This window comes from Erythrolamprus reginae, unplaced genomic scaffold (genome assembly GCF_031021105.1).
Source record: "Erythrolamprus reginae isolate rEryReg1 unplaced genomic scaffold, rEryReg1.hap1 H_3, whole genome shotgun sequence".
In the NCBI taxonomy this organism is placed as follows: Eukaryota; Metazoa; Chordata; class Lepidosauria; order Squamata; family Dipsadidae; genus Erythrolamprus; species Erythrolamprus reginae.
In genome coordinates this window covers 1092796-1225000 of record NW_027248484.1, presented here as the reverse complement: position 1 = coordinate 1225000, position 132205 = coordinate 1092796, and the positions used below count along the sequence as shown (strand labels likewise).

The 132205-nt window shown below is 43.6% G+C and overlaps 2 protein-coding genes across 4 annotated transcripts in view; both read right to left on the bottom strand.

The window, feature by feature from the left end:
- Positions 1-24427: 24427 nt before the first annotated feature.
- Positions 24428-101177, bottom strand: LOC139155568 (platelet-derived growth factor subunit A-like). 3 transcript variants are annotated; one of them, XM_070730754.1, is made up of 7 exons: positions 100423-101177; positions 95516-95612; positions 56047-56151; positions 49971-50158; positions 31518-31641; positions 29836-29989; positions 24428-25524 (listed from the first exon to the last, which is right to left on the bottom strand). In XM_070730754.1, exons 1-6 carry the CDS (start codon positions 100477-100479, stop codon positions 29838-29840), a joined length of 723 nt encoding a protein of 240 aa, XP_070586855.1. In that variant the 5' UTR covers positions 100480-101177; the 3' UTR covers positions 24428-25524; positions 29836-29837. The 3 variants fall into 3 exon arrangements, with proteins under 3 accessions (XP_070586855.1, XP_070586854.1, XP_070586856.1); XM_070730753.1 differs by having other exon boundaries at positions 29820-29989; positions 100423-101135; XM_070730755.1 differs by lacking the exon at positions 29836-29989 and having other exon boundaries at positions 100423-101137.
- Positions 101178-123544: 22367 nt separating this feature from the next.
- The window catches only part of LOC139155570 (cAMP-dependent protein kinase type I-beta regulatory subunit), a 90990-nt gene continuing 82329 nt past the window's right edge, over positions 123545-132205 (bottom strand). The window contains exons 10-11 of the mRNA XM_070730757.1: positions 126157-126238; positions 123545-124319 (exon numbers count right to left, since the gene is read on the bottom strand). Coding sequence (XP_070586858.1) covers positions 124147-124319; positions 126157-126238 — 255 coding nt within the window. The 3' untranslated portion in view covers positions 123545-124146. The remainder of the gene's footprint in view (positions 124320-126156; positions 126239-132205) is intronic.

Genomic DNA, 132205 nt, shown 5'->3' with positions numbered 1-132205 from the left:
AAATTCAAACTTAATATTAATTGCTCCAAGCTTGACTGTAAAAAATATGACTTTAGCAATCGAGTTGTCGAAGCGTGGAACTCATTACAGGACTCAATAGTGTCAACCCCTAACCCACAACATTTCTCCCTTAGACTATCCAAGATTGACGTCTCCAGGTTCATAAGAGGTCATTAAGGGGCGTACATAAGTGCACTAGCCTGCCTTTTGACCCCTGTCCAATTGTCTTTCCTTATCTCATATATCATATATCTTTTCTTCCTTTCATATATCTTCTCCTCTACTTTTATATCTTTTCTTTATATATAATACTTCATGTCTATCCTCTTCAATATGTATTGTGTATTGGACTAACTAAGTAACTAACTAACTAAGTAACTATCTAACGAAAGAAAGAAAGAAAGAAAGAAAGAAAGAAAGAAAGAAAGTTGCCAAGGTTGGATATCCTTGATCTTAGATTTTTTGCTGATAGTCACTTTCGACTTACAACAGCTTGTTTAGTGAATATTTTATTTGTGAAAAGGTGTACAAGGTAATAGGTATGGTGTATGGACATAAACTGTTGGACATAAACCGCCTTCTGCCACATAGAAACATAGAAGATTGATGGCAGAAAAAGACTTCATGGTCCATCTAGTCTGCCCTTATACTTTTTCCATGAAGTCTTTCCTGATAAGTCTTATGCTTAAGACCTTCCACCATTTTTGTAGCCCATCTTTCGACCCTTTCAATCTTTTTGTAGGTGAGGTCTCCAGAACTGAACACAGTATTCCAAATGTGGTCTCACCATTGCTCTATATAGCGGGATCACAATCTCCCTCTTCCTGCTTGTTATACCTCTAGCTATGCAGCCAAGTATTCTACTTGCTTTCCCTACTGCCTGACCGCACTGTTCACCCATTTTGAGACTGTCAGAAATCACTACCTCTAAATCCTTCTCTTCTGAAGTTTTTGCTGGCACAGAACTGCCAATACAATACTCAGATTGAGGATTCCGTTTCCTGTGCTCTCCTTCCTGAGTTGCCCCTTGCCTCAGGCTGGGTAGCTAGGCGAACAGGTGCTGCCAGAAGCATAAATGCTGCCAGTGCCACTTCCACCCACACCTTCTGCTTGCACCTCAGGCAGGAGGTGGCCGTGTGAGGCTGGAGGGGAGCCGGGCAGGAGAGAGGGAAGCTCGTCTGAGGCCAGAAAGGAGGAAAGAGGAAAAAAGCAAGGAGCGTGTTCTGTCGGGCTCTCTGGTAGACTCCTCCCAAAAATTCACAGGTACAAATTTCGGACACACATACGTTTGAAAATTCAAAACAATGTTCTTTATAATGAAAATTCACTTAAACCAAGCTCTCTTTTGGTATAGCAATGAGCACTCGTCTCCAAACAAACTGGTAATTGGTACAAGTCCCTTATCAGTTCCGAGATACTTAGCTTGCAGCTGTGAGGCAATTCACAGTCCCTCTTCTTTCACAAAGTGAAACACACTTTGCTCTGGTTTAGTTTCAAAGCAGGGAAAAATCAGCACACAAAAGGTCAAAGTCAGTAAAGCAGTCACAAAACACAACGATCAGATAATCCTCCACAATGGCCAAACCCACAGGCTGCTCTTTAAAGGAGTCTCACTAATGACCACAGCCCCACCCAACCACAGATGGCCTGATTTTCTTTGGTAATAATCTCTCAGTTGTTGTTACCTATGCATCGCTCTCCGCATGCGTGGCTGTATCATTAACTCTTGTTCTGAATGCAAGGAGGAGCTAGATAATTGATCTCCTTCTGAGCTGTCTGCCACACTCTCCTCCTCCCTGTCATTCCTGTCTTCTTGGTCAGAGGAGCCTTCATCAGCAGATTCCACCGGGGGCAAAACAGGCCTGCGGCATGTGGATGTCTCCCCCACATCCACAGTCCTTGGGGCAGGAGCTGGGCCGGAGCTAACCACAAGAGAGTGTAGACACAGCAGCAGCAGCAGGGGGGAAAAGGAGAGCTTGAACCGAGGCCAGTAATCCAGGAAGTGACAGCCGCCAATCAGCTGGAGCTGCACACGCATCTTCATTTCCGCCGGTGGAACTGCGTACCACCCCGTCCTGCCTGCTGCCCACCCCTGCCTCCGAGTGATGCTATTGTAAATTTCGGGGAAGGGGGGACCCAGAAAGACAGTGTCTAACCCCAAACCTGGTAGAAACAGAAGGCCTGGAGGCGTGATGCAGTTCTTCTCAGCAGGTATCTGGAGAGCTTCGTCATGCTTTTCAAAAACAAGCGTGTTTACCGATGGAAGCCCCTGACCTTTTCTCTCAATAGCCAAACTTCATCAGAGCTGATGAGGAAAGACACCATCGGTCTCCGAACAGGCCAAGACATCACCGAGCGGTTACCCTTTCCAAATGTCAAATGCTTTTCGCTTCGTGAGAAATGAGTTTTGGAAGAAGGACACACACTGGCCCGAGATACTTCCCTGCTGTGTGTTTTTCGTTCTTGACAAGAGCTGGGTGGGAATAAATCCACACCGTGTCAAGAGCACCAGTGTCCCGCGAGTTTTTGTCCATTTGTGGCCAGTTTTCTTTCTTTTTCCTTTGTAATATATTTTTATTAATTCTTCATAAAAAGACAAACAAAACAAACAAACAATTAAACATATACAGGGGCTACAATTGCCCGGCTCAAAATAGAAGTCTTTCTAATACAGAAAAGAAAACACTAAAATTTGTAAAATCAATACAGAGAATATTAAAAAGAGAGAGAGAGAGAAAAAAATTAATTTTTTTTTCATATATTAAAACTTTTGTAAGAGAATCAATTCATATATATATTTCTTTCTATTCCATTCATTTAGTTTTCTTTATATTCAATCATATTATTATTTTATTATTTATTAGATTTGTATGCCGCCCCTCTCCGCAGACTCGGGGCGGCTCACAACAGTGACAAAAACAGTATATACTGACAAATCTAAAAATTAAAATCTAAGATAACAATTATAAATTTAAAAATCTAAAAGCAAGGAACCCCAATATAAAAAACATACATACAGTCATATCATGTGCTAGGACTACATAGGCAGGGGGAGATGTCTCAGTTTCCCCCACGCTTGACGACAGAGGTGGGTTTTAAGGAGTTTACGAAAGGCATGGAGAGTGGGGGCAATTCTAATCTCCGGGGGGAGTTGGTTCCAGAGGGCCGGGGCCGCCACAGAGAAGGCTCTTCCCCTGGGTCCCGCCAAACGACATTGTTTTGTTGACGGGACCTGGAGAAGGCCCACTCTGTGGGACCTAACCGGTAGCTGGGATTCGTGCGGCAGAAGGCGGTCTCGTAGATACCCTCGTCCGGTGCCATGAAGGGCTTTATAGGTGATGACCAACACTTTGAATTGTATAATTCAATATATATATATAAATCCTTTCCCAAATTTTATAAAAATCTGATTCTTCTTGATTATTTGCGACCAGTTTCCAAGCTATCGTGGTACCTCTACTTAAGAATGCCTCTACTTAAGAACTTTTCTAGATGAGAACCGGGTGTTCAAGATTTTTTTGCCTCTACTTAAGAACCATTTTTAACATCATCTTTGTAATGTGGTGACCAAACCTGGACGGTGCTGTGGTTGGCTCTGGCCCAGCTCCTGCCCCAGGGAATGGGGAGGTGGATGCAGGGGAAACTTCAACATGTCACAGGCCTGTGTTAGAATCAGTTCAGAGTTTAGTTTCCTCGGACGAAGAAGAAGGTGGGAGTGACTCGGCAGAGGAGGGCTTGGCACACAGCCCAGGCAGTCAATCTTCCTTATCTTCTATTGCTTCAGATGATGACATTTTGGACCCAAGCAAGCGCAGAATTATGCGTAGAAGAGACCAAGTAAGAACTTATTACAAGGAATAAGGGAGGCCACCTGTGTTTGGGTGGGGCTCCAGTAATTAGGGCTGCTGCTATAAATAGCAGCATGTGGGTTTGGCCATTGTGGAAGAATATCTGTTGCAGTTTCATCAGGAATCTTGTGTGCTGGACTTTGTTGCTTTTTCACGCCTTTGAAACCAAAGCAGAGCAACGTGTGTGTGTGTGTCTCCCTTCATTGGAAGAAGAAGGGGTGTGAAGTTTCTCCACAGCTGCTGGCTAAGTACATAATGACTGCTTAAGGGAAATTGTACAGACTACCTGGTTGTTTTGGGAAGAGTGCTCTTTGCAAATCAAAAAGAGTGCTTAGTTTATCTTGACTTTTGTGATAAAGAACATTGTTTTGAATTTTCAAATGTGTGTGTGTCTGAAATTTGTACCCTTGAATTTTCAGGAGGCTCCTACCAGAGAGCCCGGCAGAACAGACGGTGTGTCCTTACTAAAGTAAGTCTCTAAATTCTACAAAACTACTCTCTAAAGTAGTCACATGAAAATGAATACTGTGCAATTTGCTAAGAACGCACAAAGCTACACTCCCCCACCGCCACCCCCCAAAATTAGTGCAACGCAAAGATGATGGACGGACCAATTAAAATAATCAAAATCCCAGACTCAACTTTCTTTTTTAAAACGGTTACTGTGGGGAATTTGCAGATTTCTCCAAAATGCCAAAGCAAACACTGCAATATCAAAGGTTACGTTCGAGGGAGAGGGGAAAGGAGATTTCTCTGAGGACCAGCTAATCGCATATTTCATATTTCTTATTGCTATTTGAGGGAGGAATGAAGACTGCAGTGTTTGTGTGTGTGTGTGTGTGTGTGTGTGTGTGTGTGTGCGTGCCTTTGAATTTCTCAATTTGGTTTTTTTATCAAAAACTGTATAAGAACTGCTATAGACTGGGCTTTGCTTTGGCCTGTGTGGTCTGGTGTAGAACATTATCTCACTGCACTGTATGTAGGTGCCGGTTGCCAAACACCCAAATTTTGATTGTGGGGATGCTGAGATTATGGTTTAGAGGTCCAAAAGGGAGTTATTGCAGCCTTTTCAAGCCAATGGAGTTTTTAAAAAGAAGACAGTTGCAGTGGTGCCTCTACTTAAGATAACAATATAGTACAAATCTAATAGTTAAAACTTGTTCTGTCGGGCTCTCTGGTAGAATCCTCCCAAAAATGCACAGATACAATTTCAGACACACACACCTTTGAAAATTCAAAACAATGTTCTTTATAATGAAAATTCACTTAAACCAAGCCCTCTTTTGGTATAGCCAAGAGCCCTCGTCTCCAAACAAACTGGTAATTTGTACAAGTCCCTTATCAGTTCTGTGATACTTAGCTTGCAGCTGTGAGGCAATTCACAGTCCTTCTTCTTTCACAAAGTGAAACACACTTTGCCCTGGTTTAGTTTCAAAGCGGGGAAAAATCAGCACACGAAAGGTCAAAGTCAGTAAAGCAGTCACGAAACACAACGATCAGATAATCCTCCACAATGGCCAAACCCACAGGCTGCTATTTATAGCAGCCTCACTAATCACCACAGCCCCACCCAACCACAGGTGGCCTCATTTTCTTTGATAATAATCTCTCAGTTGTTGCTGCCTATGCATCGCTCTCCGCTTGCATGGCTGTATCATTAACTCTTGTTCTGAATCCAAGGAGGAGCTAGATAAGTGATCTCCTTCTGAGCTGTCTGCCACACTCTCCTCCTCCCTGTCACCCATGTCTTCTTGGTCAGAGGAGCCTTCATCATCAGATTCCACCAGGGGGGCAAAACAGGCCTGCAGCATGTGGATGTCTCCCCCACATCCACAGTCCTTGGGGCACGCGCTGGGCCAGAGCTAACCACAACAAAACTAAAATTAAAAACCCACTATCATTAAAAAACAATCGATACTCCACAATCATACCATACTCGTTTTACTAGTCAGAGGGGGGCACATTAATCTCTCCACAAATGGTGACATAGATGGGTCTTAAGACTTTTGTGGAAGGCGAAGAGGGTGGGGGCCATTCGAATCTCCTGGGGGAGTTGATTCCAGAGGGCCGGGGCCGCCACAGAGAAGGCTCTTCCCCTAGATCCCACCAGATGACATTGTTTAGTCGGCGGGATCCGGAGAAGACCAATTCTATGGGACCTAATAGGCCGCTGGGATTCGTGCGGCAGAAGACGGTCCTGTAGGTATTCTGGTCCGATGCCATGTAGGGCTTTATAGGTCATGACCAACACTTTGAATTGTGTCTGCAAACTAATCGGCAACCAGTGCAGGCTGCGGAGGGTTGACGAAACATGGGCATATCTGGGAAAGCCTATGATTGCTCTCGCGGCCACATTCTGCACAATCTGAAGTTTCCGAACACTCTTCAGAGGCAGCCCCATGTAGAGAGCATTGCAGTAGTCAAACCTTGAGGTGATGAGGGCATGAGTGACTGTGAGCAGAGACTCCCGGTCCAAATAGGGCCGCAACTGGTGCACCAGACGAACCGGAGCAAACGTCCCCCTTGCCCTAGCCGAAAGATTTTTTATTTATTTTTATTTATTGGATTTGTATGTCGCCCCTCTTCGCAGACTCGGGGCGGCTAACAACAGTGGTAAAAAACAACATGAACAATCCAATTAATAAAAACAGCTAAAAAACCTTATTATGTATAAAAAAAACCAAACATACACACAAACATACCATGCATAACTTGTAATAGCCTAGGGGGAAAGGATAACTTAACTCCCCCATGCCTGGCAACAAAGGTGGGTCTTAAGTAATTTGCAAAAGACTAGGAGGGTGGGGGCCGTTCTAATCTCCGGGGGGAGTTGGTTCCAGAGGGCCGGGGCTGCCACAGAGAAGGCTCTTCCCCTGGGGCCCGCCAAACGACATTGTTTGGTCGACGGGACCCGGAGAAGACCAACTCTGTGGGACCTTATCGGCCGCTGGGATTCGTGCGGTAGAAGGCGGTTCTGGATGTATTCTGGCCCAATGCCATGTAGGGCTTTAAAGGTCATTACCAACACTTTGAATTGTGACCGGAAACCGATCGGCAGCCAGTGCAGGAAGATGTCCGGTAATGTTTGATAATGTTCTTCAGAGGGACAAGGATATTCTCGGTGCTCCCGAAACACGGAGAGGTTTGGATACCCTGAAAAACAAGGGAGTTGCCTGAAGGTTGGTTGCTGCTTTCCTCCAAATTGTCTCTTGAGCACACAGGCGGGGACAGACACACCAACACACACACACACTCGGATGTCACAGGGCCCTTCAACGTGACAGCACTCAAGGCAGGTAGCCGAGCAGCCAAGTGGCTTTCAGGCAGCGGCAGCTGAAGTGAAGGACTCCGACATCCAAGGGAGCAGATCGTGTGAAACTCAATAGTGGCTGTTCGGTAAACAATGTGCCTCTTCACTCGAGTGGCTTGGCTGCTAATCAAGCACACGACAAACACAATTTCGGGATGTGGGCCCAAGGAGACAACGGCAGCAGCAGCAGCCGTCCAATCAATGAGTGGATTTATTTGGGCTGATTTATTTCTACAGCCACCAGCTAGACTGGTGGGGGGGATCTGCTTTATTTGTTACCTTTCCTTCTTTCCTTCCTTCCTTCCTTCTCTCATTTCATCTCCTTTCCTTCCTTTCTTCCTTCTTCCCTTCCCTCCTTTCTTTCTTCCCTCTCTCATTTCATCTCCTTTCCTTCCTTCCTTCTTTCTTTCCCTCCTTCCTTCCTTTCTTCCCTCTCTCATTTCATCTCCTTTCCTTCCTTCCTTCTTTCTTTCCCTCCTTCCTTTCTTTCTTCCCTCTCTCATTTCATCTCCTTTCCTTCCTTCCTTCCTTCTTTCTTTCCCTCCTTCCTTCCTTTCTTCCCTGTCTCATTTCATCTCCTTTCCTTCCTTCCTTCTTTCTTTTCCTCCTTCCTTCCTTTCTTCCCTCTCTCATTTCATCTCCTTTCCTTCCTTTCTTACTTCTTTCCTCTCTCATTTCATCTCATTCATTCATTCTCTATCCCTTTCCATTTCACTTGTCTCCTTCCTGCTTTCTTTACTTCCTTTCTCCCGTCTTACCTTTCTCTCTCATTTCCATCTCCTTCTTTTCTTTCCTACTTTCCTCCCTCCCCCTTCTTCTCTATCTCCCTCCCTTCTTTCTTCTATCCCCCTCCATTTCTCTCCACTTGTCTCTGTCCTTCTTTCTTTACTTTCTTTCTCCTTTCTTTTCTCTCTCATTTCCATCTCCTTCCGCTTTTCTTTCCTCTCTCCATTCCTTCCTTACTGCCTCCCTCCCTCCCACTTTCTTTCTTCCTTCCTTCTTTCCTTCCTCCCTCCCTCCTCTCCTTTCCTCTCTCCCTCCATTCCTTCCTCCCTCCCTCTCACTATACGTCCATCTTTCCTTCCTTCCAACCATCCTCCCTTCCTTCCTTTCTCTGTCCCTTCCCCCTCTCTCTTCCTCCCTTCCTTTGTCCCTCCCTTCCTTTCTTCCTTCCATCCTTCCTTCCACCCTACCTTCCTTCCTCCCTCCCCCTTCCTTTCTCCCTTCCTTCCTTCCTTCCATCCTTCCATCCTTCTTTCCTTCGTTCCTCCCTCTCTCCCTTCCTTCCTTCTATCCTTCCTTCCTTCCTCCCTCACTCCTTCTCTTTCTTCCTTCCTTCCTTCCTTCCTTCCTCCCTCTCTCCCTTCCTTCCTCCCTCCCTCTCTTCCTTCCTTCCAAACCATAACCCCCCAATATGCAAAAATCCCTTAGAAAAACAAAAACACGTTGCCATGGGAATGTTAGTTGTGCTGATATAATTTAAAGGAAGGTTGGGTGGTGGGGGAGAGAGAAATCTCTAGGTCTGGCAGAAATATGCCGACGATGGACAGGGATGGACAGGGCGTGGACCTTCTGGAATGAAATGCTGACATCGGCAGGAAGATAAGCCTGGATGGGTGTGTGAGTTGCAAATTATCATCAAGGGCTGCCGAGTAATAAGGAGAGCATTACGAGCTGGGGGAAGATCATAAAACTCCTTTTATTTTCCAAAACAAAACATAAACACTGCAAAATTCCTGCCTCCAGGCAACCATGATGAGATAGATTATCGGAAATAACAGCCTGACTGCAGAGAGAGGAATGTCTATTGTTTTCTCTTCCACTCTGGAGGGGATGCGCTTGCTAGATCCTGAAGGCAGAGGACTTGCTTGTCACTCCACGGCAGTCTTCTGGCTTTCCAAGGATAAAACACACACAGAGACTACTCCAGCTTCAACCACAACAACACACGAGCACACAACAGATGCAAACTTAATGTAAACCGCTCCAAACTCGAGTGCAGGAAGGGGCGTACATAAGTGCACTGATGTGCCTATCGTCCCCTGTCCAATTGTCTTTCCTTATCTCATACTGTATATCATATATTTTCTCTCCTTTCCTTCTACTTCTCTTCTTTCTTACTTTCAATCTTTATATATATTACTTAATCTCTATTCTCTTTCATATGTATTGTATATTGGACAAAGAATAAAATAAATAAATAATAATAATGATAAAATAAATACGACTTTAGTAACCGAGTAGTTGATGCATGGAACTCACTATCAGACTCTGTAGTATCCTCTCCTAACCCCCAAAACTTTACCCTTAGACTGTCCACTCTTGACCTCTCCCGATTCCTAAGAGGTCAGTAAGGGGCGTGCATAAGTGCACTAGCGTGCCTCCCGTCCCCTGTCCTATTGTCTCTCCTATATCTCAGATATCATATGGACTATTCTTCTATTCTATTCTTCTTATACTACTACAACAAAGAATGTTCTTTCTGCGCCAGCTCAGGAAGCTCAAACTGCCCAAGGAGCTGCTGATACAGTTCTACAGAGGAATCATTGAGTCTGTCATCTGCACCTCTATCACTGTCTGGTTTGGTTCTGCAACCCAACAGGACCGACACAGACTTCAGAGGACAATCAGAACTGCAGAAAAAACAATGGCTGCCAACCTGCCTTCCATTGAGGACCTGTATACTGCACGAGTCAAAAAGAGAGCGGGGAAAATATTTACTGACCCCTCACATCCTGGACACAAATTGTTTCAACTCCCACCCTCAAAACATCGCTACAGAGCACTGCACACCGAGACAACTAGACACAAGAACAGTTTTTTTCCGAACGCCATCACTCAACTAAACAAATAATTCCCTCAACACTGTCAGACTTTCTACTAAATCTGCACTTCTATTCTACTACTTTTTCTCATCATTCCTATCACCCATTTCCTCCCATGTTGACTGTATGACTGTAACTTGTTGCTTATATCCTAAGATTTTTATTAATATTGCTTCTTCATTGCTTATTGACCCCTATGACAATCATTAAGTGTTGTACCACTTAATGTATATTTTATCTTATGTACGCTGAGAGTATATGCACCAAGACAAATTCCTTGTGTGTCCAATCACACTTGGCCAATAAAAATTCTATTCTATTCTATTCTACTCTCATAATGTCCTTCAATTCTCTAATTGATATATTCTATTCCCAAATTTTCACTTCTATTCTTTCTCTAATATATTTTACTCGAGTATAACCTCTATAACCTTCATTGTGTATTGTTGTGCATTGAACAAAATAATAAAGTAAATAAGTAAGTAAGTAAGTAAGTAAGTAAGTAAGTAAGTAAGTAAGTAAGTAAGTAAGTAAGTAAGTAAAGCCCTGAGATATTGGAAGACTGCTATCATGTCACACCTGGTCCTCCTTTTCATTAAACTAGACAAACCCAATTCCAGCAACTGGGTTTTTGTATGTTTTAGCCTTTACTCCCCTAAGAAAAGAGCCAGGAAACAGGAGACCATGCAAAGCCAACCTAGATGAAGAAAACTGCTGCCACCGCTACTTGAAAGGCGACTGGCCCTCTGTGTATTTAAACAAGTTGTGCAAAGACTGGCAACTTGTTGCTAAGAAACCGCAAAGACTCTTCCATTTATGTCCCTGGCTGTAAGGCTGACCCGCTGGAGCAAAACAAACAAATGAAAAAAAGGCCCAGGATTCTACAAAGAGGTCCTTGCCTCTCCATCATTCTGAAGATTGATTGTCTCGCTACCAGGTGGAGAAGAAGCAAAGAATATAGGAGCTGGAAAGGGACCTTAGTGGTCTTCTACTCCAGCCTCCTGCTCAACCCTACGCTACTTCAGACCAATGGCTGCCCAGTCCATTTTGGGCCTCAGTGGCTCAGTGGTTAGAGTGCAGCACTGCAGGCTACTTCTGCTGATCGCCGGCTGCCAGCAGTTTGGCAGATCGAATCTCAGTAGGTTCAAGGTTGACTCAGCCTTCCATCCTTCCTTCCTTCCTTCCTTCCTTTCCTCCCTCCCTCCTTTCTTTCTTTCTTTCTTCCTTCCTTTCCTCCCTCCCTCCTTTCTTTCTTTCTTTCTTTCTTCCTTTCCTCCCTCCCTCCTTTCTTTCTTTCTTTCTTTCTTCCTTTCCTCCCTCCCTCCCTTCTTTCTTTATTTCTTTCTTCCTTTCCTCCCTCCCTCCCTTCTTTCTTTCTTTCTTTCTTCCTTTCCTCCCTCCCTCCCTTCTTTCTTTCTTCCTTTCCTCCCTCCCTCCTTTCTTTCTTTCTTTCTTCCTTCGTTCCTTCCTTTCCTCCCTCCCTCCCTCCTTTCTTTCTTCCTTCCTTTCCTCCCTCCCTCCTTTCTTTCTTTCTTTCTTCCTTCGTTCCTTTCCACCCTCCCTCCTTTCTTTCTTTCTTTCTTTCTTTCTTTCTTTCTTTCTTTTTTCACCAAGAGCCCCAGTGACACAGTGGTTAGAGTGCAGTACTGCAAGCTAATTCTGCTGATCACCGGCTGCCAGCCGTTTGGCAGATCGAATCTCAGTAGGTTCAAGGTTGACTCAGCCTTCCATCCTTCCCAGGTGGGTCAAATGAGGGTCCAGATTGTTGGGGGCAAGAGGCTGGCTCTCTGTAAACCATTTAGAGAGTGCTGTAAACAGCTGCAAAAAAATTTAGTGCCACACTGTGGGTGTGGTTTATTTTGTGGGTGTGGTTTTCCGGCCATGTGACCAGGTGGGAATGGCTTGGCGATCATGTGATGGTCATATGACTGGCTTAAAGGTGGCCAACTTGATGTCAAGGGTTTGGGTTAGGGTGCCTGGCCTCTACTCACCTCAAAGAGATACAATTCCCCTCTCTATTTACTGTTACTGAATATCCGAAATATAATACTCAATTCTCAATTAATTGTATGCCATATGTGTATTTGGAAGGGACCTTGGAGGTCTTCTAGACCAACCCCCTGCTTAGGCAGAAAACCCTACATTACTTCAGACAGATGGTTATCCAAATTCTTCTTACAAACTTCTAGTGTTGGAGCATTCACAACTTCTGGAGGCAAGTTGTTCCACAGATTAATCATTCTAACTGTCAGGAAATTTCTCCTTAGTTCTAAGTTGCTTCTCTCCTTGTTTAGTTTCCACCCATTGCTTCTGGTCCTACCCTCAGGTGCTTTGGAGAATAGCCTGATTCCCTCTTCTTTGTGGCAGCCCCTGAGATTCTGGAAGGCTGCTATCGCGTCTCCCCTGGTCCTTCTTTCCATTAAACCAGCCATGCCCAGTTCCTGCAACCGTTCTTCATATGTTTTAGCCGCCAGTCCCCTCGTCGTAAGCTCCTTAAAACCCACCTCTGTCATCAGGCGTGGGGGAACTGAGATATTCTCCTCCCCCTAGGCTTACAAAAAAAATATTTATGCATGGTATGTCTGTATGTATGATTGGTTTATTAAATTAGGGTTTTTAAATTGACTTAAATATTAGATTTGTTTATATTGTCTTATTGTTGTTGTCAGCCGCCCCGAGTCTACGGAGAAGGGCGGCATACAAATCCAATAGATAGATAGATAGATAGATAGATAGATAGATAGATAGATAGATAGATAGATGGATGGATGAACGAACAAACAAACAAACAAACAAATAAATATATCATCTTCGTCGCTCTTCTCCACACCCTTTCTAGAGTTTCACCATCCTTTTTGCAGCGTGGTGACCAAAACTGAATTCCAGGGTGTCGTTTTCCCTACAACTTCAGCTGGAACTTTTTTGCAAATGCAACCACCGTCCAAAATTTCACTCCACCCTTTCAATTAGAGCTGGGGTTCTAATAATAGGCTACTATTTTTCGCTGTCCAAAATTAATCGCAGGCGTGGGAAACCCTTTACGTGTGGGGCAACTCCAGGAGAGGGAATTTTGATTGGTGACTTCAAGAAAAAGGAGAGAATTTCTCCCCTTGCTGTCAGGACACCTCCCTGGTTTTTCAATCTTCAGTTTTTTTGTGCTCTGTTTTTACATGGGGGGTGTTGTGGGGGTGTTTCCGCATGCTGCGATATCATGGCTCTACCCCAGATATTTCTTGCCTCGGAAGGCTTGCAATATTTTCCTTTTAGGCGCGCTGCGAATCCTGCTGTTAAACAACAGCAGCACCCACAAAAAATATGGCTGTTTGACAGCCATGGAAACCACCCATGTACTCAAAGGAGCAGTTAAGTTGCAAGATAAACAGATGGGAGGGGGATAAAAACAGATGCCTAGAGAAGCTATTTCAGAGATATTTTATTTATTTATTCAATTTTTATGCCGCCCTTCTCCTTAGACTCAGGGCGGCTTACAACATGTTAGCAATAGCACTTTTTTTTAAACAGAGCTAGGCTATTGCCCCCACAATCCAGGTCCTCATTTGACCCACCTCGGAAGGATGGAAGGCTGAGTCAACCTTGAGCCGGTGATGAGATTTGAACCGCTGACCTTCAGATCTACAAGTCAGCTTCAGTGGCTTGCAGTACAGCACTCTACCTGCCAAATCTTGACCGTAAAGTTGAGAGTTAAGATTTGCTTTGTGGGTGAAAAATAGAATGGAATGGAATAGAATAGAATAGAATAGAATTTTATTGGCCAAGTGTGATTGGACGCACAAGGAATTTGTCTTGGTGCAGATGCTCTCAGCGTACATAAAATAAAATATACATTTGTCAAGAATCATGCGGTACGACACTTAATGATTGTCATAGGGATCAAATAAGCAATGAAGAAGCAATATTAATAAAAATCTTAGGATATACGCAACAAGTTACAGTCATACGGTCAACATGGGAGGAAATGGGTGATAGGAATGATGAGAAAAACTAGTAGAATAGAAGTGCAGATTTAGTAGAAAGTCTGACAGTGTTGAGGGAATTATTTGTTTAGTAGAGTGATGGCGTTCGGGAAAAAACTGTTCTTGTGTCTAGTTGTCTTGGTGTGCAGTGCTCTGTAGCGCCGTTTTGAGGGTAGGAGTTGAAACAGTTTGTGTCCAGGATGTGAGGGGTCAGTAAATATTTTCCCCGCCCTCTTTTTGACTCGTGCAGCATACAGGTCCTCAACGGAAGGCAGTGATACAGAGAGTCCTTAACCCTAACCCTAACCCAGAGGTGAGTTCCTACTGCTTTGGACCGGTTCTATAGAACCGTTAGTAACTTTGGGGCCTGGAACTGGCAGTGATCCAAGCCTGCCATGTCCCTGATCCAGTTCTCTTGGTTTTTTTGCTTCTGCCCACAAGATCATATGCTGCAACGTTCTACCTGTCAATGACTACTTCAGCTTCAATCGCAACAAGACAAGAGCACGCCACAGATTCAAACTTAATATTAACCGCTCCAAACTTGACTGTAAAACATATGACTTCAGCAATCACGTTGTTGAAGCATGGAACTCATTACCTGACTCAGTAGTGTCAACCCCTAACCCCCAACACTTTTCCCTTAGACTATCCACGATTGACCTCTCCAGGTTCCTAAGAGGTCAGTAAGGGGCGTGCATAAGTGCACCAGTGTGCCTTCCATCCCCTGTCCAATTGTCTCTCCTTATTTCATTTATCTTTTCTTCCTTTCACATAGCTTCTCTATTTTTATATATTTTCTTCTACTACCCCTTTGCACCCTCTCTCTCTCTTTCTTTACCTCCTTTTCTAACTCCCTTTCTATTTTCTCTTCTTATTATTCATTCACTTTATATTTCCCACATTTGATATTATATTTTGCACATATATACTTGAGATTATATATCACTAGTATTATTTCACAATATGTACCATACTTTATCATTATACTTTATAATTTCAATATCTGATATTGTATCTAGCTCATACAGTATATACTCAAGATTATATATTAATAACTTCATATTATGTATCATAATATTTTCCCTCTTATGTATAATGTCAATATTTAATAAACATTTTGTTTAAAAAAGATACATGATGATCTGAGAGAGAGAGAGAGATCAGACAGACAGCAGACAGACAGACGGACAACCCACATATGGAAAGACACGTACTTGTGTACAAAGCCTTCTTTTCACAGACACAAGAGTACAAAACTATGGAATCCCGATGGAACATATTCATTGCGGAGACCATGAAATTCTAATTACCTGAAGACAGCTGCAAGTTCTGATAAAGCATTTCTATTTTTTTTCCCCCATTCCATCTCACGCTGCCCATATTTGCAAAAGAATGTAATTTCTTTTACTGGCAGGCAGCTTAATCATTTGGAAAGTTCATTCAACTTTAAAAAAAAAAAAAAACTGCCCTGGGTGAAGAACTGGAACAAAATAACTCGGCTGAGGATTTGAGGAATCAGCTTTAGGAAGTCCTAGAGATCATAATTCTAGTATTATTAGTATTATTGTTGGTTTTTTTGTTTATTTATGTTATTTATTTATTTATTTTGTCCAATACACAATGAGGGTTTTAGTGGGTATACACATAGTAAAATACACGATGAAGGTTATAGAGGAGATACTCAGGGTAAAATATATCTATGAAAGAATAGAAAAGAAGATACAGTAATAAAACATATCAATGAAAGAATAGAAGAAGAGATATAGGGATAGAAGAAAGGTATAGGAGATATAGGAGAGCAATAGGACAGGGGACGGAAGGCACTCTAGTGCACTTGTACTCGCCCCTTACTGACCTCTTAGGAATCTGGAGAGGTCAACCGTGGATAATCTAAAGGTAAAGTGTTCGGGGTTTGGGGATGACACTATGGAGTCCGGTAGTGAGTTCCACACTTCGACAACTGGGTTACTGAAGTCATATTTTTTACAGTCAAGTTTGGCGCGGTTAATATTAAGTTTAAATTTGTTGTGTGCTCTTGTGTTGTTGCGGTTGAAGCTGAAGTAGTCTTTGACAGGCAGGACGTTGCAGCATATGATCTTGTGGGCAATACTTAGATCTTGTTTAAGGCGTCTTAGTTCTAAACTTTCTAGACCCAGGGTTGAAAGTCTAGTCTCGTAGGGTATTCTGTTTCGAGTGGAGGAGGAAAGGGCTCTTCTGGTAAAGTATCTTGGGACATTTTCAAGGGTGTTGATGTCTGAGATGCGATATGGGTTCCACACAGATGAGCTGTATTCGAGGATGGGTCTGGTAAACGTTTTGTAAGCTCTAGTAAGTAGTGTGAGATTGCCAGAGCAGAAGCTACGTACAACGTTTACAACTCTTGAAGCCTTCTTGGCTATGTTGTTGCAGTGGGCTTTGGCACTTAAATCTTTTGTTGTTAGTATACCGAGGTCTTTAATGGAATGGGGATTATCTGTGACAATTAGATTATTCAGTTCGTATTTCAAGTTCAAATTGTATATTGTTGCCTAAAATGCAGCTGAATATGAATTAGGCAGCAGCTAAACCTTGAGTGTACAGTGGTACCTCTACTTACGAACTTAATTCGTTCCGTGACCAGGTTCTTAAGTAGAAAGGTTTGTAAGAAGAAACATTTTTTCATGTTTACAGCTGTAGAGGCCATCTTGATATTTATTAAATCCACGTGCAGTCCCAACAGCCCTGCATGCATATATATATATATATATTTACCAGCATTACTATCTGAGAGGTGGCACAGCGGGTAGAGTGGAGTACTGCAGGCCACTAAAGCTGACTGTTAGATCTGCAGGTCAGCGGTTCAAATCTCACCACCGGCTCAAGGTTGACTCAGCCTTCCATCCTTCTGAGGTGGGTAAACATAGAAACATAGAAGACTGACGGCAGAAAAAGACCTCTTGATCCATCTAGTCTGCCCTTATACTATTTCCTGTATTTTTATCTTAGGATGGATATATGTTTATCCCAGGCATGTTTAAATTCATATATACCCTCTCCCTCCCATCCACTTCTCTTCTTTTTTACCTTCTACCTTCATATATATTACTTAATGTCTATTCTCTTCCATATGTATTGTATATTGGACAAAGAATAAATAAATAAAAATAAATAAAATATGCTGCCCACCCCAATTTGGGAGCGGAGGGGTTGACGGGGAAGTGGGGGCAAGAGGGACAGGATCCCAGGCAGCCATCCCCACTGTGAGAACCTCTCTATCGCCGAATGCACGAATCCCCTCAATCCCCCCGAGCATTGCGTGAAATTATCAAGAAACAGTACAGAGCTGGCCAAAATTTGTAGAATGCTTCGTAATATGAGACCTCTGGGCCTGGTCCAGCCAGGCTCCTGGGAACCGAATTCTTCTTTCACACAAACCATGCCAGATGTACGAGGATAGACTTTCGCTCCAGCCCGGGAAACCAAACAAAGCTATAGGCAAGACTGGGATTCTCAGCTAATTGGGCAAAAGGACCCATAACAAAAGACCTGGGTTTATTTTATCGAGGAAAGTCTTCTTGTGCTAAACAGGGCATCGGTTTGGTTTCGTTCAGTGTTTTGAGTTGGGTTCTTCGACGAACTGTCGCCCATGCTGTTATCACCTCGAGATTTGACTACTGCAATGCTCTCTACATGGGGCTACCTTTGAAGAGTGTTTGGAAACTACAAATTGTGCAGAATGCAACCGCACGAGCAATCATGGGCCTTCCTAGACCTGCCCATGTTTCTCCAACACTCCGCGGTCTGCATTGGCTGCCGATTGGTTTCCGGACACAATTCAAAGTGTTGGTAATGACCTATAAAGCCCTACATGGCATCGGGCCAGATTACTTATGGGACCACCTCCTGCCACATGAGTCCCAGCGACCAGTTATGTCCCACATAATTGGCCTTCTCCAGGTCCCGTCCACTAGACAATGTTGCTTGGTGGGGCCTAGGGGAAGAGCCTTCTCTGTGGTGGCCCCGGCCCTCTGGAATCAGCTCCCCCTGGAGATTCGCACTGCCCCCACCCTCCTTGCCTTCCACAAAAGCCTTAAGACCCATCTATGCCGCCAGGCTTGGGGCGATTAGATCTTAGCCCCCTAGCCAACGAATGTTGTGTGATTGCTGTCTGAATTTGGTATGATTGTTTTTTAACAAAACTGGGGATTTTAGATTAGTTTATCGAGTTTTAACTAATTGAATTATTGTATTTCACTGTTTCCTTTTATATGTTGTAATCCGCCCCAAGTCCTCAGAGAAGGGTGGCATATAAATCCCATAAATCCAATAGATAGGTAGGTAGGTAGGTAGGTAGGTAGGTAGGTAGGTGGGTGGGTGGATAGATGATAGATAGATAGATAGATAGATAGATAGATAGATAGATAGATAGATAGATAGATAGATAGATGATAGATAGATAGATGATAGATAGAAGATAGATGGATGGATGGATAGATAGATAGATAGACGATAGGGAGGGAGGGAGGGGAGAGGGAGGGAAAGAGAGAGAGAGAGAGGAGTCATACCTGAGGATCAAGCCCCAAATCAGAGCCGAGGAACCAAAATATTCTATTCTATTCTATTCTAATTTATTCTATTCCATTCCATTCTCCCTCCCTTCTCCCGTTTTTTCCTTCTCTTCTTCCTTCTCTGCTTCCTTCCTTGTCTCCTTCCTTCCTTCTCCCCTTCTTTTGCTCTTTCCTTCCTTCTTTTTTCTCTTCCTTCCTTCTTTCCTCCCCCCCCCAACCAAAATTAATGGACTTTACTCCGATAAAATTATGGGCGATCTCAATCTGATTTCAAGTTTCACCTGAGAGAAAATGATATCTTTCTAAACCTTTGGCCTCCTGTGTTTTATTTTTTAAATGAATGAATGTGCGGAATGTTAAGGTTTTGTTCCGTTACGTTTCAAGGGCAGCGAAATCGAGTTCAAAGCAACATCACCATTCTCCAACCATAAATATATAAATTCACTTTTATACAGTTTTTCCTTGTGCACATAGCACATACAGAACACCGAAGAGTTACATTCATAGGAAAAAAACCCAGACATATTTTTAGTAAGGTATTTTCCTCTCTCTCAATACGTCCAGATTTTGAATGAATGGGACTTTGAGGTCTAAAGCCATCGTCAAAGGGAAAACTTCCTTTTCATTCCAATGACTTTAATAAACGCGGGTTTGTTTGATCCATTTTTAACACCAAGAGAGGGGGGGGAAATAGCTAAAACCAGCAACCAAATCCAACGTTGATCAAGAATTAAAATCAAGGTCATGTCAGTCATATTGCCATCCACGGAGGGACATGGAGTTCGTTTAACAATGGACATATAAAAACACATCCACGTCCAAATGAACAAATAGGAAACAGAAACATTATTGGCAAAACATATCTCGCTCCATTCAAACATATTGAAGATCAAGGGTCCTCAAACTTGGCAAGTTTAAGACTTGTGGAGTTTGACCACAAGAATTCTCCAGCCAGCTATGGGAGTCGAAGTCCACAAGTCTTAAACTTGCCAAGTTTGAAGACCTCTGCTGTAGATGATAGGACATGTCAACGGTTTCTTTGGAACTGTTTTGGTAAGATTTCGTACAACCAAAACAATGATAAGAAAGTTATGGAAGAGCAGGGTTGAGAGAGAAAGAAAGATGGGATCGTAGCCAGATTCAGAGTTTCACGGATGGTGGGGGACTTTGTTCCATTAAGCACCATCCTACACTGGTTCTTCTTATTTCTCAACCTTTTCCAATATGCAAAAGGAAACAGGGAAGTTAAGTCTACAATGGTTGTGTCAACATTTACTGTACAATGTAGGTCTTATTCCTCAGGGAGTCTGCAATTAAACATCTTTTTTTATTATTATTATTCCTGCATCCTGGAATGGTCCAAAGTCCCCTATGGTTAATTCCCAGAAACATGATATCATAGACTAGGGGTAGGCAAAGTTGGCTCTTCTATGTCTTGGGGACTTCAACTCCCAGAATTCCTAGGCTAGCATGATTGTCTCCAGAATTCTGGGAGTTGAAGTCCACAAGTGATATAGAAAAGCCAACTTGGCCTATCCCTGTCATAGACCATGTGCGATTTCTCTCATCTGCACAACTATGGTGGTAGCTACCAAGAGAAAGGTTCTTTGCAGAGGTCTTGTTCTGTCAGGAATTCCTGGTCAAAAAACCTCTCTCTTTCTCCTTCCCTCTCCATCACTGCAACGTTCATCAACAATCCTTTGGCTCAACCTGATCAAATTCTGAAGCTGTTTTAGGTGAAAAGGTCTAATTCAGGGGTAGGACAAGTTGGCTCTTCTATGACTTGTGGGCTTCAACTCCCAGAATTCCTGAGCCAATCATGCTGGGAATTCTGGGAATTGAAGTCCACATGTCATAGAAGAGCCAACTTTGCCTACCCCTGGTCTAACAAAAGAACCCCCATAATAGCTTCCTCTCTACAGTGCCGTACACCAGTGTTTTTCAACCAGTGTGCCGCTAGACATGGTTAGGTGTGCCGCAAAGCTCAGCAAGAGAGAGAAAGAAAGAGAAAGAAAGCAAGAGAGAGAGAGAAAGAAATAGAAAAAGAAAGAGAAAGAAAGCAAGAGAGAGAGAAAGAGAAAGAAAGCAAGAGAGAGAGAGAGAGAAAGAGAAAAAGAAATAGAAAGAAAGCAAGAGAGAGAGAGAGAAAGAGAAAGAGAGAAAGAAAGAGAAAGAAAGAAAGAGAGAGAAAGAGAAAGAGATAAAGAAAGAAAGAGAAAGAAAGCAAGAGAGAGAAAGAGAAAGAGAGAAAGAAAGAAAGAGAAAGAAAGAAAGCAAGAGAGAGAGAGAAAGAGAAAAAGAAAGAGAAAGAGAGAAAGAGAAAGAAAGAAAGAAAGAGAGCAAAAAAGAGAGGAAGGAAGGGAGAAAGAGGGATGGAGAGAGGAAGGAAGAGAAAGGAGAGAAATAGAGCGAAAGGGAGGAAGAGAGAGATAATTTTTTTTGTCCAAACTTTTTTTAGCCCCCCCACTCCCCCCCCGCTCAAGGTGCCCCATTATTTTGAATATGTAAAAAATGTGCCGCAGCTCAAAAAAGGTTGAAAATCACTGCCGTACACAATAACCCAAGGTCATCCAGCAAATTAAAAAGACGTTGGCAAGTTGGGCTATCATAAACTATACTGCTCAAAAAAATAAAGGGAACACTTAAACAACACAATATAACTCCAAGTAAATCAAACTTCGGTGAAATCAAACTGTCCACTTAGGAAACAACACTGATTGACAATCCATTTCAGATGCTGTTGTGCACTTTCAACCTTGTACAGAACAAAGTATTCAATGAGAATATTTCATTCATTCCGCTCTAGGATATGTTCTTTGAAAGTTCCTTTTAGTTTTTTGAGCAGTGTATATTATTTGATCCTATATTTTCAGAGGAAAGTTGACTTTGAGCTATCTAAGCCAAAATCAACAAGAAAAGAACACCCAAGGCCCATTGAACTGAACTAAGACTTGATCCCATTTCAGTCCTTGATGCAAAGATCTACCAGTGATGGTGGAAAGCGGGCCAAAGAAGATCCACCACCATCAGATCAGATGTCCTCATGTACAACCAACCCATTTCTCCTTTGGAAATACAGGACACCATACTTAACACCTTTCTCCTTTTCCTAATGAAAATAAATATAGTTTAAATGAGATAAGCTTTCACTGCTAGAAAAATAGGTCCATAAATGCATATCCCAATCTCATTCACTTTTTTTTTAAAATATTCTGGCTCAAGAAAACAAAACAGGATTTCTTGGGTATAGAAAACCATTAATTTTATATTTAAAAAATACAAACATCACCTTTAACCCCCCCCCCTTCCAAAAAGAAAACACTTATTTTTTTTAATACACATAAAACATTTTTTTCTCTTTGTTTAATACCAAAAATAAAGAATTTTATATTTTCCAGCAAGGTTGTTCCAGGCCACAGCGATATCAATACAGTATGAGTAACAAGAAGGATTTTCTACATCTCACTCCACTGAAACAAGATGAAATCGGCAAAATGAGTTGGTTTTCCACGATAGTATTTGCGGACGACTCAAATACATTTTTTTATTTCTTTTTTTAAAAAAAGATTTGGGTTGGTTCGACTTGCATATAACCTAAAACCTCGCTAACCTACACCAATGGTCAACAAACTTAAAAAGTATTCTCCAACTCGGCATCTTCAAGAAAACCGAGGAATTTATGGAACCTCTGCACCCCATTGAGAATTAAGGGTTGAAGAATTAAGGGTCTTTGTTCGAAGACCCCTTTTTGGCATTCTCCAGAGGGGAAGAATCAGCATCCAATAATTTTCCTTGTGATAGAGCTCTGTTTGTGAGCCATGAAATTTAAGTACAGTGATACCTCGTCTTACAAACGCCTCGTCATACAAACTTTTCGAGATACAAACCCAGGGTTTAAGATTTTTTTGCCTCGTCTTACAAACTATTTTCACCTTACAAACCCACCACCGCCACTGGGATGCCCCGCCTCCGGACTTCCGTTGCCAGCGAAGCGCCCGTTTTTGCACTGCTGGGATTCCTATGAGGCTCCCCTCCATGGGAAACCCCACCTCCGGACGTCCGTGTTTTTGTGATGCTGCAGGGGAATACCAGCAGTGCAAAAATGGGCGCTTCGCTGGCAAAGTCCAGAGGTGGGGTTTCCCAGCGAGGGGAGCCTCAGTGAAATTGCAGCATCACAAAAACACAGAGGTCTGTAGGTGAGGTTTCGAGGTCTTCGGTGTTTTTGCAATGCTGCAATTTCACTAATGCTCCCTTCGCTGGGAAATCCCACCTCCAGACTTCCGTTGCCAGTGAAGCGCTCGTTTTTGCGATGCTGGGATTCCCCTGCAGCATCGCAAAAGCACAGAAGTCTGGAGGTGGGGTTTCCCATGGAGGGGAGCCTCAGGAGAATCCCAGCAGCGCAAAAACGGGCGCTTCAGCTGGCAAAAGGGGTGAATTTTGGGCTTGCACGCATTAATCGTTTTTCCATTGATTCCTATGGGAAACATTGTTTCGACTTACAAACTTTTCACCTTAAGAACCTCGTCCCGGAACCAATTAAGTTTGTAAGACAAGGTATCACTGTATATAGAATCTACAGGACATGATCGCCAACCATTTTCTTCTTCCAGTTAAGAGAATATAATCTTGGGGGTCTTCTAGTCCAACCCACCACCCAAGCAGGAAACCCTATACCAGTGATGGCGAACCTTACTTTTCCTTGGGTGCTGAAAAACCATGTGTGAGCACTATAGTGCATGCGCAAGTGCCCACACCCATAATTCAATGCCTGGGGAGGGCGAAAACAGCTTCTCCCAACCCCTGGAGATCCTCTGGAGGCTTGAAATGGCCTGTTTTCCAACATCTGGTGGGCCCAGTAGGCTCGTGTTTCACCCTCCCCAGGCTCCAAAGGCTTCCTTGGAGCCAGGGGAGGATAAAAACGCCCTCTGCCATCCCCCCAAAAAATGCCCTCCCAGGCCTCTGTGTGAGCCAAAAATCAATTGGCCGGCACACCCATGCACAATGGAGCTGATCTAGGGCAACAGCTTGCATGCCAGCAGATATGGCTCCAGGTGCCACCTGTGGCACCCATGCCATAGGTTCGCCATCACTGCCTTATACTATTTCAATCTCTTCTTTAAAAATCTGCAGTATTGGAAGGCTCCACAACTCCCTGCTGATTAATTGTTCTAACTTAATTGTTTCGTCCCTCTCCAAGATGGTGGCGATGAGACCATCCAATGAAGTCTTAACCGCCATATTGCTAATTCTTCGGCAACTCTTTGAAGGGGTAAGGAAGGGAACCCTCCCCCACCAAAAAACACCTGTTTTAAATAATGTACAGTGGTACCTCTACCTAAGAATGCCTCTACTTACAAACTTTTCTAGATAAGAACTGTGTGTTCAAGATTATTTTGCCTCTTCTCAAGAACCATTTTCCACTTACAAACCCAAGCCTCCGAAACTGTAACCGGAAAAGTTGGGGAGAAGCCTCCATGGGGCCTCTCTAGGAATCTCCTGGGAGGAAACAGGGTTGGAAATGCAGGGAGAAGCCTCTATGGGGGCCTCTCTAGGAATCTCCTGGTAAGAAATAGGGCCGGAAAAGGCAGGGAGAAGCCTCTGTGAGGCCTCTCTATGAATCTCCTGGGAGAAAACAGGGCCGGAAAAGGCGGGGAGAAGCCTCCGTGGGGCCTCTCTAGGAATCTCCTGGGAGGAAACAGGGCCTCCACCCTCCCTCTGGTTTCCCCAATCGTACACATTATTTGCTTTTACATTGATTCCTATGGGAAAAATGGCTTCTTCCTACAAACTTTTCTACTTTAGAACCTGGTCACGGAACGAATTAAGTTTGTAAGTAGAGGTACCACTGCATTGTGAAAAAAGGAAGAGGCAGGGGAAGAAAGGGAAAAAAGGGTAGACAAACCAAGAAGCATTTAGAAAATTATGCATAGGTATACCATTTTTATTTTAATACATTTCATTAGTCTGCGCCCCGCCCCACCCCCGCTAGGAGAAATTAAAAACACCATAGTCTTCCATGATCCCATTTTGTTGCTGCTACACCAGTCTCTTATATCGGATAATTGGTAAATGTAGTTTCCCTCCCTCCCCACAAAAAAAAGAGAGATAATAAAATGCTAGGCAAAAGAATAAAAAGAAAAGCTCAATAACTTGATGGTGTAAAAAATAAAATAAAACAACCTCAAAATAAAAACACTTAAGGCGCCCCAGATGGATTGTTTTTAATAGTTTTAAATCACCGCCAAGCCAAAAAAAATATTTAAAATTAAAATTAAAAATAAAATTAAAAAGACCCACTCTAGATTCCTCTCTGGCATTTGATATATTTCCTGTTCTTGATGGTTGTCATCGTTGTTGCCGTTGTTGTTGTTGTTGTTTGCGTGTATGTTTGTGTGTGTTTGTGTGCCTCCAAATGCCATCTGAATCCATCCGTCAGCATTTTGGCCTCCAGGCACGTTCTCGAGAAAAATAAAATGGACAAGAGGGGACTAAAATAAAAGCACCATTGACAGTTTTTGTTTTTTAAAAAGGAAGTCTGCTGTCCACATAGTGTTTGTTGTTTGGCCTCATCGTCTCCTCGTTTCATTCACGTCACCGTTTCTCGATTTTTATGGATAGGGAAGCGTCACATGATGTTGCAGACTGCTACAATACTTCCTGCGATGTCATATTTAAACAACTATACATTTGTCCCTTGTGTTCTGGCGAAGTGTGTGTATATGTCGGTGTGTGTGGTTGTGTTTTTCTCTTTCCCTCCCCCCTCTTTCTCTCTCTTTCTCTCTTTCTCTCTCTCTCATTTTCTCCCTCTCTCATTCTCTCTCTCTCTCATTCTCTCCCTCTCTCATTCTCTCTCTCTCTCATTCTCTTTCTACCAGATTTCCCCCCTCCCCCCCGGATAGGAAGATGAGTGAAGTATTTATCCAGAAAGCACCATACAGCGTAGGTTCAGGAATGTAACAGATCCTGTACATTCGAGTCCCGGAAACAAATCTTTTCTAGCTTATTTTCACCTGACATCTGTAAAAGAAAACAAAGAAAGAAAGAAAAAAGAATTAAAGAATCGTCGAATCAAATCATTATTTGCTGAAGATCATAAATCAGGCTAAAAACCACCAGCCTAAAATATAGAATATACAGTGATACCTTGTCTTACAAACTTAATTGGTTCCGGGACGAGGTGCTTAAGGTGAAAAGTTTGTAAGACGAAACAATGTTTCCCATAGGAATCAATGGAAAAGCAATTAATGCGTGCAAGCCCAAAATTCACCACTTTTGCCAGCAGAAGCACCCGTTTTTGTGCTGCTGGGATTCCCCTGAGGCTCCCCTCCATGGGAAACATCACCTCCAGACTTCCGTGTTTTTGTGATGCTGCAGGGAAATCCCAGCAGGGGAATCCCAGCATCGCAAAAATGAGTGCTTTGCTGGCAGTGGAAGTCCGGAGGTGGGGTTTCCCAGCGAAGGGAGCATAAGTGAAATTGCAGCATCGCAAAAACACAGAAGTCCTCGAAACCCCACCTCTGGACCTCTGTGTTTTTGCGCTGCTGCGATTTGACTGAGGCTCCCCTCGTAGGGAAACCCCACCTCCAAACTTCTGTTGCCAGCGAAGTGCCCGTTTTTGCACTGCTGGTATTCCCATGCTGAGATTCCCCTGCAGCATCACAAAAACATGGAAGTCCGGAGGTGGGGTTTCCCATCGAGGGGAGCCTCAGGGGAATCCCAGCAGCACAAAAATGGGTGCTTCGCTGGCAACGGAAGTCCAGAGGCAGGGCATCCCAGCAGCGGCAGTGGGTTTGTAAGGTGAAAATAGTTTGTAAGAAGAGGCAAAAAAAATCTTAAACCCCGGGTTTGTATCTCGAAAAGATTGTATGGCGAGGCGTTTGTAAGACGAGGTATCACTGTATCCAAATGGGTCTCAAATCTCTAGGGGGGGAAAAGAGATTTTCCTATCCATCAATTCTGGGTCTGTCCCCCACTTTTCCATGCTCTAAATATAGTGCTCAAAAAATAAATGAAGGGAACACTCAAAGAACCCATCCTAGATCTGAATGAATGAAATATTCTCATTGAATACTTTGTTCTGTACAAAGTTGAATGTGCACAACAGCAGGTGAAATTGATTGTCAATCAGTGTTGCTTCCTAAGTGGTTTGGTTTCACAGTAGTTTGGTTTACTGGGAGTTATATTGTGTTGTTTCAGTGTTCCCTTTATTTATTTATTTTAGCAGTGTATAAGTTGCTCGCAAAGCTGGCAATTTCATTCAACTGATTTGAGAATTAAAATCTGAAGACTGTCCTAAGATTGGAGGTCCAGAGGATGAGACAGAGGGTGGGATGGATTTCTAATTTTGAGGGCATCTCATGAACTTCCCATTATGAAGGCCAAAATGTTCCCAAATCGGAAGGCTACCTAACACCCCACCGAGTTTTTTAAGAGACCTTCAACAACTCCTATTTGAAATTAGGCCCATATTTTAGGGAAATCGGCCTCCATTGAGTAACACTCATTAACCATCTTTATTTTTTGAGTTGGGGGAAGAGTTGGTGGGGCCCATTTTTATAAATGATTAGACCAGTAATGGCGAACCTTTTTTTCCTTGGGTGCTGAAAGAGCATGAGCGCGCTCTACCATGCATGCATGAGTGCCCACAGCCATAATTCAATGGCTGGGCTAGGCGAAAACAGCTTCCCCTGCCCCCTGGAGGCCTTCTGGAGGCCAGAAATGGCCTCTTTCCCAACTTCTGATGGGCCCAGTAGGCTCGTGTTTTGCCCTCCCCGGGCTCCAAAGGCTTCCCTGGAGCCAGGGGGATTAAAAACACCCTCCTTCATCCCCCAGAGGCTCTCTGGAAGCCAAAAATGTCCCCCTAGAGCCTCTTTGTGAGCCAAAAATCAGCTGGCTGGCACACACATGCATGTTGGAGCTGAGCTAGGGCAACGGCTTGTGCGCCAGCAGATATGGCTCCGCGTGCCACCTATGGCATCCATGCCATAGGTTCGCCTTCACTGGATTAGACTGTGGCTTTATTCTGTAGCATGTCAGTTTCCTACCTAGCTTTCTGTTGGTTAAAAGAATTAACTTAAAAATCTAGCCACTGGAAAAAGTTTCCCAACAAAAGAAAAACTGGACATCCATCCGTAGAGCTCTCAAGAACAACCCAATCCTTTGAAATCAACAATAATTACATATCAACATTGATTAGCCTCCAAACCAATCATTTTTAAAGCAACGAGGATAGCAACCTCAGAATGGAGCATCTGTAGAGGTAGCTTTATTAAAGAGAAAAGATTTGAGTTTAACCAAATTTGATTGCTGGATCAACAGCCAATGCCCGAAATCTTAAATAATGATCAAATACAGGAAGAGAAATAGCCCGATTTTTTTGAATTATTTTCCTATTGGTTGTGATCGTAAAGGCAGTTTCCATATAGGGCTCGTACCTGGTTGAGGGCTCCATTTTAAGGAGGTTTTTAAAAATTTCCGTCGTTTTTTACTTTTTTTCCTACGTCTGCCTGTTGACATAATGGCAGCATATGGTATATTTAACAAATAAAGCCACAAAGGGCATGCATTTATGGTAGCAAAGGAATAAAAGAAACTGTTCTCGGAAAAGAACCATTGCAACAAATTGAAGGTTTTTAACAGAAGAATATACTGATCAGAACCACAGAATTAGAAAGAGTTAAAGAACTCCTTTAGCTACTTGTTTACTGCCGAAATTCAAATTATTCGATGTGGTTCACTGTTGGTCTGTTCTGGCTATTAGAAGGATTTTCCTAAATTCCAGATGGAATTTCAGGAATTCTTACGGCCAACATTCCATGTTCACTTTTGAGGACCATGTCAAACATGGTCTTCTTCGATGGGACACCCTTGAGAAGACATCAAATCCAAACTCTGCCTTCTCTTTTTTAAAATATATATATATATATTATTTGGTTTATATACAGTGATACCTTGTCTTATAAACTTAATTGGTTCCGGGACAAGGTTCTTAAGGTGAAAAGTTTGTAAGACGAAATAATGTTTCCCATAGGCATCAATGGAAAAGTGATTCATGCGTGCAAGCCCAAAATTCACCCCTTTTGCAACCCGTTTTTGCTTCACTGGCAACGAAAGTCCGGAGGTGGGGTTTCCCAGCGAAGGGAGCATCAGTGAAATCGCAGCATCGCAAAAACACCAAAGTCCTCGAAACCCCTCCTCTGGACCTCTGTTTTTGCAATTTCACTGCAATTTCACTGAGGCTCCCCTCACTGGGAAACCCCACCTCCGGACTTCCATTGCCAGCGAAGCGCCCATTTTTGCGCTGCTGGGATTCCCCTGCTGGGATTTCCCTGCAGCACCACAAAAACACGGAAGTCTGGAGGTGGGGTTTCCCATGGAGGGGAGCCTCAGGGGAATCCCAGCAGTGCAAAAACGGGTGCTTTGTCAACACCATATAAAGAAAATCTTTATAAAATGTTCTTCCGATGGCATTATGCGCCAGCACGCCTAGCCAAAATGAATGTAAACATTAGTAACAAATGTTGGAAGTGTAAAAAAGAAGTGGGAACATACTACCACATATGGTGGCAATGTAACGAAGCAAAAAAAATTTGGATTCAAATTAGGGCATGGATGGAAGAAATATTGGGCTATAAAATTGAAATAAAACCGGAAATGTATTTATTAGGCATAATTAGAGGCAAACATAGCAAAGAAAATTACTACTTAATAAATCACTTACTTACTGCTGCAAGATTAGCATATGCACAAGTCTGGAAACAAGATAAGATTCCAAACAAAGAAACGGTAATTAAAAAAATATTAGACTGCGCCAAATTTAGCAAATTAACATACGAAATTCAAAACCAACAAAATAAGGACTATTACAAAGTGTGGGAAAAAATTTACAACTGGGTGGAAATTAAGAAAAAGGTATAGTAAATAGAATTGTTAAAAAATAAATCTTGTAAATATATCAAGTGTAAATGTTTAATGTTGTATTGTTTGATGTCTAAATGTTTGTAAGTCATATAAAATAAAATAAAAATATTAAAAAAAAAAAAACGGGTGCTTCGCTGGCAATGGAAGTCCCGAGGCGGGGCATCCCAGAGGCAGCGGTGGGTTTGTAAGGTGAAAATAGTTTGTAAGAAGAGGCAAAAAAATCTTAAACCCCGGGTTTGTATCTCGAAAAGTTTGTATGACGAGGCGTTTGTAAGACGAGGTATCACTGTACATTTAAAAAGCAGACGTTTTCTCAATCATGACATTATTATAATTGATCATTGTTTTGTCTACATTTAATGGCAAATACAAGAAAGAAGAAAAAAGTCTACCTTCGCATGCCAATACCTTCATCTTTCCTTCATTTCCCCATTCCTATCCAGATTTTCAGGCTCAGTCCATTCAACTTTGTCTAAATCCTTCTCAAAGGGTCCAGAATTGAGCACAAGACTTAAAAACTTTAAAGATGTATCCGCCATGCTTAGATTCAGGGTGTGTAATCCTAAGCATGGAATGAAATATGTACCCATGGTTATCTGCAGTTAATATCAGATAACCCCAGGGGTTAATTTTAATCCTCCTGACATGCAAATAAATGATTTTTTGAAATGATTTTATCCGACCTATCTCAGTTGGGTTTGATTGTACTCCCGAAACCCAAAATTGGGAATCAGTTTTATCAGGAACTTTGTAATGTGCCAAAAACACTATAAATTTTATAAAGCACATGAGAAATAATAATACTAATAATCGTTAACAGAACAATATAAAGGGAAGTGCAGGAGAAAATGAAGGTGAACACAACCCACCTTCCACTGCTTTAAATTAAATACCAGCTCTTCCCCATCCCTCAAATCTATGGGACACCACTAATTCTACATTCTCATGTCCCAATTCCTTCACTTTTCCTTGAAAAGTTTATTTTCCCCCATCTATCTATTTTTTGGTGTCATTTCTAGTTTGTCTAAATCCTTCTCAAAAGACCTAGAGTTGAGCACAAAACTTTTTAGCCTTGAAAAATACATATCGATTTTAAATGTTATTAGAGTTTTAAAGTTTTTTAGCTATCTTAATTGGATTTTTTTTAGATATGTATATTGTATATTGTTTGGATATGTTGTGAGACATCCTGAGTCCTCGGAGAGGGGCGACATACAAATCCAATAAATAAATATCCCCCATGCTAAGATCCATAACATGTCAATTTAAGTGGCATGAACTATTTTTCCATCACTGTGGTGATTGATTGATTGATTGATTGATTGATCGATCGATCGATTAATTGATTGGACTTTTATGCCGCCCCCTCCAAGGATTCAGGGTGACTCACAACATATAATAAAACAATACATAACATTTTGGGCTCAATTAATTAAATATATAATCTAAAACTAAAAACCCAGTCATTCTCATTCAATCAGTTTCTCTCAGTCCATTTATCAGCCAGGGGCCAAGAATCTAATAGCCCCAGGCCTGGTGACATAAGTGAGTCTTGAGACTCTTGTGGAAGGCAAGGAGGGTGGGGGCAGTGTGGATCTCCGGGGGGAAGCTGATTCCAAAGGGCCGGGGCCTCCACAGAGAAGGCTCTTCCCCTAGGCCCCACCTACTGGCATTGTCTAGTTGACGGGACCTGGAAAAGGCCGACTCTGTGGGATCTAATTGGTTGCTGGGATTCATGCAGCAGGAAGCGGTCCCATAGGTAATCTGGTCCTATGCCAAGTAGGGGTTTATAGGTCATAACCAACACTTTGAATTGCATCCGGAAACCAATTGGCAGCCAATGCAGTCCACGGAGTTCTGGAGAAACATGGGCATGTCTTTGGAGGTCAATAATTGCTGGTGTGACTACGTTCTACACAATTTGCAGTTTCCAAACGCTCTTCAGAGTTATCCCCATGTAGAGAGCATTGCCGTAGTATCACAAACGTGTTTCTCATCTCCAGATGTTTAATGCTCAAGACTTTTGGAGAACATTAAAAAAAAAACTTGTCCCATCCAACAGTTCAGTCTCTTGATCTACTCCAACCTACCGGTTTCTTCTCGAAAATCTGGATTGGAATTTGACATTGTACAAGTGCATTCCATATGCTCTTCTAACTTCACCAGGACTTCCTTTAATTTGGGTTTTCTTCTAACATATTCCACTTTGGCAACCTGCAGTTTGACAAAAATAATAGTGATATGAATAATAATATTCAGGAACCTGTAAAGTCAAACAGTAGCCAAGAACAAGATTTGGAGCAGGAAGAAATTTCTGGTTTAGTGTTTGTATCGTTCATGATTTGCAGGGCGCCTGCCTAAACTCGCCGGGAAGCAAACAAAATAATTAACCCTCATTATTTCCTTTCCAAATCGGCGATAAAATAATCTGCGACGAGGAAGCTGCTCCCAAAAACAACTTCTTTGAGATTTGAGAGTCAAAGCAAGGAAAAGAGAACTATAGCTTGGGTTTGGAGTGGAATTCTTTCCAACTTGGACTTAGGATCTTCCAAAGCCTCTGTTTTACCCCCAAACTCTCCCTCACCCTTCTGTTACAAAGAGCCTGTTGGCATCAAGTTCTGGAAAAGGAAGGGATCATTCATCAACCGGATATTGTCCAAGATAACTTGGCGGGCATTTATAAAGTGGGTGGCATTTAGCCAATGGTTGCTCAGGTTTGACTTTGTAGCTTAGCACAACTTTCCTGGTTCAAATGAAGTTGTTTTTAAAGTGTTCTTTGCAGCTGGAAGTATTTTGGCAGGCAAGATACACTTGAAAAAAAGATTTTTTTAAAAAAATAAATGACATTTATTATCTTAAAAGGTGGACTTGTGTGACAGACGGTTTACTAGCCTTGGGAGGATGTATTTTGAAAATCAAAGAATTCATAACAGGTTAACTGTCACACAAGTCATGGGTTTCAATCTTTCTTTTTGGGGGGATGAAAACTATAAGATCTATTTTCTCCTTATGCCAAGAAGAAGTTTCCTTCTTAGATCTGGTTTTGTAGGCACCTGACATGCTTGAATCGATCCAAAGTCACATTTGACATTGCGAAATATACCCTAAGATACTTTCAGCTAAGTGCTCTAGATCTTAAGGTTCAGGGTAGATAGATATCGAAAGGCTTAAAAAATATAATCAAAAAATCTGATTTCCTTTTATTTAAATCAATTTTTTTTTAAATTTTAATCAGATTTTTAAATTTTGAATCGGATTTTTAATTTTTTTTTTACCAAATTTATTTTAATAAAATGCTTTTGGAATAAAAATTTATCTTAAGAGAGTTTTCTATGTAAAATACATTAACAATTTAGTTTATTCAGCCTGAAATGGAGCTTAGCTATGGAGCATGACGCTGTGTATATTGTGCAATGTGTACATTTTGGGTAAACTTGTTCAATGAATCCAAGTTTTGCAAGCTGAGATAACATCAATAACATTGATGCATCCACACAATTTCACAGCAGAGATGGCAGCTGCTCTTTAAGAGTTACGATTTAAATCGGGTTGATTTCAATCAAGCCTTTTCACTAGCAATTTAAACCATGATTTAAATTGGTTGTGGATTCATTGATGCAGATGCCCTCAATAATTGCCAGTCCTTTTATAATAATAATAATAATGATGATGATGATGATGATGATGATGATGATGATAACAACAACAACAAGAAGAAGAAGAGTTGGAAGGGACCTTGGAAGTCTTCTACTCCAACTCCCTGCTAAGGCAGGAAACCCTATACTACCTTCAGACAAATGGTTATCCAGCATCTTCTTAAAAACTTCCAGTGTTGGAGCATTCACAACTTCTGGAGGCAAGCTGTTCCACTGATTCATTGTTTTAACTGCCAGGATATTTCTCCTTAGTTCTAAGTTGCTTCTCTCCTTGTTTAGTTTCCACCCATTGCTTCTTGTTCTACACTCAGGTGCTTTGGAGAATAGCTTGACTCCTTTTTCTTTGTGGCAACCCCTGAGATATTGGAACACTGCTATCATGTCTCCCCTGGTCCTTCTTTGCATTAAAATAGCTATGTCCAGTTCCTGCAACCGTCCTTCATATGTTTTAGCCTATAATACCCTAATCAAAATCTCCGACTCTGATTTAGTTTGGATGCTACCTGAAACCTTGACAATTACCCTGCTAAAAAAATAAATAAAGGAAAGACTCAAACAACACAATATAACTCCAAGTCAATCAAAGGTCTGTGAAATCAAATTGTCCACTTAGGAAGCAACACTGATTGACCATCAATTTCACCTGCTGTTGTCCACATTCAACTTTGTACAGAACAAGTATTCAGTGAGGATATTTCATTCATTCAGATCTAGGGTGTGTTCTTTGAGGGTACCCTTTATTTTTTTTGAGCAGTATATTTTGAAGGGCTTACATCAATCTTGCAAATCTGAAATCTCTTTCCCCTTCACCTCTACAATCCAAGAAACTAGGGAGGGTTTCTTCTCTCACTCAAAACCGTAGAAATGGTGGTAGACTTTAAGAGAAACCCTTCCACCCTTCCACCTCTCACAATACTAGACAACACAGTATCAACAGTAGAGATCTTCAAATTTCTAGGTTCTATCATATCTCAAGACCTAAAATGGTCACCTAACATCAAAAACATCATCAAAAAAGCACAACAAAGAATGTTCTTTCTGCGCCAGCTCAGGAAGCTCAAACTGCCCAAGGAGCTGCTGATTCAGTCCTACAGAGGAATCATTGAGTCTGTCATCTGCACCTCTATAACTGTCTGGTTTGGTGCTGCAACCCAACAGGACCGACACAGACTTCAGAGGAGAATCAGAATTGCAGAAAAAACAATTGCTGCCAACCTGCCTTCCATTGAGGACCTGTATACTGCACGAGTCAAAAAGAGGGCGGGGAAAATATTTACTGACCCCTCACATCCTGGACACAAATTGTTTCAACTCCCACCCTCAAAACGTCGCTACAGAGCACTGCACACCAAGACAACTAGACACAAGAACAGTTTTTCCCCGAACGCCATCACTCTACTAAACAAATAATTCCCTCAACACTGTCAGACTTTCTACTAAATCTGCACTTCTATTCTACTAGTTTTTCTCATCATTCCTATCACCCATTTCCTCCCATGTTGACTGTATGACTGTAACTTGTTGCGTATATCCTAAGATTTTTATTAATATTGCTTCTTCATTGCTTATTTGACCCCTATGACAATCATTAAGTGTTGTACCACATGATTCTTGACAAATGTATATTTTATTTTATGTACATTGAGAGCATATGCACCAAGACAAATTCCTTGTGTGTCCAATCACACTTGGCCAATAAGAATTCTATTCTATTCTATTCTATGTCCCAATTCCTTCTGTGGTCTTAGCTGCCTCTTATCCAATAATTGTCTGGTCTCCAGGCCAAATACTTCATGGACTTTCCGAATCCTTCCCCTCTTTACAATAACAACAACAGAGTTGGAAGGGACCTTGGAGGTCTTCTAGTCCAACCCCCTGCTTAGGCAGGAAACCCTACACTACTTCAGACAGATGATTATCTAACATCTTCTTTAAAAACTTCCAGTGTTGGAGCATTCACAACTTCACAACACTTGGTTCTTATCTTTTTTTTAAATATAATTTTATTGATTTTTTAAAATTTTTACAAAAGACAAAACCTAAGCATAAAATGTGCCATCACCAAAACGAAAAAGAAAAATTCCCTTCACCAGGGAAGATTCAATTTTGTATCCTTCATTTGCTTCATCTCTGGTTTACATTGTTCATTCTTTATAAAGTGATTGAATTTTATTTCTTACATTTGCATCGCTTACTGATGTTGTTAATATATAATTTTTCACCTTCTCCCACCGCCTCATTGTTGCTGCTAATTTCTCTTCATTATAATTATGTAGTCTAATTTCCATAATTTCATAGTGAATGTGGTCCACCATGTACCTACACCAATTTTTTATCGTCCATTTTTTTTCCACCCAAGCACTATTGTTGCCTGGGCACTTTCTATCGCTGCAATTTTGATTTCTTCATATTCTTTTACCTCACTATTTTTTATCAATAATGCTGCTCCCTTAATTATTTTCCAATTACCATTCATAATTTTATTCACTTCCATTTGTACTTGTTTCCAAAATTTTTGAACTTTATTACATTCCCAAAACATATGCATAAATACTCCTTTTTCCTTACACCCATGCCAACAATTTCCTTTCTTCGTGGTTTGAAAACGTGCTAATTGTACTGGTGTATAATTTATTTATTTATTTATTTATTTATTCGATTTTTATGCTGCCCTTCTCCTTAGACTCAGGGCGGCTTACAACATGTTAGCAATAGCACTTTTTAAAAACAGAGCTAGGCTATTGCCCTCACAATCCGGGTCCTCATTTGACCCACCTCGGAAGGATGGAAGGCTGAGTCAACCTTGAGCCGGTGATGAGATTTGAACTGCTGACCTTCAGATCTATAGTCAGCTTCAGTGGCCTGCAGTACAGCACTCTACCTGCTGCGCCACCCCGGCTCATTTATTCATAATACCATTTATGTAATATTTTTTTTCTCATCTCTCTTATTCTTGTGTTTTTAATTCTTTTAATATTTTCAATTATGCCTTCCATATCCCATTCATCAATTTCTAATTCACTCGGTTCTTATCTAGAAAATTCATAAGTAGAGGCATTTGTAGATAGAGGTACCACTGTAATTGTCTGGTCTGGGATGCTTCCTCCTCTCAAGGTCATTCCTGCACACCATTCTATTCCTTTTCATCTTTGTACATCCTTATAGAATTACACAATACTGAAGGCCAGGATGACACCCACTCTGTTGTGGCAATATTTGTCTCATAATTGGCCTTGCAGACAGAAGCTGAAGATGATTAACAAACCATAGCAGCCTCCAAAGACAGATTGGAGAAGTAATTAAAAGTCACCCATTCTAGCCATCTCAAAGAGAAGTCATTTCCCTAGAGAACTCAAACTGGAAGTTCATCCAGATGTTTTGCAACTGTTGAGAAACCAACTTCTCTAAGGGCATAAGAGCTTGCCCTGTTGACCACCAAGAACACAAAAGAGTTCCATAGTGGTGCAATGGATAGAATGCAGAATTGCAGAATTTCCAAACTGCCAAGAGTTGAATTCTGACCAGCTGAAGGTTGGCTCAGCATCCCTTTGAAGTCAGTAAAATAACAGCAACAACAATCATCATCATCATGCCAACAACAACAGAATTGGAATGGACCTTGGAGGTCTTCTAGTCCAACCCTACACCACTTCAGACAAGTGGTTATCCAACATCTTCTTAAAAACCTCCAATGTTGAAACATTTGCAGCTTCTGGAGGCGAGCTGTTCCACTGATTAATTGTTCTGTCACAAAATTTCTCCTTAGTTCTAAGTTGCTTCTCTCCTTGTTTAGTTTCCCCTCATTGCTTCTTGTTCTACCCTCAGGTGCTTAGGAGAATAGCTTGACTCCCTCTTCTTTGTGGCAACCCCTGAGATATTGGAAGACTGCTATCATGTCTCCCCTGGTCCTTCTTTTCATTAAACTAGACATACCCAGTTCCTGCAACCGTTCTTCATATGTCCCCCAATCCTCTTTTTTGCTCTTCTCTGCACTCTTTCTAGAGTCTAAAAATCTCAACATCATGGTGACCAAAACCAAATGCAGTAATGTGGCCTTACCAAGGCCTTATGAAGTGGTATTAACACTTCACATGATCTTGGGTTCTATCCCTCTCTTAATGCAGCCTAGAACTGTGTTGGGTTTTTCGGCAGCTGCTGCACACAGCTGGCTGATATTTAAATGGTCGTCCACTAGGACTCCAAGATGCCTCTCACAGTTAGATTGTTGGGGGTGATATGCTGATTTCGTAAACCACTTAGAGATGGCTGTAAAGGACTGTGAAGTGGTATATAAGTCTAAGTGTTGACCTCTCTATCCACTGTTGACCTCTCCGATTCCTAAGAGGTCAGTAAGGGGCGTGCATAAGTGCACCAGTATGCCTTCCATCCCCTGTCCTAATGTTTCTTTTTTACTAGTATCATGTATATGAATATTATTATTATATCTTTGTATTCCACCAATATGTACTTGACAAAACAAACAAATAAATAAAAAACCCTATTGCTATTTGCATCCCTATCCAAACTGGTAATTTTGGGGCAGACCGATTTGGTTAGAATGACTGACCTGTCAGTCAAACTTTGACGCCATTTCACCTATTTTCCCTGTCAGAGTCTAGTGCCACTCTGAGTCATCCGACATCAAAGAATGACTAAGTTGTCTCATTTACAACAAAAAACACAGACCAAGACCTTGGCCAACCAAGATCCAGACAGAACCGCAGAGATAATAAAACACTTTCGCACCAGACGAGATTGTCTGATGCAAAATGGAACACGTTCACTCCATCATCGCAGGTTCAGTGAGGCAGTCAATCCACCTGGAAGGAGGCCACACTCAAAACAAGTTGCAATCCAATGAGGTTTTAATGCCCACATTTTTTTTCTTCGCAAGATTGACCAACTCTCGTAAGAACACAAGAAGAGCCCTGCTTAATCAGGCCAAAGCCCATCCAGTCCAGCATTCTGTGGCCCACAGTTGCCCACCAATTGTCCATGGGGATCTTGAGCAGAAAGAGAAGGCAAGACCCTCCCTTTCCCTCAACCCCCAACAAATGGTACCCAAGGGAATCCTACCTGCCTCAACCAACATAGAGGCGGCACTTGGACATCCGTTTCAATGAGGGAGGCAGGGAGGGAGGGAAGGAAGGAAGGAAGGAAGGAAGGAAGGAAGGAAGGAAGGAAGGAAGGAAGGAAGGAAGGAAGGAACATAAGAGGAGCCATGCTGAATCGGGCCAAAGCCCATCGAGTCCAGCATTCTGTGTCACATAGCGCCCCCCCCAATTATCCATGGGGATCTTGAGCAGAAAGAGAAGGAAGACCCTCCCTTTCCCTGGACCCCCAACCAATGGTACCCAAGGGAACCCTGCCTGCCTCAACTAACATAGAAGTGGCACGTGGACATCCGTTTCAATAACCACTATAACAGTATTCCAAATGTATTATATAGGGAAACATGCTTGAATGGGGGTCCAGAAAGCAAGCGGCAAAGAGAATGTTATACATATTCAGTCTGCAAGTACATCTTGGATCTGAGCTAGGACAACAGCTCGCCTGCCAGCATAAATGGCTCCGCGTACCACCTGTGGCACCTGCCATTTCCTGTATTTTATCTTAGGATGGATCTATGTTTATCCCAGGCATGTTTAAATTCAGTTCCTGGTGGATTTACCCACAACGTCTGCTGGAAGTTTGTTCCAAGCATCTACTCCTCTTTCAGTAAATTAATATTTTCTCATGTTGCTTCTGATCTTTCCCCCAACTAACCTCAGATTGTGCCCCCTTATCCTTGTGTTTGCTTTCCTATTAAAAAGACTTCCCTCCTGAACCTTATTTAACTTTTTAATATATTTAAATGTTTCAATCATGTCCCCCCCTTTTCCTTCTGTCCTCCAGACTATACAGATGGAGTTCATGAAGTCTTTCCTGATACGTTTTATGCTTAAGACCTTCCACCATTTTTGTAGCCCGTCTTTGGACCCGTTCAATTTTATCAATATATTTTTGTAGGTGAGGTCTTTTTCTTCTTGGGATGCTGCATCTTAGGATCCCTCAATCTTTTCCTTAGCTGTGCAACCCTTCCTGAGAATTCCCATAGCTGGGGGGGGGGCTTTGGATGCTGCAACGTGTCCTTCTTCCCAAGAAACTAGATCTCCCCCTACTTACTAAGCCAGGACCTTTTAGAATTGGCCTGCCCTCCTTTGCAAAGGTATTTTCTTGCTAGAGCGGATTAACCACAGCACGATGGGAATGAGAGTCCAATGAACTCAGCTATTCCGAAAGGTTGGCAGGGGTCAGAGGGCCAAAGTTTTGGCATTCTGTTGGGGTTTAAATAGACAACACAAAGCCAGAGAGCCACAAAAGGAACAGCTGAGCAGCCCAGCTCGTTTGCCCAATGCATCTCGAGAAAGGACGCTTGGGTTACATTTTGGGGAGAAAGGCATGGACCGGTGGAGATGTTTGGAGAAGCAGAGGGATTTGCAGCATTCGTCCCTCCTCTCAAAAAAGCAGGGCCAAAGAGAGCGTTGGAATCCTGTGCTGGAGGGGGAAAACGGTAAGAGGGATCCTGTTACTCAAAGACCGTTGGATAAATAGAGAGTAGTCATTCATTTAGCTGCTAAGATCTTTATTGCCAAGGAATGCTTAATGGAGAACTAGGAGATCTAGGCGTATATCAGATAGAGGAGGAAGAGGAGGAAGAATGGTGGAAGGTCTTAAGTATAAAACGTATCAGGAAAGACTGAATGAACTCAATCTGTAGAGTCTGGAGGACAGAAGGAAAAGTGGGGACATGATCGAAACATTTAAATACGTTAAAGGGTTAAATAAGGTTCAGGAGGGAAGTGTTTTTAATAGGAAAGTGAACACAAGAACAAGGGGACACAATCTGAAGTTAGTTGGGGGAAAGATCAAAAGCAACATGAGAAAATATTATTTCACTGAAAGAGTAGTAGATCCTTGGAACAAACTTCCAGCAGACGTGGTTGGTAAATCCACAGTCACTGAATTTAAACATGCCTGGGATAAACATATATCCATCCTAAGATAAAATACAGGAAATAGTATAAGGGCAGACTAGATGGACCATGAGGTCTTTTTCTGCTGTCAGTCTTCTATGTTTCTATGTTTCTAAGAAGAGGAGAAGGAGGAGGAGGAAGAGGGGAGGAGGAGGAGGAGGAGATGAAGGAGGAAGGAGGAAAGGAGAAGGAGAATGGTATTTAGACTAGCATTTAGATTTATACATCGCTTCCCAGTGCTTTACAGCCCTCTCTAAGCAGATTATAGAGAGTAAGCCTATTGCCCACAACAATCTGGGTCCTCATTTTACCGACCTCGGAAGGACGGAAGGCTGAGTCAACCTGGAGCCTACTGAGATTTGATCTGCCAAACTGCTGACAGCCGGTGATCTGCAGAAGTAGTTTGCAGTACTCTACTCTAACCACTGCACCACGGAGGAGGAGGAGGGTCAACTTATAAAAGCATTTATAGTCTGGATTCTTTCTGAAACTTGGCTCAAGATATATTTAATCAGGGCATCTGTCAAAACCTTAACAAGGAGGAGGAGGGAGGGAGGAAGAGAAGGAGAAGGAGGAGGTGGTGACTACTCCACTAACAAATAAACTGAGTTATCCTCCATAGCCCCAAGGGCAGGACAAGAAGTAATAGGTGGAAACTCATTAGAGAGACATCCAAACTGTGAAAACAGGGAGGAATTCCCGAACAGTGAGAATGCTTAATCAATGGAACAGCTTCCACCCTGGAGTTGTGGATGCTCCATCCTGGAAGGTTTTCTAGAAAAGAGTAGACAACCAGTTGTCCAGGATGGCATAAGGACTCCTGCCTTGGAAGACCTCCAAGATCTCTTTAAGCCCCATGATTCTATGATCCCATCCAACGTGGTTGCCACCATCCTCCATCTCTTGGTTTTGTGGTGCAATATCCCCTTTACATCCCCTGTCCTTGAATTAATGCTGTTCGACGTCCTTAGCTGGACAACAGTCAACAGTCCTACAAGTGTTATTCCAGGGGAGGTTAAAATGTAAACCATCTGGCGTCCCTAGAAAGGTGAAGAGACCTTAAAAAGGATTCTTGAGATGAATCACTTCGTCTAGCGTTGGTTCAGAAGTTCCAGATGAAAGCAGGGCAGAGGCTCAAAGCACAAGCAACAAAACCGAAGAATAACAAGTTCCTCAAAATAACACCAAAAGCCACAGCCACAAATTGCCCACTTAAAATCTTAAGAGAATAAAAGCATTTCCATTCGGCTGGTCCAAGTCACACACACACCCACACCCCAAAAAAAGGTTGCATTGATTTAGACAAGAGATGACTCTGTGTATGTTTGGGAGGATTGCGTGAATTCTGTTTTTCAATCTAGATTGGATTTTCACACTTAAGAGTCTGGGTCTCAAAATTGGCTAAATCTGTATTTCTCAACCTTCCCCTACTCGCCATTCTCCTGGTCCCAGAGAGAAAAAGAAGGGAAAAAAGAATGTTCTTCCCTTTTCTCTTTCTCTTCCTATTGCTCTTCTTCCTCCCTCTTTGTCTTCTCCTCCTCCTCTTCCTCTCCTCAAATCCCAATCCTTTCTAGCACGGATGATGTAGCCTAGTTAGGTCATAAAAGGTTTAGAACAAAACAACCAAGCTCAGAGAGCACTGACTCCCTCCTCCCCTTCCTTCAACAACTTCAACTTCAAATTCTCCTCCTTCTCCTCTTCCTTCTTCTTCTCTTCCTTCTCCTTCAACAACTTCAACTTCTCCTCCTCCTCCTCCTCCTCCTCCTCCAACAACTTCAACTTCTTCTCCTTCTCCTTCTTCTCCTTCTACTCTTCCTTCTTCTTCTCTTTCTTCTCCTCCAACAACTTCAACTTCAACTTCTCCTTCTTCTTCTTCTCCTCCTCTTCCTTCTTCTTCTCTTCCTTCTCCGCCAACAACTTCAACTTCATCTTCTCCTTCTTCTCCTCCTCTTCCTTCTCCTCCAACTTCTTCTTCTCCTCCTCCTCCTTCTCCTCCAACTCCTTCTCCTTCTCCTTCTTCTTCTTCTATCACCACCACCACCACTACTACTACTACTACTTCAACTTCTCCTCCTCCCCCCCCCCTCATCTGATGGAATACAGGTATTAGAAACTTTTGCTTTGGATGTCAAGCCTGAAGACTTCCATCTCTTCCTTTGGCCTCACAGCTTTTCTTCTCAACTTAAAGGCTTCCTAACTTTCTGGAAGTCCACTGAGGACTGACCAATTGTCTCTCCCCCTCCCCCCCCCCAATCTTGTCAATAAAACCAAACAAAGAAACAGAGAGCCTTCCACTTCCGGATATAAAATTAAATGAGAAGGTTTTCAACTTAAACTTGACACGGTGGAAATAGAACAAGGCAAGCTTTTCACTCTCTTCTGAGAAGAAGCAAAAAGAAGAACCCTTGACCACTTTCTGCATGAACCACAAAAGAGAATCTTCAGGATTATGGGACACAGGCCCCATTCATACTCCCCAACACTGGAATTCCAAAGAGCATGTGAAACAATTAATTATATCAAAGAATGAGGAGAAAGAGCGTTGAAGTCACCCAAGGAAGAAACATGGATTTTCTTCGGGAAGCCACTGGTGTCACAGAAAGGTCACAACTCTGACGAAGAACACACCACTGTCATTTAACTTCTCCTTTTTTAATTAACATTAAGCCATGGGAGGATTTTTCTCAAGACCTTTGAAGCATGCTATTGTTATTATTTTTCAGGCGTGACTTAGAGTAACCGGTGTCACTTTTCAGAAGTTTGCTTCCAAAAACATAGCGCCAAGGAGAACCACCAAGGACTCTTTTCTTAGAAAAATATCGCTTCCCCTCTCATGATGAACAGAAATCTCCCATCTGCCTCTGCTGTAGCCAGTCCTGGTCAGAATCTAGAAAAGGTGTAAAAACGGGCAACAAGGATGATCAATGAAATGGAGCATCTCTCTTATGAAACCAGATTGCAATGCCTTGGTCTCTTCAGCCTTGAAAGACGGCGTTTAAGGGGTGACTTGATCGAAGTGTATAAAATCGTGCATGGGGTAGAAAAGGTGGATAGAGAAAAATTCTTTATCACACAATACCAGGACGAGGGGGCCCTCATAAAGCTCATAGGTAAGAAAGTGAGGACAAATCAACGGAAATATTTCTTCACCCAGAGAGTCCTTGGTTGATGGATTTCACTTCCAGAAAAGGCCATGATAGCTGTCAGCCTTGATAGCTTCAAGGCAGGATTAGACAGATTCAAGGATGCCAAGTTGGTTATTTAAATGGATGTCCAAGTGCCGCCCCTATGTTGGTGGAGGCAGACAGGATTCCCTTGGGTCCCATTTGTTGGGGGTCAAGGGAAAGGGATGGTTTTGCCTTCTCTTTCTGCTCAAGATCCCCATGGACAATTGGTGGGCCACTGTAGGATACAGAATGCTGGACTCGATGGGCTTTGGCCCAATTCAGCAGAGCTCTTCTTAGGTTCTTATCCACAGACAACCAGACGAGAGACAGACAAGCAAAGAACACAAGAAGATGCTTTGCAACAAGCTAACTATAGGTTTATCTGGTCCAGCTTGATCAACCATGAATAGCAGACATTCTTGAGGGTTTCAGACACATCTCCCAGCCCTCTCTGAAGACCTCAAGATGGACTGTGGAATCCTTTCCTGCAAAATATGCACTCAGCTCCCTGACCCCAAGCTATTTTCTAAAGAGCTATTTGCAACCATAGAGCAAAGGTCCTCCAAAAATGTCCCACCATTGCTACAACATCAAAGCAGCCTACTACTCAAAGGGAGACTTGAGGGGAAAACATATAAATTCCATTGGATGTTCTCAAGGTCTTCAACCAGCTTGGTTAAAAATTGTCTTTCCCATTTTACAGCTATCAAGCCAGAAGTTGTCTGGGAATTCTTGGACAGACGAAGACAGCTGCCGATGAATTAATTCAGGCGGTGACTCTCTTCGGCATCTGCTATCCCAACTGGACACCTTAAGTCAATGCTTCTCTATTATTATTATTATTATTATTATTATTATTATTATTATTATTATTATTATTATATGTTTCCGGTCACAATTCAAAGTGTTGGTAATGAGCTATAAAGCCCTACATGGCATCGGACCAGAATATCTCCAAGACCGCCTTCTGTCGCACGAATCCCAGTGGCCGATAAGGTCCCACAGAGTTGGTCTTCTCCAGGTCCCGTTGACTAAACAATGTCGTCTGGCAGGCCCCAGGGGAAGAGCCTTCTCTGTGGCAGCCCCGGCCCTCTGGAAACAACTCCCCCCAGAGATTAGAACTTCCCCCACCCTCCTTGTCTTTCGTAAATTGCTTAAGACCCACTTCTACCGCCAGGCATGGGGGAATTGAAACTTTCCCCCCAGGCTTATATAGTTTTATGTATGGTATGCTTGTTGTACGGTTCTATATAATGGGTTTTTAGATATCTCTTTTTTAAATATTAGATTTGTTTACTGTATACTGTTTATTATTGTTGTGAGCCGCCCTGAGTCTTCGGAGAGGGGCGGCATGCAAATCTAATATATTATTATTATTATTATTATTATTATTATTATTATTATTATTATTATTTGGACTTTTATGCTGCCCCTCTCCGAGGACTCGGGGCGGCTCATAACATATAATAAAACAATGCATGACATCCTAAATCCAATTAATTAAATATAAAATCTAAAAAATCTTTTAAAAACCCCAAAACCATAAAAAAACAGTCACTCCCATTCGATCAACTTTCATTCACACATTCATCGTCCAGAGGGCAAGGAACTAATGGCCTCAAAGCCTGGCGGCATAAATGAGTTTTAAATATTTATACATTTTGGTTCAATCAGTCAAAGATCAATGTCTTCTTTGGCGCCTATTTTCCACTCCTATTAATCAGTCTGTTTTCCTTCATTCCCCTTCCTCTCTCTTCATCTCCTCCTTCTATCTTCTTACTCCTTCTCTACACCTCCTACTTCTCTCCACTCTTTCTCTACTCCAATCCCTTCCCTTTTCTACTTCCTCTTTCTCTCTCTTTACCTTTCCCTGGTACAGTGATACCTCGTCTTACGAACCCCTCGTCATACGAACTTTTCGAGATACGAACCCAGGGTTTAAGAATTTTTTGCCTCTTCTTCCGAACTATTTTCACCTTACAAACCCAAGCTGCCACCACTGGGAAACCCCACCTCTGGACTTCTGTTGACAGTTGAAGGCTCCCCTCACTGGGAAACCCCATCTCCGGATTTCCGTTGCCAGTGAAGTGCCCGTTTTTGTGCTGCCGGGATTCCCCTGAGGCTCCCCTCCATGGGAAACCCCATTTCCGGACTTCTGTGTTTTTGGAATGCTGCAGGGTAATCCCAGCAGGGGAATCCCAGCAGTGCAAAAATGGGTGCTTCGCTGGCAACGGAAGTCCAGAGGTGGGGTTTCCCAGCGAGGGGAGCCTCAGCGAAATCCCAGCAGTGAAAAAACACGGAAGTCTGGAGGTGGGGTTTTCCATGGAGGGGAGCCTCAGGGGAATCCCAGCAGTACAAAAACGGGCGCTTCGGCTGGCAAAAGGGGTGAATTTTGGGCTTGCACGCATTAATCGCTTTTCCATTGATTCCTGTGGGAAACATTGTTTCATCTTACGTACTTTTCACCTTACGAACCTCGTCCCGGAACCAAATAAGTTCATAAGACGAGGTATCACTGTATATCCGGCACGTTTACCCTGATCCTCACGCCCCATGGTTTCCCTGATCCAAAACCCAATTTAGCATAGATAATATTTAATTAAGGACAGCTGGCAAAGCAGGATTTTTTTTTAAAAAAATTCAAGATATCCCCTGAGTCATGTTATTTTTTCACAGCAAGGTTTGTGGGAGTCTGTAAGAAGGACTTCATCAGGTGTTTCTCTCCTGCTGTTCAGTCTTCCTACGCATCCAGGGTTATAACTAACTCCAGGAGGTGCAAAACACCACCTCAAATACGTAACACACACACAAACACACACACACATGCATGCACAATTAATCTGCACAACCTCCTTCTTCACTTATTCCCAGAAACAAGCATCCGAAGGGGTTCTTTCCATCTGCCTTCCACCAAACACTTTTATTTGAATTCCACCTGTTGTGATTAGCTCTGGCCCAGCTCCTGCCCCAAGGACTGTGGATGTGGGGGAGACATCCACATGCTGCAGGCCTGTTTTGCCATCCCCCGGTGGAATCTGCTGCTGAAGGCTCCTCTGACCAAGAAGACATGAGTGACAGGGAGGAGGAGAGTGGGGCAGACAGCTCAGAAGGAGATCAATTATCTAGCTCCTCCTTGGATTCAGAACAAGAGTTAATGATACAGCCACGCATGCGGAGAGCGATGCATAGGCAACAACAACTGAGAGATTATTATCAAAGAAAACGAGGCCACCTGTGGTTGGGTGGGGCTGGGGTCATTAGTGAGGCTGCTATAAATAGCAGCCTGTGGGTTTGGCCATTGTGGAGGATTATCTGATCGTTGTGTTTCGTGCCTGCTTTACTGACATGGACCTTTTGTGTGCTGATTTTTCCCCGCTTTGAAACTAAACCAGAGCAAAGGGTGTTTCACTTTGTGAAAGAAGAAGGACTGTGAATTGCCTCACAGCTGCAAGCTAAGTATCACAGGACTGATAAGGGACTTGTAGAAATTACCAGTTTGTTTGGAGACGAGTGCTCTTTGCTATACCAAAAGAGGGCTTAGTTTAAGTGAATTTTCATTATAAAGAACATTGTTTTGAATTTTTTCAAACGTGTGTGTGTCTGAAATTTGTACCTGTGAATTTTTGGGAGGAGTCTACCAGAGAGCCCGACAGAATACCACCCAGCAAAAATGACAGCGGCAGCTGGTTCCCAACGAATAGGAACCACCAAGAAAGGAAAAAAGAGTCTTAAAAAGAATTCAAAATGTGGTTGACCTCAAGGAAATCAGAACTGGCCGCTCAAGCACACAATAGCTCCCTTATCTCCCTCCCAGGTTGTGTGTTTAAGGTGTTTCTTTGTTTAGCCCTCCTGCTTGTAACTCACACAACACAAAAGCGCCGGCGCAGGAAAAAAGATGAAAGCACACAGATTATGATGCTGTGACACCCAGAAATCAGGGCTAAGGGTGACCCCCCCCCCAAAAAAAAAAAAGATTATGGTACACTCCATAATTGATGGTGAGACCACATTTGGGTTACTGTGTACAATTCTGGTCACCGGACCTCAAGAAGGATATAATGGAACTGGAAAAGGTGCAAAAAAGGGGCAACAGGAATGATCAAGGAAATGGAGCATCTCTCTTATGAAACCAGGTTGCAACGCCTTGGTTTCTTCAGCCTTGAAAGATGACGTTTAAGGGGTGACTTGATCGAAGGGTATAAAATCATGCACGGGATAGAAAACGTGGATAGAGAAGAATTCTTTTCTCTATCACTCAATACTAGGACATAGGTATGAAAGTGAGGACAAATAAAGGGAAATATTTCTTCACCCACAGGGTCCTTGGTTTATGGGATTCCCTTCCAGAAGAGGTCGTGACAGCTGTCAGCCTTGATAGCTCCAAGGCAGGATTAGACAGATTCATGGATGCCAAGGATATTGGTGGTATTGAAACGGATGTCCAAGTGCCGCCTCTATGTTGATTGAGGCAGGCAAGATTCCCTTGAGTACCATTTGCTGGGGGTCAAGGGAAAGGGAGGGTCCTTCCTTCCTTCCTTCCTTCCCTCCCTCCCTGCCTCCCTCATTGAAACGGATGTCAAAGTGCCGCCTCTATGTTGGTTGAGGCAGGCAGGGTTCCCTTGGTTACCATTTGTTGGGGGTCAAGGGAAAGGGAGGGTCTTGCCTTCTCTTTCTGCTCAAGATCCCCGTGGACAATTCGTGGGCCACTGTGGGCCACAGAATGCTGGACTTGATGGCCTTTGGCCCCATTCAGCAGGGCTCTTCTTATGTTCTTATGTTCCATGGGTCGGCCAAAAGTTGCCTCCCAATTGCCTTTTTTTTTTTTTTGAGCACGTTAGATAGAACAATTGCATTTGCGAAATAAAAAACTGCAATTTTGCTGGGATTCGATGGGAGTGCCGGGGTTTTTTCTAATTTACCCCATGGAGTTTTAGGGAACTCAATTAATTAATTAATGGTCTTGCATGCCAACACATGACACTTGGCTTCTTTGGGAACAACAAGATAAGGTTTCATGAAAACTTGGAGGGGATTTTCAGGTTCACACCTCTTGCAGCTGTGCAAAGATTCAAAGCTAGTTCCTTGCTTGACGCCTCCTTCTTGCCTAGCTGGGAATTTATTTATTTATTTATATTTATTTATTAATCAGATTTGTATGCCGCCCCTCTCCGCAGACTCGGGGCGGCTAACAACAATAAAAAGACAATGTAAACAAATCTAATATTAAAAATAATCTAAAAAACCCCAATTTCAAGAACCAATCATACATACAAACATACCATGTATAAATTCTATAAGCCTAGGGGGAAGGGAATATCTCAATTCCCCCATGCCTGACGACAGAGGTGGGTTTTGAGGAGCTTACGAAAGGCAAGGAGGGTGGGAGCAACTCTGATATCCAGGGGGAGTTAGTTCCAGAGGGTCGGGGCCGCCACAGAGAAGGCTCTTCCCCTGGGTCCCACCAAACAACATTGTTTAGTCAACGGGACCCGGAGAAGGCCAACTCTGTGGGACCTAACCGGTCGCTGGGATTCGTGCGGCAGAAGGTGGTCCCGGAGATATTCTGGTCCGATGCCATGAAGGGCTTTATAGGTCGTAACCAACACTTTGAATTGTGACCAGAAACCAATCAGCAACCAATGCAGACTGCGGAGTGTTGGAGTAACACGGGCAAATTTAGGAAAGCCCATGATAGCTCTTGCAGCTGCATTCTGCACGATCTGAAGTTTCCGAACACTTTTCAAAGGTAGCCCCATGTAGAGAGCGTTACAGTAGTCGAGCCTCGAGGTGATGAGGGCATGAGTGACTGTGAGCAGTGAGTCCCAGTCCAGGTAGGGTCGCAACTGGTGCACCAGGCGAACCTGGGCAAACGTCCCCTTCGTCACAGCTGAAAGATGGTTCTCTAATGTAAGCTGTGGATCAAGGAGACCGCCCAGGTTGCGGACCCTCTCCAAGGGGGTCAATAGTTCCCCCCCCCCAGGGTTATGGACAGACAGATGGAATTGTTCTTGGGAGGCAGAACCCACAGCCACTCCATCTTATCCAGGTTGAGTTTGAGTCTGTTGACACCCATCCAGACCCCAACAGCCTCCAGACACCAGCACATCACTTCCACTGCTTCACTGACTGGACAAGGGGTGGAGATGTAAAGCTGGGTATCATCTGCATATTGATGATACTTCACCCCATGCCCCTGTATGATCTCACCCAGCGGTTTCATGTACATATTAAATAATTTCCCATCAGCTGCCAAAGTTGAAAATGTGAATGGTTGGTACTCTGGATATTATTTTCAAAGGAGATCAATGACAGCAGTAGAGGGTTGCTCATCTTCGGTGCTACTGGCGAGCCCCCCGAGGCTATCGCGGGTGCGTGCTTTGCCCGTCGGTGTGAGATTTGGCTTCTCCGCATGCACAACAAGCAAAATTTTGTGTGAGGATGTGCGCGCGGGTGAGATTTCGGCGATTTTTGCCGATAATTTTGCTTCCGACATGCGCGGAAACAAAAAATTGGCGAACATTGCCAAAATTTCACTTGCACGAAGATTTCATGCGCAAAAGCCAAATTTCACCTGTGGGCACAATGGGGACATGCAGATGTGTGCACATCCAGGAATTTCTTACTGAGACTGCGCACCGGACCATGTAACCAACAGCCCATTACTGATACCCAGCCCCGATAAGACCGCATCCGTCTTTCCTCACCTTGACATTTCTGTGGTGTATCCGCGAAGGTTGGCACTTCACACTGCTGGTGTTGCAACATCCAGTGCACCGCTTCACTTCCACGCAGGGAGGCCATATGAGAAAGTTGGCAGAAGTCGGATCAATTTGACTCCGAGGGATCTCGTAGATCACAGTCCGCGTCTTGCAGACAGCAGGAATGGCTTCCTCTGTAAGAAAGGCGAAACGGGAAGCGTGAGGTGGAGTTGGGACTCAAGAATAGCAATAGTCCTTAGACTTATACAGTGGTATTTCTACTTACGAACCTAATTTGTTCCATGACCAGGTTATTAAGTAGAAGAGTTTTTAAGAAAAAGCAATGTTTTCTATAAGAATCAATGTAAAAGCAAATGATGTGTGCGATTGGGAAACAACAGGGAGGGTGGAGGCTCTGTTTCCTCCCCGGAGATTTCTAGAGAGGCCCCACCAGAGGCTTCTCCCTGCCTTTTCCGGCCCTGATTCCTCCCAGGAGATTCCTAGAGAGGCCCCACACTCTGGAGGCTTCACCCCACCATTTCCGGCCCTGTTTCCTCCCAAGAGATTTCTAGACAGGCCCCACGGAGTCTTCTCCCTGCCTTTTCCGGCCCTGTTTCCTCTCAGGAGAGTCCTAGAGAGGCCCCACAGAGGCTTCTCCCTGCCTTTTCCAGCCCCGTTTCCTCCCAGGAGAGTCCTAGAGAGGCCCCACGGAGGCTTCTCCCTGCTTTTTCCAGTCCTGTTTCCTCCTAGGAGATTCCTAGAGAGGCCCCACGGAGGTTTCTCCCTGCCTTTTCTGGCCCTGTTTCCTCCCAGGAGATTCCTAGAGAGGCTCCACTGAGGTTTCTCCCTGCCTTTTCTAATTACAGTTTCAGAGGCTCAGGTTTGTAAGTGGAAAATGGTTCCTGTAAAGAGGCAAAAAAATCTTGAACACCCGGTTCTTATCTAGAAAAGTTCGTAAGTAAAGGCATTCTTAGGTAGAGGTACCACTGTAAACCGCTTCACAGTGCTTTCACAGCACTTTACAGATTCAGCCTCTTGCCCCCCACAATGTGCCACATGAATCCTGGAGACCAGTTCGGTCCCACAGAGTCAGCCTTCTCCAGGCCCCGTCAACTAGGCAATGTCACTTGGCGGGACCTACAAGAAGGGCCTTCAACGTCCATGTATGTGCAGGCCAGCTGATTTTTGGCTTGTACAGAGGCTCTGGGAGGGCGTTTTTGGCTTCCAGGGAGCCTCTGGGGATGAAGGTTGCAACGCCTTGGTCTCTTCAGCCTTGAAAGACGGCGTTTAAGGGGTGACTTGATCAAAGGGCACAAAATCATGCAGGGGATAGAAAAGATGGATAGAGAAAAAATCTTTTCTCTATCACACAATACTAGGACGAGGGGGCACTCCCTAAAGCTCATAGGTAAGAAAGCGAGGACAAATAAAGGGAACTATTTCTTCTCCCAGAGGGTCCTTGGTTTATGGAATTCACTTCCAGAAGAGGTCGTGACAGCTGTCAGCCTTGATAGCTTCAAGGCAGGATTAGACAGATTCATGGAGGCCAAGGGTATCGGTCGTTATTGAAAGGGATGTCCATGTGCCACTTCTATGTTGCTTGAGGCAGGCAGGATTCCCTTGAGTACCATTTGTTGGGGTCAAGGGAAAGGGAGGGTTTTGCCTTCTCTTTCTGCTCAAGATCCCCATGGACAATGGGTGGACCACTGTGTGGCACAGAATGCTGGACTTGATGGGCTTTGGCCTGATTCAGCATGGCTCTTCTTATGTTCTTCTGGGGAGGGCGTTTTTACCCTCCTCAGCTCCAGGGAAGCCTTTGGAGCCTGGGGAGGGTGAAGCATGAGCCTACTGGGGCCACCAGAAGTTGGGAAACAGGCCATTTCTGGCCTCCAGTGGGCCTCCAGGGGGCAGGGGAAGCTGGTTTTTGCCCTCCCCAGGCATTGAATTATGGGTGTGGGCACTCACATATGCGCAATAGTGCATGCGCACACTTTTTCCACAATCGTGGAAGAAAAGGTTCACCCTCACTGCTATATATCATTTCAGGCAAATGGGTTGGCCAGTCTTTTTTTAAAAAACAGTGTGTTGGAGCACCCACAACTTCTGGAGGAAAGCTAATCTACTGGTTGATTGTTCTCACTCTCACGAAATATCTCCTTGCTTCTCTCCTTGAACTCTGATTTAATTTCAGATGCTATTTGGAACCCGGACAGGTAAGTGACAACCATCCCTGGAGAGTCCCCAAGGAATGGAGAATTACAAGAAGAAGGGGACACAATTAATTGGTGGCAATATACACAGATTCAGTCTAGATATCAGTATTACATATATTTTTTAATAAGAATAAAAATTTATTAGGTAATTTAGTAATCACCAATCAGACTAAAATAATAGGGAAAGTTTACAAATACCTGGTTGCCCATAAAAACATAGATTTGACCTTAAAGGATAATATGATAAGTTGGTGCAAAAATATTGGTAAAGAAATAGATATAGATACATGGGAAAAAGTCTGGATCTCAAATTGGAAAATGACAAAATCGGTTTCCCTAAAAGAAAATCAAATTAAAATGTTTTATAAGTGGCACCTTCCACCAAATAGGATAGCAAAAATGTTCTCAAAGACTTCCCCATTATGTTGGACAACCATCCCTGGAGAGTCCCCAAGGAATGGAGAATTACGGAACACAGCTCCATCCTTTGAAATCATTTAGATCTTGGTAACAGAACTCAAAAAAGCTGAAAATTTGCCTTTTCCCAATGGAGGAGAAGGCGAGCGATGAGTCACGCCAAGGGTCAGCAGACAACCTCTTTTGCAAGAGGGAATTCTCGTTATTTCATTCAGTTTTTGAAGAAACACACCCCCATTTAGCTGCAAATCAATGAACTCAAAGAGCTAACAGCACCGCATTCCCTCGCTCAGATTTCACCAGAAGCGTGCAGCAACACGAAAATTGAATGTCAGGCATTTTTTCAGGATATTATAACCCTGGAAGATGACCGAGCTACTGAAGAAGAAGAAAAAAAATAAAACAATAGCATGCACTCTTTTTTCTACTCGTTTGCAAAATATACTGCTCAGAAAAATAAAGAGGGCACTCAAAGAACACATCCTATTCTCCCCAAGGTAATTTAGGTAATTTACTATTTACTAATGAGACTAAATTAATAGGAAAGCATATAAATATATGATTGGCCACAAAAACATAGATTTGACCTTAAAGGATAACATGATAAGTTCGTGCAAAAATATTGGTAAAGAAATTGATATAGACACATGGGAAAATGTCTGGACTTCAAATTGGAAAATGACAAAATCGGTCTCGCTAAAAGAAAATCAAATTAAGATGTTTTACAGGTGGCACCTCCCACCAAACAGGATAGCGCAAATGTTCCCTAAGACTTCTCCACTATGTTGGAAATGTAAGAAAGAAATAGGTTCCTATTATCATCAATGGATGTGTAGTAAAGTTAAGCTTTATTGGAAAATGATAGAAAGAATAATAAAAGAAATAGTAAGACAGGAGATAGAAAAAAACCCAAAATTTTATTTAAAGGGCATAACTAATCAGAAATATAGGAAAGAAATTCTACATCTAGTCATTCATATTTTGACAGCGGCCAGGATAGTGTATGCGCAAAATTGGAAAGGGAAAAACATTCCCAAAGAAGAGGAGGTTATTAAGAAAATATTAGACTGCGCTGAAATGGATATGATTACAAGACGGTTAAAAGACCAAGAGGAAACAGAATTTTATGAGATATGGAACAAACTAAAAGTAAAAAGAATAAGAGAATTGTATAAGTAGGGATATGACTTAAAAGTTATGTTAGAAGTAGTTTATATGTGAAGATTTACTATACAGTGGTACCTCAAGATACGAACCCCTCGTCTTACGAACAACTCGTGATACGAACCTGGGGTTCAGAAAAATTTTGCCTCTTCTTACGAACTTTTTTCGAGTTACGAACCGGCGTTCGGAGACAGCTAGCAAGCCGCGCGGCTGTTTTAAAAGGTGACAGCCGGGCGGCGGGGCTTCCCAGCAGCCTCCCGAACGCCGGTTCGTAACTCGAAAAAAGTTCGTAAGAAGAGACAAAATTTTTCTGAACCCCGGGTTCGGTTCGGGAGGTTGCTGGGAAGCCCCCCAGCCCGGCTGTGACCTTTTAAAACAGCCGCACGGCTTCCCAGCTGTCTCCGAATGCCGAACGCGGAAGTTCGGCTTTGGCGTTCGGCTTCGGGAGACAGCTGGGGAGCCGCGCGGCTGTTTTTAAAGGTCACAGCCGCGCTGGGGGGCTTCCCCCCCCGAACCCTGAACTTTTGCCGAACTTCCGGGTTCAGGGTGGGTGGGAAGCCCCCCAGCCCGGCTGTGACCTTTTAAAACAGCCGTGCGGCTTCCCAGCTGTCTCCGAATGCCGAACATGGAAGTTCGGCTTTGGCGTTCGGCGTTCGGAGACAGCTGGGAAGCCGCGCGGCTGTTTTTAAAGGTCACAGCCGGGCTGGGGGGCTTCCCCCCCCCCCGAACCCCGAACGTTTGCCGAACTTCTGGGTTCGGGGTGTGCTGGGAAGCCCCCCAGCCCGGCTGTGACCTTTTAAAACAGCCGTGCGGCTTCCCAGCTGTCTCCGAACGCCAAATGCGGAAGTTCGGCTTTGGCGTTCGGCTTTGGGAGACAGCTGGGAAGCCGCGCGGCTGTTTTAAAAGGTGACAGCCGTGCTGGGAGGCTTCCCAGCACCCCCCCCCCAAACCCCGAACTTTTGCCGAACTTCTGGGTTCAGGGGGGTGCTGGCAAGCCCCCAGCCTGGCTGTGACCTTTTAAAACAGCCGCGCGGCTTCCCAGCTGTCTCCCAAAGCCGAACGCCAAAGCCGAACTTCCGCATTTGGCGTTCGGAGACAGCTGGGAAGCCGCGCGGCTGTTTTAAAAGGTCACAGCCGGGCTGGGGGGCTTCCCAGCACACCCCGAACCCAGAAGTTCGGCAAACGTTCGGGGTTCGGGGGGGGTGGGAAGCCCCCCAGCCCGGCTGTGACCTTTAAAAACAGCCGCGCGGCTTCCCAGCTGTCTCCGAACGCCGAACGCCAAAGCCGAACTTCCATGTTCGGCATTCGGAGACTTCTGGGTTCGGGGGGGTGCTGGCAAGCCCCCAGCCTGGCTGTGACCTTTTAAAACAGCCGCGCGGCTTCCCAGCTGTCTCCCAAAGCCGAACGCCAAAGCCGAACTTCCGCATTTGGCGTTCGGAGACAGCTGGGAAGCCGCGCGGCTGTTTTAAAAGGTCACAGCCGGGCTGGGGGGCTTCCCAGCACACCCCGAACCCAGAAGTTCGGCAAACGTTCGGGGTTCGGGGGGGGGGTGGGAAGCCCCGCCGCCTGGCTGTCACCTTTTAAAACAAGGTGACAGCCGGGCGGCAGCGGTTTTTTTGCAGGGTTTTTTTTTGGTTGCACGGATTAATTGACTTTACATTGTTTCCTATGGGAAACAATTTTTCGTCTTACGAACCTTTCGTCTTACGAACCTCCCCCTGGAACCAATTAGGTTCGTAAGACGAGGTTTGACTGTATAAGGTAAAACAAATTTCTTCTTTTAATTTAAAGTAATGAGTTGATTTAAAATGTTTTTAATGTATTCTTTTTTCTGTATTGAAATTTTACTTCTAGAATAAGCGGGGAAGATACAACCCCATTTCTATGTTAAATGTATGTTTGTCAGTTTTGTCTATTTTATGAAAATTAATAAAATTTATTGGGAAAAAAAACAAAGAACACATCCTAGATCTGAATGAATGAAATAGTCTTGTGGAATACTTTGTTCTGTACAAAGTTGAATGTGCACAACAGCAGGTGAAATTGATGGTCAATCAGTGTTGCTTCCTAAGTGGACAGTTTGATTTCACAGAAGTTTGATTTACTTGGAGTTATATTGTGTTGTTTAAGTGCTCCCTTTATTTTTTTTAAGCAGTATATTTTCCTGTCTTAACCGTTTTTTAAAAAAAAAATTAAATTCTACACCAGCCACAAAGTCCTCCCAAAGATTATTCCCCATACATTTATGGATTTAAATGTGCATTTAAAAAATAAAATAAAATTCTTACCAACACTTCGTTTTCTGCGAATAGTTCTAGGGTGGCTTTCTTGCAACAGCTTGGCTGAGTGAATGGGGTGGGAGATCAGGTTTGTTTCTGATGCATCCTCATAACCTAAAATACACACACAAACACACACAAAAATCAGATGTCAAATGTTTAGGATTTCAGAGGAAGGATTACTTTCTTTGGATATTCAAAAAACAGGTGACATTTATTTAACCAACATTTCATTCTTTAGCCAGCTTCCCCCCACCCCCAACATTTTCACTTCCTGGTCCTTTTTTCCAGGACTATGAATGGTGATTGAAACGCCAACATCAGGAACTCTTCTTTTTTTTGAGTAATAATTATTCCATAAATTATTCAAATAGGCCATTCAAAAATCTTGTATTATTGTTTACAATGCCAAGCGTTTTGTAGCAACACAAAAAGCAGTGACGTTTTCCAAGCAAAGCTAAAACAATCCTTCTTGTAGGCCCCTTGGATATGGCTCTGCTACGTTTGAACCACAATAAGAACATAAGACCATAAGAAGAGCCCTGTTGAATCAGGCCAAAGCCCATCGAGTCCAGCATTCTGTGTCACACAGTGGCCCACCAATTGTCCATGGGGATCTTGAGCAGAAAGAGAAGGCAAGACCCTCCCTTTCCCTTGACCCCCAACAAATGGTACTCAAGGCAACCCTACCTGCCTCAACCAACATAGAAGTGGCACATGGACATCTGTTTCAATAAACACCTATGATGCACTTGGCATCCATGAATCTGTCTAATCCTGCCTTGAAGCTATCAAGGCTGACAACTGTCACAACCTCTTCTGGAAGTGAATCCCATAAAACAAGGACCCTCTGGGTGAAGAAATATTTCCCTTGATTTGTCCTCACTTTCTTACCTATGAGCTTTAAGGAGGGCCCCCTCATCCTAGTATTGTGTGATAGAGAAAATATTTTTTTCTCTATCCACCTTTTCTATCCCATGCCTGATTTTATACACTTCGATCAAGTCACCCCTTAAACGCCGTCTTTCAAGGCTGAAGAGACCAAGGCATTGCAACCTGGTTTCATAAGGAAAGCTCGGTGAGCTTCCAAAATGACAGCTCTTTTGACACCCTTGCGAACTTAACAATAACAGAGTTGGACGGGACCTTGAAGGTCTTCTAATCCAACCCCCTGCTTGGGCGGTGTTCTGTCGGGCTCTCTGGTAGACTCCTCCGAAAAATTCACAGGTACAAATTTCAGACACACACACGTTTGAAAATGCAAAACAATGTTCTTTATAATGAAAATTCACATAAACTAAGCCCTCTTTTGGTATAGCAAAGAGCACTGGTCTCCAAACCAGCTGGTAATTTGTACAAGTCCCTTATCAGTTCTGTGATACTTAGCTTGCAGCTGTGAGGCAATTCACAGTCCTTCTTCTTTCACAAAGTGAAACATACTTTGCTCTGGTTTAGTTTCAAAGCGGGGAAAAATCAGCACACAAAAGGTCAAAGTCAGGAAAGCAGTCAGCAAACACAATGATCAGATAATCCTCCACCATGGCCAAACCCACAGGCTGCTCTTTATAGCAGCCTCACTAATGACCACAGCCCCACCTAACCACAGGTGTCCTCATTTTCTTTGATAATAATCTCTCAGTTCTTGCTGCCTATGCATCGCTCTCCGCATGCGTGGCTGTATCATTAACTCTTGTTCCGAATCCAAGGAGGAGCTAGATGATTGATCTCCTTCTGAGCTGTCTGCCACACTCTCCTCCTCCCTGTCACTCATGTCTTCTTGGTCAGAGGAACCTTCATCAGCAGATTCCACCGGGGGCAAAACAGACCTGCAGCATGTGGATGTCTCCCCCACATCCACAGTCCTTGGGGCAGGAGCTGGGCCAGAGCTAACCACAACAGGCGGGAAACCCTAACATTACTCCAGACAAATGGTTATCCAACATCTGCCTAAAAACATTCAGTGTTGGAGCATCCACAACTCGACTTTTCCCCTTCCCGCAATCAATCCAAAAGAGAAAATTGGCAGAGGAGAAAAGGTCATTGATCATATGAGAAATGGTTAGGATAAGACTAGAGGGGGTGGGGTGGAGACGAATGATGAATTAAAAGATTAAGAAAGGTGAAGAAGCAAACGTGGCTTAAAATTAAAAAGAGAAGGATAAGTATTATTCTAACTAGCCGCCTCGAGTCCTCAGAGAGAGGTGCCAATGTCGGTTGGCGGGCCCCAGGGGAAGAGCCTTCTCTGTGGCGGCCCCGACTCTCTGGAACCAGCTCCCCCCAGAGATTAGAACTGCCCCTACCCTCCTTGCCTTTCGTAAACTCCTCAAAACCCACCTTTGTCGTCAGGCATGGGGGAATTGAGACATCTCCCCCGGGCCTATACAATTTATATATGGTATGTTTGTACGTATGTCTGCTTAATAATGGGTTTTTAAAAATATTTTAAATTGTAAATTATTAGATTTGTTATGAATTGTTTTATTGTGTTGTGAGCCGCCCCGAGTCTACGGAGAGGGGCGGCATACAAATCTAAATAATAATAATAATAATAATAATAATAATAATAATAATAATAATAATAATAATATAAATCCAACTAATAAATAAATAACAATAATGGCAAAAATCACCAAAATCTTCCCAATGCGCAAAAATATTGGCAAAAATCACCAAAATCTTGTTCATGCGCACTTCCTCGCATGAGATCTGTCTTCTGGCACATGTGCAGGAGCCAAGTCTCATGCCAACACACACCAGTGGATGCCGATGCATGGGAAGCACACCAATAGCAGCAGTGACAGCCTTGTCTGAAATTGACAGGAGGACAGAAGGAAAAGGGGGGGGACATGATCGAAACGTTTAAATATGTTAAAGGGTTAAATAAGGTTCAGGAGGGAAGTGTTTTTAATAGGAAAGTGAACCCAAGAACAAGGGGGCACAATCTGAAGTTAGTTGGTGGAAAGATCAGAGGCAACATGAGAAAATATTATTTGACTGAAAGAGTACTAGATCCTTGGAACAAACTTCCAGCAGACGTGGTTGGTAAATCCACAGGAACTGAATTTAAACATGCCTGGGATAAACATATATTCATCCTAAGATAAAATACAGGAAATATCTTCGGGACCGCCTTCTGCCGCACGAATCCCAGCGACCAGTTAGGTCCCACAGAGTTGGCCTTCTCCGGGTCCTGTCAACTAAACAATGCCATTTGGCGGGACCCAGGGGAAGAGCCTTCTCTGTGGCGGCCCCGGCCCTCTGGAACCAACTCCCCCCCAGAGATTAGAATAGCCCCCACCCTTCTTGCCTTTCGTAAGCTTCTTAAAACCCACCTCTGTCATCAGGCATGGGGTAACTGAGATATTCTTTCCCCCTAGGCTTCTACAATTTATGTATGGTATGTTTGTATGTATGATTGGTTTTAAAATAAGGGTTTTTAGCTGTTTTAGTATTGGATTGTCGCATGTTGTTTTTACCACTGTTGCTAGCCGCCCCGAGTCTACGGAGAGGGGAGGCATACAAATCCGATAGATAGATAGATAGATAGATAGATAGATAGATAGATAGATAGATAGATAGATAGATAGATAGATAAGGTAGGTAGGTAGGTAGGTAGATAGTATAAGGGCAGACTAGATGGACCATGAGGTCTTTTTCTGCCGTCAATCTTCTATGTTTCTATGTTTCTATGATGCAGTTTACTCTTCAATTCCACAGTCCACAACATTCCCCTGGTGGTAAAAAACATTTGGCAGCACGTTTTCGAAGACTATTTCAGAGGTGGGGTCTTGTGCAAATCGTGGCTTAGAGATTTCTCCGTGCACAAGTCGTATCTGCAAGAGAGGAGACTTTGAAGCTGCCTCCCAAGAGAAACCAGTCTGCAAATGTTTGGGAGTCAAGTAACAATCAGACTTGTTTAGACAGGAATCTCTCGACAAAAGTATTTGCGTTCACGTCTCGGTGCAGCTGAATTTGGTGGCATTGTATGAAATCGTTTCAGCACTTTTATCGTGTGTTTTATGTATTTTATCGGAGATGTCGGGTTTTTGTTTTATCCCTTTTTTGGCCTTGTTGCAGACTATATTTAAGTGAGATTAGGATCTTGATCTCCGTCACTCGCTCACACTCACACACACACACACACACACACACAGGAAGGTGATATTGGATTTACTGAAGAGGCAAATTTTCTGTCCTTATCATACGATAGCGGGAATCGTTCTCATTTTGTTGGCTCGTTATTTTGATTTCTAAATTGGGCTGAAAAGGCGTGACTGGCTCCAAAGCATCCAACCAGCTTTCATGCCCAAAGTGGGACTAGAACTCACTGTCTCCTGGTGATTGGCCCAAAGTTCACCCAGTCAGTTTTAATGCCTAAGGCGGAACTACAGCTCACCATCTCCTGGTGATTGGCCCAAAGTTCACCCAATCAGCTTTCTTTTCTTTTTTTCAATAAATTTTATTAATTTTCATAAAATAGACAAAACATAGAAATGGGGTTGTATCTTCCCCGCTTATTCTAGAAGTAAAATTTCAATACAGAAAAAAGAATACATTAAGAACCCTTTAAATCAACTCATTGCTTTAAATGAAAAGAAGAAATTTGTTTTACCTTATATAGTAAGTCTTCATATATAAACTACTTCTAACATAACTTTTAAGTCATATCCCTACTTATACAATTCTCTTATTCTTTTTACTTTTAGTTTTTCTTCTTATTACACTTTGTTCCATATCTCACCCAATCAGCTTTCATAGTCTAAGGCAGAACTACAACTCACCATCTCCTCGTGATTGGCCCAAAGTTCACCCAATCAGTTTTCATACCGAAGGCGGAACTACAACTCACAATCTCCTGGTGATTGGCCCAAAGTTCACCCAGTCAGCTTTCATATCTAAGGCGGAACTACAACTCACCATCTCCTCGTGATTGGCCCAAAGTTCACCCAGTCACCTTTCATATCTAAGGTGGAACTACAACTCACCATCTCCTCGTGATTGGCCCAAAGTTCACCCAGTCAGCTTTCATACCGAAGGCGGAACTACAACTCACCATCTCCTGGTGATTGGCCCAAAGTTCACCCAGTCAGCTTTCATATCTAAGGCGGAACTACAACTCACCATCTCCTCGTGATTGGCCCAAAGTTCACCCAGTCAGCTTTCATATCTAAGGCAGAACTACAACTCACCATCTCCTCATGATTGGCCCAAAGTTCACCCAGTCAGCTTTCATATCTAAGGCGGAACTACAACTCACCATCTCCTCGTGATTGGCCCAAAGTTCACCCAGTCAGCTTTCATATCTAAGGCGGAACTACAACTCACCATCTCCTCGTGATTGGCCCAAAGTTCACCCAGTCACCTTTCATATCTAAGGTGGAACTACAACTCACCATCTCCTCGTGATTGGCCCAAAGTTCACCCAGTCAGCTTTCATACCGAAGGCGGAACTACAACTCACCATCTCCTGGTGATTGGCCCAAAGTTCACCCAGTCAGCTTTCATATCTAAGGCGGAACTACAACTCACCATCTCCTCGTGATTGGCCCAAAGTTCACCCACTCACCTTTCATATCTAAGGTGGAACTACAACTCACAATCTCCTGGTGATTGGCCCAAAGTTCACCCAGTCAGCTTTCATACCGAAGGCGGAACTACAACTCACCATCTCCTCGTGATTGGCCCAAAGTTCACCCAGTCAGCTTTCATATCTAAGGCGGAACTACAACTCACCATCTCCTCGTGATTGGCCCAAAGTTCACCCAGTCAGCTTTCATATCTAAGGCGGAACTACAACTCACCATCTCCTGGTGATTGGCCCAAAGTTCACCCAATCAGCTTTCATGCCTAAGGCAGAACTACAACTCACCATCTCCTGGTGATTGGCCCAAAGTTCACCCAGTCAGCTTTCATGTCTAAGGCAGAACTACAACTCACCATCTCCTGGTGATTGGCCCAAAGTTCACCCAATCAGCTTTCATACCGAAGGCGGAATTATAACTCACCATCTCTTCATGATTGGCCCAAAGTTCACCCAATCAGCTTTCATATCGAAGGCAGAACTACAACTCACCATCTCCTCGTGATTGGCCCAAAGTTCACCCAGTCAGCTTTCATGTCTAAGGCAGAACTACAACTCACCATCTCCTCGTGATTGGCCCAAAGTTCACCCAGTCAGCTTTCATGTCTAAGGCAGAACTACAACTCACCATCTCTTCATGATTGGCCCAAAGTTCACCCAGTCAGCTTTCATGTCTAAGGCAGAACTACAACTCACCATCTCCTCGTGATTGGCCCAAAGTTCACCCAGTCAGCTTTCATGTCTAAGGCAGAACTACAACTCACCATCCTCCTGGTGAAATCCATCTGGCTTTCATGTCAAAGGCAGAACTACAACTCCCCAAGTCCTGGTGATTGGCCAACAATCACCCAATCAGCTTTTATACCTAAGGCAGAACTACAACTCGCCATCTCGCCAGCTGGCTTTCATGCCTAGAACTCACAGTCTCCTAATAATTGGCTCAAAGTCACCCAACTGTCTAATGGGAATCAGAGATGTTGGCTGTAAGAGAAAGGAACAATCACAACTTCAGGTTCTCTTCAATTGGCGGTTAAAACCTTGGACAGGTCACCATCAAGAATTCTCCAGCCTCAAGGGAGAATTCTAAAAGAAAGAATTGCAAAGAACTTTTTTTAAAAAATAAAATCCGACCCACAGTTTCTCATTTTATCAGTTATATGTTCACCACAGAGCTGGCTTGTATTCTTACAGATGTTTCATTGCCCAACTAGAGAACATGATGGAATGGAAGTGGGGTTTGTTGGCAAGGAGGCAGAGATGGGCTGCTGGGGGTTAGCTAAGATTCCGTGCAATTCAGAGAACCCCCAAATCCCACTCCTGGCCTGCCACGCCCACCGTGGCCATGCCCACCCAGCAACCAGGCAGAAAATCCCTTGCTAAAATTTTCGAACGCCACCCCTGGATGGAGGAGGGTGAACATGGAACCTTTACACCCTTCCCAAACTTGGTCATCGTTTCCTTGGCCTGGGCTCTTTTATCTATCTGTCTGTCTGTCTGTCTGTCTGTCTGTCTGTCTGTCTGTCTGTCTGTCTATCTATTTATTTATTTATTTATTCGATTTGTATGCCGCCCCTCTCCATAGACTCGGGGTGGCTCACAACACAATAAAACAGTTCATGACAAATCTAATAATTTACAATTTAAAATATTTTTAAAATATCTCAGTTCCCCCATGCCTGACGACAAAGGTGGGTTTTGAGGAGTTTACGAAAGGCAAGGAGGGTAGGGGCAGTTCTAATCTCTGGGGGGAGCTGGTTCCAGAGAGTTGGGGCCGCCACAGAGAAGGCTCTTCCCCTGGGTCCCGCCAAACGGCATTGTTTAGTTGACGGGACCCGGAGAAGGCCAACTCTGTGGGACCTAACTGGTCGCTGGGATTCGTGCGGCAAAAGGCGGTCTCGCAGATATCCTGGTCCGGTGCCATGAAGGGCTTTAAAGGTCATAACCAACACTTTGAATTGTGACCGGAAATTGATCGGCAACCAATGCAGACTGCGGAGTGTTGGTGTAACATGGGCATACCTAGGTAAGCCCATGACTGCTCTCGCAGCTGCATTCTGCACGATCTGAAGTTTCCGAACACTTTTCAAAGGTAGCCCCATGTAGAGAGCGTTACAGCAGTCGAGCCTCGAGGTGATGAGGGCATGAGTGACTGTGAGCAGTGACTCCCGGTCCAAATAGGGCCGCAACTGGTGCACCAGACGAACCTTGGCAAACGCCCCCCTTGCCACAGCTGAAAGATGGTTCTCTAATGTAAGCTGTGGATCGAGGAGGACTCTGGGAATTGAAGGAATTCTGGGAGTTGAAGTCCACAAGTCATAGAAGAGCCAACTTTGCCTACCCCTAGTCTGGGCCAATTGCAGGCTTTTAAAAGAGAATATTTGTGAGAACGTGAAAGAAAGAAACGTGTCCTCAAATAACTCTGGACCTCCTGCCTGTATAGTAGGACGTGACTATTGCAGAACCCAAGCACAAGTACCGGTAGTAAACTTTTATGATATGATAATAGTTGGCACGGTTTCTGCCTTTCATGTTCTTCCAAGAAGGCCTTTTTTATAAGGTAGATGAGGCTGGTTGCACACTCCCAGTCGCCACAACGTTCTACCCTGAATTCCTCAAAAGCTGGTTATGCTAAATGTGGGGTTGTTTTCGTTTGCATTGATCCGGTTGTTTGGTTGAACCTCCAGGGTTGAACTTCCAGGGTGGCAGAAGGAACAGCCAGATGGTGGAGTGAAGGAAAGTGTTTCAGCCAAGGAACTAGCCACATGCTCTTCATAACCTGAAGCTAAACCATTAGTTCTTAGGTAGTGTCAGATAGACCACAGTTGATGTGTACCCCTGTTGTGGTTATCTCTGGCCCAGCTCCTGCCCCAAGGACTGTGGATGTGGGGGAGATATCCACATGCTGCAGGCCTGTTTTGCCCTCGGTGGAATCTGATGATGAAGGCTCCTCTGACCAAGAAGACATGAGTGACAGGGAGGAGGAGAGTGTGGCAGACAGCTCAGAAGGAGCTCAATTATCTAGCTCCTCCTTGGATTCAGCACAAGAGTTAATGATGCAGCCACGGATGCGGAGAGCGATGCATAGGCAGCAACAACTGAGAGATTATTATCAAAGAAAATGAGGCCACCTGTGGTTGGGTGGGGCTGTGGTCATTAGGGAGGCTGCTATAAAGAGCAGCCTGTGGGTTTGGCCATCTGATCGTTGTGTTTCGTGACTGCTTTACTGACTTTGACCTTTTGTGTGCTGATTTTTCCCCGCTTTGAAACTAAACCAGGGCAAAGTGTGTTTCACTTTGTGAAAGAAGAAGGACTGTGAATTGCCTCACAGCTGCAAGCTAAGTATCTCAGAACTGATCAGGGACTTGTACAAATTACCAGTTTGTTTGGAGACCAGTGCTCTTTGCTATACCAAAAGAGGGCTTGGTTTAAGTGAATTTTCATTATAAAGAACATTGTTTTGAATTTTCAAACGTGTGTGTGTCTGAAATTGTATCTGTGCATTTTTGGGAGGATTCTACCAGAGAGCTCGACAGAACATTAAGGAGAATATATTAAGAAGAAATGTCTTCTTAAAATATATGATGTTCCGAGTAGCACAGTTTTTGCAGTTCTGCGAGTATTATTATAGGAAGCTGTGTTTTGTTAAATTCTCGGACCTGCCCTGGTGACAATGTGTATCCACTGTTACATGTTTCATCCATAGCCGTGTAGTTTCAATGGATAGGACACGATATTTCATACATTATTCGAGTACTTTGGCATCTCCTGGTACAGCGCTATCAATTAACTATACTCTTCAGCCCTCACCAACCACGATATCTGGCGTGTTATGTTCCAAATGACGGTCTGTCTGTATTCGAAAGTCCCACAAGATCTTCACCAACTTGGTAACCAATTTGTGCAATTTTGCTGCACTCATATTTTAAGTGTGAAACAGTTTAAACTTTATTATTATTATTATTATTGTTGTTGTTGTTGTTGTTGTGTTGTTGTTATTTATTATTTATTATTTATTATTTATTATTTATTATTTATTATTTATTATTTATTATTTATTATTTATTATTTATTATTTATTATTTATTATTTATTATTTATTATTTATTATTTATTATTTATTATTTATTATTTATTATTTATTATTTATTATTTATTATTTATTATTTATTAGATTTGTATGCCGTCCCTTTCCGTAGACTCGGGGCACCTAACAACAGCAAAAAGACAATATGAACAAATCTAATATTAACAGTAATGTAAAAAAAAAACCAATTTGAGAAACCAATCATACATACAGACATACCATGCATAAATTTTATAAGCCTGGGGGGAAGGGAATATCTCAATTCCCCCATGTCTGACGACAGAGGTGGGTTTTAAGGAGCTTACGAAAGGCAAGGAGGGTGGGGGCAACTCTGTTGTTGTTGTGTTGTTGTGACAATGACATTGATGATGCCGATAATCATCAATGTCGGAGAAGGGCGGCATATAAGTCTAATTTATTATTATTATTATTATTATTATCATCATCATCATCATTATCACTATTATTATTATTAACAGCTTGTATCACAAGGAAGTTCTACCAAAATCCCAGGCCAACTCGTCCTCTTTTTCTTAAAATATGGACTCATTTATTTAATTCTTTGTCTGTACAGTAGAGAAATTAAGTCCCCTGCATTTGATCAGCCTGAATCGGATCGTGAACCTAAAACAGCAAGAGGACAAGTCACATGCACCACCTTGGACGGAATGTACTCTGATCAATGGCAGGAATAAATAAGAAAGCCGTCTTTCAAAGCCAGTAAAATCTCCCCTCTAAACATGTACAGATATCCACAGCCTCAGGGCCTAGACTTACGATGTTTAATTACCGCCATTTAATACATGCTATCTTCTTGAAAAAAGACTTTAAAAATATACCCGATGATTGCACCTTTCCATCACCACCATGACAATGCAGCCTCTATTCATAATTTTTTCTTTCTTTCTTCCTTTTTTTTCAAAAGCTGGGAACAAAATCAGAACACGCCGCAACCTGTCGGCATTGTCTTGGTTGCCTCTCACTTGCAGAACAAACACTTTCCAGAGCTTTCAAAGAATGGCACCTGAAACAACCACGTCGATCAAAGAACCACGAAGACCAGATAGAAAACCAGGCACAATGTAGGGTATCAGAAGTTGTCGTTCTCCAATGGGATTTGTGCCTGATTTCCAAACTGTAAGGGGATTATTATTATTATTATTATTATTATTATTATTATTATTATTATTATTTATTAGATTTGTATGCCGCCCCTTTTCGTAGACTCGGGGCGGCTCACAACACAATAAAACAGTTCATGACAAATCTAATAATTTACAATTTAAAATATTTAAAAAAACCCATTATTAAGCAGACAGACATACAAGCATACCATACATAAATTGTATAGGCCCGGGGGAGATATCTCAGTTGACGACAAAGGTGGGTTTTAAGGAGTTTACGAAAGGCAAGGAGGGTAGGGGCAGTTCTAATCTCTGGGGGGGAGCTGGTTCCAGAGAGTCGGGGCCGCCACAGAGAAGGCTCTTCCCCTGGGCCCCGCCAACCGACATTATTTCGTTGACGGAACCCGGAGAAGGCCAACTCTGTGGGACCTAATCGGTCGCTGGGATTCGTGCAGCAGAAGGCGGTCTCGGAGATATTCTGGTCCGATGCCATGAAGGGCTTTAAAGGTCATAACCAACACTTTGAATTGTGACCAGAAATTGATCGGCAACCAATGCAGACTGCGAGTGTTGGTGTGACATGGGCATACCTGGGGAAGCCCATGACTGCCCTCGCAGCTGAATTCTGCACGATCTGAAGTTTCCGAACACTTTTCAAAGGTAGCCCCATGTAGAGAGCGTTACAGTAGTCGAACCTCGAGGTGATGAGGGCGTGAGTGACTGTGAGCAGTGAGTCCCGGTCCAGATAGGGCCGCAGCTGGTGCACCAGGCGAACCTGGGCAAACGCCCCCCTCGCCACAGCTGAAAGATGTTTCTCTAATGTGAGCTGTGGATCGAGGAGGACGCCCAAGTTGCGGACCCTCTCTGAGGGGGTCAATGATTCCCCCCCCCGGGTGATGGACGGACAGATGGGATTGTCCTTGGGAGGCAAAACCCACAGCCACTCCGTCTTATCCAGGCCCCAACAGCCTCCAGACACCGGCACATCACTTCCACTGCTTAGGTGTTCACCTTAGATGGACAGGTAATTACATCTTTCACTTTGTTGTTGTCGTTTTTCTGACCTGCAGCCCTGTTGAAGGTAACCCCAGACTTAAAAACCATTTATTTAGCAACCGTTCAAAATTAGGCCCTTACAAAAAAGTGATCTACGCTTACTCCTTGCACATTCTTGGCATCGGACTAGAATACCTACGAGACCACCTTCTGCCGCCTGAATCCCAGCGGCTGATTAGGTCCCACAAAGTTGGCCTTCTCCGGGTCCCGTCGACTAAATAATGTCAGTTGACGAGGCCCAGGGGAAGAGCCTTCTCTGTGGTGGCCCTGACCCTCTGGAATCAACGACCAGCTGTTGGTCCCTTGAAGCCGCTGCCTCCATGTAAATTGGAATATTCATGTAAATTGGAATATTCCGACTTACAGGAAATTCGCCTTTTTTGTTTATAATTTTTTATATAATGGAATTACATATTAGGTTTTGTAATTCTGCAATTCAGCTAATTGGGTGTTTTTAGGAGATGCTATTTGTCGGTTCTTTTTTTGTCAGGTTCTCTCTCCTCGAGTTTTAGCTAACAATATTTTTGTACAATATAAGAAATTGAGTAACTAATTTTTATCCAGATGTTAAAAGTCTAGGAGGCAGCATTGATCCTTGTATAAATACAATTTGTAAAAGTGAACTATTGTAAAGCAGCTTGATGTTTTGGGTATTTTTTAACTGTACTCTGAATGGAGAGAAAAAAAATAAATCAATTATTTGGAAAAAAAGAAAAAAGAAATTCAGCTTACGACATCCCATAGGAACGGATCGACGTCGTAAGTTGAGGACTACCTGTATAGCTCTTTGCAGCAGTACATAAGTCTTAATGCTCAATGCTAAAAACAGCATCTCACCCACCTTCTGGAATGCCAAAAATCAGCTGACCAGCAGACACATGTGTGCTGGAACTGACATTATTTCCAAGTTGCTTCTCTCCTTGATTAATTTCCACCCATAGCTTCTTGTCCTGCCCTCAGGCGCTTTGGAAAATAGCTTGACACCCTCTCTTCTTCCTAGCAGCCCCTGAGATGTTGGAAGGCTGCTATCTTCCTCTAGTTCTTCCTTTCATAGAAACATAGAAACATAGAAGATCGACGGCAGAAAAAGACCTCATGGTCCATCTAGTCTGCCCTTATACTATTTTATCTTAGGATGGATCTATGTTTATCCCAGGCATGTTTAAATTCAGTTACTGTGGATTTACCAACCACGTCTGCTGGAAGTTTATTGCAAGGATCTACTACTCTTTCAGTGAAATAATATTTTCTCATGTTGCTTTTGATCTTTCCCCCAACTAACCTCAGATTGTGTCCCCTTGTTCTTGTGTTCACTTTCCTATTAAAAACACTTCCCTCCTGGACCTTACTTAACCCTTTCACGTATTGAAATGTTTCATTAGACATACCCAGTTCCTGCAACCATACCCTGTTTTTTTTTCTTCTCACTGTGAACTATCACCCCCCAAAAAAGTTTCTTGTCCTTCCAAGCTTGACCCAGTCTGGATCTGTTCCTTCCATAACCCTGAAAAGAGGTCACCAGTCGGTTTAACGAACGCTGCCCCCACATTCTGGATCAAAAGGAAAAGTCGGCTTTCATCTCACCCATTACAGAAATTCCCCTGGTTCAGTATTTTATAGTATCAGCCGTGAACTTTGGACTTTCCAGAGGGCCTCGGGCCATAAATGGACCGTCTGCTTCAAGCCTTTACAGAGCAGATCAAAACAACCTCCGGAAGCAGCAGGCAATTTTATCATTCCATCCAGAGGTCACCGTGGTACCACACCTATCAAGTAGTATGGACTTTGGAACGCTTTCCAAGCTGTGCCGAGATGCTATGGCAGCAAGGAAAGCATCCACTCTACAAAGAAGACTGAATAGGGCTACAGGTTGTCCTTGATTTACAAGTACAGGTAGTTCAATCACTACTTGATTTACAAGTAGTTCAAGGTCACACCACATGGAAACATAGAAGATTGACGGCAGAAAAAGACCTCATGGTCCATCTAGTCTGCCCTTATCCTACTTCCTGTATTTTATCTTAGGATGGACATAGGTTTATCCCAGGCATGTTTAAATTCAGTGACTGTGGATTTACCAACCACGTCTGCTGAAAGTTTGTTCCAAGCATCTACGACTCTTTCAGTAAAATAATATTTTCTCAGGTTGCTTCTGATCTTTCCCCCAACTCACTTCAGATTGTGCCCCCTTGTTCTTGGCTTCACTTTCCTATTAAAAATACTTCCCTCCCGAACCTTATTTAACTCTTTCACATAGTTAAATGTTTCGATCGCGTGCCCCTTTCCCCTTCTGTCCTCCAGACTAGACAGATTGACTTCATCAAGTCTTTCCTGATCAGTTTTATGCTTAAGACCACCTCGGAAGGATGGAAGGCTGAGTCAACCTTGAGCCCACTGAGATTCGATCTGCCAAACTGCTGGCAGCCGGTGATCAGTCAAAATACCCAACACCCTAAAAAATGAATGAATTATGAGGATTGTATTTTATGATCACAATTATCGCTTGTGGCTTATAGGCACACTGAGAGCGTATGCAAACTGGAGATCAATTCCTTGGGTGTCCAAACTCACTTGTACAATAAAGAATACTATTCTATTACACAAAGAATATTATAGAATAGAGAGGAGTCACAAAGATGATTAGAAGGCTAAACATAAAAAGGACAGTTGCAGGAATTGGGTATATCTAGTCTAGTGAAAAGAAGGGCCAGGGGAGACATGATAGCAGTCTTCCAATCTCTCAGGGGATGCCACAAAGAAGAGGGAGTCAAGCTATTCTTCAAAACACCTGAGGGTAGAACAAGAAGCAATGGGTGCAAAATAAACAAGCAACCTTCTCTGTGGTGGCCCCGGCCCTCTGGAACCAACTCCCCCCGGAGATTAGAACTGCCCCCACCCTCCTTGTCTTTCGTAAACTACTCAAGACTCACTTATACCGCCAGGCATGGGGGAGTTGAGACACCTTTCCCCCAGGCTTTTTTATACTTTGTTTTATGTTTGGTATGAATGTGCTGTTTGGTTTTTAAAATAATGATAGGGTTTTATATGTTTCTTAATATTACATTTGTTCCACTACTATATTGTTTTTATTACTGTTGTGAGCCGCCCCGAGTCTTCGGAGAGGGGCGGCATACAAATCTAATAAATAATAATAATAATGATAACCTAAAACTAAGGAGTAATTTCCTGACAGCTAGAACAATTATGTCTAGCCTAGTGAAAAGATGGACTAGGGAAGACATGAAGGAATCAACCTATTCTCCAAGGCACCTGAGGGTAGAACAAGAAGCAATGGGTGAAAACTAAACAAGGAGATAAGCAACCTAGAATTAAGGAGTAATTTCCTGACAGTTAGAACAATTAACAAGTAGAACAGCTTGCCTCCAAAAGTTGTGAATGCTCCATCACAACTTAACAGTTCCCAACTGGAAGTTTGAAAGATGTTGGCTAACCATCTGGCTGAAGTGATGTAGGTTTCCTGCCTAAGTACGTGGTTGGTCTAGACTAGAAGACCTCCAAGATCCCTTCCATTCTGTCATTCTGTTATTCTGCAGCAACTAACAAGCAAGCAAGCCACTATCCCTCCTGCTCCTGTCAACATATAAGGGACCAAGTGTAGAAGATCAATGGTCAAAGCAATGGAAACTGCAGTTTAGAAACATAGAAACATAGAAGTCTGACGGCAGAAAAAGACCTCATGGTCCATCTAGTCTGCCCTTATACTATTTTCTGTATTTTATCTTAGGATGGATATATGTTTATCCCAGGCATGTTTAAATTCAGTTACTGTGGATTTATCTACCACGTCTGCTGGAAGTTTGTTCCAAGGATCTACTACTCTTTCAGTAAAATAATATTTTCTCATGTTGCTTTTGATCTTTCCCCCAACTAACTTCAGATTGTGTCCCCTTGTTCTTGTGTTCACTTTCCTATTAAAAACACTTCCCTCCTGGACCTTATTTAACCCTTTAATATATTTAAATGTTTCGATCATACCCCCCTTTTCCTTCTGTCCTCCAGACTATACAGATTGAGTTCATTAAGTCTTTCCTGATACGTTTTATGCTTAAGACCTTCCACCATTCTTGTAGCCCGTCTTTGGACCCGTTCAATTTTGTCAATATATTTTTGTAGGTGAGGTCTCCAGAACTGAACACAGTATTCCAAATGTGGTCTCACCAGCATTCTATATAGTGGGATCATAATCTCCCTCTTCCTGCTTGTTATACCTCTAGCTATGCAGCCAAGCATCCTACTTGCTTTCCCTACCGCCTGACTGCACTGTTCACCCATTTTGAGACTGTCAGAAATCACTACCCCTAAATCCTTTATGTTTCCAAATGTAAAATCATGCACTTGGGGAAAAGGAATCCTCAATCTGAGTATTGCATTGGCAGTTCTGTGTTCGCAAAAACCTCAGAAGAGAAGGATTTAGGGGTCGTGATTTCTGACAGTCTCAAAATGGGTGGACAATGCAGTCAGGCGGTAGGGAAAGCAAGTAGGATGCTTGGCTGCATAGCTAGAGGTATAACAAGCAGGAAGAGGGAGATTGTGATCCCGCTATATAGAGTGCTGGTGAGACCACATTTGGAATACTGTGTCCAGTTCTGGAGACCTCACCTACAAAAAGATATTGACAAAATTGAACGGGTCCAAAGACGGGCTACAAGAATGGTGGAAGGTCTTAAGCATAAAACGTATCAGGAAAAACTTCATCTGTATAGTCTGGAGGACAGAAGGGAAAGGGGGGACATGATCGAAACATTTAAATATGTTAAAGGGTTAAATAAGGTCCAGGAGGGAAGTGTTTTTAATAGGAAAGTGATCACAAGAACAAGGGGGCACAATCTGAAGTTAGTTGGGGGAAAGATCGAAAGCAACATGAGAAAATATTATTTTACTGAAAGAGTAGTAGATCCTTGGAACAAACTTCCAGCAGACGTGGTAGATAAATCCACAGTAACTGAATTTAAACATGCCTGGGATAAACATATATCCATCCTAAGATAAAATACAGAAAATAGTATAAGGGCAGACTAGATGGATCATGAGGTCTTTTTCTGCTGTCAGTCTTCTATGTTTCTAAGTCACTCCTCAGCTATACAACAACTTCATGAAATATTTGAACTGAGGTGACTGATAACATTGCACAATACATGGTAGAACTTTGTCCTCGTGGATCTTGGGTCACTATTTCTTGGCATCGGCTTCATTCCAGCCTCAAAAATAAACAAGCCAGTTTGATGATCACTTCTCAGTTGTGACTGTGGCTCAGCCAGCCTTTAATTTTGAGCATGGGAGAGCAATAGCAACAGTCCTTAGACTTATATACCGCTTTGTAGTGCTTTTACAGCCCTCTCTAAGCAGTTTACAGAATCAGCCTCTTGCCCCCAACAATCTGAGTCCTCATTTGACCCACCTCGCAAGGATGGAAGGCTGAGTCAACCTTGAGCCCGGTGAGATTCGAACTGCCAAATTTGCAGTCAGCCGGCAGTCAGCAGAAGTAGCCTGCAGTACTGCACTCTACCACTGCGCCACCATGGCGCAAGAGAGCCTATCAATGAGTTTGAACTCATGATATATATATATTTTTTTAAGCAATTGATTGAGTAAACCCAAACGCATTAAACCCAAATCAAATCCACCAGTGTTTCTCAACCTTGGCTACTTGAAGATGCCTGGACTTCAACTCCAAGAATTCCCCAACCAGCAGGAACGAAATAAACTTCATTGCAGGAATGTGGCTTAAGATTTGAGGCCAGCCATACGTTCTCCCCACTTTTTGAGTCAGAATGTCATACAGAGAGAAATATTCCAGTAATTGTAACTGTCGTGGCCTTGACCTATGGCTCTTTTGCTATGGTGAAGTTTGAAGGCATCTGGCATATACAATGAAGTCAGACCAAATTCCACTGTAATGACAATCGTTCTTTGATTATAGTTTTAGGCTTCTAAATAGCCCTGGCTAAAATTGTGGATGTGTGGATATGATTAGTCTCCAAAAGATTTTATACGCTCATGGATTACGACCATAAAAACATATATAAAAATGTTTTTTTTCTGAAGCCAACTCTGTAAAACTGAAGTACATGTCAGGCTACCCTCTTTGGGATCACTGTGCAAAAATTTGACATGAAAGAAACCATGATTGGTTAGTTTGTCAGCCCTTCTAACTATCTAAATCCATTTAGATGCCCCAAGCAGGGCACTGTGAACCATAAAATTCTGCTATTGTTTAACACAAGCTTAAACAGCCCCTGAAATAAACAAGTTCCAACTGTAATATTATGATATTCATCATTGTGATTTACAAAGCACTGTGCAAGATCGAGGGGGAAAATAGGCAGCCGAGGAAAGGAGGGAGGGAGGAGAGGGAAATGAGAGGAAAGAAGAAAAGAAGGAGAAGTAAATGAGAGGAAGGAAGGAAGGAAGAAAGAAAGGAAGAAAGGAGGGAGGGAGGGAAACAAGGAAAGAAGGAAAGAGATGGAAATGTGAGGAAGGAAGGAAAGAAGGAAAGAAGGAAATGAGGAAATAAGGAAATGAGGAAAGGATGAAAGAAGGAAAGAAGGAAAGAAGGAAAGAAGGAAAGAAGGAAAGAAGGAAAGAAGGAAAGAAGGAAAGAAGGAAATGGTAATGAGAGGAAGGAAAGGAGGAAAAAGGGAAAGGAGGAAGAAGAAGGAAATGATTGGAAGGAACGGAGGGAGGAGGGAGGGAAGGAAGGGAAGGCAAGAAGGAAAGAGATGGAAATGTGAGGAAGGAAGGGAGGGAGGAAGGGAGGAAAGAAGGAAAGGAAAGGACAGGAGGAAATAGGAATGAGAGGAAGGAAAGGAGGAAAAAAGGAAAGGATGAAGAAGAAGGAAATGATAAAGGAAGGAAGGAAGGAAGAAAGGAAGGAAGGAAGGAAGGGCCTTATTATTAGTGCATGCGTTCATTCCTAATTTTTCCCCTGCATCTTGGATTAAACAACTCTGGTAGCAGGAACAATTCAATTTGCTACCAAATTGCAGCTTCATCATTTTTTAATTAATTTGTTTATTTTTTACATTTTTGGCTCTAGGGGCCTGAGATGAAGACCACAACTCAAAAGGGCCTTTCTTTACAATCCCCTGTGGATGCCTTATCAGCCACCGCCGAAATATAACAAGCGAAAGAAATTCCACTGTCGTGTTTCTATTATACACACATATTTATGGAGACCACCATCCGTCGCATTGATTCGTCCGACAAAAAGACAAATCATCATGAAGCAATGCCTTCCTCAGCTAGCAGTCTCAGAAAAGCGTAAGAATCGAAATGTCGGTCTATGAATCACCCGGGAACGAGCTAATGAGAGAGGATCTCTTAAATCTTTTATTCACTACGGCACGATCAATATTTTCAACAGAGCGCCGAATGTCTCAGGCAATTTGTTCCGCGGTGTCTTTGCAACACAGCTAAAATGATTTGTGGAGGTTGGCTCTTTCTCATTATCCTGTAGAGCCACTAATAACATTAAATACCCAAAAAGATTGGATCTGAAGTGGTGTAGGCTTTTCTGCCTAAGTGGGGGCTGGACTAGAAGACCTCCAAGGTCCCTTCCAACTCTGTTGTTCTGTTCTGTATTTTATTTTCTATTCTATTCTATTCTTATTCTACTCTATTCTATTTTCTATTCTATTCTACTCTGCTCTTATTCTACCCCATTCTATTCTATTTTATATTCTACTTTACTCTTATTTTACTCTACTCTTATTCTACTCTTATTCTACTCTACTATATTCTATTCTATTCTATATTCTATTCTACTCTACTCTTATTCTACTCTATTCTATTCTATTTTATATTCTACTCTACTCTATTCTTATTCTATTCTACTCTTATTCTACTCTACTTTTATTCTACTCTACTCTATTCTGTTCTATTTTATATTCTACTCTACTCTTATTCTATTCTACTCTACTCTTATTTTACTCTACGCTTATTCTACTATATTCTATTTTATATTTACTCTACTCTTATTCTATATTCTATTATATTTTATATTCTACTCTATTCTTATTCTATTCTACTCTTAATTCTACTCTACTTTTATTCTACTCTACTCTATTCTGTTCTATTTTATATTATATTATATTCTATTCTACTCTTATTTTACTCTACTCTTATTCTACTATATTCTATTTTATATTTACTCTACTCTTATTCTATTCTATTCTACTCTTATTCTACTCTATTTTATATGCTACTCTACTCTATTCTTATTCTATTCTACTCTTATTCTACTCTACTTTTATTCTACTCTACTCTATTCTGTTCTATTTTATATTCTATTCTACTCTACTCTTATTCTATTCTACTCTACTTTTATTCTACTCTTATTCTACTATATTCTGTTTTATATTTACTCTACCCTTGTTCTATTCTATTCTACTCTACTCTTATTCTATTCTACTCTACTTTTATTCTACTCTTATTCTACTATATCCTATTTTATATTTACTCTACCCTTGTTCTATTCTATTCTACTCTACTCTTATTCTATTCTACTCTACTTTTATTCTACTCTTATTCTACTATATTCTATTTTATATTTACTCTACCCTTGTTCTATTCTATTCTACTCTACTCTTATTCTATTCTACTCTTATTCTACTCTATTCCATTTTCTACTCTACTCCTGTTCTGTTCTGTTCTGTTCTATTCTGTTCTATTCTACTCTGCCCTACTCTATTCTTATTGATATTCTCCCAAAGAAACTTTGCAACTGACCTGCACCGTTGGCCTAACGGAGACGATGCAGAGAAGTGATCTTTTGCTGGAGAGACAGATCATTTTACAAAGTGCTTTGTCATGCAGAAGGGTGGAGGGATGTCTAGCAACACTTAGCAAAGCGAAACCCAGAGCAAAGTTTGTAGGATCAATAATAAATATCAACAGAAGAGATTGTTTGTAGCTGGGGCTTGAACATGAGGGGTGGGTGGGTTTGTTGATGGTTATCCGAATTAAAATATCACCCATCACAATTCAAACATCTCTCAAGTCCCATTGCATTAGGAGCTGCTGTAAGGGTACCCAGAGTTAGGTATTTTCTGCTTAAACTGAATTGTAGGGCATTGAAGTGAAGCTTAAAACTAGGTAAACGCGGGGTCTTTAATCGGAGGGAAGCCATGGTTTGGTTTGCTCGCCCATATGTCCAAAGCTTTTACAAGATATTGGGAGTTTCCCCTGTGTGTTTTCCTTTGAGCTTCTTCTCCGCAGCAAATACAGCTTTACAACATACCCAAACACAATGAAACAGCTACACAATTCCCACAGCTGTAGATGACCCATCCTTCAGCTGTTCAATAGATTTTTGTTTGCCCAGTAACACAAGAGTCTGCCACTTCCTTCTAGCACAGAGCGCCAAGAATTCCATAGTGGGATGGGTAACATATAACTTTAATAAAACAATAAAACAATCACGGCTCCTTCCATCCCTCCATCCCTTCCTCCCCCTTCCCTCCTCCCTCCTTCCCTCCCTTCCTTCCTCTCACTTCCTTCTCCTACTTACTTTCCTTCTTTCCTCCCTTCTTCCCTTCTTTCCTTTGCTTCTTTCCTTCCTTCCTTCCTTCCTTCTTCCTCCCTCCTTTTCTCTCTCGCTCCTGGCTAGCAAGAAAAGCCCAACTTTTCTCAATCTTTTCCGATCTTCTATCTTCCAACTGCTGTGTTGGAAGAAGTTGGTGGCACCACTGATGGTAAGCCTCCCCTTCCTTCCTTCCTTCCTTCCTTCCTCCCTTTTTTCCTTTCCTTCTTTCCTACCTCCCTTCCTTCTTTCCTTTTTTCTTTTCTTTCTTCTTCGCTTCTTTCTTCCCTTCCTTCTTTCCTTCCTCCCTCCTTTTCTCTCTCTCTCTCCTGACTAGCAAGAAACGCCCAACTTTTCTCAAACTTTTCCTATCTTTTGCCTTTCACTTGCAAAGTTGGAAGAAGCTGGTGGCACCACTGATGGTAAATCGTCTTTCTTTCTTTCTTTCTTTCTTTCTTTCTTTCCTTCCTTCCTTCCTTCCTCCCTCCCTTCCTTCCTCCGTGGGGCATCTCTAGGAATCTAGAGTAAATAGAGGTACCACTGTATTGGGATTCTATTTATCTAGACATTTTAATGACATTTCTGTGGGGTTCAAAGCTTGCAGTCTTTGAGCAGCTGAGAGTCATGAAAATGGTATTTAATAATTCCACTCCTGCTCCATAAAATAATTTCACATTGGCAACCACTTCTGGAGATTGTTTATGGTATTATTGAAGATTTTCAGGAGGCCAGTAGGATCTAGGAACATTCATCCATCCATCCTTCATTCCTTCCTTTCATCCATCCATACACCCATCCATCCTTCATTCCTTCCTTTCATCCATCCATCCATCCATCCATCCTTCATTCCTTCCTTTCATCCATCCATCCATCCATACCTCCTTACATTGTATGCAGGGAAGGACTATCACCATCAGAATCACAGAAAAAGGAACAACGTATAGTGGCTGATATCTAAACCCTCTAGAACTATGTTTCTCAATCTTGACTCAACCTTGGCAAGTCATCTCAACCTTGGCCACGGTAAGATTTGTGGACCTCAACTCCTAGAATTTCCCAGCCAACAATTGAAACTCACATGCTGACTGGGGAATTCTCGGAGTTGAAGCCCACCCATCTCAACGTTGCCAAGGAACATTGAGGAACATTGCTCTAGTAGCACCATTTCTCTAACCTTGGTTGAACTCTTTTTCCCAGAGGTCATGATCTCAAATCCACTGTACATTCCATGGGAAGAGTGTGGTGTTATCACTCTTGATGCTCCACTGCCTAGTATAAACTGTTAGATGTGCCTTTCCCCCCCAACCACTGTACACACCCTCCACAAGTTGTCTTCTGGAGATGGTGGTCATTGATCAACTTTGCCACAGGGGCTGTGTTTTCCTTTTTAAAAAGTGCTTTCTTCCTTAGATTACATATAATTTCCTCTCTGGAGCCTGAGGTCACTGATGGGTGGGTTATACACTCCTGTTTAATACCCTAGTGACTCATGGATCTTCTAGCTGCTGCTCATTCATGGTTGACTTTGAGGTCACAAACTCAACAGATGTTTCCCTACAGATCCTTCTTTGATGGTAGTTGATCCTTAAGAACCCTTTGAAGGATGCCAACATGATCTTAAACTGCATCAACAGGGAGATACACTCCAAGACTAAGGAGGTACTAATACCACTCTATAATGCCCAAGTCAGACTACACCTAGAGTACTGTATTCAATTTTGGTCACCCCACTAGATAGAAACATAGAAGACTGACAGCAGAAAAAGACCTCATGGTCCATCTAGTCTGCCCTTATACTATTTCCTGTATTTTATCTTACAATGGATATATGTTTATCCCAGGCATGTTTAAATTCAGTGACTGTGGATTGACCAACCACGTCTGCTGGAAGTTTGTTCCAAGGATCTACTACTCTTTCAGTAAAATAATATTTTCTCATGTTGCTTTTGATCTTTCCCCCAACTAACTTCATATTGTGTCCCCTTGTTCTTGTGTTCACTTTCCTATTAAAAACACTTCCCTCCTGGACCTTATTTAACCCTTTAATATATTTAAATGTTTCGATCATGTCCCCCCTTTTCCTTCTGTCCTCCAGACTATACAGATTGAGTTCATGAAGTCTTTCCTGATACGTTTTATGCTTAAGACCTTCCACCATTCTTGTAGCCCGTCTTTGGACCCGTTCAATTTTGTCAATATCTTTTTGTAGGTGAGGTCTCCAGAACTGAACACAGTATTCCAAATGTGGTCTCACCAGCGTTCTATATAAGCGGATCACAATCTCCCTCTTTCTGCTTGTTATACCTCTAGCTATGCAGCCAAGCATCCTACTTGCTTTTCCTACCGCCCGACCACACTGCTCACCCATTTTGAGACTGTCAGAAATCACTACCCCTAAATCCTTCTCTTCTGAAGTTTTTGCTAACACAGAACTGCCAATGCAATACTCAGATTGAGGATTCCTTTCTCCCAGGTGCATAATTTTACATTTGGAAACATTAAAATGCAGTTTCCATTGCTTTGACCATTTATCTAGTAAAGCTAAATCATTTACCATATTACAGACCCCTCCAGGAATATCAACCCTATTGCATACTTTAGAGTCATCGGCAAATGGATGGAAACTGACCAAGGAGAGATTCAACCTGGAAATAAGGAAGAACTTTCCGAAGGTGAGAGCGATCAACCAGTGAAACAGCCTGACAGCAGAGGTTGTGAACGCCTCGTCACTTGACACATTCAAAAGAAAATTAGACTGCCAACTGGTTGGGGTGATGTAGGGATTTCTGCTTGAGCAGGGGTTTGGACTTGATGACCTACAAGGTCCCTTTCAACTCTAATAATAAATAAATGAATAGATGCCCTTCAAACTGTCAGGTTTAGCAAACCTTTCCTCCACCGTTGTCGGGCTTGCAAAATCCAGATTTTTGTTGCAGACTCAAAATTCAAAAACTCATTTTTGCTTGAAATCAAGCAAAATTTGGGAAGCAAACCAAGACCAGAAAAACTTTTCAAGACAAGGGAAAGATTGGATTCACTCTTGTTGAGGTTTGAGCTTTATCAAGTTCATCAGAACCATGGGCAAGCCTACATTCCTACAGTAACCATTTACAAAATAATGTTAAGCGGAATTACACCATCCTAAGCTTTTGAGTGAAGAAATTCAACAGACTTTTTCTACCTTTGAGGAATCCAGTCAAACCTAAAACAAGAACCCTACCCAACCCTACCTATCATTAAGTGTTGTACCACATGATTCTTGACAAATGTATATTTTATTTTATGTACGCTGAGAGCATATGCACCAAGACAAATTCCTTGTGTGTCCAATCACACTTGGCCAATAAAATTCTATTCTACTCTATTCTATTCTATAGATCCTTCACCGAAATTCCAACATGCACAATCTGCTCACATCAACTTACAATTCTGGACTGGCTTTAAAGAATAATTCATAGACTTATATCTTTCTTTCTCCCAATTCTGGGTCCAAATCTCTGCAAAAACCCTCAACTCCAAAGGATGAAAAAAATTAAAATAACTAAGAGGAAACCTATTCGTGCATCAGGGTGTTTGGGCTTAAATAATAGGAGTGACAAATACAAAATTGTCAGGCTTATCAAGTAGACCAGACAAGAAATACAACTTATAGGGATTCGTTGTACTTTATAGTAAAGCTACAGTGGTACCACTACCTAAGAATGCCTCTACTTACGAACTTTTCTAGATAAGAACCGGGTGTTCAAGATTTTTTTGCCTCTTCTCAAGAAACATTTTCCACTTATAAACCTGAGCCTCCGAAACTGTAACCAGAAAAGGCAGGGAGAAGCCTCCGTGGGTCCTCTCTAGGAATCTCCTGGAAGGAAACAGGGCCCGGAAAATGCAGGGAGAAGCCTCCGTGGGGCCTCTCTAGGAATCTCCTGGGAGGAAACAGGGCCGGAAAATGCAGGGAGAAACCTCCGTGGGACCTCTCTAGGAATCTCCTGGGAGGAAACAGGGCCAGAAAATGCAGGGAGAAGCCTCCGTGGGGCCTCTCTAAGAATCTCCTGGGAGGAAACAGGGCCAGAAAATGCAGGGAGAAGCCTCCGTGGGACCTCTCTAGGAATCTCCTGGGAGGAAACAGGATCACCACCCTCCCTGTGGTTTCTCCAATTGCACGCATTATTTGCTTTTACATTAATTCCTATGGGGAAAAGTTGCTTCTTCTTACCAACTTTTCTATTTAAGAACCTGGTCACGGGACGGATGGATAAACATATATCCATCCTAAGATAAAATACAGAAAATAGTATAAGGGCAGACTAGATGGACCAGGAGGTCTTTTTCTGCCATCAGACTTCTATGTTTCTATGTTTCTATGTTTCTATGAATTAAATTCATAAGTAGGGGCACCACTGTATTGAAAAAAAGTTTTATTGGAAATTTATACATTTTAAAATGAGAGTACAATAGTCTTTGGAATCCGTTTCACATTTTTTTACATTAAACTTGTGTTGTACATTGTCCTAATTTGGACAGACATCTTACACAAACAAAAATAGAGAGAAAGAGAGCAAATAAGAGAAAAAAGAAACATAGAAACGTGGATATTCTCTTATCTGACCATTCTCTAGACAACCTCTCTATGCCCAGGCTTTTCAAGGTCATTCCCACACCCTACAGCACAATTCCTGCATCTCTTTCTCACTCTAGAGGCAACATTTGAGGAGATGCGATAACAAGTGACTCTTCACCACTGAAGCATCCTGACAAATCATTGGTTCATTTTACAAACCCTAGTTCAAACATGGACAGAAGAATTCTAGGAGTAGGAATAACATCCCAGAAAAAAAGCAAAGGAAACGGTAAGGGAAGAGGGGATTAGAAGAAAGAAGAAAGAGAGAGTAAGTATTTCACATTTGGAATACAGTGATACCTCGTCTTACAAACCCCTCGTCATACAAACTTTTCGAGATACAAACCCAGGATTTAAGATTTTTTTGCCTCTTCTTACAAACTATTTTCACCTTACAAACCCACCGCCGCTGCTGGCATGCTCCACCTCCGGACTTCCGTTGCCAGCGAAGCACACATTTTTGCGCTGCTGGGATTCCCATGAGGCTCCCTTCCATGGGAAACCCCACCTCTGGACGTCTGTGTTTTTGTGATGCGGCAGGGGAATCCCAGCAGGGGAATCCCAGCAGTGCAAAAATGGGTGCTTCGCTGGCAACGGAAGTCCGGAGGTGGGGTTTCCCAGTAAGGGGAGCCTCAGTGAAATTGCAGCATCGCAAAAACAGAGGTCCGGAGGTGGGTTTCGAGGACTTTGGTGTTTTTGCAATGCTGCAATTTCACTGATGCTCCTTTTGCTGGGAAACCCCACCTCCGGACTTCCGTTGTCAGCGAAGCACTCATTTTTGCAATGCTGGGATTCCCCTGCTGGGATTCTCCTACAGCATCGCAAAAACACAGACGTTTGTTATGGAGGGGAACCTCAGGGGAATCCCAGCAGTGCAAAAACAGGCCTTCAGCTGGCAAAAGGGGTGAATTTTGGGCTTGCACGCATTAATCGCTTTTCCATTGATTCCTATGGGAAACATTGTTTCGTCTTACAAACTTTTCACCTTAAGACCCTCGTCCCAGAACCAATTAAGTTTGTAAGACAAGGTATCACTGTACTGTGTCCAGTTCTGGAGACCTCACCTACAAAAAGATGTTGATCAAATTGAACGGGTCCAAAGACAGGCTACAAAAATGGTGGAAGGTCTTAAGCATCAAACTGATCAGGAAAGACTTCATGAACTCCATCTGTATAGTCTGGAGGACAGATGTTGAGACGCTAGAAAAAGTGCACTTGCTTTTTGCCTTGTGGCGACCAAAACTGAATGCAGTAATTTAATAACCTCTCCCACCCCAAACTCAAATAGATCTAGAACCCTGGTTTTCTAGTACCCATTTTTTTAATATAAATGGAAGCATTCGAGCAAAAGGGAGAACTTGACTGTAAAAAATATGACTTTAACAATCGAGTTGTCGAAGCGTGGAACTCATTACCGGATTCAATAGTGTCAACTCTCAACCCCCAACATTTCTCCCTTAGACTCTCCACGATTGACCTCTCCAGGTTCGTAAGAGGCCAGTAAGGGGCGTATATAAGTGCACTGATGTGCCTATCGTCCCCTGTCCAATTGTCTTTCCTTATCTCATATATCATATATATTCTCTCCTTATCTATCTATCTATCTATCTATATCATATATATTCTCTCCTTATCTCTTATATCATATATATTCTCTCCCTCCCATCTACTTCTCTTCTTTTTACTTTCTATCGTTATATATATTACTTAATGTCTATTCTCTTCCATATGTACTGTATATTGGACAAAGAATAAATAAATAAAATAAATAAATAAATCCCCCCCCCCCCCCGTGGTCCTTCAGCAAACAAGGAGTCAGAATCTTGCCTTGTGTTTATACTTGTCAACTCTCCAGAATTTCATCCTTTGGGCAATGGGCCAGAACGGAAGTTGTAAATGCATCCTTAACAACTCTCCTTGCTGTTCACAGTGGTTTCCTACTGGAGTTTAAAACAACAATTATTGCCTCCATTGCGGAGATGGGACTCTCTTTTTCCATGCTCGACTGTGTCCTTTTTAACATCTTGAAGGAACTCCTTGCCTTCAGGAATGAGAAAAAAGATGCTGACCACACAGCTTCCTATTACCCATCATCCTTTAGGTACACACAGTGATGGGCTGGTGTCTCCACAAGGGGGATACGCAGTGGAGGTAGTAAGTTTATGCACTATTTATTGAATACTTGGAAACATAGAAGCATAGAAAGTTGATGGCAGAAAAAAGACCTCACGATCCATCTAGTCTACCCTTATACTACTTCCTGTATTTTATCTTAGGATGGATATATTTTTATCCCAGGCATGTTTAAATTCAGTTGCTGTGGATTTACCAACCACGTCTGCTGGAAGTTTGTTCCAAGCATCTACTACTCTTTCAGTAAAATAATATTTTCTCATGTTGCTTTTGATCTTTCCCCCAATTAACTTCAGATTGTGTCCCCTTGTTCTTGTGTTCACTTTCCTATTAAAAACACTTCCCTCCTGAACCTTAGGTAACCCTTTGACATATTTAAACGTTTCGATCCTGCCCCCCCCCCCCCTTTTCCTTCTGTCCTCCAGACTCTACAGATTGAGTTCATTAAGTCTTTCCTGATCAGTTTTATGCTTAACACCTTCCACCCTTTTTGTAGCCCGTCTTTGGACCCCTTCAATTTGATCAATATCTTTTTGTAGGTGAGGCCTCCAGAACTGGACACAGGATTCCAAATGTGGTCTCACCAGCGCTCTATATAGCGGGATCACAATCTCCTTTTTCCTGCTTGTTACACCTCTAGCTATGCAGCCAAGCATTCTACTCACTTTCCCTACCGCCTGACCGCACTGAAAATCAGAGGGACACCCCCACTGTAAACACCTGATTGGTCAGATTGTTAAAATAGGTTCCAAGGTGTCAGAATAGAAGCTTTAGTTCCTAACACTGTGGGAAATTTGTCTTTTCTCATGGTCTTAGCCGACCCCTGTGAAATGGTCATTTGACCCCGCCCCAAAGGAGTCCCGACCCCCAGGTTGAGAACCATTGACCCAAAGCCTTCTGGGAAGCATTGGCTTGACCATCAGGATCTCACAGAGGGAGGGAAACAGAGGCTAGCCACTAGCAAAACAGCGGAAAGAGAAAATGGATGTAGACCAGCAGTAGCCTTCCCAAGCTTTGTCTACACTATTGAATCTAAGCTCCAAAGAATACCATGAGCAGCTTTGTTAGCTGTGACCATCAACGTCTTTCTCACAACAGCCAATTGATGGCCACCCATACAATGAGGCTTTCAAGGGAGAGAGAGAGAGAAAAAAAACACTGACCGACACAGAAGAGGCAATGATATTATTGAACCCTGCAGATGAAGGATAAATAGATACTGACGGTATCAACATGTTGGAAGGCTGGTGTGATACAACGGCGAGGGGCATAACACTAGACCCTGGGAAGCCCCTCAGGAGCACAATGCCAGATAAATGGCTTTGGGTTGGCCATAACTTCTCAACCCAGCCTTAATCAAAGGAATTTTATGTGGGATAAATTAAAGAATGAGTCTCCTATCCCTCGTGCTACCTTGGGCTTCTGGAGGACAGGTGGAAGGAAAATAGAAGACCTTAACCTAAGGATGTAGCAAATTAACAGAGATGGAAGGCATCAAGAATGACTCCCACATCTATTGGAAGTACAAAGCTGGACCTTCAAAGGAGATCTATATGAATAGATCAACAGCTTAAAAGATTTCAGGGGAAAGATCTGAAAACAGTGAGGTTCCACTCCAAATAGCAGCCTGGTTCCACAACAAAGGAGAAAGAAAGGAAGGAAGGAAGGGAGGGAGGGAGGGAGGAAGGGAGGAAGGAAATGAGGAAGGGAGGAAGGAAGGAAGTGAGGAAGGAAGGAAGGAAAGAGGGAAGGAAAGAAGGAAGTGACGAAGGAAAGAAGTGAAGAAGGAGGGAGGGAGGTGGGAGAGAGGGAAGGAAGGAAGAGAGAGGAAGCAAGCAAGCAAGAGGAAGGGAGGGAGGGAGGAAGGAAGGAAGGGAGGAAGGGGGGAGAGAGAGAGGAAGGCAGGGAGAAAGGGAGGGAGGGAGGAAGGAAGGAGGCAGGGAGGAAGGAAGGAAGAAAGAAAGGAAGAAAGAAAGAAAGAAAAGAATTGCTGAATGCATGTTTGTAAGTCAAGAATTACCTGTCCTGTGCTTTGGAGTTTCTGGCCTAGACTGTTGTAGGAACCCGGCCAATAAATTACAAGCACGTGTCTATCAATAGACACTTCAGCTTTCTGACATACCAACATTCAAACTCTGCCAGGCAGTATAATGTATCCATTGCCCAGGACAGTCTTAGCCATCTATTTAGCTCCAGGTCAAAAAAAGCAACGGAGGGAGCTAGTCCATACAGATGAGGTCATCACTCACTGCCTCTCGAGGCAAAGAATTTGACGTGGCTGATGAAGCCCTGCAGTCAGAGAAAAACACTCAGCCCTCGCCAACATCAACTCCAACCTGCACAGAGATCCTTTTCAATGACGGTGAGTGATGCGTTGGCCCAAAAGGTATCAGCTCTGTTGGTGGTGGGGCCTCCTGGGTGTGTTTGGTCAACCACCCGACAGCCAAGATGGTTAGGGGGGTCAGGTGTCAGCCAAACTTCTGGAGGGGTTAGACCTTCACAGGAGAGTGTTTGAAGCATTGACCTTCTCCCCATAGACCAAATCATCTCCAGATCATTCTGAAAGTCTGGAGGAAGTTTCCCCAACTCGGTTAGGTTTGTATTTCATTAATCATGAGTTCTTTAAAACTTCATTGTCTCGTGTGTCAGTTGTAATAATAATAATAATAATAACAACAGAGTTGGAAGGGACCTTGGAGGTCTTCTAGTTCAACCCCCTGCTTAGGCTGGAGACCCTACACTACTTCAGACAGATGGTTATCCAACATTTTCTTTAAAACTTCCAGTGTTGGAGCATTCACAGCTTCTGGAGGCAAGCTGTTCCATTGATCTATTGTTCTAACTGTCAGGAGATTTCTCCTTAGTTCCAAGTTGCTCCCCAAGATGTCCTCTTTGAAAATGATGGGCGAACATCAGCAGACCTGTGGCACATGCAAGCATCCCTCTGATGCACTGTGCAAAGTATGGCAACATCAGAGCATAATCCATTAAGCACACTATCATTCCAACTTTAGCCAACATCATTGGCTAATTACAAGAAAGTATAAAGTATGAGATGCCCCCAGGTCATCTTTAGTGGATATTCAGATTATGACCCGTTCTTCCATACAACCTGTGATCTTTACTCCATGAGGATGATGAGTTTGGAGGCCACACTGTACATCAATCAGAGCACTTTCCATCAACAACATTTCGGACATAAACATTCTAGAAAATGTCCAGAGATACTTTTGCAGAAGAGCCCTCCACTCCTCCACTCTCGACAGACTACCCTACACAACTAGACTTACAGTCCTAGGTTTAGGAAGCTTAGAACTACATCACCTTAAACACGACCTAAGCATAGCCCATAAAATCATCTGCTACAACGCCCTTCCTGTCAACGACTACAGTATTTCAGCTTCAACCACAGCAACACACAAAGACACAACAGATAGAAGAAGAAGAAGAAGAAGAAGAAGAAGAAGAAGAAGAAGAAGAAGAAGAAGAAGAAGAAGAAGAATCCCAGCGACCAATAAGCAATGTCGGTTGGCGGGCCCCAGGGGAAGAGCCTTCTCTGTGGCGGCACCGGCCCTCTGGAACCAACTCCCCCCGGAGATTAGAACTGCCCCTACTCTTCCTGCCTTCCGTAAACTTCTTAAAACCCACCTTTGCCGTCAGGCATGGGGGAATTGAAACATCTCCCCCTGGGCACGTTTAATTTATATATGGTATGCTTGTGTGTGTGTCTGTTAGTATGTGGGGTTTTTAAATCTTTAAGATTTTAAATTGTTTGATTACTTATGATTTGTTTCTACATGTTGTGAGCCGCCCCGAGTCTTCGGAGAGGGGCGGCATACAAATCCAAGTAATAAATAAATAAATAATAATAATAAGAAGTTGTTGAAGGAGAAGAAGGAGGATGAGGAGGATGAGGAGGTCAAGGAGCACGAGGAGGAGGAAGAAGAAGAAGAAGAAGAAGAAGAAGAAGAAGAAGAAGAAGAAGAAGAAGTAGAAGAAGTTGAAGGAGAAGAAGGAGGACGAGGAGGACGAGGAAGAGGAAGAGGAAGGAGAAGGAGGAGGACGAGGAGGTCAAGGAGGATGAGGAAGAAGGAGGACGAGGAGGATGAGGAGGACGAGGAGAAGCTCTCTGTCCATTCTGCAAAAGTTAGAAGGAGCTGAAACTCAAAATTGTCTTGGAAAGCCCCTGGGGATGAAGCCTGGGTCAGCAATCCAGGAAACCCCCACTGAGCAGCATAAAGTCCACCTTGAAAAAACCTGGCCAAAGTATGACATCCAGGACTGTGAGCTACGTGGAAACAAGCAAGCAAGCAAACACAAGAAAACAAAATAAATCTAAACGCGACACGCTAGCATTATGAAAAGCGAGCTCTGAGCTTCTTTGTTTTCTTCCAGACTTTTCATTACCCAAGCTAGGTAACATCATCAGTGCTAGGTGGTGATGTTACCCGGTTTGGGTAATGAAACCTCTGCAAGAAAACAAGAAAACTCATAGAGTGCCAAGGACTCCACAGTCCTCCTATTATTCCTCCTCCTCTTCCTCCTCCTGTCCACCAACCCCCCCTCCTTACTATAACACTGATGATGTTACCTAGTTTGAGTAATGAAGCATCTATAAGAAAACAAGGAAGTTGAGAAGGCACCAAGAACCCCACAGTCCTCCTATTAGTCCTTCTCCCTCCTCCTTACTAGCACTGATGGTGTTACCTGGTTGGGTAATAAGACGTCTGTAAAAAAAAAAAGCAAGTTCAGAGGGCACCAAGGGTCCCATAGTCCTCCTCCTCCTCCCATTTCTCCTCCTCCTCTTCTCCACTCCACATACAGTGGCACCTCTACCTAAGAAGGCCTCTACTTACGAACATTTCTAGATAAGGGTGTTTAAGATTTCTTTTTGCCTCTTCTCAAGAACCATTTTCCACTTACAAAGCCAAGCCTCCAAAATTGTAACTGGAAAAGGCAGAGAGAAGCCTCTGTGGGGCCTCTCTAGGAATCTCCCAGGAAGAAATAGAGCCAGAAAAGGTGGGGAGAAGCCTCCGTGGGGCCTCTCTAGGAATCTCCTGGGAGGAAATAAGACCGGAAAAGGCAGGGAGAAGCCGCCATGGGGCCTCTCTAGGAATCTCCTAGGAGGAAACAGGGTGGGAAAAGGCGGGGAGAAGCCTCCATGGAGCCTCTCTAGGAATCTCCTGGGAGGAAACAGAACCAGAAAAGGCAGAGAGAAGCCTCCGTGGGGCCTCTCTAGGAATCTCCTAGGAGGAAACAGAACCAGAAAAGGCGGGGAGAAGCCTCTGTGGGGCCTCTCTAGGAATCACCTAGGAGGAAACAGGGCTGGGAAAGCCTCTGTGGGGCCTCTCTAGGAATCTCTTGGGAGGAAACAGAGCTGAAAAAGACAGGGGGAAGCCTCCGTTGTGCCTCTCTAGGAATCTCATGGGAGGAAACAGGGCCTACACCCTCCCTGTGGTTTCCCCAATCGCACGCCTTATTTGCTTTTACATTGATCCCTATGGGAAAAATTACTTCTTCTTACAAACTTTTCTAGTTAAGAACCTGGCCACGGAACAAATTAACTTCGTAAGTAGAGGTGCAACTGTAATAATAATTCGAGTTCTCCCCCTGTACAGTCAGCAGGCCGTTGCCTTCCCTCTCGTGATAAAGGAAAATAAACGGGAAGCCTTCGCCTGCTGACCGTACCACCTTGTGCAATTCCACCAAAAAGGGGAAAAAAAGGCGGGGGGGAAACACACAACAAAAATACAAAAACAGCAAAAACCTCATGGATGGTTTCAGCCTCCGGCAGGCCAAATCGGAGTCACTCCCACCTACCCACCCGCCAAAGCCGAGCCTGCTGAAATCCAGAGTTTAAACTTTCAAAGGCTCCTTGTAATTCTTCTCCTTTCCAAAAAAAGAAATAAATAAATAAATAACAACAACAAGGCAGAACAACTGTGCCGTCTTTGTTTCTCGGTGGAATGGCTCGGCTTTTGAGCAGCAGCGCAAGCAACGACTTGCTGGATTCTTGGCTCAGCAGAGGAGAATGGGACGACTTCCCTTGGGTGGTGTTTTTTTTTCAACAAAGCAACAAAAAAGGAGAGAGAGGGAGAGAGAAACGGGGGGGGGGGGAGAAAAGAGTTGGAAGGAAAGAGCGGTTGTTTCTTTCTTACTTTTGCAATAATAGTACTAATAGTAGTAATAATAATAATAACAACAACAAAAACAGGAAGAGAAAGAAGAGGAAGAGGAGGAAGAAGAGGAGGAAGGAGGAAGAAGAAGAGGAAGAGGAGGAAGAAGAAAAGGAGGAGGAGGGAGAGGAAGAAGGGGAAGGAGAAGAAGAAGAAGAAGAGGAAGAAGGAGGAGGAGGAGGAGAGCAAGAGGAAGAGGAGGAAGAGGAAGAAGAAAAGGAGGAAGAGGAAGAGGAGGAGGAGGAAGAGGAAGATGGAGAAGGAGGAGAAGGGGAAGAAAAAGAAGGAGGAGGAAGGAGGAGGAGGAGGAGGAGGAGGAGAAGGAGAAGGAGAAGAAGAAGAAGAAGAAGAAGAAGAAGAAGAAGAAGAAGAAGAAGAAGAAGAAGAAGAAGAAGAAGAAGAAGAAGTAGTAGTAGTAGTAACAGTGATACCCATTGCCAACCATTGGGGCACTTGCTACCATGTCCAAGAATTTCACAAAACACATCAAGAAATTGCAGCTTCCTGCAATAACAGCAGCGGAACTGCCAAAAAACCCTGCGCTACTCAGAACATCAGATATTTTAAGAAGACACTTGGTTGATACCTAGGACGCTGGCAGCAACCTGTATCAATCATCAGTGATATTCGTGAACCTCTTTAAAATGACGGAATATCATGTTTAATGAATAAAAGAGATAACAACAACAACTTAATAATGCCACCCTTCCCCAATGCTGCAGATCCTTGCTTTGAATCAATTCTGGCAAAATCTGCAGAGATCACCTTTAGTAACAGGCTGGTTCTGTTTGCAGGAAGGCAATGTTAGGAAATTGCCCGATTTTTGCCCTTTGAAGCACTCATCAGTCTAATGATTCAGAAAATAACCTGGGGCTATTAAAAGCAATAGCAAGATGGGCCGGCTGATTGTTTGGGAGCTGACTGGGAGGGGATGGTGGTTTGGTCCAAGAGGAAAGGAAGAATTTGTATATTTGTATATCTGCAGAGAGGGGCGGCATACAAATCTAAATAATAAATAAATAAATAAATAAATATTGTCCCTTTTCGCTTTGCAACAAACAAAAGACACCAGCAAATTTATTTTATTTATTTATTATTTATTATTTATATTTGTATGCCGCCCCTCTCCGCGAACTCGGGGCGGCTCACAACAAAAAAATACACAATCGTACAAATCCAAATAGATTCAATAACTTTAAGTATTTAAAATAGTTTTTTAAAAATTACCCCACTATATTAACAAGCACACACACAAACATACCATGCATAAATTGTACATGCCCAGGGGAGATGTTTCAGTTCCCCCATGCCTGACGACAAAGGTGGGTTTTAAGAACTTTACGGAAGGCAGGGAGAGTAGGGGCAGTTCTAATCTCCGGGGGGAGTTGGTTCCAGAGGGCCGGGGCCGCCACAGAGAAGGCTCTTCCCCTGGGGCCCGCCAACCGACATTGTTTAGTTGACGGGACCCGGAGAAGGCCCACTCTGTGAAAGATACCGTCTTCTTTAGATGGGATTTCGTTCCTAAACCGAATATCCTACGAAACTGGACTTACAATCCTAGGGTTAGAAAGCTTAGAACTACATTGCCTTAAACACAGTCTAAACATAGCCCATAAAATCATCTGCTACAACGTCCCTTCCTGTCAACGACTACTTCAGCTTCAACCTCAACAACACACGAGCACACAACAGATTCAAACTTAATGTAAACCACTCCAAACTCGATTGCAGGAAGTACCACTTTAGTAACCGAGTAGTTGATGCCTGGAACTCACGATCGGACTCTGTAGTATCATCTCCTAACCCCCAAAATTTTACCCTTAGCTTGTCTACTCTTGACCTCTCCCAATTCCTAAGAGGTCAGTGAGGGGTGTGCATAAGTGCACCAGCGTGCCTTCCGTCCCCTGTCCTAATGTTGCTTTATATTTTTTTACTAGCATCATGTATATGAATATTATTATTTCTAATGTTTTTCTAATGTTTTTCTTTCTTTTATTGGTATCATGCATATAAATGTTATTATATCATCACATACCTCCGTTATGTACTAGACAAAACAAACAAACAAATAAATAAATAAAAATGAACAGAGTCTGGAATAGCCCCATGCAGAAAGTGGTTTATTTACAAGAGCTTAGTGATCTAAGTATTGCCCACAAAATCATATGCTGCAATGTTCTGCCTGTCAATGACTACTTCAGCTTCAACCGTAACAACACAAGAGCACGCAACAAACTTAATATTAATCGCTCCAAGCTTGACTGTAAAAAAATATGACTTTAGCAATCGAGTTGTCGCAGCGTGGAACTCATTACCGGACTCAGTAGTGTCAACCCCTAACCCCCAACATTTCTCCCTTAGACTCTCCACGATTGACCTCTCCAGGTTCCTAAGAGGTCAGTAAGGGGCGTACATAAGTGCACCAGTGTGCCTTTCATCCCCTGTCCAATTGTCTCCCCTTATCCCATATATCACGTATCTTTTCTTCCTTTCATATATCTTCTCCTCTATTTTCATATCTTTTCTTTATATGTAATACTTCATGTCTATTCTGCTCAATATGTATTGTGTATTGGACAAAATAAATAAATAAATAAATAAATAAATAATGTTTTGGGGCTGGAGATATAATCTTGGGAGGCAGTTTCGGATATAATAATAATAATAATAATAATAATAATAATAATAACAACAACAACAACAACAACAGAAGTAGCAGCAACAATAAATGCCACCCTCCTGTATTTTAAGAGGCACATCCCATCAAATAAATGTCACCTATTTTGGGGGAATGATGCTGACACTTAATGACTTCCTCTCTCCCCCAAACTGTAGGACCAGAGCAAATTTAAGACACATCTATTTTGCAGAGCTGTAGATTAGATTTCTCATAGCATAAAATACAAGTCAATAGGGGAAGTCAATTTCAATACAGCAACTCAATTCAACAGGGCAACTCAATGCCAACAGGGCAAGTCAATTCAATAGGGCAAGTCAATTTCAATAGGGCAGTGTCAAAAGGCCTGTCAATGTCAACAGGTCAAGTCAATGTCAACAGGGCAAGTCAATTTCAATAGGGCAAGTCAATTCAATAGGGCAACTCAATGTAAATAGGTCAGGTCAATGTAAGCACAACAAGTCAATTTCAATTGGTCAGGTCAATTTAATAGGACAAATCAATGTCAACAGGTCAAATCAATGTAAGCAGGGCAAGTCAATTTCAATAGGTCAATTCAATTCAATAGGGCAACTCAATGTCAACAGGGCAACTCAATGTCAACAGGACAAGTCAATTTCACTAGGGCAAGTCAATTCAATAGGGCAACTCAATTTCAATAGGGCAACTCAAAAGGCCTGGCAATGTCAACAGGGCAAGTCAATTTCAATAGGGCAACTCAATGTAAACAGGTCAGGTCAATGTAAGCAGGGTAAGTCAATTTCAATAGGTCAATTCAATTCAATAGGGCAACTCAATGTCAACAGGGCAAGTCAATTTCAACAGGGCAAGTCAATTTCAATAGGTCAATTCAATGTCAACAGGGCAACTCAGTGTCAACAGGGCAAGTCAATTTCAATAAGGCAAGTCAATGCAAAATGGTAACTCAGTAACAATAGGGCAGTCAATTTCAACAGGGCAAGTCAATTCAATAGGGCAAGTCAATTTAAACAGGGCAAGTCAATTCAATAGGGCAAGTCAATTTCAACAGGGCAAGTCAATTCAATAGGGCAAGTCAATTTCAACAGGGCAAGTCAATTCAATAGGGCAAGTCAATTTCAACAGGGCAAGTCAATTCAATAGGGCAAGTCAATTTCAACAGGGCAAGTCAATTCAATAGGGCAAGTCAATTTCAACAGGGCAAGTCAATTCAATAGGGCAAGTCAATTTCAACAGGGCAAGTCAATTTCAACAGGGCAAGTCAATTTCAGTGCAATGTTGGTTGGACACCTCCACTTGGCATTCATCAAACAATGCAACAGTGTAATTCTACTCATGTTTACTCAGAAACAGGTCCCACTGAACCGCTAAGCAGAATCATAACAGAAGTACAGAGTGAGAAGAGACCTTGGAGGTCTTCTAGTCCAACCCCCCACCCCACTCCAGGCTCAAGCATGAAACCCAATACCAATTTCAGGCATTTGAATTTGTATTTGTATTTATTAGATTTGTATGCCGCCCCTCTCCGAAGACTCGGGGCGGCTAACAACAATATAAAAAGACAATGTAAAGAAATCTAATATTAAAAACAATCTTAAAAACCCCAATTTAAAGAACCACTCATACATACAAGCATACCATGTATAAATTCTATAAGCCTAGGGGGAAGGGAAATTTAAATTCCCCCATGCCTGATGACAGAGGTGGGTTTTAAGGAGCTTGCGAAAGGCAAGGAGGGTGGGGGCAACTCTGATATCTGGGGGGGACCTGGTTCCAGAGGGTCAGGGCCGCCACAGAGAAGGCTCTTCTTCTGGGTCCCGCCAAACGACATTGCTTAGTTGACGGGACCCGGAGAAGGCCAACTCTGTGGGACCTAACCGGTCGCTGGGATTCGTGCAAACGGCTGTCCAATCTCTTCTTTAAAACCTCCAGTGTTGGAGCACCCACAATTTCTGGAGTCAAGCTTTGGAACCCCTGGGTGAATAATGGAATAAGGGAATATTGCACCACAGTCCTGGGCGGATGGGAGGGAACAAGCCAAATGAATTGGGATTTTAGAATATGAATTAAGTGAGACTTTTTACATGTTTTTAGAATTAATTTTTTTCTTTTTAGAGTTTTAAATGTTAGGTTTCTTGCATATTATGCATTTGTTTTGTTGTAAGCTGCCTGGAGTCTCAGGAGAAAGGCGGCGTAGAAAATTAATAAATAAGTAAATAAATAATTTTCTGGTGGCTTGGGAAGTTGGGGAGGGGGCAAACTCAGCCTCTCCTCCTAAACCCCCCTTTTCTCCCTCCTTCCCCAATCCATTGTGGACTTTCTCCCTGCCCCTCCCCAACCAGCAGGCCTGGACTTTTTTGCATTTCTAAAACTGGCTCTTTGCAAAGCCATTTGCCAAGAAGAGAGCCCACCCTTTCTTTGGTAACCACCCCCAACACACACACACACACACAACATGACAACAGGTGGGCTTTGGTTGGGATATAGGAAGAAATGCAAGGGAATAATTTACCTACGGAATCAATTTCCAGGAGACGCTGCAAATCCCTTATGCTGTGGATCTCGCTGTGAGCCAGTCTTTCGATCAGCTCCTGAGGGATCTCTGCTTCCTTGGGAAAGAGAAGAGAAAGAGAGCGAAGGCCCCCCAGGTTAGTCAGCTTCCCACCCAGATCTCACACACACACCCGTAGCAGATCCCTGGTCAAGTAGGATCTCTAGGGAGTCTTTCTCCAAATCACCCTCTGGGCCGTATCTTGATTTCTTAACCTAGTTAAATCACCAGATCTCTAGAGATTCTTTCTCCAAATCACCCTCTGGACTAGATCTTGATTTCTTAAACTAGCCAAATCACCAGATCTCTAGGGATTCTTTCTCCAAATCACCCTCAGGACCAGATATTGATCTCTATAGTCAGTTCAGATCACCAGATCTCTAGTGAGTCTTTCTCCAGATCACCCTCTGGATCAGATCTTGTTCTCTAGCCAATCAAATCATTAGATATCTAGTGATTCTTTCTCCAAATCACCCTCTGGACTAGATCTTGATCTCTTAAGCTAGTTAAATCACCAGATCTCTAGTGATTCTGTCTCCAAATCACCCTCTGGACTAGATCTTGATTTCTTAAGCTAGTTAAATCACCAGATCTCTAGTGATTCTTTCTCCAAATCACCCTCTGGACTAGATCTTGATTTCTTAAACTAGCCAAATCACCAGATCTCTAGGGATTCTTTCTCCAAATCACCCTCGGGACCAGATCTTGATCTCTATAGTCAGTTCAGATCACCAGATCTCTAGTGAGTCTTTCTCCAGATCGCCCTCTGGACCACATCTTGATCTCTAGCCAATCAAATTACCAGATTTCTAGTGATTCTTTCTCTGGACCAGATCTTGGTCTCTCTAGTCAGTTCAGATCACCAGATCTCTACTGAGTCTGCCACCAAATCAGCTCCAGAGCAGATCCCAAGTCAATCAAAATCTGGAGATCTCCAAGTGAGTCTTCCTCCAGATCACCCTCTGGACCAGATCTTGATCTCTCGCCATTCAAATTTCCATCCAGCCTTTTTTCAAATCCCCTCTGGAGCGGATCTGGAGCGGATCTGGATCCCCTCTGAAGTGGGACCGGCCCCCAGCTTCCACCCCCATCCAGGTGCTCAGGAACAATGGAGGAAGGAGGGGCTGCAGGTTTTTTTTTGTGTGTGTGTGTTTTTTAAAAAATGCTTTACAACAGTCTGTAGTCAACCAACATTAACCTTAGTTCCTCCTCCTCCTCTTCCACCTCCCCCCCAGACTGTGATATGAGAAAATTCTGTCCTTTTCGTTTATTTCTCTCCCCCCCCCTCTTTATCGTGTGTTGGGGGCTGGTCTCTGGGAAGGAGGGATTAGCACGCTGGCTCAAATCTTTGGGAAAGGCTAGAGATAAGGGGGGGGGGGTTTAAAGAAAAAAAATGGAGCAGGCAGTGCTTTAAGACCATCCATAATATCAGGGGGAGGGGGCTGTATGGGAAGACGCCCCTTACAATTACAAAACTATCTCCTTTACTAAGAGAGGGCTTGTCCTGAAGTTCAGTATCTGAAATCTGCCTTCCTAGAAGTATGAGAGAGAGGGACTGAGAGAGAGAGAGAAAGGGGGAGGGGGAAAGGGAGAGGGACAGGGAGGGAATGAGAGAGGGGGCAGGGAGGGGGAGAGTGAGGGAAAAGAGGGAAGGAGAGAGAGGGGAGAGGGGAAGAGGGTGAGGGAGAGAGGAGGAGAAAGAGAGGAAGAGGAGAGAAAAGGAAAGGGAGGAGGAGGAGAAAGAGAGAGAGGAGAGAGAGGAAAGAGAGAGGAGAAAGTTAGAGGAGTAAGAGAAAGAGAGAGAGGAGAGAAAAGGAGAGAGAAAGGGGAGAGAGAGGAGAAAGAGAAAGGAGAAAAGGAAAGACAGAAGAGAAAGACAGAGAGAGGAGAAAGAGAGAGGAGAAAGAGAAGAGAAAAGGAGAGAGAAAGAGAAAGAAAGAGAGAGAGAGAAAGGAGTGAAAAGGAGAGAGAGAGAGGAGACAGAGGGGAGAAAGAGAGAGGAGAAAGAGAAAGGAGAAAAGGAAAGACAGAAGAGAAAAGCAGGGAGAAGAGGAGAGAGAGGAGAAAGAGAAGAGAAAAGGAGAGAGAAAAGGAGAAAGAGAAAGAGAGAGAGAGGAAAAAGAGGAGAGAAAAGGAGAGAGAGAGGAGAAAGAGAGAGAGAAAGGAGAGAAAAGGAGAGAGAGAGAGAAGGAGAAAGACAGAGGAGAAAAAGAGAGGAGAGAAAAGGAGAGAGAGAGGAGAAAGAGAAATCAAGTTGAAATATGCCACAGCACCATTCCACAGGTTGTTTCCTCCTCTCACTCCCCACTCACCCCCGCCCTTCCAAAAAAGAGGCAGCAAACCCTCTTTTCCAGCTTATCTAAAAATAAAATAAAAATCCCTGGACTTCACAGGCCTCGTTTTCCACAAACCGGGATAAAATAACCCAGAACTTTCCTCCCTCCCCCTCCGTTGTCCCATTGTTGCTGTTGTTTAATTGCCCAGCCTTAGGAGAGCTTTGACCCAAGGCAACTTCTCTTTTTTCTATTTTTTTTTCAATAGCAGGAAACGTGCAAAAAAAAAATAATAATAAAAGTTTCAGCCTGCAAATAGTTTTTAAAAAAAAAAAAAAAAATCCTGGCTCTGGCTTTACACTATTCTCCAAAATTTTTCCCTGAGTAGAGAGGTGGATGGGCCGCGCTCTAAAAGGGCCCGGATCCTACAGGTTGAAAATCAACACACACACACAAAACACACAAACCACCTCGTGTTTAATGTTACCCAGCCCCCTCCTTAAGAGCCAGCAAACTCAGCCCGCTTCAAAATACATTCCCTTCCTTTTGGGCCCTGGAATTCCCACGCTCCGTGGCAGCTACCAGAAACAATTCCCAATTCCCTAGTTGTCTTGGTGTGCAGAGCCCTGCACACCAAGACAACTAGACACAAGAACAGTTTTTTTCCTGAACACCATCACTCTACTAAACAAATAATTCCTCAACACTGTCAGACTTTTCACTGTCTGCACTTCTATTTCTACTAGTTTTTCTCACCATTCCTATCACCCATTTCCTCCCATTTATGACTGTAACTTGTTGCTTGTATCCTAAGATTTGTATTAATGTTTCTTCCTAGCTTATTTGACCCCTATGACAATCATTAAGTGTTGTACCACATGTATCTTGACACATCTGTATTTTCTTTTATGTACACTGAGAGCATATGCACCAAGACAAATTCCTTGTGTGTCCAATCACACTTGGCCAATAAAAATTCTATTCTATTCCAATTTGGGGAGTGGGTAGGCGAAGAGGAAGCAATGGGTGGGAGGGAAATCCCACCACACACAAAGCTGAGATTAGACCCCAAAAGGACTGCGTTCGCGGCCACGCGGCCCACAAACCAGCTTCCTAAACAAACTAAACCCAGTTTCTACCCTTTGCAAACGCGCCGAGCTACAGAGCTCGCCAGAGAGCGCACGGGCCGCGCGCTGCCCCCCCTTCAACCCAGTTAGGTCCTGGAAAAACTAACTGGGATTCTCCTTCGCCGTGCCTCCCCTCCAATTCCTGGAGGAGGCAAACTCGGAATCCCTTTTTTTAGTGGAAGAAACCCCCCCTGGAGAGTCAGCGAGTCGTCTGAACGCGGAGCCCGGGTGGTGTTGGAAACAAGCCCCTTTCCAAAGTCTTTTAACTTCTAAGCAAAACGTGCCAGAGTCAAGCTGGGGAACCAGAGTTGGGTCTTTTTTTTTTTACACAGACCTACATACACAACACCCAAATCCATGCGGATAACCTTATAAAGTGAATTTTCAGAGAAGGGGGGGCGGTTTAAACACGCGGTTGCAACGCTGCAGCTGGAACTCGCTCCCTTCTCCTGTTTTAGCCATTTCGTGGTTAGTTTCTCCAAGGAGCAGGAAGCTGGCTTACTATAGAAGCCTACTCGTGGTTTGTTGTTTCCTCGACTTCCCCACCCTACCCCCCCCCTCTCTCTCTCTCCATGCCAGGCCGGCGTTGGCGTTGGGAGAAGGAGAGGGGGGGAACCCACGCGCAAAAATCACAGACCCGAGAGTCCCTTCCACCCTTCCTTTTGCACGTCTGCACGCGCGCCAGAGAGGGGACCGCGAGGCAGGGTGAAGGGACGGGCTGGGGAATCGTAGCTACTACGTCCGGGGGGGGGGAGTAGCGGACGCGGAAGAGAGACCACGCTGGGTTTTTGTGGGGGAATGGGTGGGAGTGGGAATGATAGTTTAGCCGCGCGAGGGAGGGTTTGCCTTGCCCCACGCTACCCCTCCGGTGTTGGGGTAAAATCTGGGGAAGGGGGAAGGAAGCCCCCCCCCTTCTTTCCACCCGGAGGGTCCAAGGTGAAGGCAAACCCCTCGCACGGGGGTTGGGGATGCAGGTGAACGGTAGAAGCAGGTCGAGAGAGGAAGTGGGAGAAGGGGGAAGGAAAGCAGGAGGAATACCAAACATGCAAAATGAATATATATTTGGTTTTGGAAGCAGTTGGATATTTTAAAAGGGGAGGGGGGTCTTCTGCCCTTCCTTCCTTCTTTCTTTCCTTCCTTCTTTCCCCTTCCCTTTTCCCTTTCCCCTCCTTTCCTTTCTCTCTTTTTTTCCTTTCTTCCTTCCTTCCTCCTTTTTCCTCCCACCCTCTTTCCTTTCCTTCTTCCCTCCTTTCCTTTCTCCTTCCCTTCCCTTCTTTCCTTTCCCTTTCCTTCCCTTTCCCTTTCCTTTTCTCCTTTCCTTTCTCCTTCCCTTCTTTCCTTTCCTTCCTCTTTTTTCCTCCCCTTTCCTTCCTTCCCTTTCCCTTTCCTCTCCTTTCCCTTTCCTTTCCCCCCCACTCTCTCCCTTCCCCCCCCCAAGTCCTCCAGGTTTGCCCAGGTGTGCACTTACCTCCGCCAACACGAGGGAGCAAAAGGCTATAACCCAAAACGCTGCGCTGATCCTCATTGCGGGCTCATCACTGTAACCGGCCACAGGACTCAACGGTGCAGCGGAGGAGGCGCACCCCCCCGCCTCCTTGGGCTGGGAAAATAACAACCATCCCTCAGGGGGGGGGGGCGAGGGAGCCACCACCGGCGCTGGGCGGAGGGGGGAGGAGGAGGAGGAGGACGGCGCGGGAGGGGGGAGGGCAGTTGTCCTCCGGCACGAGCTCCGGGCAATGGGGGTCTCCTCCTTAATTCCTTAAGGCATCGGAACGGTCTCTCGGCGGCTGGTTCCGGAGAGGGGGGGGTCCTCCTTGCAGAGGGGAGAAGCCGGGGAGCGGTGGGGTGGCGGGGTTGGTCTCTAGGCGCCTTTCTCCCCCTCCCCGCTTTGCGAAGCCAGGAAAATAAAAAATCGAGGGCGGTGGAAGGAAAGGTTGAAGCCGGGCGCCCGGGACTGTTTCTCCTTTTTTTTTCACCCCCTTTTCCTTCCCAAGGTGCCACCGGCGCGCTTCCTCCGCTTCTTCTGTTGCTGCTTTTTCGGGGGTTTATTTTCTGGGCAAGCGGGCAGGGTCTACATCTTGGCCGGGATGGCGACGAAGTGAAAGGCGAGGAGGAGAAGAGGAGGAGGAGGAGGCGCGAGCCTGCCCGGCGTCCATCACCTGTCTGCGAGCCGCTCGCCCTTTCCCAGGCGGGCGAAGAGTTCCCAGTCCCTCCTCTCCTCCCGATCCCCCCACCCACCCCTCCCTCCTCCCTGTCTCTCTCTCTCCCCACCCCTTCCAAACACCCAACCCACCGACCCACCCAACCCACCCGGAGCAGCAGGCGGCAAAGCGCAGCGGCGAAGGGGAAAGAGAAGCCGGGGAAGAGGAGAAGCTCGTAGGGTTATTAATCGCCCCCTCCCCAAAACACACACACACACACAAAAGGAGGGGAGGAAGAAGGGATGCGAGAGAGAGAAATAGAAGCCGAGAGGCCGCACTGCAGCCTTTCCCTTTTCCCCCTCGGCCTAGGCGAGGGAATTTTATTTTTCCAGAAAGGACCGTCAGGTGATCTACCAGCCTTCTTTCTTCCTCCTCCTCCTCCTCCTCATCACCTTCTTCTTCTTCCTCCCCAGCGCGGCCGCGCGAGAGAAGAGGGTGGCGGCGTGGGGGGGGGGGGGGAGAGAGCAGCGGTTCTCCGCTTGGCACCCGCGTTTTATATTTTGTACATATTTTTATTTTTATGTATATATATAGAGAGAGATTTTTCTTTTTTGCAGAAACCGAGAGGCTTTGAGATCAAAGGGCGGCCGGGCTCGAACGCGGAGGCTGCGGAAAGCGAAAGCGGCTCGGGTTCACTTTCACTCCCTTTCCCTCCCCCCCCCCCCGCCCCCAATCACCACCACCCAGTCTTTCGTTTTAGCTGCTGCTGCAAAGGCTTGGCACGGTTTTTTGGGGGGCGGGGGTTTGGGAGACGGGGGAATCGCGCAAACAAGGGGTGGGTCCTCTGGGGAATGGGGGGCGAGGGGGCAGGCGGAGGGCATCGGGGGGGGGGAGGAGATTTCGGGGCGGAGGGGAAAGTGGAGAAGGAGGAAGATGCGCTGGAGAGATTCCCGGGAGGAGGGGAGGCGCGGCGCCATAGGGTGGTGAGGCGCCCTCCTCCTGTCCCAAGCGAGGCGCCTCCTTCCTTCCTTCCTTCCTTCTTTCCTTCCTTCCCTCCGCCCCGGGCACGCTCCACCCTGCTCGGCTCCCAGCGCGAGCGAGGCGTGTGGGGTTTGCTGCAAACGCAGCCCGGCGCGCCAGGCGTCGCGGGTTGTGGCGAAGAAGACGGAAGAAAAGCAAAAAAGAGGGAGGGAGAGAGAAGGATGCAGGGAATTTAAAAGGAAAGAGACAGAGGGAGGGAGAGGGAGAAGGATGCAGGGAATTTAAAGGGAGAGAGACAGAGGGAGAGGGAGGGAGGGAGGGAGAGAGAAGGATGCAGGGAATTTAAAGGGAGAGAGATACACAGAGGGTGGGAGAAGGACGCAGGGAATTTAAAGGGAGAGAGATACACAGAGGGTGGGAGAAGGACGCAGGGAATTTAAAGGGAGAGATAGAGAAGGATGCCGGAAATTTAAAGGGAGAGAGAGAAGGATGCAGATAATTTAAAAGGAAAGAGAGACAGAGAGAGAAAAGGAGGGGGAGGGAGGGGGAGGGAGAGAAGGATGCAGGGAATTTTAAAAAGAGAGAAAGATAGAGATGGATGGAGAGAGAGAGAGAGAGAAACACACACGCCCCCGGGCGCTGCACCAAGTGGCAGCCAAAGCCCCCCCCCCCCCCCGCCCAAAGAGAAGAGCTCCTGGGAAGGGCGGGCGAGGGGAGAGGAAGGCGCGCGCCTTGCCAAGTGACCGAACTACTTTTGGGGTGCCCTGCGTCAAGGGGCGGGGGTGGAACAGAGAGAGAGAGAGGCGCCCCTTAGCGTTCCTCCGCCACCCACCCACTTCTCTCCTCCTCCTCCTCCCGGACCCGCGTTCCTCCGCAGCCCCGGCGGCGAAAGGGAGCAGCCGCCTCTCCGCGGGGGGAGGAGGTGGGGTGGGCTGGGCTGGGCCGGCTGCGCCCCCTTTGAAAGAGCCCACCTGCTGCTTATCCAGGCGGAGGAGGGAAGCGCCATGGTTACCCGGAGGAGGCGGCACTTGGCGGGCAGACTCGGGTGGGTGGGTGGCGAGTGGGGAGGAACTCTATTTTCCCACGGGGGGGCTGAGGTTGGGAGGAAGGGCTGCTTTCTCACGCGCGCTCTCCAGGCCACGCGTGGGTCGCGCCGGGCTGCGGAGGACACCTGGCGCAGGGCGCAGCTATTCTGCGGAGGAAAGGCAGCCAGGTTGCAGGATTGAGGAAGGATCGAGCTGGAAAGATGCGGGGGGGGGGCGGGGGGAGAGGAGGAGACGTCCTCTGGGTTCCCCCCTCCGTTGCCGCCCTCGCTGCCGCCTCCTCCTCCTTCCTCTTCCTCTCCTCCTCCTCCTTTTTCTTCTCTCCTTTTTATTTTTCTTCTCTTCTTCTTTTTCTTCTCCTCCGTCTCCTTATTCTTCTCTTCTTCCTCCGTCTCCTTTTTCTTCTCTTCTCCTCCTTCTTTTTCATTTTCATTTTCTTCTCTCCTTCTTTTTCTTCTTCTCCTCCTTTTTCTCCTCTTCTTCTCCTTCTTTTTCTTTTTCTTCTCTTCTTCTTCTTCTCCTTCTTCCCCTTCTCCTCTTCCTCTTCTTCCTCTCCTCCTCCTTCTTCCTCTATTTCTTTTCTTCTTCTCCTTCTTCTCCTCCTTCCCCTTCTCCTCTTCCTCTTCTGCTTCTTTTTCTTCCCCTCCTTCTCCTTCCTCTTCTTCCTCTTTCTCCTCTTCTTCCTTTTCTTCCTCTTCTTCCTCTTCCTCTGCTTCTCCTCCTCCTTCTCCTTAGACTCAGGGCAGCTTACAACATGTCAGCAATAGCACTTTTTAAAAACAGAGCCAGCCTATTGCCCCCACAATCCGGGTCTTCATTTGACCCACCTCGGAAGGATGGAAGGCTGAGTCAACCTTGATCCGGTGATGAGATTTGAACCGCTGACCTACACATCTACAGTCAGCTTCAGGGTCCTGCAGTACTGCACTCTACCTGCTGCGCCACCCCGGCTAATTTTTCTTCCTCTCCCTCTCCTACTCCTACTTTAAAATAGACTTCTTTAGGTAGAGACAGATGGAGGCTTTGCAAGGTTGAAGGGCAGGAGAAACACATGGCTAGCCCAGTGTTTCCCAACCTTGGCAACTTGAAGATATTTGGACTTCAACTCCCAGAATTCCGCAGCCAGCATTTGCTGGCTTGGGAATTCTGGGAATTGAAGTCCAAATATCTTCAAGTTGCCAAGGTTGGATAACACTGGGCTAGAGAAATGAAGGTGTCGCAAACAGTTTCTGGAGCCCTGCAGTGGGGGTGTTGCCCCAGTCTACAGCCCCACGTCTTGGGGAGGTCAACAGTCTCTGGGACTTGTTTGTTTTATTCGCTCCTTTAAAAAAAGAATAAAGAAACCTGAACAGCAGCGATGAAGAATCGGCGGGCTTTGATCTCGAAGCAAAACGTGTGTGTGTGTGTGTGTGTGTGTGTGTGTGTGTCCCGTTTGGAACTTCGAACTTCGAACTTCGCAGGTCGGAACAGTCCGTTTCTAAGATCGGAAAGTTTTGACTTTAAAAGAAAACAACAAACCAGGTTGCCTGAAATGGCTCCCTCCCTCCACCCATCTTCCATTTATTTATTTGTTTGTTGTTTGTTTGTTTGTTTGTTTGTTTGTTTGTTTGTTTGTTCATTCATTCATTCATTTTGTCCAATACACAATGCGGGGTTTAGTGTGTGTATATATCTATATACACATAGTAAAATACATGATGAAGGTTATAGAGGAGATACTCATAGTAAAATATATCTAAGAAAGAAGAGAAAAGAAGGTATAGTAATAGAACATATGAATGAAAGAATAGAAGAAGAGATATAGGAATAGAGGAAAGGTATAGGAGATATAGGAGAGCAATAGGACAGGGGACGGAAGGCACTCTAGTGCACTTGTACTCGCCGCTTACTGACTTCTTAGGAATGGGGATAGGTCATCCATGGATAATCTAAGGGTAAAGTGTTGGGGGTTTGGGGATGACACTACGGAGTCCGGTAATGAGTTCCACGCTTCGACAACTCGGTTACTGAAGTCATATTTTTTACAGTCAAGTTTGGAGCGGTTAATATTAAGTTTAAATCTGTTGTGTGCTCTTGTGTTGTTGTGGCTGAAGCTGAAGTAGTCGCCGACAGGCAGGATGTTGCGGCATATGATCTTGTGGGCAATACTTAGATCTTGTTTAAGGCGTCTTAGTTCTAAACTTTCTAGGCCCAGGATTGAAAGTCTGGTCCCGTAGGGGATTCTGTTTCAAGTGGAGGAGTGAAGGGCTCTTCTGGTGAAGTATCTTTGGACATTTTCAAGGGTGTTCCTCCCCATCCCTCTGTGGAGGAAGGAGGCAGCTTTAAGCGCCGTCGTAACTTTTGAAAAGTCACTAAACGAACTGTTATAAGTCATGGTCCAAATCCGTGCAATCTACAGGATAGGAAAGGAGAAATATTTCTCTCCCTCTTGAGGCCTCTCAAATTTGGGATCTGACGTCACCTGGAGCTCCTTGGATTTCGATCTATCTTAGGGGCGATTGGATCTGGGCCAACGAAATTCAGTCAATTGCCTTATTCTTCAGTTACATATTAATCCCACCTCCTATTGATTCGCGCCTCTCCTTCTCCGTCTCAGGAGCCAAAAACTTACCGCGGTCCTTGTTAAAAATTAATCTTTGGATACTGTCTCCAATATCCACGGCATCTTGGTTTTCAGGACACAGTTCTTATTTATTTAATTTTGGTTTTTTCCCTTGTACACGTAAATGGATTTTTATTTGGTAACCCATGAGACGCTTTTGTCTTTCGAGGCCCGATTAAAGAGCCCAAGGCCAATTGAATGGCTACCTTTGCATTTAACCTGCACAGGTGAGCGATGGAATCCTGGCATACAACTGTCCATTTGTTGTGTTTTTCAGAGTATAAGATGCACCATCCTAAGATAAAATACAGGAAATAATATAATGGTTGCCGGCATTGGTTGCTGATCAATTTCCAGTCACAATTCAAAGTGTTGGTTATGACCTATAAAGCCCTTCATGGCATCGGACCAGAATATCTCCGGGACCGCCTTCTGCCGCACGAATCCCAGCGACCAATTAGGTCCCACAGAGTTGGCTTTCTCCAGGTCCCGTTGACTAAACAATGTCGTCTGGCGGGTCCCAGGGGAAGAGCCTTCTCTGTGGTGGCCCTGACTCCCTGGAACCAGCTCCCCCCAGAGATTAGAACTGCCCCCACCCTCCTTGCCTTCCGTAAACTCCTTAAAACTCACCTCTGCCATCGGGCATGGGGGAATTGAGGCATTCCCCCTTCCCCTGGGCCTATACAATTTATGTATGGTATGTCTGTGTGTATGTCTGGTTTAATAATGGGGTTTCTTGATGCTTTTTAAATTTATTAGATTTGTCGTGAATTGTTCTATTGTTTGCTGTGAGCCGCCCCGAGTCTACGGAGAGGGGCGGCATACAAATCTAATAAATAAATGAATGAATGAATGAATGAATGAATGAATGATAGATAGATAGATAAAGAAAGAAAGAAAGAAAGAAAGAAAGAAAGAAAGAAAGAAAGAAAGAAAGACAGACAGACAGACTAGATGGACCAGGAGGTCTTTTTCTGCTGTCAATCTTCTATGTCTCTAACTAGCTTAAACTGGGACTAGAACTCATCTTCTCCTGGTGGCTTCCATGATTAAGAAAGAACTAGAATTCACAATTTCCTGGTTTCTGGTCTGATGGTTTAACCCAGTGGTTCCCAACTTTTCTAATGCCGCAACCCCTTAATGCAGTTCCTCATGTTGTGGTGACTCCCAACCATCAGTCTAGCGCCAATTCTCCCAATGGAGCTTGAAGCTGATTGGCAGGAAGGTCAGAGGGGCGTCCCCACTGTAAATGCCTGATTGGTCGGATTGTAAAAATAGGTTCCAAGGCACCAGAATAGAAGCTTTAGTTCCTAACACCAGGGGAAATTTGTCTTAGGAGACTTCTGTGAAACAGTCATTCGACACACACACACACCCCTGCAAAAGGGTCCCGACCCCCAGATTGAGAACCACTGCTTTAACCACTCAACCCAAACTGGTCCCTTTCCGAACGTTTTCCTCCATAAAATGGGTCTAATTCTGTGGCGCTGCTTTTGAGGGCGTTAAGGGAGATGGGTTGTGCACACTCAGAAGTGCTTTGGAGCAGCGACAGTGGAAAGGGCAGAGAGCAAGTGAGGCCAGGCAGCTACAAACTCCACACCTCTTAATTTAGAATTGGACCTTCGCAGCGATGTACCCATCCCGTCCTTCGGTTGTGCCAAGCTCCCAGGGATGTGGATAGTTGCGTGTGTGAACCGAGGTTTGAAATCACAGCTTTTTTTTTCCTCCTGCCAGCAAAAGCCTGCAAATACAGGGGTAGAATAGAATAGAATAGAATAGAATAGAGGAATGTAGTGGAGTAGAGTAGAGTAGAGTAGAATATTAGAATAGAATGGGAGGGAATGGAATAGAATAGAATACAATAGACTAGAATATTAGAATAGAATATAGAGTAGAGTAGAGTAGAATAGAATAGAATAGAATAGAGGAGTGGAATGGATTTGAGTAGAGTCGAGTAGAATATTAGAATAGAATGGAATGGAATAGAATAGAATACAATAGAATAGAATATTAGAATAGAATACTTTCAATACATTCGTCAGCCAGGGGGCCAAGATCTAATCGCCCCAAGCCTGGCGGCATAGATGATTCTTACGAAAGGCGAGGAGGGTGGGGGCAGTACGAATCTCTGTGGGGAGCTGATTCCAGAGGGCCGGGGCCACCACAGAGAAGGCTCTTCCCCTAGGCCCTGCCAAGCGACATTGTCTAGTTGACGGGACCTGGAGAAGGCCGACTCTATGGGATCTGACCGGTCGCTGGGACTCATGCGGCAGAAATTGTGCAGCCACAAGTCGAGGTCTGTCTCTGTTCCAGCAGAAAAATAAGGCGGCAAATATGCTGGTGGTTGAAACACGGCTGCCTGCAGTTTTTAAGGCAGCTGGAGAAGAGAATTTTCGCTTTTAGATGATGATAATAGTGAGTGGTTGGTTGTTGTTGGGTTGTTGTTTTTTTTCTAAAGGAGATAAAATACATTCTTTTAGGAGGGGGAGATTCGTGGGAGGGATTCTTGGGCTGTCTGATTAAAATGTTTGATCGCTCATCCCTCCAGACAGAAGAGGTTAGAAATGGACAGCGGCCAAGCAGACAAACAGTTACCACTTCGTTATCTCCCCACCAGGCCAGCGTCCAGAGCTAGGCGATGACATCATACGGCTTCCCAAATCATAATAATTCTTATTAATATATATACAGTCAAACCTCCCTCTTCGGCCTATCCCAGGGACAAAAAGGCCAAATCCAGTTGGAACATCTGGCTGGTTTGTGAGACGGACCGCAATAAGTCCAGAAAAGTCTAGAAAATGTCAAGAGATACTCTACTAGCATTAGTAGTTTTCTACTACTTTACTCCACTCCTCCTCTCGCAACAGAATACCCCACGCAACTAGACTTACAATCCTTGGTTTAGAAAGCTTAGAACTACGTCACCTACAACCTAAGCATGGCCCATAAAATCATGTGCTACAACGTCCTTCCTGTCAACGACTACTTCAGCTTCAACCACAATGACACACAAACACACAACAGATACAAACTCAAAGTAAGCCGCTCTAAACTCGACTGCAGGAAATACGACTTTAGTAATCAAGTAGTTGATGCATGGAACTCACTGCCAGACTCTGTAGTATCATCATCAAACCTAGTATCATCATCAAACCCCCAAAACTTTACCCTTTAGACTGACCACTGTTGACCTCTCCTGATCCCTAAGAGGTCAGTAAGCGGCATGCATAAGTACCGTCCCCTGTCCTAATGTTTTGATTTTACTAGTATCATGTATGTAAATATTGTTATATATTTGCATACCACCAATGCACACTTGACAAAACAAACTAATAATAATAATAATAATAATAATATAATAATAATAATACGATCCAAAGTGCAGATTCTGTAAAGAAACAGATGAAACAATCGATCACATACTCAGCTGCTGCAAAAAGATCGCACAGACTGACTAAAAGTGTAGACATGATGCTGTGACACAGATGATCCACTGGAACTTGTGCCGGAACTACCATTTACCAGTGGCAAAGAACTGGTGGGATCATAAGCCCGAAAAAGTGGTCGAAAATGAGCAAGCAAAACTACTGTGGGACTTCCGACTTCCGACTTCCGACTGACCGAATTCTGAAGCATAACACACCAGACATTGTGATCGTGGAGAAAAAGAAAGTATGGATCATCGACATCGCAATCCCAGGAGACAGCAGAATTGAGGAGAAGCAGCTAGAGAAATTAGTGAAATATGAAGATCTAAAAATCGAGCTGCAACGACTCTGGCATAAGTGGTCCTAGTGGTACTTGGCACGCTGGGCGCAGTACCAAAGGATCTCAGCGGACATTTGAAAACCATTGGAATTGACAAAATCTCCATCTGTCAATTGCAAAAGGCTGCTTTACTGGGATCGGCAAACATAATTCGCCGCTACATCACGCAGTCCTAGGTGCTTGGGAAGCGCCCGACTGGTGATGGAATACGAAATCCAGCACAGTGATCTCGTTTGCTGAGTTGTACTGACATAATAATAATAATTTATTAGATTTGTATGCCGCCCCTCTCCGCAGACTCAGTGCGCTCAGTGTAATCCCAAAATACTTGGAGCAGCAGCTGAATGGTATTTGCGTTGACAAAATCACCATTAGTCAATTGTAGAAGGCAACTTTCCTGGGAACAACTTACATCCTACATCAATATCTTTAACGCCCATCTGCCTACCCCATGTAGGAGTCTATAGGTAGGCAAAAATGTCAAATCCAGTCTGAACATCTGATTGATAAGGCAACCAAACATCGTAATAGCATTTTATTGTCTGGAGCACCACTTGAATGCAATTGCAATTGCCACAATCACCAGCAGTCAATTGCAAAAAGCAGATTTACCTTTAACACTATCAAACAGGAACAAGGATTTCATAGGTAGGCAAAAATATCAAATCTAATCTGAACATCTGGTTGATAAGGCAACCAACCATCGTAATAGCATTTTTATTGTTCAGAGCAAACTTAAATGCCATTGAAATTGACACAATCACTAGCAGTCAATTGCAAAAAGGAGCTTTAACACCAGCAAACAGGAACAAGGATTTCATAGGTAGGCAAAAATGTCTGAACATCTGGTTGATAAGGCAACCAACCATCGTAATAGCATTTTTATTGTTCAGAGCACAACTTAAATGCCATTGCAATTGACACAATCACTAGCAGTCAATTGCAAAAAGGAGATTAAGCTTTAACACCATCAAACAGGAACAAGGATTTCATAGGTGGGCCAAAATGTCAAATCCAATCTGAACATTTGATTGATGAGGCAACCAACCATCATAATAGTATTTTATTGCCTGCAGCACCACTTCAACACTACCGGCATTGACACAACCATCACCAGTCAATTGCAAAATTGCTCTCCCTTTAACACCTTCAAACAACCACATCTTCCTATCTCAGGGGAAGGACCCGATAGGTGGCCCAAATTGCCAAACCCAGTCTAAACATCTGGATGACCGGACGACCCATCATCATGCTAACCCTTTTGGACAGATCGAAATTCATTCTCCCGGGTCCCTCCGTGGTTGTCATGGCGATAACAAAAACAGCCCTCCCCGTTCCCCGAGGGCCTCGAAAATCTTTTAATCACCATCTCATGTTTATTTTCTCCCACGTGAACTCTGTTGGCAAGAGCTTATCTGGAAATGTTGGCTGGAAACAAAACGAGGGTTGAAAATATATATATATATATATATATCTCACACTAATGGTTTAAAATCGGGCGGGGGGGGGGGGGAGGCAAGTGATTCCAAGAGCAGAATTCAACCTGATGGATCATTTTAGCTGCCTTGTTTTTCAGGAGTGAAATCCAGCAGGTTTTTGAGAACCGGTAGTGGAGATTTTGAGTAGTTCGGGGAACCAGCAAATACTGGCTCACCCCTGTTCTGTCGGGCTCTCTGGTAGAATCCTCCCCAAAATGCACAGGTACAAATTTCAGACACACACACGTTTGAAAATTCAAAACAATGTTCTTTATAATGAAAATTCACTAAATAAATAAATAAATAAATAAATAAATAAATAAATAAATAAATAAATAAATAAATAAATAAATAAATAAATAAAGAATGAATGATAGATAGATAGATAGATAGATAGATAGATAGATAGATAGATAGATAAATCCATTCCTACATCCAAAACGGTGCATGGGGACTCCAGAAAGGGGGCAGGATTGGGGGGGGGCCTCCAGGAGTAGGATTTGAGGGGGGGGGTCTCCAAAATTCACCGAACCTGAGCTAGAGGTTCTCCCCCCTCCTCTCTCCCTCTCCCTCTCTTTCTCTCCTTGGCCGGTTGGCTCAATTACGCCGAGCAGGCCTGGGTTGAAAATTTGCCCAACGTAGAACCGGAGTGCCAGTTTTGGGTTTCCATGGTGCAAAGAGAGATTGGGGGTGGCAGGCAGGCGCTGGAGCAGACACTGTTCTGTTGAGGTGTCATCCAGATAGCATTTCCCCCCGCCAGTGTGTATTTGAGGAATGTTTTTATCTGACGTTTGCGCGTCGTGCGCCCAAATTGAATTTGAAAAACCATTTATCGTAGAGGGGAGGGGGAATAAGCGCTGGGTGATTAGAGACATTTATTCCTCCGAGGAAAAATTGGTGAGACCACACTTGGAGTCCTGTGTACAGTTCTGGTCCTTGCAACTCAAGGAGGATAGAATGGAACTGGGAAAGGTGCAAAAAAAAGGCAACAAGGATGATCAACGCAATGGAGCCCCTCCCTTATGAAACCAGGTTGCAACGCCTTGGTCTCTTCAGCCTTGAAAGACGGCGTATAAGGGGTGACTTGATTGAAGGGTATAAAATCAGGCATGGGATAGAAAAGGTGGATGGAGAAGAATTCTTTTCTCTATCACACAATACTAGGACAAGGGGGCCCTCCCTAAAGCTCATAGGTATGAAAGTGAGGACAAATCAAAGGAAATATTTCTTCACCCAGAGGGTCCTTGGTTAATGGGATTCCCTTCCAGAAGAAGCCGTGACAGCTGTCAGCCTGGAGAGCTTCAAGGCAGGATTAGATGGACTCATGGATGCCAAGGGTATTGGTGGTTATTGAAACGGATGTCCAAGTGCCACCTCTATGTGCGTTGAGGCAGGCAGGATTCCCTTGAGTACCATTTTTTGTGGGTCCAGGGAAAGGGAGGGTCTTGCCTTTTTTTTCTGCTCAAGATCCCCATGGACAATTGGTGGGCCACTGTGGGACACAGAATGCTGGACTCGATGTTGGTTCTTCGGGCCCGTTCTCAAAGGACCAGATGTGGAGAGAGAAAACCAAATCATTACAGCTTTGACTCTCAGAGTTTGCCCGGAGTGATAAATCCAACATTCCTCCTATGTTGGCTGGAGAATGGCCCAGTTTTTGATCTCTTCTCCAGCGAGATTCAGGACTTCCAAGTCAGAAAACTTTCTCTCTTATCCTCTTGCCATTCTCTTGTCTTTGGACCAGGTGATTTATCTTCCCTTTGGCAACTCCTGTTGATTCCTCCGGCCTCTATGACACATCTCGCCTTAGTGAAAGTTTTATCGTGATGGGGAAAGGCTCCTCCACTCCTTTGCATTTACTAAACAGTTCTCCTTCCTTTGATCAGGGAAGGAGCAAGCTTTCCTGGGGACTTTTTATTTTATTTATTTATTTATTCATTTGTCCAATACACAAATACATAGGAAGAAAAAAAGACATGTGGTAATATATATAAGGGTAAAAGTGAACTTAGAGGAGAGGATATATGAAAGGAAGAGAATATATATGATAGGTGAAAGAAAGGAAAGACAATTGGACAGGGGACGAAAGGCACACCAGTGCACTTATGTACGCCCCTTACTGGCCTCTTAGGAACCTGGAGAGGTCAATCGTGGAGAGTCTAAGGGAGAAATGTTGGGGGTTAGGGGTTGACACAATTGAGTCCGGCAATGAGTTCCACGCTTCGATAACTCGATTGTTGAAATCATATTTTTTACAGTCAAGTTTGGAGCGGTTCGTATTAAGTTTGAATCTGTTGCGTGCTCTTGTGTTGTTGCAGTTGAAGCTGAAGTGGTCATTGACCGGTAGGACGTTGCAGCGTATGATCTTGTGGGCAATACTCAAATCGTGTTTTAGGCGCCGTCATTCTAGGCTTTCTAGGCCCAGGATTGTTAGTCTATTTAAGACTTTGGGGAACTGAAGTCTCCTCGTCTTAAACACAATGGAATAGTTACACTGCACCTAGAGTGCCACATCCAGTTTTGGTCACCAAACTACAAAAAAGGACATTGAAACTCTAGAGGAAGTGCAGAAGAGAGCAACCAGGATGATTAGAGGACTGGAGACTATAACATATGAACGAAGAGCGTTTCAGGAACTGGGCATGGTCAGTCTAGCAAAGAGAAGGTCCAGGGGATACATGAGAGCCGTCATCCAATACTTGAGGGGGCTCAGGCTGTTTTCCAAAGCACCAGAAGGCCAGACAAAGGAATAATGGATGGAAGCTGACCAAGGAGAGATTCAACCTGGAAATAAGGAGGAACTTCCTGACGGTGAGAGCAATCAACTAGTGGAATGGCCTGCCTGCGGAGGTTGTGGCAGCTCCTTCCTTTCTTTTCCCTTTCCCTTCCTTCCTCCCTCTCTCTTCTCATTCCCATCTCCCTCCTTCCTTCTTTTCTTCATTCTTCCTTCTTTCCTTTCTTCCTCCCTCCTTCCTTCCTTCCCTTTCCCTTTCCCTTTTTTCCTCCCTCTCTCTTCTCATCCTTATCTCCCTCTCTTATCCTCATTTCCCTTTCCCTCCTTCCTTTTCTTCTTTTTCTTTCCCTCTTCATTCTCCTTTCTCCTTCCTTCCTTCCTTCCTTTCCTCCCTTCCCTCTTTTCTGCCTTTTCTTCCTTTTCTTCCCCTCTTCATTCTCCTTTCTTCTTCCTTCCTTCCTTCTTTCCTCCCTCCCTTTTCTTCTTTTTCTTTCCCTCTTCATTCTCCTTCCTTCCTTTCCTTTCTTCCTTCCTTCTTTCCTGCCTCCCTTCTTCTTCCTTTCCTCTTCATTCTTCTTCCTTCCTTTTCTTCTTTTTCCTCCCCCCTTCATTCTCCTTTCTCCTTCCTTCCTTCTTTCTTGCCTCCCTTCTTCTTCCTTTCCTCTTCATTCTTCTTCCTTCCTTTTCTTCTTTTTCCTCCCCCTTCATTCTCCTTTCTCCTTCCTTCCTTTCCTTCCTTCCTTCCTTTTCTTCTTTTTCCTCTTCATTCTCCTTCCTTTCTTCCTTCCTTCCTACCTACCTACATACCTACCTACCTGCACCACTAAGGCACAATTTGCAAGGATACAACAGCACAGCATGATTTGTAAAAGCCTTCAGCAGCAGTTTTCCAACTCATGTGACCACGTTCCTCCGAGGGCGGCCTGTCCCTCACTCTTCAGGCTCGAAAACGTTTACGAAAAATAAACTTCAAGGAGGTCAACAGATGGTATCACACAGGATTTGGGGGGGAGTGTCCCCCACTTTTTAAAACTTCAGACAGGAATTTAATTTAATGGTTTATTGGGTTCCGAGAATGTATTTGTGTCGCTCCAGAGTGACTGAGACTTGTTCAATTGGAGCCCCTCCCGAGTAAATGGATAACAGGGTGGAAGCTTGTAGTACAATTTCCTTATCATTCCCTCTTTTGATAAGCATTTATTTCAAGGCTTTTAAGGCCAACGTTTTATGGTTCCTGAAATGGTGTCGGAGGAGCTTCTGGCTAACTTATGGCAGCTTTATGGCTTATAGACTTCAACCCACGGCTTATATACACTGCTCAAAAAAAAATAAAGGGAACACTGAAACAACACAATATAACTCCAAGTAAATCAAACTTCTGTGAAATTAAACTGTCCACTTAGGAAGCAACATTGATTGACAATCAATTTCACATGCTGCTGTGCACATTCAACTTTGTACAGAACAAAGTATTCAATGACAATATTTCATTCATTCAGATCTATGATGTGTTCTTTGAGTGTTCCCTTTATTTTATTTTTTTTAAAGCAGTATATATACTATAGATAGAGGTATCACAAGCAGGAAGAGGGAGATTGTGATCCCACTGTATCCAGTTTTGGAGACCTCACCTACAAAAAGATATGGATAAAATTGAACGGGTCCAAAGACGGGCTACAAAAATGGTGGAAGGTCTTAAGCATCAAACTGATTAGGAAAGACTTCATGAACTCAATCTGTCTTGTCTGGAGGACAGAAGGGAAAAGGGGGACATAATTGAAACATTTAAATATGTCAAAGGTTCAGGAGGGAAGTGATTTTCATAGGAAAGCGAACACAAGAACAAGGGGGCACAATATGAGGCTAGTTGGGGGAAAGATCAGATGCAACGTGAGAAAATGTTACTTTACTGAAAGAGTAGTCGATGCTTGGAACAAACTTCCAGCAGACGTGGTTGGTAAATCCACAGCAACTTAATTTAAACATGATAAACCTATATCCATCCTTAAATAAAATACAGGAAATAGTATAAGGACAGACTAGATGGACCAGGAGGTCTTTTCCTGCCGTCAATCTTCTATGTTTCTATATAACTAAAGTGGCTTTCTCGAAACTTTTTGCCATACCCAGTAATGTCAGTTCTCTGGATTAATTTCTTCTTAGCCGAGGGCAATTATTGATATCAAAAGAGGAAGAAAAGCAGAATTTGTTGCTAATGCTCAAAAAAAAAAAAAATCAATACCACCAAGTTCCTGATGCAGAAAATCCAGCTAATCTTATTATAAATCTCCTTGGCAAGCCGCAAGCTTACGAGCTGATTTCTTGTTTAATCATGCCATTCCTTCGGGAGGCTTGAAATTCGCTTTTATTTCCCAGTCAGCCTTCAACTAGACATAGTCTTCAACTAAGGCTGAAATTACCGAAATCAAACTCGGAGTAGCTTCTTAAGGCTCCAGGTAGATAGCCAACAGCAATAGCCTTTAGACTTATATACCGCTTCACAGTGCTTTTACAGCCCTCTCTAAGTGGTTTACAGAATCGGCCTCTTGCCCCCAACAATCTTGGTCCTCATTTAACCCACCTCGGAAGGCTGGAAGGCTGAGTCAACCTTGAGACAGTGGATACTGCAAAATCCCCATTTCCTCCCAAGCAGCTGGGACTCGAGAACCGGGGAATCACTAGAATTAAGAAACAATGACGAATCTCTATTTTATAAATGCTGGGACCCCTTTTACTGTTGGCTAGAAAAAAAGAACAATGGAAAAGATAATTATCTGGTGTCAAAGTTAACTGTACAAATGAGATATAGATATATGTAAAATTAAACTTATTTACTTACATTGTTCCTTTTCTTCACATTCTCTCTTTTCTTTCATTCACTTAACCTACTTATAATTTAGATTATTAAGCTATAGTGTAACTGGCTATAGAGAATATATATACAGTTCAGATTTTCAATACAGATCTGTTGTGCACCCACCCACTTTTTATTGTATATCTTATGGGTTTTTTTCCTTATGTGTTTGTATTGTCACTCGTATAGTTATTGCATTTATTTATATAAATAAAATTTATTTTTAATAAATAAATAAATTTTTTTACTACTGGTTCTCCAAAACTAGTCAGAACCTGCCAAAACCCATCTCTGGTTATGATGTGCTCCACTGAATTGAAACATGCCTGGGATAAACATAGATCCATCCTAAGATAAAATACAGGAAATAGTATAAGGGCAGACTAGATGGACCATGAGGTCTTTTTCTGCCGCCAATCTTCCATGTTTCTATGCTGTCTAGCCAAGCCACCGATGTTGGAAGGTGGGTAGCATTTCATTGTTCTCAGGAGTGTAATTATTCCACATTTCACAGCCTGGCAGGTGCAGGCCTTGTGCCTTCTCCAAATAACACATTGGCCTCTTCACAATTCTCCATCCCTCGTTTCTTCAAAGGGGTCTTTCCTCACCCAATGTAATGGCTCCGTTCCCGGAACCAACTCTTTCAGGCTTAACCAAATAAGGAAACACAAACTTGAGTGTGCTCCTAACAAAGACATTGTCTTTCCCTCGGCTGAACAACTGAGAGAACAGTCTCCTCGGGGCTCTGGAGAAGAAACCACTTGGATCTGTTGCCAAACTCAACTTGAATTCCATTTGCTGTTTCTCCAACCCAGCGGTAGGCAAAGTTGGCTCTTCTATGATTCGTGGACTTCAACTCCCAGAATTCCTAAGCCAATCATTGCTAGCTCAGGGATTCTGGGAGTTGAAGTCCACATGTCATAGAAGAGCCAACTTTGTCTACCCCTGCCCCAACCCAAACTAATCAGAAAATTCCCAGGCTCCCTAAGAACAGAGGAAAACCACCAATCTATTTTTTGTAAAATAATAATAATAATGCATAAGCCAGTGAAAGTGATCCCAGTGGTACTTGGCACACTGGGCACAGTGCCAAAGGATCTCAGCGGACATTTGAAAACCATCGGAATTGATAAAATCTCCATCTGTCAATTGCAAAAGGCCGCTTTACTGGGATCGGCAAACATAATTCGCCACTACATCACGCAGTCCTAGGTGCTTGGGAAGCGCCCGACTGGTGATGAAATACAAAATCCAGCATAGTGATCTTGTTTGCTGTATTGTCTTGACATAATAATAATAATAATAATAATAATAATAATAATAATAATAATAATAATAATAACAACAACAACAACAGCAACAGAAGTAGCAGCAACAATAAATGCCACCCTCCTGTATTGAAATAATAATAATAAGTGCTTGGGAAGTGCCCGACTGGTGATGAAATACGAAATCCAGCATAGTGATCTTGTTTGCTTTGTTGTATTGACATAATAATAAGAAGAAGAAGAACAACCACAACAACAACAACAACAACAACCAGAACCATCGGCATGGACAAAATCCCCATCGGTCAATTGCAAAAGGCAGCTTTGCTTGGAACAGCTTACATCCTGTGGATGACAACTTTTAAGCCATCAAACCACCACATCTGCCAATTCCAAGTCCTTGAGAAGGATTCTATAGGTCAGTGATGGTGAACCTTTTTCTCCTCGGGTGCCGAAAGAACACGCATGTGCACTTTTCGGCCTGCGATATTCATTACCCCCGTTGAATAGAGTCGCCTGAATGGGCCTCAGGATTTGGGTTTCAAAAGTAAAGCCCTTTCTTGGAGCGATGTCCATCAAAGCCATTCATGCTATTCTTGGTTGGCGACAATCCATTGGACCATTGTGGGGTGGAAGAAACTTGGTTCAGCTTGGAGAGGCCCTACTGTTCGAGCATGGGTGATTTCTTCACTAAAATATAAATGATGCGGTTCTGGAAAACCACATGTCCCTTCCTCAAATACCAGCTCAGATCTTGAAAAGTCAAGACACCTGGAGTTTCTTTCTTCCAGGGGTTTCCTAAGAAGCCCACAGTAGCTCATCTTGACTTTCTAGCATAGTCAACAAAGCAGTGGAAGTGATGTGCCGGTGCCTGGAGGCTGTTGGGGCCTGGATGGGTGTCAACAGACTCAAACTCAACCCGGATAAGACAGAGTGGCTGTGGGTTCTGCCTCCCAAGGACAATTCCATCTGTCCATCCATAACCCTGGGGGGAGGAATTATTGACCCCCTCAGAGAGGTTCCGCAACTTGGCCGTCCTCCTCGATCCACAGCTTACGTTAGAGAAACATCTTTCAGCTGTGGCGAGGGGGGCGTTTGCCCAGGTTCGCCTGGTGCACCAGTTGCGGCCCTATTTGGACCGGGACTCACTGCTCACAGTCACTCATGCCCTCATCACCTCGAGGTTCGACTACTGTAAAGCTCTCTACATGGGGCTACCTTTGAAAAGTGTTCAGAAACTTCAGATCGTGCAGAATGCAGCTGCGAGAGCTATCATAGGCTTCCCAAGATATGCCCATGTTACACCAACACTCCGCAGTCTGCATTGGTTGCCGATCAATTTCCGGTCACAATTCAAAGTGTTGGTTATGACCTATAAAGCCCTTCATGGCATCAGACCAGAATATCTCCAGGACCGCCTTCTGCCGCACGAATCCCAGCAACCGGTTAGGTCCCACAGAGTTGGCCTTCTCCAGGTCCCGTCAACTAAACAATGTCATTTGGCGGGACCCAGGAGAAGAGCCTTCTCTGTGGCGGCTCCGACCCTCTGGAACCAGCTCCCCCCAGATATCAGAGTTGCCCCCACCCTCCTTGCCTTTCGCAAGCTCCTTAAAACCCACCTCTGTCGTCAGGCATGGGGGAATTGAGATATTCCCTTCCCCCTAGGCTTATAGAATTTATACATGGTATGCTTGTATGTATGATTGGTTCTTTAAATTGGGGTTTTTAAGTTTATTTTTAATATTAGATTTGTTTACATTGCCTTTTTATTGTTGTTAGCAGCCCCGAGTCTGCGGAGAGGGGCAGCATACAAATCTAATAAATACAATACAAATACAATAGTGATGGCGAATCTTTTTTCCCTTGGGTGCTGAAAGATTGTGTGTGCATTGTATTGTGCCTGCACGAGTGCCCACACCCATAATTCAATGCCTGGGGAGGGCGGAAACAGCTTCTCCCGCCCCACAGAGGCCTTCTGGAGGTTGGAAAAGGCCTGTTTCCCAACTTCTGGTGGGCCCAGTAGGCTCGGTTTTCACCCTCCCCAGGCTCCAAAGGCTTCCCTGGAGCCAAAGGTAAAAACACCCTCCCCCTTGTAATATATGTATGGTTCACTGTGTAAATGGTAGTGACTGACTTTAATATTATTGGGCGTTTAGATTGTTTTTAAATTAATTGGAGGACGATGTTGTATTGCTTTTATATGTTGAGAGCATATATTTTATATGTTGTCCGTCTCACCCACAAGTCCTTGGAGAGGGGGCGGCATAGAAGTCCAATTGAATGAATGAATGAATGAATGAATGAATGAATGAATGAATGAATGAATGAAGAGATTTAAACTTAATATTAACCGCTCCAAACTTGACTGTAAAAAATATGACTTCAGTAACGGAGTTGTCGAAGCGTGGAACTCATTACCGGACTCCGTAGTGTCATCCCCAAACCCCCAACACTTTACCCTTAGATTATCTACGGTTGACCTATCCAGATTTCTAAGAGGTCAGTAAGAGGCGAGTACAAGTGCACTAGAGTGCCTTCCATCCCCTGTCCTATTGCTCTCCTATATCTCCTATACCTTTCTTCTATTCCTATATTTCTTCTTCTATTCTTTCATTGATATGTTCTATTACTATATCTTCTATTCTTTCTTAGATATATTTTACTATGAGTATCTCCCCTATAACCTTCATCATGTATTTTACTGTGAACACACACACACATATATATATATATATATATATATATATATATATATATATATATATATATATATATATATATATACCCACTAAAACCCTCATTGTGTATTGGACTAAATAAATAAATAAGTAAGTAAAGTAAGTAAGTAAGTAAGTAAGTAAGTAAGTAAGTAAGTAAGTAAGTAAGTAAGTAAGTAAGTAAGTAAATATGAATAAACATTGCCAGAATGGATTGATTTTGAGTTGGAACCTTTAACCATTTTTCACCTGAACGTGACAAATCTACATTTTCTTTTATGTACACTGAGAGCATCTGTACCAAGACAAATTCCTTGTGTGTCCAGTCACACTTGGCTAATAAAGAATTCTATTCTATTCTGGAATCAATATATATTTTTTCTATTATTCTTTGGGGGTGTGAGAGACTTTTAATTTGGGTCGTTGGCTTGCAGAGACAAAATACCAACTTCGTAAATCCCTTAAAGGGGCATTTCTTGATTTGAATAAACTCACGAGCACTTTTCTTGAAGTTCCAGGGATTTTATTGATGTCCCCATTTTAGTTCACCTTAAAAAGACAAGAGAATGCTGTTCCATTTCCATGGCTTCTTCTTCTCCACTGCAAGAATTATCATGACGATAACCAAGTCATTGGGGACAAAAAAATTAGACGCAACCCACAAAGATTAGGCAGGCCCAAGACACAATGAAATAAATAATACTGCACCATCCAATCAAGGCTGCATCCAAATGTTCAAAAGACAATGTCCTACCTGTACAGAGAGGTCCAGAAAGAGCCATTTGAAACCCAACAAAGGAGAACCCATTATTTCTCTCTTTAACTGGGTACCCTTCTTCAACTAGAAGGGAGTTTCCTCTACGAGGGTCGCCCAAAAAGCAATGTGCCACCTTTTTTTTCTTAGCCTACAGTAATACAGTAGTACGAATGTGAAACTTTAGATATACATTATCTGAATTGTCAGGAGTGTGTGTGTAAATGTTGCGTTTCTTCAGGCCAACAGCAGTGTTTCGAAATGGCGTCTGTAAGTGATGTACATTACAAGCAACGTGTTGTCATTGAATTTCTCACTGCAGAGAAAGAAACTGTTGGGAACATTCACAAACGTTTGTGTAGAGTTTATGGAGAATCTGCAGTCGACAGGAGTACGGTTAGTCGCCGGGCACAGAAGTTGAGATCATAGTTTGGCAGCGGCCAAGATTTGAAGAATGGTACCCACAGGGCATACACGCCCTTGGGTCTCACTGGAGGAAGGCTATAGAACGGGATGGAGATTACGTGGAAAAATAGGGAGTGTAGAAGAAACATTGTTCTTTCTTGTGTGTAAGTTTTATTGCGTTCAATAAATAATTGTTGAAGAAAAAAATGTGGTGCATTACATTCTGGGCGATCCTCGTAATATTTGATTAGGAAGTGGCTTTCCTCTCAATTCTTCTCTATGTTGGCTGGAGAATTCTGGGAGTTGAAGTCCACAAGTTTTAAAGTTGCCAGGTTTGAAGACCTCTGCTCTAGACCCTGAGGCCAATGGCCCTCAACCATATGGCCGTGATCAAAGATTTACTACATATTTCTCCAGTCACAATAGGCTAAGCAAAATGAATGGAGTAAATAAACATTCACAGCAAATAAATGCATTCTTTAAAAAATACAGAGAGAATAGAATATTGACACATTTTACAGGAAACATTATTTTACATTTTGTGTGTGAATTGATTGATTTACTGATTGATTGATTGATTGATTGATTGATTGATTGGTTGGTTGAGGTACGTCAATGCTCTTCAATTCGGTCATTTTAAGATGCATGGACTTCAACTCCCAGAATCCCTCAGCCTGCATGAAATTGAAGCCTACACATCTTAAAAAGTTGTAAGGACATCGTTTGCCACTAATTCCACACTACTTTGGTGCTAGCTGAGTATCTCCAGGGCCAAGATGGCTCGTTCAACTCATCGTCAACCAGACGGAGGACGGATGACTTGATGCTCAATGGGGCGTCACAATTCCTTCCGGGTCAAAGCTCACCATTTGCTTTTAATAGACATTAAATTGCCTGTAAGCAGCACGCCTGGACAAAAAGGATCCAAGAAAACATGTTGACTTTCTCTTGAGTTGATAGGGACATTTTACTCTTTCCAGTTTGGGCATTTTGTCATTTTTTTAAAAAAAACCTTAGGTCGCCTTTAAAACGACTATTTACTTTCCCCCTAGGCCTTTACAATTTATGTATGGTATGTTTGTTTGTAGGTATGATTGGTTTTAAAATAAGGTTTTTTTTAGTTGTTTTAGTATTGGATTTACATGCTGTTTTTTAATTATTGTTGTTAGCCGCCCCGAGTCTACGGAGAGGGACGGCATACAGATCCAATAAATAAATAAATAAACATTCGGAAGTCTTAATGGGCTAGTTCTGCAATGCAACATGGGGCCCTGTGTCCATCAATCCCCAGTCATAATATGGCTTATGTAGTCTCGCTAGATGAGATGTTCAAAACGCATATACAGTGATACCTTGTCTTACAAACTTAATTGGTTCCTGGACGAGGTTCTTAAGGTGAAAAGTTTGTAAGACGAAACAATGTTTCCCATGGGAATCAACAGGAAAGCGATTAATGCGTGCAAACCCAAAATTCACCCCTTTTGCCAGCCGAAGTGCTCATTTTTGCACTGCTGGGATTCCCCTGAGGCTCCCCTCCATGGGAAACCCCACCTCTGGACTTCTGTGTTTTTGTGATGCTGCAGGGGAATCCCAGCAGGGGAATCTCAGCATCACAAAAACACTGAAGACCTCAAAACCCCACCTCCGGACCTCTGTTTTTTTGCCATGCTGCGATTTCACTGAGGCTCCCCTCTCTGGGAAATCCCATCTCCGGACTTCTGTTGCCACTGAAGCGCCCATTTTTGTGCTGCTGAGATCCCCTGCTGGGATTCCCCTGCAGCATCACAAAAACATGGAAGTCCAGAGGTGGGGTTTCCCATGGAGGGGAGCCTCAGGGGAATCCCAGCAGCGCAGAAACGGGTGCTTTGCTGGCAACGGAAGTCCGGAGGTGGGGCATCCCAGTGGCGGCAGTGGGTTTGTAAGGTAAAAATAGTTTGTAAGAAGAGGCAAAAAAATCTTAAACCCCGGGTTTGTATCTCGAAAAGTTTGTATGACGAGGCGTTTGTAAGACGAGATATCACTGTACTCTACATTGTTCTAGAGAAAGGAGAGTCGGACGTAGCTTTGTCAGCACAACCGGCAGAAATAAAAGTTGAGGCACACAGCAAGCTAGTTCTCCCTTGCACACTTAAAGATCTGGAAATCTGACATTGCATGATGAGAGATTTCGAGAAACCCGGGACGCATAAATTTGGGATGGAACTCAAAGTGCGAAAGGATAAAACCTAAGATTTCATAAAAATCACCGACAACCAAGCTACCTGCGGTCCTCGCCTAACAATACAAGCGGTTGAATATCTAATACACGGGACGTCAACACCGAAGAAACATCTGCGTGAAATAAATTGCGCCTCTCCTTTCGTAAAGCTATGAAAACACCATAGATCGCTTTCTTTTCTTTTCAAGTGCATCGATTTAAAGATAGAAAGACGAGACCGGGAGAGACTTCAGACGGTGAGGGAGATGAAACTGTTGTATCTCTGGATGTTCCTCTTGAGGATTTCGGAGCAAGGGCCAAGGACTCGTTCGAAGCGCGGGCGGTCCAGCTTCACACACTTCAAGGGCCCGCGGGCCACCACAGTAGCGGCCCTGGGCCTGTTGAGCAGTAAGGCGATCTCCCCTGGAAATGGGAAGGAAAACATAGCATCACCATCAAACATCTGGAGAACATAGCTAAGGTGGCCTCGTCTTCTGCCACACGAATCCCAGCAACCAGTTAGGTCCCACAGAGTTGGTCTTCTCCAGGTCCCGTCGACTAAACAATGTCGTTTGGCGGGACCCAGGGGAAGAGCCTTCTCTGTGGCGGCCCCGGCCCTCTGGAAGCAACTCCCCCCGGAGATTGGAATTGCCCCCACCCTCCCTGTCTTTCATAAACTACTCAAGACTCATTTATACCACCAGGCATGGGGGAGTTGAGATATTCCTTCCCCCTAGGCCATTACAAGTTATGCATGGTATGTTTGTGTGTGTGTTTGGTTTTATAATAATGGTTTTTAGTTGTTTTAATATTGGATTGTCACATGCTGTTTTTATCATTGTTGTTAGCCGCCCCGAGTCTACGGAGAGGGGCGGCATACAAATCCAATAAATGAATGAGTGAGTGAGTGAGTGAGTGAGTGGGTGGGTAGGTAGGTAGGTAGGTAGGTAGATAGATAGATAGATAGATAGATAGATAGATAGATAGATAGATAGATAGATAGATAGATAGATAGATAGATAGATAGATAAAGTACCAGTCCAAAGCGGCAACAACCCGTCACTGATCTGACCAAAAGACATCATAGGAGATCAAAGAATGTCTATCATGCTGAGTTTATGTTTACCAACAAAGACATAAGGGGTAAGCATAAATTCAACCCAAAAACAGTTTCTTGCGAAAGTGATTGCCTTCAAAGGCCTCTGGATTGGGGCTGAAAGGCGAAAGCAGTGTGGCTCCATCCCATAATTGGGTAAACCAGGTTGGGTAGTCCTGATAGACTGCTCCCCTAGCAGAAAAAACACTTTATCGCCTTGTACGCTGTCTAAAACCTTTATTTCATATTTTGCCCTTGACATCTAACACTAATATGGAGTTCTGCAGATGTGGTAGTCAACGTTTTCCATAGTTCCCAACTGCTATGGTTATATGATAGATAAATCCATTAGTTATTTGTACCCTATAACAATCATGAAGTGTTGTATCTCGTGATTCTTGACAAATGTCTCTTTTCTTTTATGTACACTGAGAGCATGTGCACCAAAGACAAATTCCTTGTGTGTCCAATCACACTTAGCCAATAAATAATTCTATTCTATTCTGATTTGATTGCTTATTTGACCCCTGTGACAATCATTAAGTGTTGTTCCTGAAGATTCTTGACAAATGTCTCTTTACTTTTATGTACACTGAGAGCATCTGCACCAAAGACAAATTCCTTGTGTGTCCAATCATACTTAGCCAATAAAGAATTCTATTCTATTCTATTCTATTCTGATTTGATTGCTTAGTTGACCCCTGTGACAATCATTAAGTGCTGTATCTCATCATTCTTGACAAATGTATCTTTTATTTTATGTACACTGAGAACATAGGCACCAAAGACAAATTCCTTGTGTCTCCGATCACACTTGGCCAATAAAGAATTCTATTCTATTCTATTCTATTCTATGGGGTTGAAATAGATGACTCTAATATTTTAATCTAGTCTAATGTAGTCCATTCCACTCCATTCCATTCCATTCTATCCTCCAACCTCCATAATGACATGGATGAAAGCTCTCTGCATCTAACAGGGGCTCTGAAGACCCATAGGCAGATCTGCCCAACGATGCTATTCTACAGTTCCAGCAATCACCGACAGTGCATTTGGGAATCCTCTCTACAAAGAATGCCAAGCATGGAGAACTCCAATTCTTCCATAAATGCCGAAGATGATATTAATCGGTGTTTCTGGACCCTTCTGTTCCACAGAGCTTACCAAAATAATCAGATGGCCCCAGGCGTCCGACTTCTACATATTCTTCTTTGTCAGACCTGCGTTGAAGGACAGAAGCTGTGCCCTAGAAAAGAAGGCCAAAAGAATCAAGTACATATCACCAAAACAAACATGGTTTTTTTTGCTTACATATGAGGAGTAGCTATGTCAGACATAGAAACATAGAAATATAGAAGATTGATGGCAGAAAAAGACCTCCTTGTACATCTAGTCTGCCCTTACACTATTTCCTGTATTTTATCTTAGGATGAATATACAGTGGTACCTCTACTTACGAACTTATTTATTTATTTTATTTATTTATTCATTTGTCCAATACACAAACACATAGGAAGAAAAATAGACATGTGGTAATATATATGAGGGTAAAAGTGAACTTAGAGGAGAGGATATATGAAAGGAAGAGAATCTATATGATAGGTGAAAGAAAGGAAAGACAATTGGACAGGGGACGAAAGGCACACCAGTGCACTTATGTACGCCCCTTACTGGCCTCTTAGGAACCTGGAGAGGTCAATCGTGGAGAGTCTAAGGGAGAAGTGTTGGGGGTTAGGGGTTGACACAATTGAGTCCAACAATGAGTTCCACGCTTCGATAACTCGATTGTTGAAATCATTACAGTCAAGTTTGGAGCGGTTCGTATGAAGTTTGAATCTGTTGCGTGCTCTTGTGTTGTTGCGGTTGTAGCTGAAGTAGTCATTGACCGGTAGGACGTTGCAGCATATGATCTTGTGGGCAATACTCAGATCGTGTTTTAGGCGCCGTAGTTCTAGGCTTTCTAGGCCCAGGATTATTAGTCTATTTTCGTAGGATATTCTGTTTCGAGTGGAGGAGTGACCATGACAAGGTTGTTAAGAAGAAAAGTTTGTAAGAAGAATCTGGGTTCTTTCTGCACCTTTAATAAACATATTTCATTCATAGGCTGCCGACACAACTGAAATTGTTAGTCATAGAAACATAGAAACATAGAAGTCTGACGGCAGAAAAGACCTCATGGCCCATCGAGTCTGCCCTTATACTATTTTCTGTATTTTATCTTACAATGGATATATGTTTATCCCAGGCATGTTTAAATTCAGTGACTGTGGATTTATCTACCACGTCTGCTGGAAGTTTGTTCCAAGGATCTACTACTCTTTCAGTAAAATAATATTTTCTCATGTTGCTCTTGATCTTTCCCCCAACTAACTTCAGATTGTGTCCCCTTGTTCTTGTGTATACTTTCCTATTAAAAACACTTCCCTCCTGGACCTTATTTAACCCTTTAATATATTTAAATGTTTCGATCATGTCCCCCCTTTTCCTTCTGTCCTCCAGACTACACAGATTGAGTTCATGAAGTCTTTCCTGATACGATTTATGCTTAAGACCTTCCACCATTCTTGTAGCCCGTCTTTGGTCTTACTTACCTGGTGAGCCAATCTCTGAAACATAGAAACAGACAAGCACACACCCTATATCTGAAACATTTATTGCCTTGTAAAATACATGGCATGTGACTTCAGAAGGGGCTGTAAATTCCTAAGCGAGGCATTTCAAATCATCTCGAGTATCCTACGTGTGGCATCAGGCACTCGCACTACCATGACACAAAGCTCTTGTACCATCACTCGGTTGAACATCTAAATTTCCACCCGTGTAGCAGGCTGTGTGTTGCCATTATCCTTCTCATCTTTCTCATCTTTCTCATTTCTCATCTTTCCTACTTTCTTCTCCTGTTGCTACCTTGTGATTTATCACTTGTCGTTTGTATCTTATGATTAATGATTGTAACTCGGATTTATGGTGCATGACCTATCACTCTGTTGTTTGAATGTACGCTGAGTGCTTCTGCCCCAGGGACAAATTCCTTGTGTGTCCAATCACACTTGGCCAATAAAGAATTCTCTCCTCTCCTCTCCCCTGTACTATGTTCTATTCTGTTCTACTCTGCACTGCTCTATTCTTATTTCTCCCCTTCTCCTTTCCTCCTCTCTCCCACTCTCCCCTCCCATGTACTATCTTCTCTTCTCTCTTCTCCTCTCCTTCCCTCCCCTCCTCTCCCCTCTCTTCTCCTCTCCTCTCTCCTCTCCTCTCCCCTCTCTTCTCTCCTCTCTTCTCCTCTCTCCTCTCCTCCCCTCCCCTACTCTCCCCTTTCCTCTCTTCTCCTCTCCCCTCTCCTCTCTTCTCCTCTCTTCTCTTCTCCCCTCCACTCCTCCTCTCTCCTCCCCTCCCCTCCTCTCTCCTCTCTTCTCTTCTCCTCTTCTCTCCTCCCCTCCCCTCCTCTCTCCTCTCTTCTCTTCTCTTCCTCTCTTCTCTTCCTCTCCTCGCCACTCTTCTCTCCTCTCCTCTCCACCCCTCTTCTCCTCTCCTCTCTTCTCTTCTCCTCTCTTCTCTCCTCCCCTCTTCTCCTCTCCTCTCTTCTCTTCTCCACTCTTCTCTTCTCTCCTCCCCTCCTCTCCCCTCTCCTCTCCTCCCCTCCCCTCTTCTCTCTTCTCCCCTCTTCTCTCCTCCCCTCCCCTCCTCTCCCCTCTCCTCTCTTCTCCTCTCCTTTCTTCTCCTCTCCCCTCCTATCTCCTCTCCTCCCCTCCCCTCCCTTCTCTTCTCCTCTCCTCTACCCTGTACTACAGTGTTCCCTCGATTTTCGCGGGTTCGAAATTCGCAAATGGCCTATACCACAGTTTTTCAAAAAATATTAATTAAAAAATACTTCGCGGGTTTTTTTTCCCTATACCACGTTTTTCCCCGCCCGATGGCGTCATACGTCATCGCCAAACTAATAATTTTTGCAAATAAATAACAAAAAAAAATTATTATTGTTAATAAGTAATTATGTTTATAAATATCAGGATCACTAAGTGTCTTATCCAATGGTGAGTACCAGTAATAATGGTGAGTAAATGGTTGTTAAGGGAATGGGAAATGGTAATTTAGGGGTTTAAAGTGTTAAGGGATGGCTTGTGATACTGTTCATAGCCAAAAATGGTGTTTTTACTTCCGCATCTCTACTTTGCGGAAATTCGACTTTTGCGGGCGGTCTCGGAACGCATCCCCTGAGAAAATAGAGGGACACACTGTATTTTCTCTTCCCTTTCTTTACCTTCCCTTCCCTTCCATTCTATTCTTATGACAATATTATTATATGCACACAGTATCACCTGCAAATCATTAGGGATCTTGCGAGATTGCTGTCTGGTTATGAAAGTATGACCTTGAAAGATTGGGCCAGAGAAAGATTGCGAATCCCAAATCGGTGGCTAAAGCAGAGTGTTTTTTTCTAGGTCAGCTCCTGGAGCTCTGGTTGGCTCAATCCAGAAGTGGAAATAACAACAGTTCCCGAAGAACTGTTTTTAGAAATTCCTGGGATCAGGGAAGATTTATTGCTTTGACTACCAAACGTTTATTAGCCCCGAGGAGTGATTCCCAGCCCCCCTCTGGCCCAAGAGCTGTTGCGAGGTCAAATCTCCTTCTGAAATTTGTAAGGCATCAGGAATCTGAATAATGCAAAGTCAACTTCTCTGAAGATCAGGCTGCTTGCTAGTGTTTGGCCTTAAGAAAGCATTTCCAGAACCTGAAGTCAACTGAAATATGTCATTAGTGTTTTAAATCAGTGAAGGAGGAACAGAGGTTTATTTTCCCCAGAAAAACGTAGTGAGTAATAAAGGAGCTGAGTGACAATAGGCTCTCTACCCTAGAAAACCCTTTTTTAGATGGATATAATTAGTGAATTTGGACATATTTGTGCTATTTATTTCTCCTGTCAACCAACTAAGGAGTTATTCCTAAGAGATTACAAGAGATTTCTCCAGGAGTTTAAGGGAGATATAATCATTCCTGCTGCCATTATCCCCTGCCACCGCCATGCAACCCTCTGAAGTAGATTAGGCTGAGCAAGACATTCTGATCCAACGTCCAAGAAGGTTCAGTGTGGCTGAAGGAGGACATGGGCCTGCATCTCCAAAGGCCTTCCAAGACCTTCTGCAGGATTGAGAGTGGGCTTGGACCTGTGTCTCCCAAGGTCATTCAAAGAGTTTTTGTAGGGCTGTGGGTGGACTTGAATTTGCATCTCCCAGGTCATCAAAGGAGTTTCCGTAGGACTAAGAGTGGACTTGGACCTGTGTCTCCCAAGGTCGTCCAAGGAGTTTCTATGGGACTTGAATTTGCAACTCCCAGGTCATCAAAGGAGTTTCTGTAGGACTAAGAGTGGACTTGGACCTGTATTTCCCAAAGTCATTCAAGGCGCATCTATGGAACTGAGGGTGGACTTGGACATGTGTCTTCCAAGGTCATTCAAGGAGCATCTGTAGAACTAAGGGGAGTCTTGAACCTGTGCCTCCCAAGGTCATCCAAGGAGTTTCTATGGGACTTGAATTTGCATCTCCCAGGTCATCTAAGGAGTTTCCGTAGGACTAAGAGTGGACTTGGACCTGTGTCTCCCAAGGTCATTCAAGGAGCATCAGTAGAACTGAGGATGGACTTGGACCTGTGTCTTGCAAGGTCATCCAAGAAGTTTCTATGGGACTTGAATTTGCATCTTCCAAGTCATCGAAGGAGTTTCTGTCAGACTGACGGTGGACTTGGACCTGTGTTTCCCAAAGTCATTCAAGGAGCATCAGTAGAACTGAGGATGGACTTGGACCTGTGTCTTGCAAGGTCATCCAAGGAGTTTCTATGGGACTTGAATTTGCATCTTCCAAGTCATTGAAGGAGTTTCTGTCGGACTGATGGTGGACTTGGACCTGTGTCTCCCAAAGCCATTCAAGGAGCATCAGCAGAACTGATGGACTTGAACCTGTGTCTCCCAAAGTCATTCAAGGAGTGTCTGTAGAACTGAGGGTGGACTTGGACCGCTGTCTCCCAAGATCATCCAAGAAGCTTCTGTAGGATTGAGGGCAGACTTGGATATGTGCCTCCTAAGGTCATCCAAGGAGCTTCTGTGTGGTGAAGAGTGGACTTGAATCTGCGTCTCTCTCCAGTTCTGGTCTAATGCTTTCAACACCAAACCACATGCCTCTCTCTCTCTCTATTACTGCACAATTGACTAAACCTACCATGGAAAATAAGTTGTGTGTGTGTGTGTGTTTAATGCCCAATTCTATCTAAGCTTGAGCCAAGCAGGAGCAAATTTCAAGTCACATCAAATCCAATGGAAATTGCTGTTGGCTGCAGCGGCGGGACCGAATCCAAGAAGATGAAGAACAACAACAAAAACCCTACTGCGTTCAGTTTGCAAATGTTCAGTCTTTTCGTTCACGTGCTGGATAATTTACCAGAAATGAACGAGACCAACATTATGCCTCATAGTCCACTATTAGCTTGATTCCTACCAGCGGCGGGAGCTCAAGCCATCAAAATTACAAGTTTGGGAACCACGACACCCTAATTGCTCCAGCAGATGCTCCAGCACTCAACCCAACCTCAATGTGATGTTTTGAAAACCCTTTTTTCTTTAAAAAAAAAGCGTTTTTGAAAGACAGAGCAGCTGGTTTTCATTTAAACTCTACACCAGCGTAATTTGGAGCCCGTTCAGTTCAATTCCGCCGATCTTCACTCGCAAAAACACACTCCTGGTTTTTGGCCTGCGATATTCATTACCCCCGTTGAATAGAGTCGCCTGAATGGGCCTCAGGATTTGGGTTTCAAAAGTAAAGCCCCTTCTTGGAGCGATGTCCATCAAAGCCATTCATGCTATTCTTGGTTGGCGACAATCCGTTGGACAATCATGGGATGAAAGAAACTTGGTTCGGCTTGGAGAGGCCCTACTGTTCGAGCAACGGGAAGGATGGGTGATTTCTTCGCTGAAATATAAATGATGCAGTTCTGGAAAACCACATGTTCCTTGTCCCTCAAATACCAGCTCAGATCTTGAAAAGTCAAGACACCTGGAGTTTCTTTCTTCCAGGGTGTTGTGATTCAGCCTGAGGCTCCTCAGGGACCGGCTGGATCTCTGCCGGATCCATGCCCAGAGGAGGAGAACAGTGAACAGGAGGGGGAGGACCAGGCAGACGGGGGAGAGGAACGTCAGGAAGAGGAGGAGGGAGAGCAGCCTGAG

What these genes read in the sequence shown, in the direction of transcription:
- LOC139155568 (XM_070730754.1), bottom strand. Translation starts at nt 100,479, where the DNA reads ATGAGGATCAGCGCAGCGTTTTGGGTTATAGCCTTTTGCTCCCTCGTG. An exon ending in CCTGGAAATTGATTCCGTAG is followed by an intron (nt 56,152 to 95,515) that starts GTAAATTATTCC and finishes TGTGTATTTTAG; the next exon opens with GTTATGAGGATGCATCAGAA. An exon ending in TACACCACAGAAATGTCAAG is followed by an intron (nt 31,642 to 49,970) that starts GTGAGGAAAGAC and finishes GTCAAACTGCAG; the next exon opens with GTTGCCAAAGTGGAATATGT.